Below are 107,415 nucleotides of genomic sequence, written 5' to 3' on the forward strand. Positions count from 1 at the left end.
CCGCAAGGTGTGAATCTCGATCCTGACTTGGCTCGCTGTGTTTCTCCGCTGCTGGCCCTGGCTCTTCCCTCCAGCCCTAGCCCGGCCTTTTCGGTCACAGCACACATTTGTCAGTGGCATCCATGGCCATCCCCTGGCTGTGCAGCTGCTTCCCAGCTGGCATGCTCTCTCCTCAGACGGGGTCCAGGCTGGCTCCTGTCCCCAGCCCCGTGACGATTACTCGTGCTGGCTCTGTCCGAGGATGTGCTGCGACTGCCCATCACCCCCTGCCTCTTTCCCGTGACAGCCAGTTCCCGGGCTGCTGGCTCCAAGCTGTTGCTGCGTTCCTACAACATCCCACTCCCCAAGGGCTCACCACCTGGGGCTGATGCCCTCTGTTACCAGAATGGCACTTCTGCCCTGTCTCTTCACATTACACAGGAGCCGGAGTTGGTGCGATGCTAATCTGGCTTGCTTTTCTCCAGGAAATATCTGTGGCTCAGTGCTTGCTCTGTAGGTTAAGCTAAGATGGAGCAATTCCAGCATATCCATTATGTTGTGTTTCTAAACATTTCACTCATCACTGTGGTCCATTTTTTGGACTATTTTGGTCTATTTTTTTTCTGTCTCATACACACTTTATCATCATCATCCTCATCATCATTACTAGTATAATAATTGTAGGAAACCAAAAATAAAAAAGGAAGATTTGAGGAAACCATACTTTTCTAAAGTTGATATGCTTCATGGTGATCTATGGTTAGTATTACATGGTCTTGGAGTGAGCTCGGAGAGTAACTGTTGTGGTAGCTGTGTGTTCAAATTGGTACAGCAGCAAAGAACCCTATAAATGAAGAATGCATGATGGCCATGGCCAAATCAGCGTGCAATCACAACCAACCATCTCCTACCCAGTTAGTAACAGAAGTATGAAGACTTTTTTTTTTTTTTTTTAGCATATACTTGTCCCTGGAGAGCTGGTGAGGTGTCTGAAAGTATCCCAAGGCTGCAGGTATAGCAAACGTGTTTCCATGAAGTACACTAAACGCTGGGAATGCTGCAAAATGTTTTTCTCTTTCCACAAGTGTTACTTCCAGATGTCATGCTCTGGTTACCCAGCCCCTGTGTATAAAGTATTTTACACTGGGGTGTCTTGGTGATCACAGTGTTTGAGACAATGTGGGTTAGTTGCCAGCCACATAAACACTGCTCTTAGGATCTGAACGTTCCATTTTGTTCTTCCACACTTTCAGGTTAGCTTTTGAGTTGAGGAAAAAAAAAAAAAAAACAGGCTTGTGGGATGCCACAGGTGAGGAACCTTAAAATGAAAGCAATAATCTCTCATTTTATTTCCCCAAATGGTCCAAACTAAATATGTGAATTTTTTTAGTACCTTCCTATTTCCATGCAAAATACAGGAGAACAGTATTTGAAATTCAACACTCTCCTTTTTTAGAGGGAAGATAATAAGATCATTCATTCATAGTCGTTAAAACTATCTCATTTGCCTCATTTTGTCTGAGGATTAAATAATTTTTTTGTCGTTTGTGATGTTTTTTCATTCATATATTCAACATTTTGGACTTCCACATTCATAAATAGCAACAGATCTAGACACATTGAAAAAAGCGAGTATGAATCTCTGGGTTTTTTACCATGCAATGGGAAATTCACATTCAAAATCAACATTTAAACAATGGCACAGATGCATAGAAGCAGGGAAACAGATAGCTACAATGGAAATGTGCCACATGTCTCAGAACGCATAACCACAACAGGGTGTCTCTTTTATGACTTCCTTAATGCACTGTGATATGCCTGGATATCAAAGGACATATGGTATATTTTCCCTTTAATTGCACATTTCTTTGCTCTTGTGAGTTACTCACAACCTTAACATTATTTAATTTTAATTTAGATGCATAAATCTCAGTCATCATCAAGAGTTTCAAATGCAAATTTTTCAATGAATTCTTGCTTCCACCTCTATTCTAGCTTTCGTCAGTGAAGTCTTTCTTTTTTGTTGATGTGCATTTAAGTGTGGCTTTTGGAGAGAGAAGAATTCAGACAGAGGAGGATCAGTCCTTTCCTGAAAGATTTTTTCCTATGTTTCTGACTCATATTTCTTAGTAACAAGTTGCTTTCTGCCACTTGTATTATCTGAATTTCCACAGTCGTGGACATTTCCATCCACAAGAAGGAAAATACAGAATGCTGATTCATTAACATTTTCAAATGTGCATTTAAAACTTTAAAAATTTAAACATAATATTTATGAAGCTATATATGCATGTAAGGGATAGCAATTTATGATATTTTATGATAGTACCACTTGTTTAAAAACCTTCATAACTACAGATCTTGGTATGAAAGGTAAGAATTCTTCCTATGAGCCAGGTGTTTCTTAGACATAGCTTTTAACATCTTTTTTGATGAGAGCACCTAATTTTATGTACTCACTCCAACTGACAGCAAACCACCCACTTTCTTTGCTGTAGTAAGGATGATAGCTCAGGATCTACTGCTAATTGATAGGACAGTAGTGAATTTAAGCCTCTTTTTCAGAGACTACTTTTTCATCTTGAATTTTTTTTTAAAAATGGGGTTGTTTATGCTGCTGTTTTGTAACATCAATACCATCAGGTAACAGAGTAGATCCCAAGGAAGAAGGGTCTTTCTGAAAAAGGAAGATGGCAAAAGGAAAAAATGCCATTTTTGGTGTAGTATTTCTTTACCAACTGAACCTGGTGATCTCATAACTTTTTTGGGATTTCTACATACCCAGTCTCCATGTTAATTCATCTTGTGGTAAAATGAAGCTTGCACCTGAAGGTCTGCCTATGTAAATGGGTGATGTTCAAATTCTGTTTATTTAAAACCTAGCAACTTGTTATCAAAATACACAATAATATCAGAGTGTTTTTTAGGGTAAATGGTGCTTTTTGTTTCCCAAATGGGATGATGCTAACAGAATAAATTTATCTTTAATTTATTCTGCCAGCTTCTTGCCTGTTGTTTTTTGTTTGGTTTTGTTGGTTTTGTTGGGGTTTTTTTTCTGAATTTTTAAATTTCTATTCTGTATTGGCTATTGTATGGAATAATAATAAAAAGTGGCACCTGAAATGCAAGCCTGTATATTCCAGTATAAAATGAAGTACTCAAACAGCGCTGCACACTACAAGGATATTGGTGGCTCTGCCACATGCCAGAGGGACAATAACAAACCCAGAAAAAAATCACTGAGATGCTAAATTTTTATTCTACTACCTGTCATTTTAGTCTGCAAATATAAATATTTAGAATAAAGAAGCTCACGGCAGGTTCAGCAGTTTGCACTAATGGGAGTAAAGGCAATATCTGCTATGAGAAAATCTTTCCATGTCCTGATTTTATTCTTCAAAAGGGAATCTCCAGCTACTAGGAATAAATGCTATAAATAAAAAATATCAGAACATCTAATCTAAACCTCCTTAGAGCTGAAAATTCCTCTAGTATTCTGAGAGATTAGTATTTTGTTTTAGGGCATGGAAGCAAAGTGCTACAGTTCGCTAACTTCTTCAGTTTTTGAATGCTGAAAGCAAAGCAGGAAAGGCAAACATGAGAAGGCACTGCCAAGCCATGCTGAAGAAAAGGCAGCAGTGATCTTTATGATCACTGAACTTTCATATCTGGTAAAAGACAGCACATTTGCACTGGAGAGTCATACTGTTTTGGGAACTCTCACTTCTGCATCATCTGCGTCATCTCCAGCATCTGCATTCTGAAGACTCGTGACCATGAAGGACAGAGGAGCCGTCTGAACAACTAGAGGGCAGTACTTCCACCTTGCCACAATTCCAACCAGCTTCCTGAGGAAAACAGAAAGTGCAAATTATGTCGAGTGGGATTTCCTTTCAGAGAGTCTGATGCCATGAGGTAAAGAAGACTCCCCTCATTCTGCTGGCAGTGCTCTTTCCAGTGCTGTCCAAGATGCTCTTGCCCTTCGTGGTAAGGGCACGTTACCGGCTTACAACCACCTTGTTCACCAGGACTCTCAGACATTTTTTGCAAAGTCATCCCTCAGCATGAGCTGATGCATGGAGTTGATTCTCCCCAGGTAGAGGACATTGTTCTCCCTTCTGTTGAACTTAGTATGGTTCATGTCCGACTGTTTCTTCAATCCACTGAGGTCATCCAAAGGCGATGGTGTATCAACAGCTCCCACTCTTGGAACATCTGTGAACTTGCTGAGGGCCCAATTCCCTGCTGTCATCCAGGTCAGTAATGAAGAAGTTGAACAGCATTGGCCCCAAAAGTGACTCCTGAGATGTAGCACTGTTGACTGGCCCCCAGCTGGACTCCATGCTGCTGATCCCAACTGTATGAGACTGACAGTGCAGCTAATGTTCAGTACACCTTGCTGTACACTTATTTATGTGTACTTCATCAGCTTGCCTATGAGACTGTTGTGGGAGATAATGTCTAAAGACTTAACTAAAGCTGAGACGATTAAAATACCCCTCTCTGCTCAGACAGTATGTCTGTGTTATTCCTCTAGATTGCCTGTCATTGCTTCCACCTCTGGTATGCTGCATTTTTATGTTTAGTTTTGTCAGGAGCTTCTTGCTCATGTTCATCCGTGCATCCTTGCATCTATGCATGTGTGTTTCTTTTTGAGAAGGAGCAAAAAGGAGAAGAAGGAAAATGCTTTGTGTGAGTACAGTCTGTAAGAAGAGGGTCCCAAGGCAGAGAAGGTCTGCAGTGAAAAACAGGAGGAAACAGAAAAAATAGTAACTATGTTGATTTTATGCCTCTCATACAAAAAGATATTTTTAAAAGTGTTATCCCATAATTGCAATATATTTTTTTCCAAGTAAAGTAGCAATATATCTTACTATTAAGGCAGTCTGAAAATCAAGCTGAGTTTGCTCTTGGTATCAGTAAGAAAAATTCTAAGTTAAAAGACTAATTAGAAACCTTGCTGATGGGAATGTGGGCCATAATAATACTTATTCCTCTTTTATGTTGATTCTATAGGAATAAGAATTTTTTTCTCTAGACTTTAACTTTATTATTAAATAGTTCTAGTCTTTGAGTAATGATAAAATGCGGTTTTGTGTAATTTTCTAAATACATTCATGGTCTAGCTATTAGTGTGTATATATTTTTGAAGGAATAAGGTACTATCACTCAAATAAATTCATTACACCATTTTTAAAATGCTCTGTTATTTCTTAGTTATTCCAAGTGGGCCTTTGATTCTGCCATCCGTGATGCATCATTTTACCCTGTTGATTTAGCTAGTGAAAATAATTCAGTTTGGAAAAATTATCTTTTGTATTATTCAATGGGGGTTTTTTGGTTTGTTTTTTTTTTTTTAATACTAAGCAGAGATTTTGGATTATAACCCAAGAATAAAGAATTGAAGTAACTTTGCTCTCTGGAGAAAAAAAAACCAAAATTGAATTCATCAGAAATTATGACAAAGAGAGCCAAGTGGAAGAGAGAGTGGGCTGGTGAGGAGAAGCAGATTAAACCTTCTATGTTTATTGATATTTATTGGCTTGGATCTTATTTTTCTAAGTGATGTAAAGAATTGTAAGGCTAGAACAAAGGACAAAAATTTGTGGACTGACAATGTAACACAAAATTGTCTATGAAAACTTTTTGATGGCATATTTTTAAATGGAAGTTTTATGAGCTCTAAAACAAGTAGAATTGATGGCTAGATTGTATGTACCTATTGGTTTGGACTTTTGAAAAGAGCACACATTTTATATTATAACTATGAAATCATAGCCTGTTATTCTTCTTAAATGACCAAAATATCAGTTCATGTCTTTTAAAATCACATACAGTTTTCTACATTTATTCATGTAATATTTTACTCTGTGTATACTTTATATAAAATAGTCACAGAAATTGTAAAGTTTGTTGTTGGATGTGGTATACCAAAGCTGTGGTGTTAGGTAAATGATAAGGAGAATATTTATCATAAGCAAATTGTGTAAAAAGGGGATGAGTTTTTTATGTAGTGTTCTGAAAGAGCTTTTCTTTCTTGAGCTCTGGATAAGAAGATACATTTCTGCAAGGAAAGGACTATATGTGGTCCTATAAACCTTCTTTTATATCAGTTCATTAGTGCTAGTAGGAGAGCATCTTTGAGGAAGACTGACTAAGCAAGGGAGGGGTTGCTTATGATGTATTTCAATCATGCTTGAGATGTTCAGGTCAAAATACTTTTTTATTTATCACTAATCCTATCATTCATTTAATTTCTTCACTCTGTTGTCAGATCTGACACAGTGCTGGTCAGTTTTCTTTTTTTCATTTATTTGCATCTTCTAAGAAAAAGTTTTTATGAGGGGAAGTTCTGAGTTTTAAACAAGTGAGAAAGCAACAAATTTCTTATCTGCTCTTGGGATGTTGATGAACATTCTTTCCACTAGTCTCTCTCAGAAATTTTCAAAGCAGCAATTGCCAGCTTGCTCACTCTTTCTTTCTTTCTTTTTCTTTCACTCTCTCTTTTTCTTTCCCTTTCTATCTCTCTATCTCTCTATCTCTCTATCTGTCTTTCTTTGACTATAAAAGGAGCTTCTCATTAATCTCTGTAGTGCATCTGTCTTCAAAATTCATCCCCACCAAAATATTTATTAAACCAGTGACAGCAGTTGCAGTCTGGTATTACCTTACAGCTAAGTAAACCTCACAGCAAGCTGTTACCAAGATTCATGTTTTTCCTTCAGTGCCCGCTACACTGACTTGTGTTCCCACTCTGTCTCAAGTGCCATCACTTGTACTTGTCTGATCATGTAGTGCAATGTTTAAGGAAGCTAAATTGGCAGAAAACCAATTGCCTTTCTTTAAAAGCGCTTTTCTGCCTGATCAGTTTCACAGATTGGGAGCAGATGAGTTTCAGTATCAAAGCAAGGGAAGATGATTCTCAGGGCAGAAGAGTGGAGCAGCTTTGCCCTTCTTTGTCAGCAGTTATGTTTTAGAAGATTATAGCCATGACTGCAACTATAAACAGTGAATATACTGAGAACATTACTCACCACACTGATCTGTGCTGACTTGCTATCTGCCTGGGCTCTCATATCTGTAACCTTATTTCCTTTATTTTCTACTTGGTTATAAGCCTTTTGTCCAGGGCCTGCCTATCTGTACTGTATTTGTAAACCACAAGTTTTGCAACTTCAAAACTTTTTGCTGTGATGTTTACTATACCTTAGAATTTTTCCTTCCTAACAGGTGTCAGACATTCTTATTATTTGTAATTTAAGGAGGATGACACAGCCTCCAGATAACTGTTTGCCAATGTCCTTGTGAAAAGACTTATTATTACAACATCTCCTCTGCATTACATAAATAAGTATTTGGGATAAGAAAAATTTATCCTTACTTAACAGGATGGAATTTGAGGGTTGGACACAGCTGTGTTGGGTATATGAAAACAAAAATGTTACCAAGCTTCAAGAGGAAAGAACTGTGAGGAGAACGTATGCACTGGTTGATCACACCTGTCTGGCTTTTGCAGGTATTCTTACCAGTTATTGCACCACAATATGTTGCCTTGCAAGTATATGAGGAGACTTTATGAAGATTGAATATATGAAGATAATTGAATAACCATGGATTTATGAGGAACATTGTGAAGATGGATACTATGGTTTGGGAAATTGATACTAAGACTTCTACACAACCATTTTGAATATGGCCAAGGGATTCTTATGGGGGCAGTGGGAATATTTTTTATTTTGCAAAATTAGTGATACTTTTTTTTTAAATCATCTTTTAGGTGTCTGTTTGCATCTCATTATTAGGAACAAGCCACTTGGATAGCAGAAGTTGCTCTTTACTAATTCCAATGGCAATAGGCAGACTGAAAGGGACAAGAAAGGTTAACCTACAGGTAAAAGTCATCAAAACAAATGAGGATGATATTGGATATATTTCTGGAGACTTGGAACCCAACTTTGGGCTTAAATCTCTGCTGCTGTCCTCCTCCCCTGCCCTAGATGCTGCCTCTTGACAAGTCCGTCTCATAAAGGAGACTCCTCTTCCAAACATATGAGCCATCACTTCAGAACATTTGCCTCTACAAGGAATATTTTTCTTCAGATGAGGACTGAAGGAAGGCAAAACTGCATGGAACCTCAGCAGATGGTTAGCAGAACTGCCTACAGCACACATATCATCCCCCTGTACAGTTCCATGGGCCCTCTAAACCAACTGGTCATTGCTACCTGGCCCTCCAAGGCAAAGGTCTTACTGCAGGCTGTGCTCTCTTACTGTCACTTTTGTGCTGGCCCTGCTGCCTGGCTGGGGTGTGGTAAAACAGGCTGGAAGCCCTGCAGGGCAGAGAGACAAGCCAGAAAAACCAGAGAAGGTTTCTTGCAGTGTCTCACTCAGGCCAGGTGAGAGCCAACAGACTCAGAAGAAGAGGAAGAAAGTCAAAGAGGAAAGCCACAGCACTGACTTAGATCAGTCTAAACTCTCCCACTAGTGTGTGCTACTGGGTGGTGGCACTTCTTCCTCCTGCCTCTGCTCTGTCCTAAGCACTGTCATCGTCTCCCTGGTGCCCTTTCTGATGCTGCTTTGAAGCCCTCATGAGTTGATTCAGCTCACCAAACTCCTGGGAAAAAAAAAAGTCTTCACTTGTTGTATTGATTCAGTGGGCAGCCATATGAATCCCATACCTGAGAGCTGAGAGGGAAAGGGGGAGTGAAGGAAGAAGTTGGAGGAGATGTAACTGTCCTTGATTGAGGGTCAGACCATTAATGTCACCCACTGAGGGCAGAATTTGATGTTACACCTAACTAACTGTGCATGCAGGCTGCTACTGAAGATAATAGTGCTAAACTCACTGATCTGATACAAAGTGAATTCTTTTTTCCGTGAGTTGCCACAAAGCTATGTGATTGTTAAATCCAGTTTAGGGAAAGCTACAGGGATGTCTGTGGAAGTGGTTGGGAAGAACAGAACTGCTGTATTTTGTGGCAATCTCCATTTAGGTTATGCTATCAGGAGGTGAAACTATCCTCTTTGCATGCTTTCAGAAGGGATGAAAATAAAACTCATCTTGTGATCCAAGTGATCAAAGAAATTTTCAGCTTTTTGTAGTAAACAGCTCATGAGAATGATCCAACTTAAAGAAATAGTTATCTTTTACTTTTGGAAACTGCATGTTTTCACTGGCCTCACAAGCAGGTGAAATTGTGGGAGAATGGGAGAATAAAGAACTACACCAGAGAGTGAATAATTTACTAGAAAATTGGGAAGCAAGGAACTTACTCAACAGGCTTTACCATCAGGAAAGTAATGTGGTGCTGTGCTTTGGATTTTCTACACTCTCTTGTAACAAAGAAGAAAAAGAATGTACCTCAGTAGCGCTCTCTTCTTACACACTGTCATACTGCTGGCAACCCTCATTTCCTGGTACTGTGGTTGGTGGGAGTGGTACAGTGCCAAAACCATGATATGTGGTAGAGAAGAAGGTACTTTTCATATGTGTTTTTAGATTTAAATCCATATTTAATTATGCAAATTAAATTTCTGTAAACTTAGAAAATGTTATGGCCTGAAATTTTTTTACTTAAAATTCCTGTTTCTCAGAATAAAGTTACTTCTGTGTGCAGTTATGAATTTGCCTCTGTTTTCACCTACATTGTTTTCTCAGTAGTTTCTGACTTTTAAAAAAAATTGCAATGTTTTCCTTCTTCCTGAATAATAATTTGTTGTTAGTTAATGAAGGACTTCTTGTGATGACTTTATCGTTGTGATTATGCAGACCTGACTGCTGGTGGCACAATAGTGATTTAAAGCACAAAGCAACACAGACTGACTCTTGAGGTCCAGCCACATAAGAATACATCACACACTGCATTGCAACTTTAGAAGATAAGCAGTTTGACACTTTCAGGTTTCTGCTTAAAAGTGTCAGATGACAGTGAGTATCATGAAGAGGTATGGAAGCTGGTTGAGGAAATCCTCTGGATAAAGGAACAGTCACACCTGACAGCAGCTGGTGTTTGTCCATACTTTGTACTCAGTCCATCAAGTATTTACCACTCTAGTGCAGTAATTTCATTGAGTTAGTGCTTAGTGAATTCTGAAAGCTCTTACAGTGCCCAAGCTGATGAGGTGCCTCTTCACTACAGAACAAAACTGCTGAAGACCACCTTTTTCCTCAAGACCATGTTCAAACCAGAGTCTCCTTGCCTTCAGATTGGACCCTCTGTGCCCTGGCTGCAGGGTCCCAGCATGTGCCAGAGCATACTCCAGTGTCTGATGACCTTTCTGTTCTGGCATAGGTATAGCTAAGGCAGCTGGAAGTTGCTGCACTGGATTTATCTCCCCAATGCACAACAGGAATGGTGTCCACCTTCATAGCTCAGCTTTGATTACTTCTCTTTGGTAATGCTTAGTAGGAGAAGAGGAGGGAGGAAAAAAGTGCATCAGCATGCTTTGTAATTGCTTCCATACTTTGGTTATAAGTAAATTGGAACAATTTTTCTGTAGAATTAAAACTCCCCCAGACCTGTAAGAGTACATGCACTGGTGAAGGCAAAATCAAGTGTCACATTGGCTTTGAGACAAAGGACTGAAGGACATCCGTATCCTTTAAAGTCTTAACATTATTTTTGTATGTTCTGTGTGTTTTATTAATTTCTCTGCTTTTTTTTCCACCAATAAAATAAACAATTTCAAAGTTGAATTGGGAAATTTGGATTATCACTTCTATATTGACCTATCTTTAAGTGGGTAGTTTTATTACATAAGTACTTCTCATTACTGTGTTGATACAGTAAATGCTAGTTTTATCAATCTGATATTTTTGCCAATTTCCTTTAACCTCTTAAGGCTATTGATACTATGATGTAGTTGCTAGAACTGGTAAGTAAGTACACACTTTGTGTTGTCTCTATTTAAGAACTTTGGTGGGGAAAGTTGCTTTTTGAGTATTTGCCAGGTAATAACAGCCATTCTTGTTATCTCCCTCACAATTCCCTTTTGCTTTTGATTTAAATGCCAATGAAACTGGAAGAAGTTTGGAATTCCATTTGAGAGAAAGCCTGTGCATGCCCTTTTCATCTTCTCTGATGTAAAGAAGTATCTACTAAACCTTGGCAGTTCTTTCAAATGGAGCTTCTTGGCTGTTTTTGCAAAAAGCTCTGCCTAACTCACCATAGCATTCCTAAAATGCTGAAGATAGTTTTACATGGGTTATTAAAATAGTGTACATCCCAGCTTACTCAGAATGCTTCTACCATGGACAGAATTTGAGTTCCTTTAACTGTTGCTCACAGAAGTATGTTAAAGGATTGAAGTTTCTGTGCTTTCCACAGTTGTTAATCAGAAGAGGTTTTGGCAAACAAGAGTTGCCAGAGAGTAAAGAAAAAGACATGTGGCATAAAAATAGTAGAGAACTGCTGCTCTCATGTATTTATGTCCCTAGATATCCTAATATGAAGTACTGGAACATTAGCAGACTCTAACTATGAGCTGCAAGGGGCAATGGTTGTCCTGGTAGACAGGAAAGTTGTGTACTGCATGTTGCATAATGACTGTGAGGGAGTCCCTTTGCAAAATGTATGTCAGCCTTTATAAAATCAATTTAAGCAGGTAACTTCATGTGTGTTGTGGTAAGATTTGCAACTTCCTTTCTGTCATCTGCTATTGGTAGCAATGCTAAAACTGGGTAAGAGTTTTTGGAACAGAAATACCCAAAAGTTGCTCCAGGAGCTCAAAGGACCACCACCAAATTAGCTAAGAAGTCATCCAGTACTAAGTGCATGCTAAAAACTTCAAGAAAAGCCTGGGCCTCTTGCCTTTATGAAAATGGAAAATACTTGGTAAATATACTTTTTAAAATTATTTCATTGATTGCTACACTGTAAAATCTGGTGGAAAAAAACATTGAACTTGCTATAATAAGGAGAAACCAGCCATCCCAGGTGTGTATTAATGACTCTATAGGAAACAATTAAATAAATGGCATGCAAAATGTTCTCACAAAAATTATTCCAGGTGACACCTGTGCATTCAACTTGATATATGAAATCTCTCCTAACATCTGGTGGTACGATGTTAGGTGACTTTTGTAGTGTCTCTGTAGATTGATAGTGCTGGGAGCTATAATGGTTGCTGCTGATTTATAATAGTGTAAGAGACTGTTGGGAACATTTCATGCAGGAAGCAGTGTAGGAAGGTGTATGGCAACATGCTACTTGTGTGGGTTGTATAAAACATTACCATTGTCTTTGAAAATGATGAAAATTATAGCAGTGCTTTATCCTGCAGTGATCCTTATCACAGTGTTTCTGACATGTTGTGGTCCCTTTGTAGCTTAATAGCTTCTGTTTCTATCACAAGTGGAAGATACAGGCTTTATAGTATATACAAAAATTTGCATTAAAAATATTATCAGAATGCAGTATTCTCATTTCTCTTAATAGTTACTGTAATACTACCTCTGCAAAGGAAGGTTAAAGGAAGGCAATCCTTCCTCTCTGCTCAGCACTGGTGAGGTCACACCTGGAGTGCTGGGTTCAGTTCTGGGCTCCCCAGTACAAGAGAGACTCACGTGTACTGGAGAGAGTCCAGCAAAGGGCACCAAGGATGATGAAAGGACTGGAGCATCTCATCTACAAGGAAAGGTCTGCTCAGCCTAGAGAAGAGAAGGCTCAAGGAAATAAAGTCAATGTCTATAAATACCTGACAGGAGGGTGAAAAGAGGACAGCACCAGTGGTGTTCAGTGACAAGAGGTAATGGGCTCAAGCTGAAACACAGGAAGTTATGTTGAACATCAAGATTTTTTGATTTTTTTTTTTACAATGAGGGTGATGGAGCACCAGAGGATATTGCCTGTCTCTAAGTATTCAGCTTGAATAACAAATTTTAACCAGTGTGTACTTTGAAATTCAGCATGCATTTCCTCTCTCCCAGTATGATAGTAGAGTGACTTGGATGTTTTGGCAACAGCACAGAAAAAATAGGGGAGGAACCAATATGTAAATGCATTTTCCCAAAGGTTTGCATAGGGCAAACAATTTGCTTTGCATTACTGCTTTTGAAATTAGACTAATTTTTCGGTTTTAACATTCGTTTAAAGTTTAAAATACCCCTCTTTCCTTCTTCAAATATGAGAACAGTGTGAAGGAAGGAAGAGAAAGGGAAAAAAACCTCAATATTTTTATTAATGACCAAAAGGGAAAACATGAAACTCTAGCTATTCTTTCCAGGCAGTTTTTGATCAAGTAAACCAGTTTCTTTGAATTATCCATGGAACAAAAATAAGGAGACAAGATTGCAGTTCTAGGTTCAGAAATCATTAGCTTCCTATGCTTTTATGCTCTTTGTGTATTAAGGGCAAATCAAATTATGAATTCCCAGTGGAAGACCAGCAGTTCAGCAAAAAAAAAACATGCACTTGCTTAATCTAAGAGGATATGAAAGCGTAGGGAGGTGGAAATTTAACACACCACTCCAGCAATAGTTTTCTACAATGTGATACCTGTGAGGATAAAAGAAAAAATAGATTGAACATCACAATTGGAAATCTGTGGCAATAATAATCTTGTTTTACTCACATTTTTAATGCAAAAGATACTGAAATGCAACTTACAGAAGCAGAGAAGGGAAAAATATCTAAGTCACAGAATAATTATGACAGCATAATGTTTTTGAAGCTCAAAGAGACAGTAATTGTCCACAGAGCTCTGAATGAGCTTGTTTCTACCTAAGCTGAGTTTTGTGGTTTTCCTGAAACATGATGGAGCTAGAGTTGTGCTACTTCCAATATGATTGAGCTAAGTAAAAAGAGGCGCTCCCCCCACCCCACACATATATTTGCCACAAAAAATTACTGCTGTGTTTTCCAGAAGCTGATGATTGACCTGGGTTAGTGGTGGTACAGGATATGTAAAATCCGTCAGAACCTCTTTTTCCCTCCTTTTTTATTGTAATTTTTGCAAATAGGCTAATTACTGCTCAGTGATACCCTGAGTCCAGTAAAGATCTTATTTGTGTTCTGTTTCATTTACTAAGTGTTGAAATAGTATACATTATTCATGAGCAATATCGATAAATAAGATAGCAACGTCGCTTTGTGTAATGCAGTATTATTATAGGCCACTGCAGCTTCAGTGACAAAACACTCTCTCTTTTAGTGAGTGGTATCCAGTATAACTTCATAGTATAGTTCTGTAATTCTTAATATGTTAAGTCTGAGATCAATTGGTTTTACTCTCTGTGTTTTGTTGAGGATATATTTGTGCCCAATGGCTAAGCTTTAATACTGTGGATCTCTTTTGTAGAGGCATTTTTGCTGTATTTGTTTCCTGTTACTGTATATTTTCAGCTACTCACGGCTATTGCTCATGCCCATTCCTCCCTTCTTTCTTCCTCTATTCACTTAGTTTACTGATCTATCTTTCTCACTTAAGAGCCAAACTTGTGAGGTGTGTGTGTGCTTTCCAGACCTTCCCACCACACCAGGTCACTTCCAGCTGAACATAAGCCCAGGTGGCCATGAAGGCCAATGGCATCCTGGCCTGTATCAGCAACAGTGCCATCAGCAGTACCAGGGCAGTGATCGTCCCCTTGTACTCGGCACTGGTGAGGCTGCACCTCAAAATCTGTCCTGGTTTGGAGGACAGGTGTCTGCTAAGAAAGGCAAGACCCTCTGTTTGAAATTGAGAATGTAAACCCCCTCCCTCCAAATTATTATAATTTTGAAATTAAGGGGCTCTCATGCAAAGATATGGGAATTAGGAATAACAGTTATGTACTAGGAAAATTTAAATAGAAATAGAGTATTACAAAGTACAAACCCAAAACACTGACAGAGTTAGAATACAACCTGACACCCCGTCAGGCAGGGTGTTGGTAGCAGTCCCATTAAATGGTGGTTGCAGTCCCCTTGCAGTGACAGATGTGGTTCAGTTGAAGCAGTGCTCCTGTAGAAGGATGCAGTTTTCCCCTGAAGATCCAGTGATGATGTGGAAAAGGTCCAGTTTTCCTCTGGAATCCAGTGGAAAGAAGGCTACTTTTGTGTTCCAAATCTCATTTTTATCTAGGTGTGAAATGCTTGGCTCCTCCCTCTGGGTGAAGCATCTCCCAGTGGGATGCAGTAATTTTATCAGTCATACAGTGGGACTCAATGGCCCATTAACAGCAAATATCTTCCTGGAGGAAGGATGGGTTGTGAAAAGATAAAGAACACTGCCCAACCTGGTGTTTAACAGATGGCCCATTAGCAGAGAATATGTCCCACGGAGATAAGGATCACTGCCCCACCTGGTTTCAACAGATGGTGATAGAATAGATACTTTTGGTAACATCTGTATTGCAACCTAAGACAACTGTGTTTGGTTCTGGGCCCCTCATGACAAGAAGGACATGGAGGTGCTGGAGCCTGTCCAGAAAAGGGCAACAGAGCTGGGGAAGGGTCTGGAGCACAAGATTTTTGGCAAAGGGCTATGGGAGTTGGGGGTGTTTAGCTGGGAGGAGGCTGAGGGATGCCCTTATCGCCCTCTACAACTCCTGGAAGGAGCCTGGAGCAGATGGGAGGTGGTCTCTTCTCCCAATTAACAAGTGATGGGACAAGAGAAAATAGCCTCAGATTGTGCCAGGGGAAGTTTAACTTGGAGATTAAGAAAAATTCCTTCACTGAAAGAGCTGCTGAGCATTGGAACAGGCTGCTCAGGGAAGTGGCCAAGTCACAATCCCTGGAGGTATTGGAACGATCTGTATGTGTGGTAGTGAGGGACAAGGTTTAGTGATGGACTTGGCTGTGCAGGGTAATGGTTGGACTTGATGATCTTGGTGGTCTTCTCCAACATAAACATTTCTATAACTGATGGAGCTTGGGGTTCCTCAAATCAGCTGGCACTGCAAGTGCACAGCCAGACAGGAATTCCTCTGCTGGAACTTCACGTGACTCACAGTTAGCTCTTTTGCTATTAGTAGCTCAGTATAGTCAGTCAAGCTTTATGTCACATAACAGTGTAAAAGTATATGCCAATTCTTTTATTATACCTTCCTGTTGTACTTTTAAATGTTTTATAAGGTTTCAAAGCTGCAGGGTATTGTACCTCATGGAACAAAGACTTTGACTTATGCAAATATGTATGTATATACATTGTGACCTGAATATCCAAAAGAAAGAGGCATCTCCATAAAAAGATGATCAGTCAAGACAGAAAAAACAGGGCAGACTGTAAAACAAAGAAACTAAAAAATCTACTGAGATTGCAACCAAAATGCAAATGTGTTTACTGCTGATATTAAATAGCTAGCTGTGATTTTACTTGGCTGTATTCATTAGTAAATAGATGCACATTTACCACTATGATTCCCATTACTTTAGTCTTTTTGCTCATGTATTCTATTCCTGAATTTCCAAGTGAGAGAATATAAAACTTCAGTAAAAAGGATCATGGACAGATTAAAAACCCTTGAAGCATACTAGACAGATTTTACAGGATTATAGGAAGCTGAAACAATTGTATGTGAAACTGCCTTAAGACCTAAGGACTTAAAAAGGTTTGTCTTTGTAAAAGTCACAGCCTGATGTGTGGACAGAAATTTTGGAGGGCGAGTGGCTTTATGGAGGTTCGTTTGTGTTTTAAATATGCTATTTGAAAGCCTCCAGAAAGCTTAGAACAGCACAGACTGATTCAATGCGCACTGTGAAGGTCTCAGCTGTTAGAAACACGTTATGCAGAGCAAACTATGGGCAGTATCTATCCAACCTAATAGCTCCTGGAAAGGAAATCTGAGCTGCTGTTTGCTGTAATGCCTTCCTGTGCCTGGAAGGTAAAGAAGGGATTTCTATATGAATGTCAGATGCGCCCATTTGAAGTAGCAGAACAAGTCAGTTTGCCAAGGCTGGGTGTTCATGGAAGGAACAGTTACATGGTGAGATGTATCCTCACCTGACTTTGAAAAGCAATTACCATGTTTAGCAGTATCCCCCAGACAAAGTCTCGGGGTAAAAAAGAGTGTAGACAAGAATGATGACTTAATTCAGAGTTTTTCAATGTATGGGGTTTGTTTTTTGGTGGGTTGTTTGTTTTTTGGGATTTTTGTTTGTTTGTTTTTTTGATGTTGGCATTTACCTAATAGAATAGAGATTTTAAAAAACCCCAAAACACTAGGTAATGAGTAAAAGTAACTTCCTTACATGTGCTGTAACCTCTTCAGTTATGAAAATAGCTTTCAAGTTCCAGATTATTTGTTCCTTTTCCCTTAACCTTGCTAATAAAGAATGTGTACTGGTAACACGTTTTTCCAGCTGGGGAAAAGGACTCTTCCTTTTATTTCCTGTGCATTTGCATATAATGATGAGTGCCTCTGTTTTGTTTGGAGAAGACACTTATGGCACCTTAACTTATTAATTTTTTTAAAGATACGGATATTTCTAAATCTTCTGGTTATGGTTTTTTTTCTCTTTATTGTGCTATGCCTTTTCTTGTAATGCATTTCATATTGCTTCCATCACTCCTTGATTTGTGTATTTCTTTCTCTCATTATGCTGTATTTTCTACTTCCCATTTTCACAAACAGCTGTGCTTTGCAATTTCTTCAAGACTTCTGTTGTCTTTAGCTGTTTCTTTATGCCTCTTTCAGATATGCTTTCACTCCTGAGCATTGCATGGGAATGTCAGAGATACCCTCTAAAGTTCAATGACTACAAGAAGATAAAAACTTGGCTTTAAATAAGAAGCCAACTCTATTCTTCTTGAAGTCCAAGAATAATAAATATGATGCTTTGCTTTGCATCCTCGTCCCTTGTGCCATCAGTCACTGCTGGTCTTTGCTGAAACTGAAGCATCTCTCTCTCCTGGTCCCTGAGCATCCTTTGGCATGTAGGAGGTAACTCTCTGTACTCTGGTTGTTACTTTACGTGAGTAACACAGCTTCATATGTGTAAGAAGTGGTGTAATTGGTCAGACTTGGCAGAGCTGTACAAGGTACAGAGAATGCTCCCACTTGCATGACCACCTCTTCTCTTTCACCATCTTCTTAGCTTGCTCTGACACTTGGAAACTGTGACCATTGCTGCTGGCACCTCTTCGAGATTTTGGGCTGATTTGTTCTGGAATAGAATAGGCATGGCAAAGAGGTGAGCAATTTCTCTCCTCTGTTTCTGTTGCTGCTGACAGCAATATAAAGCACTAATGCTGTGGAATCAAAGCAAAGCTGTTACTCGATATGGCCAAAAAGAGGAGTGTTTCTTGTCTACATTTCTATCTGAAAAATTTAGTTGCAAGGGAAATTTAATACAACAGTAATTATTTTTTCTCCTAATATTTTTTGGACTTTGAGCTTTTTGTACCACTTTAATGAACCATACAACCCACCCTGGATTTTGTAATCGCTTATGTTGTGCTCAGTACGGGCAGCTATAAGAAATACCCCTTAAATTTTATGCATATAATAAAGCACGTTCATCAACATGCTTCAGAATGTATTGAAATTTAAGCCAGACTTGGCTATGATACACAACGACCTCAAGGCAGAATTACTGAAGGTCATGCTGAGTTCCCTGTCACACGTGCAAAAACTTTCCATTATATTCTGAAATTTGTTTTAAGAGCTGTGTTGTGTGTATTCTGTCAGGATCACACTTGCTTTACAAGGCGGACCGAGTTCCACGTTCTCCCTCAGGCTTTCAAGTCGAGCCCGGGGCATGAAGGTCAAACGGGACAGCTTTGTCCCCTTCATCCTTACGGGTCCGTGCTGCTTTCGCCCCGTCAGCAAGCTCCCATAGGACACGACGAACTCTGGCACTCTCCGGAGCTGCGCTGGCTTTGGGCGGGAGCCCCAAGGGCACCTGCAGCCCAGGTACAGCCGGGGCGGTGTGGCGCAGGTAGGCGGGCCGGAGCTGGAACGGAGGGAGGAACAGCTCCGCGGCTCTGCCGTGCCCACCACGCCTCACCCCCATCCCGGGGCTGCGGCCGCGTCTCTCCCGCCGCCGCCAACTCCATCGCGGCACAGGCGCTGGGCTCCGCACGGCTGCACACACCGGGCGGGCTCGGAGGGGCGGCGGGCCCGGCCGGGCGCCGCCGCAGTAGGACGCTGCCGGCCTTGGACCGCCCTCCTTCCCTCCTCCCGCCCCTCCCTCCCGCCCTCCCGCCGCCGGCAGGGGAGGCCGGGCCGGCCGGGCCCACGTGCGCGGCGCCCGGGAGCCGGCGGAGCGGCGCTGCCATGTGTTTCCGCGGGCGAGCCGCCGGCCGCGGCACCGCCTGAGCGCCCCCCGCCCGCCATGCTGCGGGGCTCCGCGGGGCTCTGCGCGACGCGGCCGCCCCCTGTCCCCTCGCCGCCGCCTCCTCCTCCATGAGCGCCTCGGCGGCCCCCGTCAGGCTGATGCCCGGCGGGCACCCGGAGCAGGCGGCCGCCTGCGCCCCAGCCGCGGGCTCGGCGCCCGAGCGGGGCAGCCCCGCCGCCGCTGTGCCCGGCGGCCCCGCGCCCGCTGCCGCCCCGCTGTGCCCGGCGGCCGCCCCCGCGGGGACCCCGGTGCTGCGGGCGGCCGCTGCCGGGGTCCCGCGGCCGGTGGCGCCCAAGGGGCCGCCCACGGCCACCCTCCAGTTGCCGGCCAACCTGCAGCTGCCCCCAGGTGAGTGAGCGCTCCCGGGCTGCCCCAGCTGCGGGCACGTCCCGTGTCGCGATTTACCGGCATGTCGGGGGCCGGTGGGCAGGACGGAGCCCGCCGCGCTGCCCTTGCTGCTGGAGACGAGCCGTGGCGAAGGACGGGCAGGCTGGCGGGGTGACGATGGGGATGGTAGTGGCGGTGTGTGTTTCGGGCTGGTTGTCCGCCCCAAACTTCTGGGACCCAGCGTGCGCGCCTGCCTTGCCGGGCATCGGCAATGTGACTGGGCTCATCGGGTAGCGCTGGGGATGCTTACAGCCTGCTGCAGGATGGATCTGGAAGTCTCTGGATAAAGGCATCTTCTTACTTTGCTGGATAGCACGCAGAGCAGGAGAAGTAACCAAAAACTCGGCGGCCAAGTTACCCTTTTATGCGACTTGAAAAAGACTGCTGGAGGCTTTAGTGGAGCTTGGATGGAGGAGAGTACCTCGGGGAGGGCGGTGTGAGCGCGGGTCTGTGCCTACGGAGCGGCTCCGTCGGTCAGGACGCGGGTCGGGCTGCCCGCACTCCCCTCCGACCGCGCCGTCCCGCGGCAATTCCCGTGGCTGGCACAGCCAGGCTCTTCATGGAGCAAAATACTGCCGTGCCTGAGGAGGGCAGAGTTGAAAGTTCACTACGTGTTGCTCCTTGAAACGCTTTTTTTTTCCTATAAACCCTCTGTGGGAAGCGTAAGGGTTCGGAGAGATACCGCCCTTACAGGTGTGCTTCCTAGAGCAGCAGTGAAAATATTAACGGAGGAATTGCACAATGCTGATACAGATATCTTAATACTTTGGATTGCAACGGAGGATTAGCCAGGGCTTCCACCTGCACCTTCTCTTAAGCGGAAGAAGGTGCTGTTGGTTCTGAACATCCCACTTCTCCCCGTTGGGCTGTATTTAAATGTTTGGGGTTTTTTTTAAGTGACTTTGCTTCCACTGGTTTTGGTCTTGCTCTGTTGAGACCCCAAGATATGTAATGACTTTATTGCTATTTGATGCTATAATTGTTTCCTGCCAGGACAGTTCTGTTGGTGGAGCATCTGTTGCAATTACTTTAGGTTGGATATTGCTAAAAAGGATGACTGGCTTTACAGTAATTCCTGTGCTGGTAGTGCATATTTGCTTCTTTTTCCTTTCCTTTTTTTTTTTTTTTTTTTAATCCCAATGTCTTTATCAAAGGCATGCACCTCCCAAGGAAATATATAATGCTAATTAAAAAAAGTCTTTAGTCAGTCAGTTTCACTGTAGATTTCCCAGCACTCATGATGCTGTAATGTCTGGGTAGTCAGCAGTCAAGGATGAGTCTAAATCCTTGCCAGCTTTCCTCTGAAATGAGCCATGATGGAAATATATTAACTTCTTGTAGCAGGGCTTCCCAGGTATTCAGGTTTTGTATCTGACACTTTCGCTTTCTAGAATGTATTGACATTCAGTTAAACACCTTTCTGTGAATGCTCATACAAGTTGCCTGTGGTTTGGGAGCTACAAATTAACAAAACTTAAGGGTTTTTTGTAGTGGCTTAAGTTTGATTGCATCCAGGTATACTGCTGAATGTCATCTGACTTGTGGTAGGAGGCAGATGTCACAGAAGTAGTATTACCCCTCAATTGCATCAGCTTGTTTTCCTTGCTCTTGGGACAATGCAGTCTTTGTATCAGAAGTTCAGAAGTGATGGTACTCTGCAGCATTGTAAATTAAAATAACTATGGACTTCAGTGCCTCAGAAGAAACTAGATGTTGTCAGATTTCAAATAGATCAATGTTTCAGGAAGACTTGTCTATGTAATTGTTGCAAGGTTATATAAAAATGCATTCCATCTTGAAAGTGTTAGTGTTTTGTCTCTGTCTTCTAGGTGGATTCAATTTTTAATTAATAATAAAAAATGCAAGATGGATAGCATTAATGCTTCAAGTATTAGCAGCATTAAAAAAAAGAAAGTGGAATAAACCACCACTAGGCTTGAAAAGTTTTTATTTCAAAGAAACTGCCAAACCTAGCCAGGGTGAAATACAGAAGGGAGAAAGCACTTAGGTTTAAAATCATGGCATTCTGCTTTTGTGGCACCTGTTGAGAAAAATGCATACAGAAAACATCCTTCCCTTGAGTTTCAAAGGGAATTATTTGAGGTGGCTTTTTCTGAGGAAGGCTGGACAGCACTGCCCTTGCTGGTCATGATTAGTTACTCAAGAACTGCTTGTGGCCAGGAGTGGGCATTGCTTCCACAGTGCTGCAGTCTGGGGAAGGAAGGGCACCAGCAGAGCTGTGTGACTTGGAGTGCAGTGGAGGTCCATGGAAATCTGGGATTTACGCTCTTCTGTGTCTTCCATCCTCTACCTCCCTCTTGCTCAGAATAAAGCCAGGAGTTGGGAAAAGCAGATGACTACATAATGACTGACTCCTCCTCTGCCAAGTGCCTCTTTGAGTCTGGTTGCCCAGGGAAGATCACTGAGCTTTACAACTTCTCTTGTTCCTGAAGGACTCAGACTTGCTCATGAGTTACAAGGGTTTTTCATCACCTTCCTGTGATTTCCTCTACAAAGTGCTGGCTTTCAGCAGAGCAGTCAGAGCAGTGCTGCTGGTACCCAAGGCCATCCTCCTGCACCAGTCCATCCCTGGCTGACCACCACTGGAGGCTTTAGCACACAGCAGGACTCCAGCTGGTCTGACTTCAGGGTTTGGGTTTGGTCTTCTTGTGCCATCAGCTCTTAGACTGAATGGTTGGGCTGTGTCCTCCCAATGAAGGGAATGTCATGTACCAAAGGGACCTTTCCTCAGTTGCCCTCTTTGTTGACAAGAACAAGGCTAGCAGCATCTCAGAAGGCTTTGCACGTAGCAGTCTGCGTCTGCAGAGAGCAGAGCAGAATGGTGAGCGCTGTGCTGCTTCAGTCCTGAGCTCCGTGTGGCCTGTGCTGATGCGTACAAACCTGCAAAAGTCTCGTGTCATGGACCACCTGCTTAACAAGAAATTGTGTCCTTGGTAAACCTGAGCTTAATGGGGGGGAGAAATGGATGGGCTGTGCAATTAAACAGGAGGAAGTAATTGGGAAGGGGAAAGAGAAACAAGGGCTGTGACAAATGTCTATAGTTCACCTTAGTGTCTTTGGGCCCCACACTGATTCGGAGAAGTGGGGGGTAGAAAAAGAGCATAAAAACAACAAAAAGAATGCTGTTTCTTGGTTTTGTTTGCTTTTCTTGAACTTAGGTTTTTGTCACTTCTGTGTCTGTACTTTCAGTCTATCCCTGGAATGCTTGTTACGAGCAGGTGATGAATGGATAGTCAGTAGATAAACCTGCTTCTCTGCAGATGGGATGAAAAAGGACAGAACTGAACTGGATGGCAGGGATCCTCCACTGTTACCTTCAGTCTTCTTAGAGCAGGAAAACTCTGCAAACCTCACCTCATGCCACTGCTGCTGACTACAGGGCTGTGACAGCATCTGCCATCACTCTGCACTGTGGCATTGGCTGCCTCTGGTGTATTTCTGTTTCATGTTTTCCATTACTGCTAACACCAGTGGGCCTGAGCAAGCATGGTGTCACCAGAGAGAAGTTGCCCTGAGTGTGCTGTAATTTCACTAGTAATGTGGAGCAAGGCATGGCCTCCGTGTAAGGTTTCCTTTGCACCTGACTTGAGAGGGGAACAGCAGCAAGTACAGCTTCTTGGTTTCTGTTTGCAGCTCAGTTGTCTTTACTTGGATGTTTTGCCTGGTCTGTGGCAGGTTTTCCACTGCCTGCAGCTTATCTGGGCTGACAGATAAGCACTAACTTCAGAAAGCACAGCCACTGTTTGTGTCAGGTGGCTGGGTTGTGTGTGTGAAGCAGGCAGGCAGCATGGGTGGGTGGGGAGAACCAGCCTGGGTATTCCAAAACTGCAGTAGGATGGTACGGAGCCTGGTCTTGTCGAGTTTCTCTTAATTGTCTGTAGAACCTAAGGTAGGTAACCTGAAGAGGTAAGGGCTGATAAACATCTGGATGCTGCTGCCTTCTGCTTTCGAAGCTGATCTAGTATGTCTTGTGCAGAGTGCTGTGAATCTCCCTCATCATGTTCTAGTTGGTGTTTTTCAGTGTAAAACCATATGAGGAATTCAGTATTTTCCTGCTTGTATCTGGTTTGTTGCTTTATAATAGGAGGAAATGCTGATTTTAAAATACTTTTTAATTTATATAATGTTTGAGTAGGAGTAGGCTATCTAAAGATTTCTTATTTCAACAGACAGAAAACCGTAGAAATTCCTTTAAAGTATGCAGTTTCTGGATGTTAATAATCCCATGAAGTCTGAGCATACTACTTGTGCTTAGAGCAGTAGGAGCTAAATAATCGGTTCTTGTAACTTTTTGTATCCCAATAACATTTTCTGCTTAGCAGATTTCTGGGGATGGATTCTCTGCAGAGTTCTCTCTTCACTTTAGGTGACAGACAACTTTTTTTTTCCTGAGGAAGGACGAACAAAGCTATGGCGTGCTTGAAGAACTAAGTCAAACTTAGATAATAGTGAGGAAATGTCTTGTGTTGTAATCAGTTTAAATTTCAGCTGCACTGTAGGACTTGATTTTGCTTTCAGGACTGACTGTGTCTAGCAAAATAATGCCTTCATATGATCAAATGCACAGCCATGTGGGAATTAAGATTTAAATCTTGGCAGAAGATGTGAAGCTAATGTCTAGATTTATGGTTTTCCAACACACAGCAAAAAAAAATGCGTTCTGAATACTCAAGCACAGAAATATGATGCTCAGTAAAATTAATGTTAAATGCTGTTCAGGTTTTACAGTCAATGGGAGTGTATTGCAAAGAATTACAGCTACAGTTTGTTGAATAGTAGACTTTTTTTTTAATCCTTAGAAGACAGAGAACGTGAGCCTGACTTGTGTTGCTTTTGCAATATTTAAAGGACCTTTCAGCTTGTAGCAGTAAAAATAGCATCATCCACACACAAGTGACAGCTGGAAGAAGCATTAATTATGTTTCAGTATTCTTTTTCCCAAAGATGCTGATAAAATCTAGGTTAGTTCATGTGTTGTTATTTTGAGTAGGTTTTTGAAGTAATTTTAGAAACCAGGTATTTGTTATGCCACTTGATTGGAATCAATGCTGTGCCTAGTGGGTAGGATTGTATTTACAGATATATGTGTATACAAGTTTTGATGTAAATTGCCATGCTTCTGATAACTATCAAAGATGAATAATTAGTACTGCCCTAACCATTTAGACAAAAGCAGAAGGCAAATACTTCTTTCAGAGTTCTCTTTGCATGAAGCGACTTTTCTAAAAATTGATGATATCAGAAGAAAAGCAGGTATAATTTGCAAAGTGGAAAAGATCACCATAGATGTTTTAAAGTGTCTTACTATGCAAATTGTTTGGATTAAGGTCTGTTCTGCCATCTGGATCACCTCTAGAGCAAAGTCCACTAACAGATCTTTTCCACCAGTGTCTTGAGGAAATAGTCAGATTACAATTGAAGTGGGCTAAAAATAGCAATAGGTGGAAGATCCTTTTTGCTAATGAGTAAGTCTAAGGTCTGTTAAGGGTGGAGAATTGGTGAAGCTCAGTGATCTTACTGTGCTGTAACAACAGCCTGATGATATGGTAACACTTAATTTAATTCTTCGTGTTTGCAGACTTCTTTCAGTGCATGCTTCCAGTTTGGTGGAGGCAGAGGAGATGCTTTCATTAGTACTGCTGCTCCTAGGAGTTGCCTGGGAAATCAGAGTTCCTTGGGTGGATGTCCAGGCTGGATTAGCAACTGGGTGAAACAGCATGCCCTGGTTGGCACAGCACCTGAAGACTTTCCCTGGCAGCTTGCCCAGTGGCAGTTGCCTCCTAGCCCCAGCGGAGCCCTGGAAGCCAGGTCCAGCTGACTGATGGGTGGTGCATTACCAGGCAGTCTCAGTGGGGCAGCCAATGCTCTGCATTGAAGGGGGTTAGTGCAGTCAGAACACCTTTATACATGGCTCACATACTAGGCACTTGACGAATATCACACAGTTCTGCTGACAGTTTCCACAATATCTGTGTAGACAGAAGTTAATGCTTCCCATGAAAATTTTGCCGTCTTCTGCAATAATTTTGTTTGCTTCATCACACGTAGAGCAAGGTGCTGATCAGTGTTAAAATTCAGTGTTGATCCCTTGTTTGCAAGTGAAAAGTCGTCCAGCTGAGGAGTGAATTTGCACTTTTAGAAGAAATGAAGTGGAATTCAACTTTCTTCTGGTCCACAAGTGAGCAATGAGGAAACAAGGGTCCCATTGTAAAATCTAAATTAACTGACTTGATTCTTATTTAAGGGAGACAGAGATTTAAAGGGAACTGACCTTGTCCTTTCTTAGAACACTACCAAGACGCTAGTGATGTTTTCAGCAACTCTTGTTTTAAAGTTAAGATTTGTGGTTCAACATTTCAGCTTCAGATTTCCCCGTAACAGCTTTTGCAGAATGACTGTTCCAGAAATGGGAAGTGCAGGGTGTTGGCATAGCTTTTGGTCCTTAGAAAGCCATGTGCTGTATATATATGCCTGCAGTGTGCCAAGCATGTAACTTGCTATTTGAAGGGTTTCACTCCAGTAAATACTAGGAGTAAACACAAGAGGATGTGGTGTAGAGACTCAGTGCTTCTTTCTGTGCAGTAGGAATTGTCTTGAGAGTCAGGAAGTGTCACTTTGCTCCTTTGAGATACTATTTCACTGCCATCAGCTGAGAGCCCAGCAGATATTTGAGGCTCCTGTATGAGGAAATTTGTGTCCCGGAGAATGCTCAAGTCAGATCATCTTAGCTGTAGACAATCCTAGAACTGTCTGATGACTCAGATAGAAAGCAACCAAGCCTCAAGGTGCAAAGTTGGAAACCACAAAGATGCGATGGGGAAATGCTGATGGGAAATGATCCCAGTTGCTGAAAGGCGTGGCCCAAGGACAAGAGCTAGATGTTATCACAGTATCAAATGAGGCTCTGTCTTGTGGTACACAGCGTTGGCTGGGAATCCCTGATGCCTACACACAATAAAAACAGCACCCCCTTGGGATTCAAGTGTAATAAATACACTCTGAATCCAAATGGAAGTGGTAATGCCATCTTGTAACTAGGCCCAGAGGACCTATTGGTTGTTTACATCCCCTCCAAGTACCAATGCAATGTCCAGATTTTCTTTAGATGGTTGGCATGGACATCTGTTGCTTATTATTAAAGAAAAGGCTGACTACCCTTGTAACTGGTGCAGTTACTTTTGCTTAAAAGTTCTGCTAATACTGTAAAATTATGTGACTATAAATGTATCCTCAAGGAAAGAAGCTCAACCATATGTGCAGTTGAGGAGAACTCTTTTAACACTGAAATGTGGGCCTATATTCTGCGAAAAGGCATCAGAAAATGTGAAAACTATGGGGGCCTAGTTGCTAGACTGTTAAACAGATATTCATCTGGGCACCAAAATGCATTGATGAGCAACTAGTCTTCAACAGCTTGGATAAAACTTGTTGGTTGAGCAGTGTGTGAAACTTGGCTTCAGATTTTTGCAGTTTTAGCACTTTGTGTCTAGTTCCGGGAGAAAGGGAGGGAGAGGGGACTTTGTTTACACTCTTGAGAAAGACGTGTGTAGTCCATTATTCTGGACTGTTTTAAACAACAAGATATCGGAGTCTGCTCCATCCTGCCTAGAAGAGATAGCATCATCCCTTTCCTGGCTCCATGTGCTTGGAAAGCCTGTGTCTGTCCTGGGTGTCTCAGGAGCTGGTGCCCACTGTTAGCACTGAAAGGTGCTTAGCCAGAGGAAGGTTACTGGAGGCAGCAGCCTTTGCTGGGACTGTAAATCCTTTGAGCTGTTAGTGTGTACGTGGTGGTGGTTTAAAACACTGCTCACAGCATCCCACACAGTCTGGGAAGCATTAATGCCGGTGAAACTGTGCTGTCAGCTGGACAGTGATGTCTGTGAGGAAAGCTGATCACTGGCTTTGAAAAGGTGAGATGTCAGACATCAGCCCTGGAAGTTGTAGAGTCTGCATGAATCTGCAGTGCAGTTTGTGCAGTAGGCAGAGATGTCATCAACATCTTTAAAGAGCTTACAGGTGTAACATTGTGTTGTGTTTTATACAGACTGTGTTCTGCTGTAGCCTGAAAGAATATGGGGATTATGCCCTTTGAATTTTTCTCCTGACATGGAAATTAATGATTTCCATATCCATGGGCGAAACAAGGTGTCTTTCATTGGAATTCAAAATCTGACATTTCATTGTGACTCTGCAATATCTACATGCTAGTCACTGGTCCTGAGCCATTGCTATAAAGACCCATTAGTTTAGAAGCTTCCCTGGAACAAAGGAAAAGAGCACAGAGGGTGATTTCTGAGATATGTAATTATTTAGTTTGTGAAACAAAATGTGAATGGAATTAATTGGTTGAGGGCCTGGATGTGTGGTGAGTGATTCTGGTTACTGCAATAGCAGTGCTTGATTGCAGCGGTTGAGCATTGCTGAATTCTTCTTACATCAGCTAGAATCGACTTCTAAAGGCTGGAGTGATTTGTTGTATGGAGTAAAATGTTTTATGGGTGTAGTGTAGATGCTGAACAACTTACCTTGACCCCATATAGTGTAGATGAGCCCTCTGCCCTGCTTGTCTGGGAAATATGAGAGCAATCACAGGGGCTTTTCCCAAGAAAATCATAAAACAGGCAATCTTTGTGGCTTCACAAAAGATTTGTTGTCTGAAGTCAATTAAATTTAAGAATAGAAGTTAGAGATCATTATTGGGAGCCTGTGGTGAGGTAACTTGACGTAGACTCTAGATCATTGTTGTAGCTTCATTCCTAGAACAGTGAAAAGCACAGCTAGATGTTGCTTCCAAACTGGACTGTTGTCCGTGTTTCTTCATCTCCACTACAGAAATTTGCAGTAGACATGTAGGAAAATTCAAGTACTGAGTGAGGTTCATAGGGACTAAGAAATTCTCCTGTGTGCACTACAGACCATGCTTCATCTGAGAACATTACAACCCCATCATATCAGAAGGATTATAGAAATCATGTAGAAGTTGTTACTGCCTTTCACAGTATTTCGTTAACACTTTGTGCCTCTTTAGTGCTCTTTTTCAGCTAACCTATGACATAATGCACCTTGATACAATCATTGCCAGAACAGTCTGATCTCTAATAATTCCCTTTTTTGATTTGTCTTATTCAGTCCTGTAATGTATTTTTTAAAACTTTTAAGTGATGTATTCTGTGGCACTCAATAAATGGAATTGAAGAGGAAAAAACAGGCTTTTTTCATAAAGGGTGGATTTAAAGAGAAAAACTGTATTCAAACCTGTTGCATGGATTACTAAAGTTTGGTATTTTGTTTTTCAAATTTTGAATGGTCCTAAATAGTCAAAGAAACTTAAAACCAATATTCCTTTTCAGTTGCCACTTAGTTTCCTATTTAAACATCCCCTTTCAAGCTTGGTCTTAGCTTGAAATAACTGCCTTAAAAGCTGTCGCTTTGTTTTGAGTAGCTCAGTGAAAGAATGGGATTTGTTTAGGAACAGAGAGCTCTGACACATTACTGTTGTTTTAAAACATTTTTGTTGTTCAGTTACTGATTTGAGACCTGGAAGTCACCATTTAGCCTTGTTTTTATAATTGGGTTAAAGTGTACTTTACTAAGATTGGCAACATACCTGATGCAGGTGCTCCTTGTTTTGAAATAAGCTAAATTTACCCTTCTTTGAATGCAGCCTTTGTGGCTTGTGCTCTCATAAATTAGTTTGGTCTCATTGTGGTTGGTCCTTGCTTGTATTTTATTTTAGGAGCAGTGTGAGCATTTCCTCACATTATTCCCTAACCAGCAGTTCCCAAGAGCTGTTTGGTTGAGCAAGTTAGGGTTAGAAACTTGTAATCACAGTGGTGGCTTAACCTGACAACCACGTGTAGTAACAGCATAAGGTGTATCTGCACTGGAGCAAAATGCCAGCTGGTTCATCTCAGGAAATTCCTGGGTGGAGTTCCCCTTCAGAAATGGTCTCAGGCTTGTCTTCCGTGGTGGAAGTTGCCCTTATGGTGGGATGCTTATAGAATACATTGGTGTTCAGTGCTGCTGGATGAAGCCCAGAGCTTCAGCTGGCAGCACAGGTTTTATGTTGACAGCATTGTGGTTTCCTTGATGTTATTCCCTGAAGTACAGTGAAGCCCATGCAGGTGGCATTACATGCAATGGCATAAACAGATCTCTGCTGTTGTCCCACAGCTTCTTGTTCATGTCTCCAGTGAGGTTTTGGTGCTTTCTAGTTAAAATGCAGAGGTATCTGGAAGCTGCTCCTCCTGCTCACCTGTGTTTCTTGGATTTTTGCTAAACCAAGTGCAGAATAAGCCGGGTTTCCTTCACCGATGGCGTGGGGACAGTGAAAATTTGTAGCAGAGGGGTCTCAAATTTGCAAAATGAAAAGAAATTTCATTAGAAGGCCTCTGATTTTCTATTGCTCACGGTGCTGGCATGTGTAGGTAGAGGCTGATCTTGGTGGTGGCTGCTGGAGCTTTGCAGGACTGTTCCCAGACACTCCTCCTGAAGGCAGGGAACCTGCAGCCCTCGTTCAAGGAGAAGGCAGGGCACTGGGGGTAAATCTCAATGAGACCTCTTCAAGGTTAGAAGGTATAGAGTGGCTCCTTCTGTGTAGCTTTGGAGGAAACTGAGTTGGGTTTTGGTTGCCAGGTACTTCCCTCCAACTCTCTTCACAGGATTGCAGCTGAAGAAAGGTGTGCAGAGAACAAATGGCTGAAACAGCTGATTATGTTTTAGCTGCCTTCTCTGCCAGTGTAGGAAAACCACATAAATTTCCAAAGTATGGTTTTGGTAGGACAGGCAGAATATCTAGGGGCAGAAGTCTCAATTCATTGCAAAAATGGGGGATTTTTGTGATCTGCATGAGACATCTGAGTCCTCCAGTGAAGCATGTAAGAAATAATCCCTGATGGTAACTGGTCACTTTGATTTGAAAATGGGAACAGCTTTGTAGCCCCAAAGGGATTATGCCTTGCTTTTACTATCAAAGTGCATGAATATTGAGAAAGTTGATCCTGTTCTCTGAAACAACTCCAGTAAAACTATCAGAGTGTTCTTGGAAGCAGCCCAAGAGAGGTCATCGCTAGTGTTACAAGGATGCTTCATTGCTTTTCATTTACTACCATTGGTGCTGATATTTTGCTCAGATTGCAATATCTTTTCTGTTTTTAAATGCAATGCTGAGAGGTGTTAGCTGAAACTTCGTGCTTCAGCTGTACAGAGGTCCTGTGTTGTGTTGTCTTGTCCTTCCCTCATTTTCTTGTGCAGTTGCAGTGACTGCAAGACACGATTTGTTAGTATTTGCCTTTTAGTGAATGGGGAAACAGCTCTTGATAAGAAGTACTATCTTCCCCTCCCCCAGCAAGTGAAGAATGTGGATTCTTGCACTTATCTTTACTTCTGATAGTATCGTCTTGGAAGCTGCAGGGGTGTGTTTACAGGACCTTTTGATTGAGAGCCTCAAGATTACCATCACCTGCTGTTCCCTCATTTCACACTTGTGCAGTTGTATAAAGTGTATGAGACTTCATGGTTTTGAGAGCCATGGAACCTCTTCTGGCATGAGAGACCTCCTGTGCTGCCTCTTGGAGTCTGTGCTATTGGCTGCAGTATGGGGTTATTGCTTTTGTTTCCAGGCAGAAATGGAGTATCGAAGTTGTGAAAAACTGTAATTAAATTGTGGCAACCAGAGGTAAAAAAATAAGTACTGTTCTCAACAGCTTTCAAAGTGTTTTAGGCAATTTATGTGTCACTTTACTGTCCCTTTGTGACATTAGGTTGTAACTGCCCAGAACTGTGTCTTGTGCTTGGACAAGATGTGGTTCTTCAGTGTGTGGAAGTGTAGCTCTAACAGCTGTTTCAAATTTGCCTTCAGCTTTATCTGTGCTGGCATCAGGCATCAATAGCATTAAGCCTACAGAAGCAGTCGTTAGTAGATTATCTTAGTACTGGTTTGGAGTTATAATTTTGCCAGTGTCACAAAGAGCGGCTGCCATGAAAAGGTTACAGTGTTTTATTAAAAATTTTCCCAGATGGAACAAAGATAGGTAAATTATTGTTTGTTCCAAGGGGAGCAGTTTCTTACTTTAACTTATATGCAATTAACAGGCATTATCATAATTGAATGTTCCAGTCCAGGCTATGACTACTGGAGTGGCCTTAGGTAACAGCTTCTGTGGATGCTCTCACCAAGTTATTTTAGTATTCTGATTCAGTATGGATATCTTTGTGTTGCCTAATCATGTTGCTAGGGGGAAAGTTGCTTTATGTTTCAGTTTACATCCTTTTTAGGATCATTGCTATCCTGCTCAAATGTAAAGGGCTACTTTGACTTGTTAATACTCGTGGTAGTTGTGTTTTGTTTGCCTTTTCTTTTTGGAGATGTTAATGAATTTACATATGAACTGTATTGTATTTGCATAAACTTTCTAGCTCTGTCACTCTTGAGATAATTTCCTGTCAAGCAAGTAGATTGTGCTGGAAACTCAGACCTTTCAGGTGACTGGAAGATGGGATACTTTTCCAGCAGGGTCTCCATCTCTGGAGAATGCCAACTGAAAATGTAGAACAGTAGTGCAAAACCAGTCCCAGCCCTGTAATCAGGGTGACTGGTATCAATGTGGTTTCCCAAATGCAGAAGTAGAAAATGCACTTCCAATGATTTGACTTAACAGACAAATGTAATGAGTAGTGACAAAATATCCAAGCACATGCAAACTAATTCTTAATGCATTCTGAACCTCTAAAGGAACGAAATTATAAGTTTTTATGTGCCTTCTCAAAGAGTAGAGCTGTCAGCGATGTTTTAAACAAGGCTTATAAAAGAAAAGCCTAAAATCTCCAGTAGTAACTCTTCTGCCATTCTGAATGTAGACCTAGAGCAGAGAGAAATGCTATTGCTAGCAGAATGTGGTCAGCTTTCTCTTTCAGTGAAATCTGCATAAGCATGTGGTGTCAACAAGGAAAAAAATGCCCTTTTCTGGTTGATGATAAATTGTTTGCCATGAATCACTGTCTAAATAAGATGACATGAAAAGAAGATGAGAAATCTGTTTTCTATAATTCTGGGTATTTATTGATTAAATTAAATGATCCATCTGTACCTAAATATGATTATAGTCAAGTCATCAGTGGAGGAGGAGAAAGCTGAGTTGTCAGATGGAGTTAACAGTGTTTTTCTGAATATGCAACTGCCTTGTGCATCTGCCCCATGTAGTAAAAGCTGCTTGAGAAAGGAGAGGATCATGTAGATGCTGCTCTTGCAGTTCTCAGTTTGTGCTTGCTATGTAAATGGCAATATGTTGATGTTACAGAATTTTATACCAGGTTTTGTGTTGTCTTGCAATATCCTCTTATGCTTTTAGATGTGGAGGATGAAAAGCTGTTTCTAAGCATGTGGTTATAACTTGATTGTTTTTGTAAAAAACCTCAAAACATACCAAACAAAACCCAACTTCTGGAGCTTGTGACTTTTTCTGTTGTATGCATTTAACTCAGAGGCAGTGTTTTAGGCTGTATTGTATGGTAGTATTTTGACAGCTTTCAGATTAACCAAGTAGTAAAAAGATTTTCATTGCAGTCTTGTTTTACACTAGGAAAGATCATAACTGTGCATAGAAGCTGTGAGTTTCAGATATTGGATAACTTGTAAGAAAGTTTCTGGAGGCAGAAACATTGAGGTAGTCTTATTTACATATCTATTTTCCTGTTACCTCCTCCTTCCTTTTATTTGTAAGGTTGGTGTTAAGTGAGGGTGTTTGAGGATGGTGTTTTCAGTGGTGGGCTTTGTAGCAGCTGCTGTTGGAGGCAAAGGAGGTGAGACACTACACTTCTCTTGAATTTAGGAATTCTTGTCTATCATAAGATGCATAGTAAGGCAGATGTACACTTCATTATTTTATTTCTTGGCAGCTGTTCCTTGCAGTAGTAAACTCAATGTTACATTATCAGTGTGGTCTAGTTATTTCTTCCACAGAAATATAGGAAAACCATAATATAACTTAATTTCTAACAGTCTGAATGTGGTTTTTTTTTCAACAGGAACTGTTCTTATCAGAAGCAGTAATGGCCACCTAATGCTGGTATCTCAACAGGCAGTAGCACGAGCACAGAACCAGACCCAAAATAACACAAGTGTGAGACCATCTGTGCCAACTAGCACACCTGCAATCAGAATATGTGCTGTGCAGGTAACTTCTCTCATAACTTTAGTTGGATGTGCCCGTATGTTGCATAGTTAGAACAGGGCTTGCAAATAAGTTGTGGAGGGTTAAATAAGCATTGAACTCTTTCTGAATGGCGTGATGGTATTTGGTTTTGCACCAATGAATGCTACTATGTGCTTTGCTTTCTTGCTTGGGACAAAACTTGTCAGCTGTTACCTATGGTAAACGTCAAATTAGTGAACTCCTCTCTGACAATTATGATGATGACGTAAACCATTTTAAGGAAAAAATGCCAACCAAAACTGCCTAAGTGGTTATTGCTAGTATCTAAAGCCTTGTGATCTTCTGTTGGGATATTTCACTGAAGCTGAGGACCTTTCCCACATCCCTAGGTCTTCCTCCTTCCCTGAACTCTGCCGGCTTTTTGCTTCCATCTCTTGTAGTGTGGTCAGTGCACGAGAGTAAGGAGGCGCATAAAAGTAATAATTTACGTATTTCTTTAACCATTTTATTCTGATTATGCATTTTCTCTAAATGTCTCTGAATCTGTTATTGAATATTAAACTGGTAGACAAAAAGCTTTGTTGAGCAGTGTTTAAACTATATGGACTGTGTGAGTGATGCCTGTATTGTTACTGTAAGAGGATGTGTCTCAGTTTGTATCTGACCCCAGCTTCAATGTCTGCTTTTTCATTGACTTGTCTGCCAACTGTTCTCTGCCCACATGTAATTATTTTTTATTTTTATTTTTTCAAAGAATTCTGGCACACAGTTAGTAAAGAAAATAGCAGCTGCTCCTGTGAAAACGTTATCTCAAACAACAAATGCTGTGGTTTCTACTGTTCAGACACCTGCTGTAATACAGGTACTTTGCAAGCTTTATAATATGGTGGAATAAGTGACAGAAAGAACTAGAGAAAATATGGATTTATTCTTGTTATTTCTAACTGTAATCTGGTTTTCAGTAAGCTTGGTAACCTTTGTTCTCATAAGAAATTATTTCCCAAATCTGTTTTTTTAAATGCATAATTTAATTAAGCTTCTGTCAGTGTGTGTCAGGTAATCTTATCTCACTACAGTAGAAAGCACATGAACAATGAATAAAATAAATAGTTCAGAGAGCCATTTCCAGTGCTTTTGTACTCTGTGAAAGAGCTCCTTCAGTCTTCTTGGTAAATATTTTCTGGGAGATGTGCTCCTGTTGGGGTTCCCTGATTCCTCAGTGGGGGAAAAAGGTATACCTGAGATGATATTGAGGGGAAAATGAGCTGTCTGCACCAGTCAAACTGTTTTTCATGTGTTTGCCTTTTTTCCCCCTCATTATAAACTGAAGGAAGGTCATAGCTGAAGACCTGTTCTCTTAATTGAGTGTGGCAGATGGGTTCCACAGGTACAACTGTAAATAGGCAGTTGTTGAAAATGCCTCATTATTTTTAGGTAGTATTTTTGTCTTATTTCCTAGGTTTTCTTTTGCTTTTTCTTGGGAAAAATGCTGTAGTCCTCTTCTGAAGAGGCCTTTATCACCTGCACAGTATGAGATTTTTCCTATGTGTGGTTCATCCTCTGTTCTTGGGGATCAGACTTCTGGATAAGCATATGGAATGAAAAGAAAACTAGTAATTTCACGATTATAAGCTGCACCATTTTGACTAAAATTTTGGTCCGAACCCAAAGTATGGCTTATATACGGACAAAGAACGAAAAGTTGCTGTTTTAGTTTGGAGGACAGGTGTCTGCTAAGAAAGGCAGGAGCTTCTCTTTGAAATGGAGAATGTAAACCCCCTCTCTACAATTATTATAATTTTGAATTCAAGGGGCTCTCAGGTAAAAATATGGGAATTAGGAATAACAGTTCTTTACTAGGGAAATTAAAATAGAAATACAGTACTACAAAGAAACAAACTCCAAACCCTGACAAAGTCAGAGTACAACCTGACACCCCGTCAGGCAGGGTGTTGGTAACAGTCCCATTAAATGGTGGCTGCATCCTCCTGCAGTGACAGATGTGATTCAGCTGGAGCAGTGCTCCTGCAGAAGGTGCAGTTTCCATCTGGAGGTCCAGTGGTGATGTGGAGAAATCCGGTTTTCCTCTGGAGTCCAGTGGAGAAAGGGGCTCCCTTAGTGTCCCAAAACCTCTGTTTTTATTTTGGTAAGAAATGTTGGGCTCTTCCCCCTGGCTGGAGCAACTTCCAATGGGATGCAGTAATTTTATCAGTCCCACAGTGGGACTCAATGGGCCATTAGCAGAAAATGACTCCCTGGAGGAAGGATGGGTTGTGAAAAGATAAAGAACAATGCCCCGCCTGGTTTCAATGGATGGCCCATTAGCAGATTATCTCCCGCGGAGATAAGGATCACTGCCCCCACCCTCAACAGATGGTGATAGAATAGATACCTTTTATCGCACTCTGTACTGTAACGTGCAGCTTATAATCAGGTGTGTCTTATAATCGTGAAATTACTGTTTTTCTGTAGATAGTATGTTCTCATAATCTGGAGGAGAAAGGATGAAGAAGTCTGGCTTGTACCTATATTTTGTGACAAGAGTTTGAAGGAGACTGAGCTGTACTAGTTGACAAAACACTCAGTAAATGAGCAGGATCAGTCATTCAAAAAAACATGCTGGATGTATGTTCTTGACCCTGAGTGTGTTTGAAGGATTGGGGATGTGTTTGCTGACAGTGATAACAGTCTGACTAACAAGTTCTTCCTTCTGCTGTTCTTCTGTATCACCAACTGAACACTACTCACACTCTGTGCTCTTTTTTCACTTCCCTCTTAATACAGATGGATAATGTTGGGGCTAAAGTGGAAAACTCAGAGGCTTCTCTTAATACATTTTCTATTTTGCTTAGAATGGAAGCAGTGTGCTTTGTGTCTAAATATAGTAATGGATATTCCTTACTTTTATTTTTGAATACTGGTTTGCAAACCCTGTGTTTGTGATCTCTGCATAGAGATCTTTAGGACATAAAAACCATAGTCATCTATTAAGAGATGAAGGTCCTCCATCATCTGATGGGTGAAGTAACATGCATCCTCACACTCATGTGGATAAACACTGAGATTCATCATGCTATTAACTTCTCTTTTTTTAACTTACATCTGCCTTTGGCTTGGCTTTTCTGTACTTTAATTCAGTTTTGATGTAGTCTATTGAGCTTGTGTTTCTCTGAGATATTTAAAGACATATAGACATGGAGTATTTTTTGAAAGCTGTTTTTTTCCCCCCACTGTAGAAAGTGGAACACTTGTAATGAGCTGTAGGGCTGGATTTAAACAGCAGGAATGATGACTCCAGGAGAAATGAAAATATTTTAATTTTTAATTTTTTAAATATTTTAGAAGATTTTAATGTTTTGTGACTTCCTTGAAGCCCCTCTGTTTTGCAGAGGATTGCAAAGCCCTATGTAGGAGCTCCTTGGACAATGTAGAGTAATGATGTGCTGTGGATACATCTTGCCATCACATGGTCATGTTGCTCCTCGTCCTGGGGTGGACAAGAGAAGAGTGCTGAAAAGGGAGTCAGTGCAAAAAGTTGATAGAAGCATCTGGGGAAAGGATGGCAGAGCCCTTGAGTCTGATTTCCTTGGCACCAATTCATTCCTAAGTCTTAAAATAGCTTCCTGATCTTAGTCTCAACAGTTTTTTGAGGTCACAGGAGAGGAGTGTTGGTGTGGAAGTATGATGTCATCACAGAAAGTGGTAGAGAGTGGAGGGGAAGTAATCCTTGGCTTGGTTGTGCCAATCTTCAATCTTGTGTGAAAATCGGCTTGGAACACTCTCTGCAAAACTCTGTAGGTCCTGACTGCAGGATTATTCTCCTCATCAACAAAAATACTTCCCTCTTTTGGCATTCCTGAATGTTTAAGCTCTGAGGTTAGACAAAATTGCCTGCACATTCTTATTTTTTACCTGTTTCCCAGGTGGGATAACGAAGCTGCAAAGTGTCTAATTAGCATCATGCTGGGGCACTTTCATTTAAATGCAGAGCACTTCTTCTCTTGAAATTACTTCAAAATATGCAGGATAAATGCCATTTTTTTTATGGTGGTTGTTTCTCTGTTGCTGAAAGTGAGAATGAGAATTGTCAGTAGCGAAAAAGGTTGACAGCAGATGACAGAAGTTAATTCCCATATATTCATTTTCCTGGGAAAGGGGTCCAGCAGACTTCCTGTTGTTTCCTCCCTCAGCTGATAAAATGCTGTTCTAGTCTTGATGTGTAGGCATGCTGGAATTTGCAAGAGATCAGCTCCTGTTTTCGACTTTTAAAAGCCCAGGGCATTGCAACTTGGCAGATCTGTGCTGTGTCCCCTTCCGTCTTCCTCCTGCCCATCTGTTTGTGGGATTCTTGTGCCCAGTTTGCCTCCCTGTGGTCTTAGAGCTGTTGAGCCTCATCCTTGGAAGAGGCAGTGGTGGTGGCAAAGATCCTGCAGAGAGCTATTAAAGTGTTACCAACAGCGGGAGCCTAAGCTAGAAAGCTTTCTGGTAGCTGCCTGCTGCTTTCATGTCAAGCTGGCAGCAACCTGGGGAGGGGAGGACACCCACCCAGGAAAAAAAATTAAATACATGACAAAAGCGTTATGGTTTTGCTTTAGCTTTAAGTGTTTTTTCATTAATTTTCCCTATTCTGAAAGACTGATATTCTACATGATGTCTGTCCCACTTTTGATTAGTTTTTGTTTTATCCATGGTAGGGTGAGTTAGACTCCTGTCTGCCTTATGACTGATGCAATTAACAAGTATTAGTTGTGCCTATTTGACTAAGCTGGGGTGCTTAAATGTGTTGAGAATCGATGAAAGCCATTACATTGTGTAGATGTGAACCTAGAATTTAGACTACAAAACCAGACTTTCCCTTCCTCTTCGCAGGCTTGGAGGAAAGATGACACCTAACTTTAGATTTCAAATGTTAATCTGGAACTCTGCCTGGGGGTTCCCTCTGGCTTTTCAGTTTTTAAGATGAGAAATCAAAAGTAATGGTTTTTGGCGTGGGCAGAGTTTCTATTCATATTGTATTTTGTTGTAGCAAATGCACTCTGTTTTTTTTTGAGGGGGGAGCATGGTTTGTTTGTTCTCTTTAAAATCAGAAGTAGAAATACTTCAGTTTAGTGGGTTTTAGATTCAGCCTAGTTTGCAAAGAAGGGAGGTATTTTTTCCTAAATCTTAATTACTCTCCTGTTGCTGGCACTTCTGAATCTGTTGGTAAATTATAATGAGCTTCTAAAAAGAGGTCTCAAAATAACTGAATTTTGTGAGAGCTTCTGTCAGGGCAGAGGAGGAGGAGATCCAAATTGCTGCCCATGAGGAAGAACTTGTTAGGTCCATTTGCTGATCTGGCTGCTTCTGCTGGCAATTGCATCCTTCTAAAGTGGACCTGATGTCTTTTGCCTACTTTGTGTGTGATAGGAAAAGCAAGGGGTGTTGCAACTGAGAGAAGAGCTTCAGGGCAAGACTGGAAGAGAAATAATCACTTAAGGTTTTACTTGTCTTCAGAACAGTGTCACCTGGCTTAGTGTTGTCCAAAATCCATTAGACTGTGGGAGCCTGGTGAAGTTAATGTACTGATTTCTTCAAGGCAACTTTACCTTTCTGTCTTCCTTCAAAGTTGCAGGGAGTGCTTTGGTCTGGATGTGCCTTTGTTATTTCTATCCCACACCCTTGATTTGTAAATAGAATTATGGCTGTGGCTGTCACTTACTGTATTAAATAGAGCCTGACAAAGCAAATTAATCTGAACTCTAAAAATAAAGAGAAGAATTGTTTCTTTGTGTTTCAGATAGCAGTGTATGCTAGCATACACTGTATGCTAGCAGAATCCAGTATGTTTGTCACGTTGTTCCTTGGTTAAAAAGTGTTAATTTTTCTCTTCAGCCAGCAGCTGCAACAGCTAGTGTTACTGCAGTTACTGCTGTAAAGCCTTTGAGTACTGGAACACCTGTAAAACTTCCAGTTACAGGACCACCTGCACAAGCTATCTCCCAAAAGGCAGTCTCTGTGAAAGCAGAGGGCACAACAGTAGCACAGACCAGCGCTTCTACAGTAAGGAAAAAAAAAGTTTTTAATTAAAAATTAACATTCCGTATGTTCATCAGAGGTTGAAGAGACAGTGCAACATCTAACACTCTTCTCTTTATTTCCACACTAGGAGATGCTAGAGAATGTGAAGAAATGCAAGAATTTTCTTGCTACGCTAATAAAATTGGCATCTAGTGGACCTCAAGCCCCTGAGATGGGGCAGAATGTGAAGAATCTGGTGCAAAATCTACTGGTGAGACTTTTTTTCCAAAACAAAGTCTGCATCATTTGTGTATATTTTTGACATTTACTTTATCATCATTTTGTTCCTGTTATTTTGTAGCTTATTTTTTTCTCAACAGCTGAAGAGTTGGATTTGTGGCTGAGTACATTTGACCCTTGTTAAGTCTTACGTTATAAATCTTATTTTAGCTGAATCCTATGCTGTGTTATTTCCTCTCCTCACATTTCTGTTTCATTTTATGCACACAGGTAATAGCGGGAGGAGCTGGCAGTGTTAACACAGCTTCTGGGTCTTTTTTTTTTCATGTTAGTGTAGTTTTGAGTCCTCAGTAGCAAGAATCCATACTACTGCTTTACTCCAAGACAGAAATGAGCAGTGGAACAAGAATGACATTATCAATAGCTTGAAACAGTAGGATGGAGCAGACAACGTGGTGGCTGCCAACCTCTCTCTCTTTGCAGGTGGCTTCCGTATGGTGCTTTGTGCTGCATCCCAGCACAGCTGGGTTTGCCTGGTAACGATTTCTCCTGCCACTTCTTGTCATGGCATTTGACCGCTGCTGCTGTGTTGTTGTTCCACCATAGCAGAAGGCTGTGTGCTGGTGGAGGGGGTGGCTTTGCTAGGGGCACCAAAGGGGTTTTCAGTCTAGGAAGGTGTGATGTAGGCAGGTGTAATTTCAGAAAGCAGATTGTTTGAGGATGCAGCCTTGCAAAAACTTGATTCCTTAGCCTCTGTCCCTGCTGGACTATACACCTTCCTTCTGTGGGAAAAATAGAGTTGTTCTTTCTTGTGCTTATGCTACTTTTTTTTTTTTTTAGGAGCATTAATACATTGTTAACTGCACACTTGTTTGCTTTTTGTAGTAGTTTAAAAATCTGCCATTCTATACATGTACGATTTAAATGCAAAACTTTTGTGTATATGAGAGAAATTAGTGAATTGCAGCTGGGCAACAAGATGAACCTTAAGGCAGTGTTTCATGAATTGGGTGTCAAGCACCCTGTATGCACTGAGCCTCAGAGTGCCAAACCACTTGCATCTGTATCAGTGAGACCTCAGTGACCCATATCTGCATCTCCATGAAATCTAACGGGCAGCAGATCAAGTGGCTAAATGGGAGAGCTGCTGGAAGCTCTGCTTGTCTGCCAATACACAATCTTTAAAATGCCTGTTGTGGTTATGCAGCATCTTGGAACTGTTGCTCCAGAGGTGAATATGGGTGAGAGGACTAATTTCTCAGCATTCAGCAGAAATGGAGATTGGTGCTGGTCTTTGTGTGTCTTTTCCTTCTTGGAGGAGGTGATGTTCTTGATGACTCTGGGAGGGTGAGGAAGGGCAGCAGAGTCTGGGGCTTAGCCCTGTGTACAAGTGAGGGGTCTCAGAAGTTTGCTGCAGCTTCCTAACCCTTCTGACCCTTTGAGTCAGGTGTTTGTGTTGGTACAGGGTGGAAACATTAAGAAAGAAAACAGTATTTTGCAATTCAGAGGACTGTTGCCATGGGGGTATGCAGAAATGTTTTGATTGCTTTTGAGAGACTTTGTTAAGTGTTCTGTTTGATTATGCTGTGTATGCATTATTCTAGAATTGTCTCATAAAGACTACTCGATCTTTGATGCCTCTAAGTTTATTTTCATGCAGAAAAACTACATTTACTGAAAGAAGTACTAGTAGTTGATTTAAAATACATCTACACAACAATGAGATATACAAAATTGCTACTTATAAATTCTTTCCATCCCTTCAGTGACTGGATGTGAACACCTATCCCTAAATGTGTTAATTGCCTGAAAGCATAAATTGCTGAAGAAAGCATAAACAACTTGGGTAACATTATATGAACATTACAACATTATTCTATCCTAACTCCCTTTTTTTTTCTTCTTTTATAAATAAAGCAGGAAAAAAGCATTTGAGTACTGAAATTGAACAATGCCATGATAATATAAGTTTCTGTGACCTTTCGATACATCTTGGGGAAAAAAGTGGGGTGGATTCAGTTATAACTTACTATTGTAATTATATTTTCCTCTTAGGAAGCAAAAATTGAACCAGAAGAATTTACAAAAAAGCTGTACATAGAGCTTAAGTCATCTCCACAACCATATTTAGTTCCTTTTCTCAAGGTAAGTGTCTGATTATGGATATGTAGTATTTAAAGAGGGAAGGGAAGAGTACGAGAAAAGAGTTGGGACATTCAAATAGGTATTTCAGGTCAGTTGAAGAATGGTGCTTAGCATACTTCTGTGTGACTGTTGTGCTAGGAAAAGCAGTTCTTTAGGGGAAGGGGAATTTTTGAGCAGTATGCTGTATTCCTAGTGTTGTAGAGTAATTGCCCTCTAGGTGTTAATGTAGTCTAGTGTTTTGGAAGCTGTGCATTTATCTACAGTACAGCAGCTATGTCAAGATGACCTCTTACTTCCTCATCAAAATTGTAGCAATTCTGAGTTCTAATTCAGAAGCTGACAACAGTGGCAATGCACAGCTTATGCTGTATTAAAGATCAATCAATCTACATAAAGCTATTCATCTTCTGCTGGTTTATGTTTAGCTGGAAGCAGAAAAAATCTCTACCCCTTTCTCCAGAAAGGGTCTGACAAGACTACTGCAGCTTAGGAAAAGAATCCCAGGAACTCTACTTCCGTTCAAGCAAACAATCATTCAAAAGAAGAAATGCTTCTTTGAGACTTTTAATCCCATGATAGAATAGTATTAACAAAATAAAAATTAATTATACAGCAAGCATTAAATCTCAGTGAAAACATGGAAAACTAGGTTAAATTTACTAAATTTCACTGTACACCATAGTCTTAGGCTTGTTAGGTCTGGACATTCATTATAGGCATGATGGAGAATTAAAGAAGAATAGTTAAGTGGTAAAACTGGGACAGAGTTTTTCTGGAGTTTACCCTTTTCCTTGGTATTTAACAGGCCATATAACAATACATGTGGTAATGTTGATATTGCTCTAGATGGCTGGTGTTAATCTGTTCAAATGTGGGATAAAAATTTTTCTAACAGTGTCAACTTTTTAAATGCCTTGCTAGCAAGTTTACTATGAGTCTGAAAGATTGCAGTCATCTCTGCAAGACCTTAAGCTGATATGGGAAGATTCAGTCTTCATACTAGGGAAGAAAAAATTCACTGTTAGGATAGTCAAGCATTGGAATAGGTTGCCCAGGGAGGTGGTGCAATCACCATCCCTGGAGGTATTTAATAGGATCTGGATCTGGTGCTGGGTGATGAGATTTAGTGGTTTAGGGGATACAGTGGTAGTGCTTGGCTGATGGTTGGACTTGATGATTTTAAAGGTATAAGGCTCTTCCAACCTTGATGATTCTGTGATACATAAAATTTTCAAATTGGTCATTTATTACCTGTTTAATTTTCTGGAGGTTTCTTAAATGCCCATGCAAAGGCCAGAAAAATAAACAGCTCTGAGAATGAGTTTTCTGCATCCAGCGTGGCTCTGGCTGCAGGAGGACCAGGTGTGAGTACAGGGTAAGTGTGACTGGCACTCACAGAAGTGCCCAGCTGATATAAAAGGCCATCCAGTGATGTGAAGAGCTGCTACAGTTGATGCAGAGAACTCATGGCAGTTCTGCAGGGGTTAAGTTGGGTTCATCAATGTGGATCAGACCCTGACCTGTTGCAGCAGAGCCCTTGAATGTTTCTTCTGCATCCCACTGCCAGGTACTGGCATCATCTAGGCTTCTCTGATTTGGGATATGTTCTTACCACATAATCCTTGACATGGTGCTCTCTCCCCATTGCATGCTATATTAGCAAAGATATACTGCGACTCCAGAAGTGTTGTTCAGACATGGCCACAGTTAGCTGACTTTGCAGTGTTGCCAGTCCTTTAAAACATCTTGCACCCAGCTTGCCTTTTTCTGAAACATTGTAAGGATGTGTGGTTGATAACACACAATTAGGTTGATCTGTAGCTCTTGAGCAGCTGTGATGAGACTGAGTGCCAAATGGAGGATGACTTCAGGACCACTTCTCTAAGGTGCTAAGAGGATCAGCGCTGGCCTTGTTTGTGGGGAAAATGTTTGCAACTTGAGTCTGGAAAGAAATGTGATACGGCTTTTTGCCAATCCACTTTTAGCTAGTGAAGTGGAATTTTAGGGAGGACTCTCTGGACTCAGCTCTTATCTTTGAGCTGCAGGTTTTTGATGAAGTTGTGCATGTGTTTTGTTTTGCCTGTTCCAAGAGGTGAAAGAGTACAGTGGCTTTGGCTGTGAAGCCTGCTTGATTTTCAAGTCTGCTGAATGCTTTTGGTACATAAATTGCATCAGGAGCTTATCAGCTTTTTAAAAGAAAAACAAATGAATGTTAAAAAACAGATGGGCTGCAAAAGGTCCGGTTGTGCAAACAATATGATTGCTTGGTACGCCAGCATGTGAGACGTGCACCTTCTGCATGAAGTCCAAAGCAGCAGCACTGTATTAGGAGCTCTTACAAACTTTAGCAACTGCTGAGAGAGGAGGAAAAAATACAAGGGTTTTCAAGAATGTAGAAGTAGCTGCAGAACTTATTTCCCCTGGTTCAGAGCCATAGCAGGTTATAAACAGTGAAGGAGAAAAATCTGTAGAGAATTTGAAGATTATTCTGTCCATTAACCTTCTCAAACACAGCTGTAGTAAAAACGAGATGTTGCCAGATTCCTTTACTTTTGTTCTCCTGTTGCAGAGAAATAGTTGGCTGAAGTTGTGTTGCTGCAGCTTTACACACATTATTAAAGTGGTATCCCCCCCTAGTGTAGATACAGCTGTATTGGTATAAAAGTGTTCTTGTCTTCAGAGCTTGTTTCTGACTTTATTGGATAATTCGTAGCTCCCTGTCAGGCTCCATGAAATAAACACAGCTGTTCCAATATAGCAGGAGGTTTTGGCAAAACAAAATTCTTTGAGGTAATAAAGCAGTTAAAAATCATCTTACTCTGAAACATAAATTCAAAATTGAAAAATCTAAACAGAAGAACAAAGTTATGTGCGAGTTTCCCCGTAGATGGGATTTACTGTGTGTAATGTAGCTGTGATGATGGTTGACCTTTGCTCAACAGATGTTGGTGTTTCTTGTTGTCTTCACTGAACAGGATTGTCATCAATTTAAGGGTACCTGAAATTTAGCAGAACTTGTTTGCCATTTATTGTCTCATGAAAAATTTAATTGGAAAATGAGGAAGAGTATTCAGTTACAAACGTATTATTATTGTGGAAAACTCTGCTGCTACTACATCCAGTGTTTTTTCATTTTTCTTTTAGAAAAGCGTGCTTGCTTTGCGGCAGCTGATGCCTAATCCTCAGAGCTTTATCCAGCAGTGTATGGAGCAGCCAACCCCAACCCAAGAAGTGATTTCAACTTGTACCTCTGCAGTACCCGCTCCTTCGACAGGAGCGGCCACCTCGGCTGTAGCAATGCCTGCTCTTCCAGTAGTAAAACCTGTGCCTGCCTCTGCAGCAGCCCCAGCCCCTCTAGTTGTCACCCCAGTCCTTGCCAGCACGTCGGCAGCAGCTTCTGTGCAGGCTGTGAAGGCCATTCCTTCCCCTGCAGCGGTGACAGCGGCGCTCACGCCCGCAGCTCCCGTCCTCACCACGAGCACAGCGTCCTCTGGGCTGACCGCTGTCCAGCCTGGCAAGGCAGCCCTCACCTCTGCAGTGCCAGCGCCCTCTCTGCAGTCTGCAAAGCCTGTGCTGGTCTCTACAGTGGCATCTTCAGCAGCAACCCCTCTCCAGCCTCTGAAGCCGGTCATTGGAGCCCCAGTTGGTATTAAAATCTCACAGCCCAGCTCCATGGTTGCGCAGTCCGCGGGTGCTCAGCAGGTGGTTAAAGTGAAACAGCTGGTAAGAAGGATTTTCTACTGCTCTGTGACTAACCAGGCTCCTTTACTTTGACTCTTGCTGTTCAGTAAGGAGGATACCAATTTGGACCTCTGGTTCTTTTGCTGTTTTATCTTTTAATATGTGAAACTAGTCTGTCTTGAGTTCATTAGTTATGTTTGTCATAGCTCAGAAAGACTGAGCCCTTGCTGGAAAGGTGACTCTAAAGCCAAGCTGTCAGCTTGGTCTCTTGCAAGATGTGTGCACCACCATTTCACCTGACTGAACATCCAGCTTGAGACACAAGGGGATACAAGCTCTAACCCCCACTATGCACACAGCCAGGCTAGGTTGGCACCTGGAAGAAAAGGTAGGAAATGCAAGTGTCAGGAGCAGAAACTGCTGATGGGATATGTACATTAATTGCTCTTGGATGCCCTGTTAGGGCTGTGCCTCAGCCAGCCCCCAGGGATGCTGGTCTCTCTGCCCTGGTATTTCCTGCCCTGGATACTTTGCAGGCACAGGTGGCTCAGTGATGTTCAGTGATGTGTTATCTGAAATGTACACACTACCTCAAGTAGAATTTTCGAGCTGAGTTCTGACCTCCACATTTGCTAAGACATGTTAATTACGAAGTCATCCAAAAGTGAGTTTTTTTCTATCAGGCCTCATTAGCTAACAAATTCCAGGAGGAATAACTGTCTTATTAAAACAATACCCTCAAAAGCGATGTGTTAACATTTTTTATTCTTGGCACAGGTTAACTTCTTGCAAATGTTAATATTAAATACCAAGAAACTGTGGATCACAGGTATACCCGAAAGAGCAACTTTGTGAGATAAATTAGGTTTGGCTTATAGATGTTTAAGATACCAAGTAGCATGATGTCTAGCTGATCTATCTGTAAGTAACACTCTCGACTATTTTGGGAGAATTAAGTCTCCCTTTGGCAGATAAAGAACTCAATTCTTGCAAAGGAATGCCTTGTAAAGATTATTTTTCTTTAAAAAGTGGGAAAACCATTAGACTTCCTGTGAAACTAGATCCACAGGTATAGTAGGACATCTTCTGTGAGCTTTCTTTTTAGCTTGGAAGTTGTGTATACTTGATTTAACAGTGTTCAGACCCTTAAAATGTTTTTTAGTTTCCTTCCTTACAAAGGGCGTAAGGTAGATGTAAGTCAAGAATCCTGCATTCTAAATAAGAAGTTCATGCTATGGTAGTGTTAGATATCATAAGCATGAGCTTTTCACCTTTCCAGACCTGATTAAAAAGAACAAAACACTCAACTGTATGGGGTGGATGGGAAACCCCAAAACTCCAAAGAAGAGTTATTAAGCATATGCACTGACAGTCTTGGCTAGTAGTAGCTAAAGTCAAATTGGAAAAGGAATTGGTGCTCGTATTGTCTTTGAGGACTAAATTGGAAATTCCAGCCAGAAGAAAATGAGAATTTCTTAGGTAGTACAAGGGCAGGAGAGCAGTTTGTTGGCTACACAGCAAGTCTTGTAATCCAGGGGAAAGGTTGACCATCTGTACAAATAGGCAAGGAAGCTTAGCTCCACACAGGGGAGTCAAAACACTTCTTGAATTTCATATTGGTGAGCTGAAGAAGTGGCTTCTGCCTCTACACTGCTGCAGTATGGCAATCTGCTGCAATTGCTTTTCTTTGCTGTACCTTACATCTACTGAATTGCATAGAAAACATGTTTTTATCCTCATTTGGGTAGATCCCAGGCACAGTGATTAAAATACTTGCTCTTCTCAGATACAGTTGGAGGACTGAGTTGACTGTTCACAGCTGAGCCATATCAGGAGCTTGGTGTTTGTTCAGACAACTTGTTAGCACAAAGGGCAAGTTGGTGGAAGTGGCTGTATCTCCTATGGCTTCCCTGATGCCTTTTCTTGAAAGGGCAGAGGGTCTATTTTCTCCCATAAGAAAACAAATCTGGACCTGCCCTCTCTAAACAGAAGGGTCCTACTGCCAGCTGAAAAAGGAAGCACAGTGCCAGCTGTGCAAATCTGTCTATACAATGCTGCCAGTAATTTTTTCCCTTTTCAGCCCACAGGGATGTCTGATGCCATACACTCCCTCTGCATGCCCCTTTCTAATTTTGGCTTCTTGTGCTTGAGAGAATTTGAACTTTATGTGCCAGCTCCATTATAATGTTGGTGGTACTCAAGAATGCAGCACTACTGTATTTTAATATCAAATTTATGACATTTTATTTCTGTAGCATTATTATCATAACTCTGTGTGGACACTGAGGGACCTGTTCTTGGGACTGTTTGCAATCCTGTGCTGTGAGAGTTGCACATTTTGAAAGATTTTCTCCTGTGACTTTCTTAACACTACCTCATCTAAGAGTGTTGGCTCACAAAGAAGCTTCATCTTAGAAATAAAGTTTGTCTTGCTCTAATATTACTTTGTCTCTTGTTAAAGCACAATAAATGAAAATTTATGTTACCTGATGCTGGCACCCCTTGGTGAGAAAGCTGCTGTGAGATTGCAGCTTCATGTCAGGCCTCACTGGCTAGGGGATGCCATAGTCCCCACAGTTACCAGTGAGACACACTGCCTGGAGATTATTAATGATTGAACCAAGTACCTATTTTTGTTCATGCTGTTGCAACTGCTTGTTCTTAGTGAGTTGTTAGTGTCAAGACCCTTCAGAGCTGAGATTTCATGAATGGTCTTCTCCATTATTTTTGTTTTGTCCTGGTTTTTGCATTCAATTAGTGAGGCTTCCTTCATGAAGCAATGCTGCTTGTTTGTGAGGATGTTAATATTACCAATGTTGGTAACACTTTGTTCTGGCATTGGATCCTTGTTCAAATTGTTGTTTTCTCCTATTGCAACTCCCAAAGTCTTCCAGCTTTTGTTAGTCTAGAGCTAGAATGGAAAACATAAAATGAGCTCTACTGCCAACAGATCCTTTCTGTTTCTTGGCAGTGTAGCCTCCTTGGTTACTGGACTTGCATCCCAGTCTCCACTTATGCTATTGCTGTAACATTGCTATCTCTATTCTTTTGTGTCCTGTACCTCAGTCTGGAATGCTTATGTTTCCTCCTGTGCTGTTCCAGTGCTTTGCATGCTGAAGATGAAGCCTCGTTCTTCCTGGTGGTAAGGAGGATCTCTAGGTGTGTGTTAGTGCTAGTGAAGCCTGTGGGTAGTGTGTCCAAGCTGATTGGCTCCTCATTGATTACCTGAACTCACAAAAGATCTGTGAACATTATTCACAACTTGCAGTTTTAGAAACCAGATCTTTCTGAGAGATCAACCTGAACTTCGGGAAAAACACACAGAAGTAAACATTGGCATCTGTTCTACTCCATGATGAGAGTGCTGCTTGTGTGAGCCTCATCTCTGTCCACAGACAGTCCCTGTATTCCTGTATTTCTTTCCTCCTCTGGATCTTAATGTTAACTGTCAGGTTTTCAGCTATTCTTTCAGATCAGTTATTGTATTACTGCTGCTCTACCAAGCCTGAGTGCTACCAATACAGAGACGGTTGAGAGGATAACTTGACTCTTTGATACACAAAGTACCTATTTTTGTCGATGTGTGATGCTTATGTTGATGATATTTATTAACAGAGGAGAAGTTAGATGACAGGAGAGACCCTAATTTCTGAAGTATTGCAAATGTCAATTCTTTAATTACACTTGTGCCGTCTCACTGTACAAACATTCTTTAGACTTTCTGAAGTAAGAATAAAAGATAGAGAGGAGAAAAATGGCATCTTGACCCAGACATTGTCTTTATGTTAGTTTCTTGCTGCTAAAAAATAGGATTCAGTCTGAAGATGTTGATTTTATGCTTTGATGAAGTAACATATTCCTACTGCCTGTAATCGAGAACTTTTTAAAAGACGTATCAAAGCTGAAGTCCACATTCTGCTAACTAGAAGGCTTAGAAGTGAGATTTTTTTAGGGATACTGCAACTTTATTACTTTCTTGCATTTTAATAGCTGCCCCTGAAGAGGAAGGATTAGTATTACGGGCTGTGCCTGTAGGTCTGAGTTGCGATGACATCCTGCTGTCTGGTTTTTTTCCTTTGAAGAGACTCTTTAAACAAAACTATGAACTGCCTTCCTTTTTACCCTTCAGCTGTGTACTCATTTCTTTGTGTAGAGGCTCTACTTGCTATAGGTGCTGCTATTTAGTACACTTCATGTTCCTGGTAACCACTGTGTTCAAGTGTACTTTAGCTTAACACTTTGAAACTCAGCGTCCCAATTTACAATTGATGTTGCAATTCCAAAAACACACCAGTAATTTTATAGCATGTACTCTTTAATTCTTAGCAGGTAAAGTATTTCAAGCAAGACTTCAGTTGTTTTTCCCTTCTCCCTTTTTGACTAGGTGTTTGTGATACTTACCTTTTTGAAGTTACTGGCAGGCAGACTCACTGCCTGCTGAGCAAGACTTATATAGAGGAAAGCCTCTCAGTGTAATGGCTTGTGTGATAATTAGTGAAACATGTCTAATAGAGTTATCAGTAGAGAGTAGAGGTGAAGTGTCTGTTAGAGCTCACTGAATGAGCTTAAAGCTCACTACCACTTGTTAAGATTTCTTGACATGAAGTCTAAAAAAAAAAAGGCTTTTCTGAGCATGCTGTTTGCTTTTAATTGAAAACTAGGCAAGCATACCTGCCCAGTGGCATTTCTGGCTAAATGGAAATATTGGTACTGTTTACTTCTCTGTATTTTTAGCTCTTCTCACTCTTGATATTGGATATTCCACTTCCAGGTAGTCCAACAACCACCGAGAACCATTGTCAAGCAAGTATCCACACTCCCACAGCCCTCAGTGCTCACCCTACAGACACCTGCTGAGAAGAAGATGCCACTGAATACTCTTATTCAAACCAACCAGTTTCCTGCAGGTAAAGTGCAGGAACCTCTTTCATGGAGAAGGGGGAGGACTGCTGAGGTACAGAAGCAAGTACAAGCTGTTGGTAGATTGTAGGAATGCAAGAAGGTGGCTGTCTGTCGCGTGCAGCCAGCTGTGTGCATTTAGTTGAACATCTTTACTGTCTGGAGCTCTGATGAGAAAATCAGTGTCACATCTTCTGGCACTTGTTAAGAGCATGTCAATCAAATATTTGTACTTGTTAAAATACTATGACTGAGCTCCTTGCAGTGAATTTCCTCTAAGCTAATGATTTTGAGGGTTGTTTCATGAGATCTTGCTTTTTCCTTCAACAGGTTCAGGTTGATGCACAATAACAGTTTGTCTCAGCCAGTCAGTTTTCACTGAAGCATTTCCCTGGTCAGCACAGAAGGGAGGTTGTTTGCTGAGAGTATGCAAGGCTTTGGGCTGTACAGAACTTGTGGAGTGTAAGATTCTAGAATGTCTGGTTTTCAGATGGACCCAATTACAGTAGTTTCACGAATACAAGCCGCACGGAGTATAAGCCGCACTTCCGGTGCCTCGACAATGTTGCTGTCTTTGTCAATAGATAAGCCGCACCCCGAATATTAGCCGCACTTTCGTTCGTAGCAAGAATCCCTGCGCAGCTTTCACAAATTGGCCAATTAGTAACAGGATCGCGGCATAGCGGGCTTTACTGGCTCGGGGCGGGGCCAGGAAGGCTCGGCCCGCTCATGGTTGCCGACGGGGCCGGCCGGGTGGTGCTGCAGCCGCCGCCGGGCTCGCTGGCCCCCCTCTCCCGTCAGCACCGCCCCGCTGCCGCGTTTGCTCGCCCGGCCGTAGGGCTGCCGCCGCCCCCGCTGCCAGGCTCGCCGGCCGCCCCCTCCCGTCTGCACCACTGCCGCCGCGTTTGCTCGCCCTGGCCGGCACTGCAGGCCCCCGCACCGCCGGGCTCCCCCACGCTGCTGGCCCCGATTCTGCTGGGCTTCCCCCGCTGCCAGGCAGCCCCACCCGCTGGGCTTCCTGCTTCTGCCATGCTCCCCTGCACTGCTAGCCCCAGTTCTCCCAGGCTCCCCCGCCCTGCTGGCCCGGGCTCAGCCGCCCGACCCCCACACTGCTGGCCCTGCCTCTGCCAGGCTTTCCCACCTCTGCCGGGGCCGGCCGGGCTCCAGCTTGGCTTGGGGCTGCCACGGGCTCTCACTTCCGTGTTGGCAGCTTTTAGAATTTTGTTCATGTATTAGCCGCCCCGGAATATTAGCCGCACTTCCGGGTTTCCACCAAAATTTTGGTCAAATTGGTGCGGCTTGTATTCGTGAAATTACTGTAGTTGTTACTGAGTCTGCAGTAGCCTTACCTAGAAGAATGAACTGACTAAACAGTTACCTTAGCATTTTGCTTCCTACTACAGCATGTTATTTGTTTTGTTTTAGGTTCCATTCTGAAGCAAATTACCCTGCCAAGAAATAAAATTCTGTCGCTTCAAGCATCTCCTGTTCAGAAAATGAAAATGAAAGAGAATGGAGCAACATCCTTCAGGTAAAAATGAACAGTATCAGAAGTTAAGTATAGAAAGGAACAAAAGGAAGAGACGAGTATAGAGGTGGGAATGGAGCCCAAATAAAAGCAACTTTTTTCAAAAACTTTTTTCTGATACGTGTTTATCACTTTATAATACTCATTGGTAATGGGTAACCTTAAAACTTCTATGCCAATGTTAATTATTTCTAGTGTAAGCAAAGTGTCCTGGTGAGGTTGGGTTTTGTGTTAGTTCTTCACTGACATGTCATCCATCCTATGAATACAATTACTAATCTAGTTATCTTGTATTAAAGTCTCTAAACAGGATTAAAGCAGATAGAACCTCTGGTTTTTGCACATAGTCTGATAGCATTGAGCTGTTACTTGGACTGGCTTGTAACCTGTCTGAAGCTCTGTGCTGCATTTCAGAATCTTTTATTAGCTCTTCTTACAAGCTTGTTTCTGTGTGTACGGGTGAAAGTCTTTGACTGCATCTCTAATCATGATTTCTAACATATTCTCTAGGCCTTTACATGGCAAGAGTGCTTAAAGCTTTTAGTTCTGGCAACTGATTAATTTTTCAAAAGCAGAAATTATTTTTACAGCTATGAAGTGTGATGTTGGAACAGAGATACAGACTGCCATAAGCATTATTAGTGTTACCACTTCAGGGCAAGTTGACATTGCTCTTCCAAGGGAAAAAAGCAGACATTATGACACCTCTACCTTGTTGACCAGTTTACTTATCTCTTGAAAGCTGCAGCTTTGAATGCACTGGAATAGGCAGAGAGCTGCTGCTGTATACAGTAACACACAGTATACAGTGAATATTTAAAAACACTGGTTACCAGAAGTTGAAATGGAAAGCTCATGTTAAAACAATATTTCTGTTCATCTGCCTCAAGGTCTTATGAAATATACTTTAGAATATAATATGTCATGTAAGTTTGGATAGTGATGTTCAAAAAAACCTCTTCATAATATCGTGATAAAAAAAGGCAACAACAAACAAACTCATGCACTAGAAAAAAAGAAAAAAATTTTCTATCATCTTCCAAATGGAATATATTGGCTGTCTTACATGACAAATTTAAATTCTTGGAAGTTCTTCCCTAAATTGTTAACTTCATAGTGTAGGAAAACCCTACTTTTACAATGTGATTCAATAGAGATTTCTCTTCTTGCTTTTGGATTGTGATCTTCAAAGTAGCATAAGTCCATGAGAATTTAGATAGGAAATCTCTAAGTCACTTTAAATTTTCTTTGTAGAGTCTCTTGTCTCTAAAGAATTTGTCTTTGGATACACCCTTGGTGTTTCTTCTATTCACTGCTATAATTAAACTTTCTGACCTATGATCCATCAACTGCTGATCCTGTGTGAGGCAGAGCAAGGCCTGCTTTCAGGTTTTGTTGATGAAATTTGTTACAAGCTGAGAGTGTGTCTGGTAATTGATGTGATTGTACATGTGCACTAACAGGAGTGTTCTTACTGTGCACTCCTGTTGCAGTGTGTCATGGAGCCTGACTCCCTCTGCCATCGTGTGACTAGGCTAGGTTAGGATTTGAGGACATTCTACTCACTAAGCTGTATTTAATTAGCTTCAGCTGGACCTTGTCTCTCTTTAACAGGCTGGTTTATGTTGCCTGAGATAAGCAGTTGAAAGAGTGGTTATTTCCTGCCCCCAGAAAACAAATAGAAAAAAACCCAACGAAACACAAAATGTTCCAACCTTCTAGATGTTGTTTCAACTGTTTCATGGACATTGCACCGTGGCATGTCAAGAGATAGTCTGTTTTTAAAAAATCAATATTTTTGTAAGTTGATCTACATGTTTCTGTAAAGTATATGCTAGAGCACTCTGGAAAAAAAATTCACATATTTCATCTTCAAATGTTTGTTTTGAATTTACTCTGTTTAATACAGTTGTTCTCCAAGGCACATGCAACTTTGTGGAATTGTTCTGGCCCTGGGTAGTTGTCCAGGACGATGCACAGAGGTTTGGGTTCAGCGTGTCTTTCTGGTTTTCCCTTGGACTGCTGGATAAAATGGAGTAAAGACAGAGGGATTCAGAAGACAAGTGCGGTGGTCAGACACCAGAGGGTGCCGCAGACTCATTTTTCAACCAGCAGGCAAATTCACAGATGTGAGGTGCATCTGCACTGCTTGGGCTTATTTGGCAGTGAATATCCAGCATAAGTGTCAAACCTGACTTCATGCAGTGCATTGCTCAGAGCTCTTGAGTTCTGTTTTCCACCCAGTCCTAGTAAGCTTAAATCTCTGGAGACTTAAAACTTTTTCCTCTTCGTTTCTGAGTCTGACACCATCAAACTCCAAGAGCATTAAAGGAAGCAATGCAGAAAAGGGGCTTTATGGAGGGATTGCTGAAAGTGAAAGCAAGTCTATATCCATCAGAAACACCTTCATGTGTACTCTGTAATCTTTTTAATTTATCACCATAGTAGAATGATTTCTACAGCTTACTCAAAGTACATGATACCTTACTTAAAATGATTGAAGTTTGTTCGAACAAAGAAAAAGGAGTAGTAAAAAGTATGAACTTACCATGGCTTCTGAAACTTGAATCAATCTTCAGTGAGCACTTATCTAAGGAGATATAGTGGTAATTTCTTTGGGTTAAGTAAAATAAGTGCAACAGTATTTTCATATATTTTGTCAAAGTTAATGATTTAATGCAAACTTATGTCACACAGTGAAAAAGACGTGTTACTGAAGAACAGTACAGGTAGAGATGAGTGCTTGCATATAAACTCTTGTATGCTTGTACACACTAGAGAGACTGTGCATGGAAACAATCAAGAAAATAGTAACCTGGTAAAGGCAGGTTAAAAGGAAATGAAACTTCTCCGTGTAGAAAAATTGATAGATGTTCATTGTAGAAGTTTATCTGTTCTTTGCTTGAGCATTTTGAATATGTGGTCAGATTAAAGCAAAAATGATTTCCTGAAATTGCATGCTATGCAGTTGTATCTGGGATGCAAGCATCCTTCCTGGGATTCCATAAACAGTTCCACTGGAATGATGTCAGGTTCCAGCATTGACAGCTTGTGATGTGTGTTCCTGGTGCTGGTTGTGCTGATTTTTTCAGCAGATCTGTGGCAGTTGCTGTGCTTCTTGGGATTCTTGTGGGATTCTTGTCTCTGCCATCAGCAAAGACTTCTCTGTAGTGGTCACTAAGAAGAGGAAACGGGAATGTACTTGTGAAGATCAGTTAGCACTCAATTATCATCCCGTGAAGCTTCATTGACAAGCTTGTTGAAAGTTCAGGTTCTCTGTTAGACTGATAGAGCCTGAGTATACACTTAGAGCTGCTCAGCTGCTGGCTGAGAAGGGGTAGGAAGAGGGAAGCTATTCTGGGACTTCTGGCTTCAGCTTTAAATTGTAACTGTGGACAGCTAAGTGTTCTGACAATCCTGGGATTTAACACTTCTCTTAGCATGATGGATTTGGGGTGCAAGCCTGGTTGGGAAGCTATTGTGTCCACTTAGACGTAAAGAATTGGAGCTGGTTTGAGAATCTATTGGATCTCCTTTTGCCTGAACACACACACATAGGAACTGCTTGCAATGAGGGCACACAAATGGAAGGAGGGATAGAAAAAGGCTGGACTCAAGGCTGGACTCCTTTTCTGACTGGGTCTCTCACTCAAAGTTTGCAGAAGAATCGTGCCATAGAAATATACCGGAGCCCAAAGGAGAAAATACATCTATAGTTTAAGAAAAAATCCTAACATTTTCTTGTGTCTTTTGAGAATTGCTTAACCTCAAGCCCAACTCATGTACTAATAACTAGAGCTTCTACCTCTAGTCATTCAAGGGTAGCCTCCAAGAAATATCATTTCACCTTAGAACGGCAAATTTCTGGCTTACCCCTTGTTTTAAAGTTATTGAGGCCACACAGTGTTTTCTGAAGGTGAACTTTATCAAACCTTGCCAGAGAACACTTTTCAAGAAGGTTGTATGTGTTGGTTTGCTTTTCTGTGCTTTCCAAATAAAAAGACGTTCAGATTGAGTGATTTTATTTAGCTACCCTAATACTGCAGATGTCTGTTTTGGATTGGTCCTAAATCCCTGAAGCCACCATTAGGGCCTTTGTCACACTGTGAAGTAAAAATGCTTTCTCTTGATGATCTGAACTTATTTGATAATAACTTGGATTGTTTCACTGCCAAAGTAGCGCAAAAACTTTTTCCATATAAAATTCATTCAGTATTTTAACTTAATCTCTAAAAAAAAATAATTAGGCTATTACAACTAGTCTGCATGTCACCCTAAATATGCCAGATTTGAGTTTTTATTTTGAACATATAGTCCAAAGCTGCTATATGAGAATCCAGCTAATGGTGTTACCAGCTAGAGCTCTGGCATGGAGCTTCAGAAGCAGTGGCATCTTCCCCACTATGTACATATGGTAGGACTGATCCAAAGTACAAGGTCTGGATTGGTTCTAGTATGTAATCCAGGAGTGTTTGTATTCTGTGTTTTCAGGGAACTCACTAAAAAAAACTGAAGATCACATCTGTACTAATATGCCTGTGCTTTAAGCCTCAGTTTGCAAGATATGCATCTTGGTTAGAAAATGGGCTTGTTTATAGTCCAGTGAGTCAACATTCAACTTTATTCCACACTTGGTTCTACCTGGTGAATTAGTTTTAGAACAAATTTCAGGTTGTGAGAGTGGTGGTGCAGGATTAGGGGTTGTGGGAACTTTTAATCTGGGTTTAACTCAGTCCTAGGTTTCCAAGCTGGCTGAAAATTTTGGTTTCATATAAAGGATTTGCATGCCTAGCAACTGAGGCATTAGCCAAATTAATGTTTCAGAGGCACTTTGCAGAAGTGTGAGAGCTTTTAGGAGCTCCCTGTCCACACCCACATTAAATGTCTGTTATATACAGGATATGTGAATGTGGCTGCTTGTTGATAGTTGAGACGTTTACTTTGTGTCTGTTCTAACCAAAGCATAAAATGTTGCTTTCCTCTTTTGTAGAGATGAAGATGACCTAAATGATGTGACTTCTATGGCTGGGGTTAATCTCAGTGAGGAGAATGCCTGCATTTTGGCAGCAAACTCTGAGCTCATTGGTACAGTGATTCACTCTTGCACAGATGAACCATTTTTGTCTTCAGAAGCTCTTCAGAATAAGATCTTGAACATAGGTGAGAAAAAAGCACATGTAGCAGATATGTATGGATGCAGTGTTTCCTTGCCTCTTTCATTAGCCAGCCTCCAATCTTTGAAGAAGAACCTGGAACTATTAAGATCTGCCATCTCAATTCATGTCTTTCTACCAAACAATACTGAGTTTTCACTTCCCCTTCTGGGAAACAACTGTGCTTTAAGGTTTTCTCTACATGGAAACAGTGAAGCACAAGAAAAAATAAACTGATGGCACTTTAACATGTGAGAAGTGAGTAACTTCCTTACTCTTAAACGTAATGCTACACTAACAACCATGAAGGTGCCAGTGTGAAAACACTTAAATGTGCTTTTCTGTCTCAGCAGCTTCGACCTTGATGCATTACACTGACTTCCCTAACAGTTTTTGCCTTCCTTACCCTGTTCAGGTATATGTACTCTATTGACTAAAATTAGGAAGAAGTTTCAAACTTGCAATACACACAAAACTTTATGACTCCCTTCATGGAGAAAACTTCTGTTAATGTTATGCAAAAGAGATGTCGAAGCCGTTTGTCTGTATAGTGAATAATACTGTGGAATGTATGTTGAATGCCTGTGTTACAGGAAGTTTCTGGTGTAGGTATCATTTCAGCTGTTACCTTTAAAAAATAGTAAATGATGCTTAGCAATGTTGTATTATGCCAGAGCAGGGAGTAGTAGCACACTGGCTAGTCCCACTGCTGTAACAGCAAACTCAATGCACGTTGCTCAGCTCCTTGCTTGTGCCCTCTGCCCAGTACTTGCTGTACTGGAACACTGAGTTCTACAGCTGAGCATCCAGGAAAGCCTGAATGTGCAGTCACAATTCTGTCACAGTGGCTTAACCACACGTTCACAAAGTCTTTCTGTTTCCACACACAACTGGTTCTTAGTCCAGCCTGTGACAAGCACGTAACCTGTGAGTGCTACTGTGACCTTGGTGCTCCTGCCCCAGTCAGCCAGGTGTCATCTTGAGCTGTATGGGGCATAATGAATGCTGTGTTATTAGTGGTAAAGGGAAAATACACATCAGAACTGGTGCCTAGAAGATTTTCTCAAAATTCAGTAGAAGATTAATCAGTCATTCGTGGGAAGTGGATATAAGGGAAGATAAAGAGCTGTGCAAAATAGAGAGAGTATTTCTAGAATAATTTGCTGGTTGTGGGTGTAAAGACAGTGTGTTGAAAGATGGAAAATAGAAGTCTGGCTGTTTCATAGCTGGAATGGTAGTTTTTCCAAATTAATAATAATAGCAATAATTCATGTCATAAATGATAAGTGCTTGTTTGCAAGGAAAGAATGCTGCCAGGGAGTAGAGCAATTCAGAAAGTTAAGTCTGCTTTTGAACTGCCATCTTTGGATTAAGAAATGTGTGTGTGAGTAGGGAGGTCTTGAGGTTTGGGGGGATTTTGTCTTTAAGTTGGTGTTTCTGATAGTCTAGTGAGAAGCTGCAGAGGAAGTATTGGAAGGTGCTTGAGCAAAATGAGCTTTGCACTCAGTTAAGTTACAGGCCTGTGCTTACTGGTCAAACAGGGGAATGCTTTGATTGTATCTGGGAAAACATTCTAGGTTCTCCCTGTCTTGTGAGATTGTCATTCATTTTCAGTTACAGTAGCGAAAGCAAATGAAATAGGTGATTAGTTTTTTTACGGTGTGCTGTTTATCCATTCTTAACACTTCACTTGGCAGTAAATACTGAAATGGGTTTTGAAGGCGTGTTGTATATTGCATCATAAAGTATTACAGCTGCTGTAAACGCAGTGTAGGGCAAGGAAAAGTGCTTCTGACAGGTACAGTGCATGAGGCATGTGGAACTGCTGCCTGCCGTGCCCACCAGGGAAAAGCCGCTGCCGCCCAGGTGTCTGGATGGAGCCGCGCTGAGTGATGGATGGTGTCAGCCACGGGAAGGCTTCTCTGTCGGCAGCCTGCAGCCACAGGAAGGTCACAGAGGTGATGCCCAGCTCTGGGTGCAGGGCCAGCACAGCCTTGCCTGGAGCTGTCACCAGCCTCGGTCGCAGCTGCCGAGACGCGGAGGATCGGCGGCAGCCCGAGAGGAAAGGTTGGAGGTGGTGGCAGGATGACCCCGGCCGGACTGGAATCCGCGCTGTCCGAGCGGCTGCCGTGGCTTGACTGGGTCTGTCTGCCCCGTGTCGCTCAGTCAAGGCAGTTTGGAGGGTCTCCTGTGCCTGGAGTGTGCTGCAAAACCCGTTCCTGCTCGTCAAATAAATGTCATGAGTTGTTAACAAGCACGGTGTCAAGCAGGGCAAAATGTAATTCTGTATTTTTTTAATTACTGGAATTAACAGAATATGGCACTAATTTCTACAGCTACCGCTTCTCCCCCTCCCTGAACATGAAGCTTGATTTGTGTTCTTATTAACTTTGTCCTATAAATGACCTTGCAAGGAGAGTGGTTCTGGAGGCTAAGTGAAACAATGTCTATATTTTCTGAAGCTCCAGGCTAAGTTTTATTAATGTAATGTCTAAGATCTTTGAAGTTGTGACTTTACCAGGAAAATCATAATCTCCAAACCTTTATTCATAATGGGTATGACTTCCAGGGGGAACAGAATACCTGCTGTGCTAATTATTTCAATTATCAGCTACTACTAAAACACGTAATGGATTTTCTCTGCTTCCACAGGTAAAAGGCATGACATTATGGAACTTAACTCTGATGTTGTGAACTTGATCTCCCACGCTACACAGGAGAGATTACGAGGGCTCCTGGAAAAACTAACTGTAATTGCTCAGCACAGAGTATCAACCCACAAGGTAAAGGAAATCATTAGCAAGTTTTGCACAAAGTTTTCCTGCTTTGCAGCCTTGAAGGTAAACCTCTTCCAAGTGTGGGCACATCACAGGCAACATTTGTGTTCTCAGTATCTGCCAAAGGCTGGTTTTAGCTCTGTGTAGCCCAGCATATAACTGTTCCATTTGACTTGTTGGACAGGTGCTCTTAAAACCCAGCATAAGGCTAAATGTATGTTTTTCTTCTCTTCCATAACAGTGCATAACTGTTATACAAAGTCTCTTACATGGTAAATGGAAAGCTAACTTTGAATGCTCTTGATGTTGGGTTAATTTAGGCGCTTGTGTTTTCCTTTTGCATTTGCTGTTGGTGGAATTGCAGTCAGTATTGGCTCAGTAAAAAGCCTTTGGAAACTGAATTGATTATTTTACTTTTAGAAAGTGCTCCATGAAGGCCGAGGCCCTCTTCACGTTAAGATTTTTTTTTTTCCATCTTAAGTTCTTTTTTAATATAAAGTATGTTGTGTTGGAGTGAGCTAGTATCCCTTAAGATGCTTGTAATGGGAAGTGATGATTTACTAGCCAAACCAACTCTTTCTTTTTTCTTTTGTCACTGAATAGCAAGATACTAATCCTTACTTCCTTCAGTGTAAAGCTGTTTTAGAAAAAAGAGAGGCGCAAATGTATCTGTCAACTCAGTTTTCTGTTGGTTCAAGTTTGAGTTTTTTTACAAGAAATTTATAGTTAATGAAATTTAACAAGAGCAACCAACTGATGGAATAGGAGTTATTTTTGTACTGAACACTCTCATGGGCTTTTCAGCACTAAAGCACCAATAGTAAAGAGGAGCAACTATTTGGAAACTTCTATTTACGGTGTTGTCTGGAGCAGTTGGAGTATTCTGTTCCTTGCCAGAAGAAGATGTAATAGAAAAGAAAATCAATACAGAACAAGTACAGAGTTTTGTAGGAAAAGGCTTCAGAAATCTGCACATGTAGTATGTTGTTTTCTCCAAACTGGGAGATACAATTGAGCTTGTCAGCAAAAGTGAGAAGGAATCTGAAGTTCTGAGTAACCAGTAGGACTTACTGTCCTGCAGACACCAAGAACAGAAGAAAATGGTTTTGGACAGTAGGCTGGATAGGGGTAGTTTCTTTCTCATTGAACTAAAGCAATAGAAAAACAGACAGGTTTTTGTCTGATTGAATTGCCAGAAGCAGTGATAAGATTATAAGATTGCAATAAGCTGGTTTTCTTTTCCTCTTTTCTCAAAAGCAAAACAAACAAAAAAAATCAAAACTTATGGGCACAGTAATCTTAGAGGCACAGATACCCTCTTTTGTTAGGAAGATGGTATTACGCGACAGAGGAGTGTCCTACAGGATTACCTTTGTGAGTAATGTTATTGTGAGAGATGCTGACAGGCTTTTAGCAATCTTAAGTTCAAGAAGAGAGCACTGCAGGGTACTAGAGTCCTGTTATGTATTAATATAGGTACTTATACAGCCCTGTATTCCATTTCCCCCAGTGCTTAACCCCTGTTCTCTTTCCCTCATTGGTACCCCTGCACAGTGTGGGCTGCATCTATGTCAGATAAATTCCCAGAGCCTTTCCAGGAGGGTTGGGTGGTTGCTCCATAAGGCTTTGTACTGGCCTATCTTCATTACAAAAAGACAGTAATAGGGGTAGGTGTGGTGAAACCAAAGTAACTCTTATTAGGGTAGGAGTTGGTGTAAAAAGGCCAGTAATTCATCATACTCAGGAAACTCTTCTTCCCAGTTTGCTCAGCTCATGCCTAGTAGCTTTGATCTGATAGATAACCCTGCAGACAGAGTAAATTGACAGGGTAAAAGCGTCAGCTATGTTATCATCTAGACTTGTCAACTTTTGTCCTTTTTTGGTAAATTTAAGAAAGAAGTTATAATTAGAAGTCACTGACTTAATTGGGATAAAACTCTATGATGGTGGTCTCTTTATGTGAGGTAGGAATAGCCTTTCAGATGGTTGGGAACTGCTCTCTGTGATGCAGCTCTTGTTGCAGCGCTCCTGTAGAGCCTTTGGAAGACCATAAAGGGAAAGGGTTTTTATGTGGATTCATCCCAGCATGAAACAGCTGCCATGCTCCTGTGATTGGAGCCCCTGAGCTCACGGCTCCGAGAGGCATGGTGTGGTGCTGAACTATAAATGATGCTCCTTGAAAACGTTTTCCCCTCACGCAGTAGCACTGAAATGCCACAACACTAAACTGTGTTATCTGTAGGGCTATTGGATGTGGGTGATGGTGCTTCATCATAACAGCACCAGCTACAAGTCATGAACAGGGGTAAAATGTAATGTTTTCTCTCTCAGAAATTCCCTGTGAAATGGCCACAGAGAAGCTTGTTGAGTAGGACAGAATGTAAGTGCAGGTGTTCCTCTTTTAAAAATCCATGAAATAAGCTATCTTAAAACAGGTGATGAGCTGAAATACTGTTATGGATGCACCTATTTCTTGTCCCATGTAAGCTCATGGCAGTGAATTGGGGAGTTTCTGTTTGAGAGACTTGCATTGCTGGTTGGTATAGGGTCATGGATTTGTCTTAACATGTGTAAATATCTGGCTATTCCAAAGCAAAACACTTCTAAACTTCGGAAAAAATAATCTTCTGGTACTACAGCTTTCTTCTTTGTCCTTTTAAAAGGATTGTGGCATGGTGGTGGATTATTATAAACTGCTGCTTCAAAACAAGTTGTACTGATGTGCTGAGAGTGGCTCAAAACTAGCGTATGCTTTGTGAGGAGTGGTTAAAAAAAACTTGAGCAGTGACAGAAGAGGGGAGGAAAAGGTTTGTTGGACTTCTTTGCAGAGCCACAGGTGCTGCTTGAGAATGTCTCTGGTTGCAGCATATAGTGTATTTTGAGCCACAGTTGGTAATATGTGACAATGAAGTGGCTCATTGAAAAGGAGCAAACCTAATACTAGAAAGGGGATTGATTTCATGCTCTGACTCAGTTGTGAACATTCACATTAGCTGAATGTTCCACAAGAGAACTTTTACTTTCCTTCCTTCTTTTCATAGTGCACGACTGGGTGTGAGAAGAAGAGTCTGAGTGTAGTATCCTTGAAAACTAAAAATTGAGAAACTGAAGTCACTGATAGTTCATCTGCTTAATATATAACCTTGCCTAAAATACAGCAGAAAAATATCTTGTGCTTCTTTTAGAATAGCCATATGTCAGAGGTGTTTCATTACAATGTTAATTGGGGTAAGATAGAATAAAGAGTTGCTGAAAGTACATAGTGTTTTTGGCTGATAAAAGCCCCAGGATAAATTTCTCTGGGAAAACCAACAAGTTCACAGAGTAGCAAAGAAAGAAGACAACTGTAGGACACGCACTAAAAAGTGATACAAACAGGTGGCACAGACTTGCCTCATCTAGAATGGGGTCCTTGTCTTGTGTTGCCTAAATGCCCTCTGGCCAATGCATGGCTCAAGAAGCCTGTCTTTGGAAGAGCAGAATAGTAAAACCAAGCTTTTCATTGCCAGTTGACCATGTTTTGGATCTTTCCTTTCTCTGCCTTTCTGAGCTAAAGTAAATGTCAACTCAGGCTTTCCAGTGGGGGGCAAAAGTAGAACGTAAAATAAACTACTGATGACTGTTCTTTAGACCAAAAGGACCTGAGTCCTGTTTCAATGCCTGTGTGTCCAGTGATTGTTGGACTAATACTAATCCCCAGTATTCACTGGCCTGGCTTTGTACAGTGTCTGGACCAGATGACTTCCCTAGGTTACCTTTCAACATAAACTATCCTGGGACTTGGAAAGCATTCCCTCAGGCAAAATTATGTATTCTTAAAGCTATAATAAACAGTATATAATATATTTCACCTTCTTCACCTCTAAGATTCATTATAACTTGTTCTAAACCAACCTTCCAATACATAAAACATCTTTTTGGAAATACCAGGTGATGCTTGTTTCAACTTCTGCATTTAATGGCTGAAACTAGAACATAAAGCGCTAGAAAGTTAAAGTGTCAAATTCTAGGATTTTTTTTCTCTTCGAAGAAGAAAGGATATTTTGCTCTACTGCTTTACAATTACATTTTTTTTTCCCTAACATGTTTTCTGGATATGCAGTTGGTGGTTTAAAACAAAATTTCAGTCTTTAGTCTAAGGTTAGGGAAGACTTCTATTTTTATAGTCAGTATCGACTGGATGTTGTTAATGTCATAACCAGAGATGCCTAGAAACACACTTGAGTGGAGAGGAGATGTGTAAATGACTACCTACCACCTACCACCTGAAGTTTTTTTTAAACAGCCCACACTTTTCAGTTTTGAAAAATAGTGTTGTTCTTTTCAGATTGTTGCCATTAGGTTTATTATAACAAACTGTCTATAACAAACTTCTGTTTTCAGGGGAGTGATAAGTACATTGTGTGTAGTGACACCAGAGCACAACTGAGATTTCTTGAGAAGCTTGATCACCTAGAAAAACAGAGAAAAGATGAAGAGGAACGTGAAATGTTGCTTCGAGCAGCCAAGGTAAGACTCTAGGTTTCCAAGGAAGTAGTCATGTCCTCTAGGTTGCTGACCATCTTCAGGTTTCTCCTACTTCTGCTTTAAATATAATAACCATTAACCCTGTCACTGAAAATCTGTAATGTTTAGGACAATTAAGGCTACACAGAAAATGATGTAACTTATTTACATTTCCTTAAAAGTCCACAAGAGTTCTTTGAAATGTGTCACGGGGTAAACTCCTTTTGTGAGATTACGCCTACTAGTCAAAATGAAGTAAATATCTATAAATGTCTTTCTGTATCTCTTTTTGCCTCTAAAACAGAAGCCTGGTGAGATCCACCACTCTTGGAGGTGTATTTGTTTTCTGTAGTCAAGTTCAGAGGGCTTGGCCTTGGAGCTGGTACCACAGTGTCCATGAACCCCTAATGGAGCTGTTGCTAGTACAGAATAAGTTTCTTTTCTCTTCCCTCAAGAAGAGGAGGGGAAAAAAAACCTGAAAACCTGCAACAGTAGATGTTGCCGAATTCTGGAGCCGCTTGGGTAGAAGCCTAATCTAGAGTTGAAAGAACTGTGTTGTGCTTGCATGAATACAACTCCTTTCTTTCCTATACTTCCTGTCCTTTTTAAGTGTCTGCTGCTGACATGAACAACATCATGCCTAGACTGGACCTGACTGACAGTGTTAGCATCATTTTCAGCTTAATCTTGCCTCTGGCTAGAGCAGAGGCAGCCGGCCCAGATGAGGAGGGGTGTGCACGTATGTGTGTGGAGGGGGATGGAAGCCAGTCTGGATTGAGGCGTTCACCCCTGGAGCTAAATCTTTCAATCACCAGAGAAAACTGTCATTTATTAAATATTTAACAGATAGGATGGTGTTTGGATGTCAGTAATTTCTATTCAATCTTTTTCCTCTTCCTTTGGTAGAGCCGTTCCAATAAAGAAGATCCAGAGCAACTGCGGTTAAAGCAGAAAGCGAAAGAGGTAGGACTTTCCAGTTACCATGCTTGCCTTTGTGTGTTGAGAGAAGGTTGGCAGCCCTGTCCTGGCAATTAGGTCAGGGTTTATTTTGCTGCTGCATACCATTTGCAGAGGCCTTGGGGAAGGACAGGAACTGCCACAGGCAAGGGCAGTGCTTCAAATGAGGTCAATGAATTATGAGCTCTCTTTTTTTAACATTTTATTTTTGCAGTTTCAGTCCTGTCTCGAAACAGTCCTTTGTAAACTGCAGCAGTACACTTGGTAGGAATATAATGTGGGATTAAAAAAAAAAAAAAAAAGAAACTTTGAGATTTAGCATCTGGGACCGTACAATAGGCTACATTTTTCCAGGGTAATTGTTCGTTTTGTAAATCTGATACTGCTTATAATTCTTTGGCTGGGAGGCGGTACTGGGATTTAGTTTTAAATGGAAAACGCCTCTGGCTTTTAATTTTCTGGGCCCAGCAGTTTTCTGTTCTGGAATGGAGCCCTTGTTTCACACAGTTCATGTTTAGCTGCAGGGGTTTTAGTTTATAGCTTAGACTGGTTAAGCTTTTACTCCCAGAGGCCTCTGCATAGCAACTGTAGAAATCAACAAATAAGTTCATTTATGTCTGCAGCCTCCTCTCAGTAGCTGACTTTTTACATTTCCCAATATCCATTTCCTGACTTTTCTAGCCTGAGAGAAAAAAGCTCCACTAATTGGAGCTTATTTTAATTGAGCCTTAATATTGGATCTCACTGGAGTTGCCCCCAGAGCTACTGGGAACAGAATGAAATGAAAGTACCTAAGGTTGAAGATGTGTGTGCGTGTGTATGTGTGTGTGAAATTTTTCACTTGACCTACAGATTCTTGTCCCTGCTGAATAAATCATCAAGCCTGTTCACATTTCTGATTAAGGATCTGACAGCAGACGATAATAAAGACAATTGAGGTGTGAGACGTGTGATACAGAGCTGAAGAAATTGGTTTCTATAGTTACTTGACTGATTTCATGCAATTTTTAAGGATCTTTGTGCTAAATGAGAGTGATTTTCTGAGCAACCTTTTTCCTTAACTGTGCCTCTTGAACTATGAAATTTGTTGTTGCTTAACATTGCTGCACTTGGCTCCTAGGTGCCAGCAGCAGCAGCAGCAGGTTATTTATGAATGCTTTAAAGGCCCTTATTGTTTGGATTAATGTAGGGGCCCAGGCAAAACAAATGGAAATCCAGTAAAATAGTATTTGAATCAATGCTCTGGATTTGCACCATAGACAAAATCTGTAAAATGAGAGAGAAGGAACTTGCTTTACTATCCATCTTTTAATTCTTTGTTTCTGCCTACAACTCTTCCTTCATTCCTGCAATCTGTGAGTACAAAGTTGCCCTAAAGCCCTTCCCAGTTTGCCCTCTAGTGCCACCAGGATCAACAATCAGTGGGTGATGCTAATCTGTCTTGTTTTGTAGGTGACTTTACCTCTGCATCATCTGATAGTTTCTAGATGTAGTTTCTTTTAATAAACACTGCAAAGTAATTCATTTATGCAGCTTCTTTTCTCTTGTTTTCTGAACAATAATGTGTAAGATCATGAAAAATATTCTGTGGCCTGCATATTTAGAACACAAGGAAGGTTAGGTTAGATTCATTGGTATTTTTCCTGAGATGTCTTTTAGAAAGTGGCAGCATGGTGTACAAAAAAAGGAGCTAACAGAGCAGAGAAGGCATCTAAGTTTAGTGCTTGGTGTTCTAATATGTGTTGAATTCCAGTCCTTCAGTGCACCTCATCTTGTGCCAGACCAACACAACCTGCATCACTCTTTGTACTGCGTGTTTCTCCATGCTGTGCTGCTCCCAGAGTGAGTCTCCAACTGCTCCACCAAAAGAAGAGGCAGATGTGCCTCTTGGGGCAACACAGATCTTTGTGTTGGTATTCACTTGCCCTCTGTCCTGCTGCCTTGTTCTCCAGAGAATGAGGCAGCCAGAAGCTTCTCCAAACTGCACATGGAGAATGTGGCCCACTTTCTGTGCCAGTAGTGCTTTTTCATCTGAGACCATCTCAGGATTGAGTGGAAATGAGAGCAAATGCAGCTGGAAAAAATTAGCACTTCATTGACAGTTTGGAGAAAACTGGTCAGCATACATTTGCATTGAAAAATGCGAGCATGAATAGGACTGGAATAAGAGCAAAATAAAAATCAACAAATATCCCAAGACTAAAACTGGTAACACAGAACCATAGTGTACAGTGGGATGAAGACTTGAAATGCCTTACCCTTGTCTGTCTTGTCATGTTGTGGTTATAGTCTGCTGCTAAGGAACCAAACTTGGAAACTTTGATACCCCTGTCAGCTGAAATCAGATCCTTTCCAGGTCACTCCAGTTGAGTATCTGTTGGAAAGCCTCATCTGATTGTCTGCTTATAGTTCTTTAAGAATTAATATGGACCTGCCTTCTTCAAAGCTGTCTTTTATATGTTGATGGTGACCCTCTGGGAGAAGAGAGAGGGTGTGGAGTGATGGCACTGTAGCATGTTCTAAAGCAAAGTTTCCCAAAATGCAGGGTGTACATCCTAACAATGAATACTTATAAATCCAGGATGTGCTGTCATCCAGTAGCTGGAAGCAACATCTTAACATTGCTGGAAGTACATCCAGAGACTCTGCAGTGGATTCTTTTATCCAAAAGGCTATACATAATTGCTGTGACCTTTTCATCCTTTTTGCATGACCTATTGCCTCAAACTTCCCCTATGCTAAGTAATTTACTTTCCTATATTCTTAGCCTATGTAGCTTGCCATGAATTAAGTCTGTATTTATTTCCCTCTTTCACCTGTTTCAGCAGATTTTAATACCTATGGAAAGTGCACATTCCTTCTGAGACAGCTGCAAGGCTTGCCCCAAGCTGCTGCTTTGTGCACTCAAGAATTTTGTCCTTGCTCTCCTCACGGACCAGCTCTTTGTGCAGTGGCGTTCCTGCAGTCTGGGTAAATTACCCCTGTTTTTCATTCTGCCTTATCTGCCTCTTCAAACTCAGAGGATGCAGTCCTGTCATTGTCCCTGATGTTTGCACTATTAAACCATAACTTTTTTAGGTGGTTTCTGCTATTTCCTGTTCTACTTTCTACAGTGCTTCCAGTTACAAAGAAAATGTTCAGTCAATGTGATTCTTATTGCTGTATTTTTAGTTTATCTGTGGCTTCATCCCCTTTCCTGAAATGAGCTTTCCTAAATTGAGTAGGTGTAGTCTACTGTTAAATGTGCAAGCCAGCCATATGAACAGTGCATCCCAGAAGACCTGTAAAAATGTCAGTATTAAACAGTGTGTACTATAATTCTAAATATAAACTCTGATCCCTTAGTATCATTTGGGTTGGAAAAGACCTCTAAGATCATCGAGCCCAACTGTTAACCCCGCACTGCCAAGTCTTGTACCGTCACTAAACTGTGTCCCTAATTGCCACATCTGAGTATTTCTTAAATCCCTCCAAGAATGGTGACTCAATTACTTCCTAGGACAGCCTGTTCAAATGATTGACAATGATTTTGGTGAAGGAATTTTTCGCAATTTCTTTGTACTTCTGTCCATCTTCTTCAAGTATGACTTCGGGAAGCTTAAGGCTGAGCCTGGGCAAACCTTTCAGAGCGTATCTGGGCAAGATACCTGCTTGGGGTTGAGCAGGTGAACAGGTATTTTACTGAGACCATCTTTGACCATTTCCATGGTAGCCACCTTTATTCTTGCTCTTACCTTGGTTCGCCTTGCAGCGTCTGTCAGTGCATGAAGGGGAGCAGCTGCATCTGGAGCTAGGGGAAGGAGTGTGTGGAGCAAGCACCCCATGGACAGCAGATTTGCCTGCCCCATTCCTTGCTCTCTCAGCAGCTCTGTTCACTTGTGTCTTGGCTTGCTAAGCAGGATGTAACCAAAAGTATGTGTTCTATTATCATCTGTTGAAACCAGGTGGAGCAGTGTTCTTTATCTTTTCCACAACCCATCTTTCCTCCAGTAAGTTATCTTCTGTTAATGGGCCATTGAGTCCCACTGCATGACTGATAAAATTACATCATCTCATTGGGAGATGCCCAACCCAGGGGATAGGAGCCAAGCATTTCCTACCTAGATAAAATCTTGAGATTTGGAACATCAGAGCAGCCTTTCTCCACTGGATTCCAGAGGAAAACCAGACCCTTCTACATCATCACCGGACCTTCGGAGGAAAACTGCATCCTTCCACATGAGCACTGCTTCAACTGAACCACATCTGTCACTGCAAGAGGACTGCAGCCACCATTTAATGGGACTGCTACCAACACTCTGACTGATGGGGTGCCAGGTTGTATTCTGACTCTCTCAGTGTTTTGGAGTATTTTTTTTTTTATTACTGTATTTTTATTTTTAATTTTTCCTACTAAAAAGCTGTTATTCCTATTCCCATATCTTTGCCTGAGAACTCCTTCATTTCAAAATTACAATAATTTGGAGGGAGGGGGTTTACATTATCCATTTCAAGAGAGGTTCCTGCCTTTCTTAACAAACACCTGTCTTTCAAACCAAGACAACTTGCGACTGCACAGATCTTTCCACTCCTGTGTTCCTGCCTGCTTGATGCACTCATGCATTTTTTGACACAGATACAAGATGGCAGTAGATGAGATGCTGAGAAAATTGAATACCTTTAGTATGAACTGACTGGGAGGAAAATGGCAAACCCTAGGGTTTTTGTGGAGACAAAACAACCCCTATAGGAAACATCAAACAAAGAGCCAGCATGATTCCAGTGTGTTCTGGGTCTTACATAGTAATGACTGAATTTTAGTTGTTCCATAGCATCTTTTCAATGGTTACCATATTTTTTTCTGTCTCATATAACCTTCTAACTCCCTTATTTCCTCTCACATTCTCAGGTAACAAGTTACTGTAACTTGAATCTTTGCTGCTTGCCCTACCTCCTCCGACTCACATTTTCAAACAGTTTGTTTTCATTTTCCTCTTGTGCTGCTTCTCTATCGAGTCTTCTGGACCAAATGGTTCAAATTCTTTAAGACTACACTTGTGGCAGGGCAGAAGTTAACCATAACCTCTCAAAAAACCAAGTACAGGATGTTGCAAGCAAAACAAGGCTTCATTGTGATCAACTGGCTTTTTTTAGGAGCCTTCAGTGTCATCCTAAGAACTTCTGCTTAATTACCAGATTTATATTATCTTTATTGTTCTGTAGTGTTTCTTACCTGCTTCTTCATGATTTGAAAAACAAAAAACTATGATAATCAAAGAGACATAAATTTTATTAACTGCAGTGTAGCTTAGAAATTACAAAGGGCAATCATCAGAGATTTGATGTGTTTAAAGTCTTGTAGAAAGTCAGGAATAGAAATTCCACAATGTGTTAGATTATTGGGTGAGCTATAAAGCAAACTGAATGCATGTTTGTGATACTCATATTGGTGTTTTGAAGGAATGTAAGAAAAGAGCAAATGAGATACTGCATTGAATACCCTAAAACCATCTGCCTGAAAGATGATAACAACTATCTTTAGTGAAAAACAGCCCCCCCACAAAACTCCATTAAGCATGCTCTTGGATTTGCAAATAGCCTTTTCTCACTTTGTCTGAGACAGAGAATGGACTTATAACCAGCTGTTACTATGGCCTTAGTGCAGAAATTTGCTAGTAGAGGTAACTTTAGGGCTGAAAGTGCAAAAATAAAATGATAATGAAGATCCAGAGAGCTGTCTGCCAAGAAGTGTTGAGTGAATTGCGTGATGAGATGGACAAACCTGCCTGCTGCTGGTCATTGAACAGTCTCCTCCTAAGTGATGGCATCTGAAACAAAACCTGTGGAATATATTGCATTGGTGTGGGGTGCTGTAGCCTGTTTCTTGTCCTTGCAGCAAAATTAGCCTAGGGAGTGTTTGAAAACACACAGAGAGCTTGATGCCCGACACCCAAGAACTTCCCTGGGCCTCCAGTAAAGGCAAGCTGATGGGACTGCACAGGGGAAATCATGTTCCAAGTGTCCTAGAAGACACAGAAATGTATCAATAATGGTTAAGCAAACTAAGCAAAACTGGTAAAAGGCAATACACACTCCAACACAACAAGGAAATGCTTATCAAGAATGGCAAAATAAGGAGTTAGGAAATCACTGTGCCCTGAATTTTTTCCTTGAGTGGAGTTAATTATATTTAGGAAATATGAAATACCAACTCAAAATACATGTTTTTTTTTTTCCATCCCCCTATTGGTAGATTACTTTGTGACTATCCTGGAAAAATGTTCTGTTGTCCTCCAAAACATTTTATTTCACCCTCTTAGACAGACAAAGGAGCTGGTCTTGGGAGACACAGCCACAGTAGGGCCTGTTGTGCCACTGGAGCTGGTATGTGGAATTTTAACCTGAAAGAAATCTACAGTATTACGTACAGCTCCATTGTAAGTCAGGACTGCATTTCAAACAGTGCATGCTATTCTGCCTTTCTGCTGTTAAATCTAAATTACAACAGAGGGAAAAGCCAGTGGAAACTAATTGTATGGCTAATTAAAACAGTTTGAAAGGAAGCAATTGCAAGAAGAGAAATTGCATTATAGGCAAGAGGAGAGGATGGTAAATGTTTAAATATGCAGCCTCCAAGTGTCAGTTTTCCTCAGAGAATGTCCCCCATATAAGAAGTCTGCTATTCAGCCGTGTTCAACCTGTAGGGCAGAAAATTTTGTATAGGAAAGGTAGCGACTGGAGGCAGTAATGCTCATTGAGCTTTATGACAACCAGTGTGAGAGGCTTGGGATTGAAAGCAGATTTTAAGGTTTATTTTTCATTTTCTTCTCAAGTTCCTTAAAATGCTTAAAGGGAATGTGAAAAAAATTACAGTTCTTTCTTCCAAAGACAATGAAGAGAGAAGTGACTGAGAGCAGTAGACAACTTTCAAAGCAGTAAGCAGAGGACATAATGAAACCCAGTGAAACCTTGCTTGAAAAAGCTGGTCAAAAAGAGACAATGGATACAAAAAAGAGAAAAGTCATTTCAGTGGAATAAGTGGACCCACTAAAAAGGTACCTCAGTATTTAGTTCTCTAAAAATAGGAAAAGGGCAATAAAAGGCTCAGATAAGTCTTTCACAGATGTGAGCTAGAAAAAGGTAGACATTGAAATTTGGTCACAGTTTCTTTGACTTGCTTTGAATTTTATTATTTGTTAATTTATTGTTCAGCTTCTTTATTGTGGAAGCTGATAGGATTGGGAGTTTCTGTCTCTTTTGTATGCCTATATTCCTTTCTTTTTTTTTCTCCCTGCAAGTCTTATACAAATTCTTGTTCATCTACTTTAGTGCTTTTATTACTCCTGATGTACTTATTGCTGGATAGCACACATAACCCTTAGGCATACATTAAGTTGTCTTCAACCTTCCCTGGTTTCCTTTCCTGCCAGTTCTTCTGTTAGTTTAAATATTTATTTAATCTGTCCTGTACTCTATCTGCCTGTAATGTCATATGTGGAGACATCCCCACTTTTGACTTTAATATTAAAGCCAGTACCTTGTACATACATTTTTAATTCTTTCTCTTGTATTAATTATAGCCAAGTCCAGAATTGTGGTGTTTAGCCACATCTGTCTAGCCAGCATTTCTTCTGAGTTCATTTACATCCATGGGACTGTATTTATTTGTTATTGCATTGCCAAGACAATTTTTTTTACTTTTTATTTCCCAGGCATGAGTTCCTAGCGTTCAAATTAAGAGAAATTTCTTTTCTCTGCTCCTCAGATTTGTTTTCCTTGTACTTTGTGTATGGAAGTGCCTGCAGAAGCAGTGCTAGGAATTTCTCATGCCAGCATGATGCTGACATGTCATTTGCTGGGTAAGGGCTACCTGTCTGGCTTTTCTTTAACCTCAGTCCTGTTACTACTCTGTGAGTCCTGGTTTAGACAGGTGATCTCATCTCTATCTGTAGAAGAACCTTCCCTGGTAAAACCATTTTTTGAGGATCTAGAAAGCAAATGTTTAATGTACTTTGTCTTCTGTGAAAGCTTACATCAAATACCTGAATCCTGTCCTGGGTACTTTGTGAACAGACACGAAGTCTTTAATTCACTCCTTTTCTAAGGTGAACTTTAATCCAGCCAGATAACACTCTTTTTTGTCCCCCCACCTTTGATAATACAGCCACCCTCTACTGTACACATCATGGATTAGCTGCTGTGAATTAGTTGACTTTGTTTGTAGCAGTGTATATTTTTCATCAGTTGTGTTTAAGGGATTCTTCCTCTTTAGGGAAAGCCTCAATATTTGCATAACTTGCACTATTGAGGCTCTGATAAGGCAGGCAACCACATTATCATTTACTTTGTAACCAAAAGAGTTTAAAACCAATCTGCAGTATTGCTTTAAGTAAAAGTTTCAGCATCTCATAGCTGAAGTACTTCATGTCTTATACAACTTGAAATTTATTTTTTAATATTAAAGTGCCTCAAAAATGTCATTGCTGTAATAGTAAAAATAGATTTTGCGTATTTTCTGATATGTGGGGTATGAGACATAAGTTAGAGAATTTCTGTGAGCAGGAAAGGAAATACTTTTCTCAGAGGATTGAGTGAAGAACAGAGAGGTCAATTTTAAAACCTTTCATTTTGTGTGATTACAGCCATGCTGCAAATGCCATTTCACTATAAGGAAGGACTTTAAAATATACCTTATTTCCTGATTTCTGCTGCAGGTCAGATTAACAAAAATGGTTATTGTGTCACCCTAGAGATTCCTGCTTGCTACAAGACCAGACTTTAAACCCTATTTTTATTATTAAAAAGGCCAGCAGCAACAAAGACTATTTTACAAGTTCTGAGACGTTTTCATAGCAATTTGATCTTTATACACAGGTTTTTAGAACTCTTTGTACTGCAATTCTTAGCATATGTGAAATCAGAAAGTGGGGGGAAAGAAGCATGAACATTAATTTGCCACTTGCCTGGAACCCATCCCCTCCTAATGCCCTTCTTGGAGAACAAGTTTTGAATAGAGCAGTTGTTGGGTTCTTGTGATGGAAGAGCAGCATCTTTCAGCAGATGGAAGTGGTCAGGTTGAGGGGGCAACCTGCTAGTTTGGGGGTCTGATGTATGGTGCAGCTCTCTCCTACTCCTCTGGAATTGCCATCATACATTTTGGTCTTCAAGGAAAAAGATACATCTGTTTTTAACGTGGGTATGATTTCACCTTTGTATGCTGTTGTACTCAAGGACATCAATGATAAGAAAACTGACCTCTAGAAGAGAAACTATGCTGTTTCTCTTTGTTATATTTTAATAAAGTGTATATACTTCTGTGACTGTCCCTTACTGCAGTGATCTTTCTTCCCTAACTTATGTGCTACAAAACCAACTGTTAAAGAAAGATTTGACTCCGCGTAGTCACCTCTTGCTCTTTCCTAATCTTGTTTAGGAAAATCTGGCAGTAGTTAGCCAGCCAGTATCCTCGGGTATCCCTTGACATTATCTGCCTGTCTTCTCCTTATCCTGTGCTTTTAACTGCTCACACAATGTTTAGACATTTAATCTGCAATTTTTAATGGAACAAAACTTGATGAAAAGATGATTCTGCTGGCTTCAGCAGGGCAATTTGGATGCCTGCCCATATCGCTTAATGGGGATCTGTTGAGTCCATTATAGAAATTGAGTGTTTAAATTCATTTGTCTTAATTATGTTCTCAGAAAAATCCCTGAGATGTGTAGAACGCAACAAGACTATGATTTTTTTTCCTTCTGCTCCAAACCCCTGGTGAGATTCTGTATGATTTGAAAAATCCTTTGACTAGCTAGGAGGTGGAAAATGTATTGGAGAGAGCAGATGTTGGTAACGTTGTGTGATTCCAGCATTGTCTTGGGAACTGCCTGGTGGAACATGCATCAGTTCTGTTTCTAGAAAGCACATCTTTTTTATACAGTCCCTCAAGTGTCATCCTCTCCTTTGTCACCTCTGCCAACACTGCCCTCCAGCAGCATTGCTCCCTCCTGCAGTGTTTCTGTGCCAGCAGCACGCATGGTCCTCTTGAATTTCACGGGGTAAATGGTGATGGTGCCAGGGCACCGCCCAGTCCTCAACCAGAGCTGCATGCTGATGCTGCAGCCTGAAACCCTCAACCCACCCAGTCCCCTCCACCCCATGCTGATGCCAGCCCAAAGCCCTCTTGGTATTTAATTCATAGCTCTGCCTTTTGTCCTCACACTTGACCATGGATGCCCATCAACAACAGCTGTAAAAATGAAAGAGGGGCTTGTTTCAATGCTGCCTCAAGCCAGAGGTGTTCAGCAGCCAACCATTTTTGACAAGTCTAACTGCAGTATAGCTGGTTGGTGTGTTTTGTACTATTGAGAGAGAACGGGGATATGCTTTCCAGTGATTCCCAGGGATGGAAGCACACAGACTAATAAAGGCTTTTGGTTTGTTTTGCTTTGTCTTAAGTTTAATGGTTCTAAAAGTAGTTTTACTTCGAGTGTAATGGTTCCTAAATTAAAGCAAATAATCTTTCCCCTTCTGGTTTTCTTTTTCACTGGAGCCTTTAGGAGTTTAATCTTTCCCCAGAGGGGTGCTGTGTGCATGGCATGCTGCAGTGCCTCTTCTCATGGCAAGAAGACTGTGGTGTACATGTGACCATCCTGGTGACTGAACTACACTGCTGGCAGGAAGGAGTGTTTTGCTTCTGCAGGGATGCTCCTGCCTATAAGGAAGGGTGGCTCCAGGTGTTGGAGACCTGGGCAGCTGAGGCTGGAAGTCAGCACCTGCCTCTGCCAAAAAATCTCAGCATTTTATTGTTGAGATTTAACACTTACTCTAAGCATTTTATTGCTCCTGCTTAAGTAGTTTCTAAGCTTCAATCTTTCACAGTTTGTGAAGTTTCAAATGTTTTTTTAAAATCTGTTTTCACTTTCCCCCATCTCTGATTGGCTGGAGTGTGTTACTGAATATGAAGATATGAGATTCAATCTATATATGAGATTAAAGGAAAGTTTATCTTAAACATTTTATGCTAGTAGGCTGGCTGGAGTTAACCTCAGTTGCAGAATACTACTAGTTTGAAAGTTTATAGTCTGTAAAGTATTCTTGAAAGCAATCCTGTATATTTGGCTAAAAAACAAGCTGACTGAATTGAGTGAATTTTGATAAATAAAGTTTTAATTGTGTACACTGCACAGAAAAGCAAGAATAGTGTGTAGGGTAAGTGAATGATGGTACCTAGCATTGCAAAAGTACTACTGTGTGCAGAAATACTACTACAATAAAAGCCTACATACAGGAATCAAAGATGACTTGGAAATAATGCTGTTTTCAAAACTGAAACACACAAACCCCCCAAAAAACTCTAGTCTCAATATATTTGTTAAAATCTTGCTTTCCCTGATTTCTGCTGAAAAACCTTGAGCAGTTTGAGTCTTTCAGGGAGCACTGTCCTTTTAGGAATCTTGCCCTGAAATACTATTTTTATTTAAGTAGCCTAGTTGCTGCAGTACTTGATGTGAAGCTGCCACCATCACTAAAGTCTACTTGTATGAAGTATGATAAGGCTTGTAACAGAAACCACCCAGCCAAAAGCTTTCTTCCCCAAAACACTCTCCCTGAACCCCAACGTATTTCTTTGTTGTGGATTCATCTTTATTTAAGTGGTAGCAAGTAGGGGACTTAAACCATGTAGGTGCTGCAAGCTCAGTTGTTATCAGCTGCTCTTCTCCTCTCCAAGTGGGATCTCTGAGAGCCAAAAAGCAAGCAAAATCATAGTGTTGCAAGCTTGGTAAGCAGGATATCTGTATTGATTGGGTGAGGAAGTCCAGGTAATTCATTGGGTTTATGATGGGGGACGAGATTTGGATGCTTGCCTACCCATGGTGTGGTTGTACTTAAATTTTTTAAATCCATGCAGAGAATCCCCATCTGAACAATCTTCTAAGTCCTGGGAATGGGGAGGACGTGGGCTACAGAGCTATACTAGTTGCAGGTCAGATCATCCCAAGGTTGAGATCAAACAAGATGTTTGTGTTTGAAAAGCCTTCCTTCAGCACCCATGCTCCAAGTTGGACAGCTGATGGATCTGGAAGCAGTGTATTAGCAAGATGGCTGATCTAAGGCAGTAAGTCTGTCAGCAACTTGACTGGGTTCAGCTCCAGAGCAGCTGGCATCAATAATTATTGAACAGAATGTATCTCGAAATGCAAGAAATAAACTCCATTTCTTTTTTTATTTTAATCCTCTTTACTGGGGGTTTCTATCCCATCCCAAGTTTGCCTAACCCAGGTAAAGGTTGGTTTTAATGATTTCTTAAGTGTTCAACAGTTTTGGAGGTGAGTGAAAATAAACATTCAGTGTTTCTCTACCATTCAAATATGTACTGGGAAAAGAAAAACTACCTGTCAACTAGCAGCATCATTTTAAATTGGGTAGTACAGTGTTTCACAATAGCAGTGTTTAAGTGCTGGGTTTGGGTGATAGAGGAAATTTGGTATCTTGCTTGTACACTCAGGAATTGAGATTTTGAAGTAAGAATAAACCCAGGTCACATAACATGGTAACTTCAGTTTTTAATCCTAATCCAGTTTCATAAACCAAGATTTTCTGTTAACCAGAAACAACAAACCTTATGAGGTAAGAAAGCAGCTGCAAGGCTCGTGTTAAGGTTGTATTGATGCCACAGTGGGTTTCCATAAAAGGTGTTATTTATACAGTGCTGTCCATAGGGCTCCAAGCATGACTGAGTACTGGAATCTGTCAAAAGTGAACAGAAAGAGGGGGAAGATGCTGTGAAACATATCACTTCTGGAGGAGCTACAGAGCTGTCTGAAACTGTTATAAAGAGAACCTTTAACATAATGTGTATCGTAATTAATGTAAATGTTTTCTTTTTAAATTAGATGCAACAGTTGGAATTAGCACAGATGCAACAAAGAGAAGCCAACCTCACAGCTTTGGCAGCCATTGGACCAAGGAAGAAAAGACCACTGGATTCATCAAGTGTTGGATCTGGGCTCGAGGTACAGATGTGGCTTGCAATGACTTGCATGGTGTTACATCTTCAGACTGAATTACATTTGTCTTTCCCTGTAGGAAGAAGTGAGAATTCTCTCACATGAAATGATTTGTTGCACTCTGTAAGAAAGCTAGTTTGTGTGTTAGGTGCTTGAAAGGATTGTTTCCGGTAAATTTGATGGGAGTGTGTAATTGTGTGTTAAAGGGAAGACTGTGCATAAGAGCGCTGTGTGTAAAGGGCTGAATGAAATGATGACTCAGAGAAATTCCCATCTGTAGTGGAGGGAAACCAAGCTGTGGTGGCCTTCCACAGCAGGTAGTTGTCATGGCCCCTTACTTGAACTCACAGTGTCTGGTTTAGATGGCTTTTAAAATGGCTCTTATTTTGACATTTGACTGTGGGCATTTATCCATGCATAATGCATAGGCACTCTTCTCAAATATTCTGTGAGTTCACCTTGGCTAGGTTTTCCCAAAAAAAGCAGTAGATAAGTCAGTAAGCTAGATTGTATACTTCCTACAATGAGGCAGATCATCTTCTATGGCTCATGTTGAATACTGAAGGTGCTTTTAACAAATCATTTCTGATCAAATCTCTTAATGTGCTGAAGAGTAACTGCTGCCGGTACCTGGGAAGCTTTTGTGACTTTAGAAGTCCCTTCTGAGGAGACTGATAGCCTACTTCTGTTAGGGGTCATCATCCTTGCTGGAGATGGGAGAAATTTGTGTTACTGGCAGTTTTGCCCCTCTATCACAAAGCTTCAATATTGCTCAAGTGAAAAGCTGGTTGGCCTGACATAGTCACAATGAGCAGGAGCCTGGAAAGTAACTCCTGTGTGGAAGCAGTGGTGGTAAAGTTTTCCTGTCTGATGAACCTTAAGTCTTTTTCATTCTTGTTGTCTTGAAAGCTTAAATAGATGGTGGGATTGAAAATACTCTGTCATTTTTGCATAGTGGAGTCTGTGAGGACCTTGTCCTCAGTTATTTGCAGTGTAACTGAAACAGTGGTGGAATCTGTCCTGTAGATTTTTTCTTCATCTGGACTGTGGCAAGAGGCCTCACTAAGCAGGTGGAAGAGAATGTTCAGTGAATTTTTAACTTGTTTTTTCCCTGACATGAATACAGAATCAGGTCTTTGAATACTCCCTGTTAACCACAAGTGAAGGGAAGCAATCTGTCTCTAAACAAGCTGCAGAAAGCAGCGTTCACAGCTTTTGAGAAGCTTTTCTTCTCTTTGAAGTTTTTTAATGCACTTTCACATGAAGCTAAATGTATGGTTATTTTTTTTTATAATACCACTGGAAAAACTTGAAAAAATCAGTCTAGCATAAGAACAGTTTTCCCCATCCTTTTCTCATCTTCCCCCAAGCTTCTATCAGGTAACTATTCCTGTTCTTCGTAGTGGTTTTCTGTAATTATTGCCGGATTTGTTTCTGAATATTTAACAAGTCTGCCTGTTAAGTACTTTTCAGTTATTTCTCATCATCTGTGGTATGTCTGCTTTATTAAAAGCTTCATGAGATTATGCCAAAGCAAGGCAGATAACAGTGTTGCTGTTGAAAGCTGGTGATCCATTACTTACTTTGCCACTTCAAAGGAATGTGGACATGACACGCCTAAAACTGACCATAAACCTTGATAACATTCCATTGTCACAAATTTACCTGCTGTGTTTTAAGCAGCTTCTCATATAGGTTGCCATACTGGACTGATTTGTAAGGGCAGTAGGTGGAACTAATTCTGACAGTGAAACTATTTTTGCTTCTTGCATGCAAGCTCACATTCCAGTGCCTAGTTCTTAGGCTTTGTGCTACCAGAAAACACTTCTCTGCAGACTTTTTTTTTTTTTCTATTTTGTGAAATTACACAGGACAGCAATCCTTGAAAAGGATGTTTAGATTTAAATGTTTTTAAGTGTCCCAATATATCTGAGCAGGATTTATAAAAGGCTTAAGACTTCTCATGTAGAATTAAGAATGGTTTTGACAAACACTCTCTAGTTCAAGAAGCAGAACATTTGTAATACATTCATGATAACATGGCAAAACATCCTGAGCAGTAAACAACATTCCATTCTTCAGAGATGAAAGGAGGTCTTTGAAACTGAAAGCAAGTACAATATGGCCTTAGGCTGATACACATTTGGGCATCTTTAAAATCATCTTTTTGGGCAACCTGTCTGAGAATAATTTAAACAGGCAGGATATGCTTTCTCATTTCAAATTGCAAATACAGACAAAATACAGACAACTTTACTCTCAAATAATCTTAAATGCCAGAACTTCTAGACTGTGCAATGGCAAGTAAATCTGTGCATAATACTCCTGTGACCTTTTTATTTTATAATTTATTTTTTTAAAGCCTAATAACTTGGTATACAGGTATGATGGAAGAAGTTATTCCTAAATATGAATGATATTTAACATTATTGAGTGAAATCACTGATGCTAACTGGATTAAGATTTTTAACTACGACTTCAACTTTCTTTGGATAATGTTCTTTGTACAGTGCTTGTGTCTCCTATGGCCATATCAACTCTGTACAGCTTCTTTTTATGGTTGCCTACTGCAATAATTAAAGGAAAGGAATTGTTTTGAGCAATTATTGACGCAAACTGAAGCCCTAAGGTGTTTGGGCAGACAGAGAAGAAATAATCAGTTACAGAATGTATTAAAAAAGTGAAACTCTGTAAGCAAATTTGTCGTATAATTGCCTTTCTTTATTCAGTACCAAAACGTAATGGATACTGGGAAAGTTCAGTTTAGCAGACTGGGTTGGTTGGATCTGATGCCTACTGTTGCAGTAAATGTGAGGAGGGCTCACACCAGCATTTTAGGGAGCATGGTATCTAACTTAGCATGGGACCTAACTTATCCACAAGTGATTATCTGTGTTTAAGTGGGATGATTCTTCAGCCCAAGGTTTTCTCTTTCTCCACACTCCAGCACCGGGTTTTGCCCTCTTCTGAAAAGTCTTTTTCTAGAGATAACTGGGCACTACAGTTCCTGCACGTTCATCTTATTTTGATGTCTGAAATTGTGCTTTACTTGGTCTTTCCAGGAGACCTATTATGGGTCATTTTAATGTGGTAATTAGAACATGTGGTGACACAAGCATGTGCTTTCCAGCTTGAAGTCTGCTTGCCAGCAGCCTCATCATCTCACAGTGTAACAAGTACAGAAAGAAGCTCTTGTCCAGAGGAGTGCCTGTCAACTAATTAGGACCTAAAAGCAATGTAAACAGAATAATCTATATATTCCCATGATGGCTTCTATATCTCTAAAGTTGAAATAGCTGTAAGGACAAATCCATGATGATCCTGGAATGAAAAAATAAGGCTAATGCTCTAAACCTAATTAAAAAAAATAAAGAAAATCCATCAGTATAATGGGAATTCTTTTTCCTTTCTTGTTGGAAACACTAGTTTGGGTAGTTTTGCATGTTCTCTTCACTGCAACTTAACATTTGAATGGTATTGTTGAGAAAGAGTAATTTGAGAAAGCCCTAGTAAGAAAATCCCCTATTGTGAAAATGTGTTAATTGGTGCTACTTATAATCCAGAGGTGGCAATATCTTCATCTCTCATTCTTATCCCTCTGGATGCTTTTGGATACAATGAAGGGGAGAGGCCTTTGGATTTGATTTATATGTCTCTTGGGGTTTCTGAGTTTGTTACCCACCTCTCCTCCTCCCATAGTTTGAGGGCATGTGGTAAACAGTAATGAATTAAAGGGTAGGAGAATTGAAAACGAACTCATCTTGGGAAGGGAGGACACTTCTAAAACAAATAAGAAAAAAGTAAACTTGAAACCACAGACTCATTTTCCTAATTCTTTGTTCTGTTTCATAGCTTTTACTGGTTGGTAACACATCCCATAATGTTTTCAATGCTGATAAATAGTCAAGGATTTTTTTATCTTTTTAATTAAGTTTTACTGCTTTTCTGTTGACAAAGCCATTTTGGAAACAGTTTTGTCTCATTCCCACTGTAACTGGAATCTTAGAAATTTGAAGACTACAGTTCCAAGTCCTCAAACTTTCTTTCCTTCTATTCAGAGGTATCTTGGGTGCAAAGTTACCTTTAGCCTTGAACCATGAGCTGTGTATTTGTGCAGAATCATGCAACAGGGAGGAAAAAAGTCCACAGATGTTTCTGAGAGTAGACCCAGAAGACTGGCTGTTACACGTATGGTTGTCATGTGAGTACTGTGGCCGGGCACGTCTTCTACTTTGTATAGGAAAACTTAGTTGGATACTTGTACTTCTGTGTAATTTTTTGGGGTGAACTACTTGCTTTGCATTACTTTTGTGGCTCCATAATAACACATTAAGCACTTAGAAGTGATGCAGTCTCTCCTGCCCCAAAATGTTATTGGTGCTGAGTTCTTCACTTGCTTTCTTCCAGGCTGATTCCACTCACTGACTCAGGAGTGTACATCTCGTGTCTTTTCTTCTTTTTGCCAGATCCAATGGCAAAGGAGATTCCTCCTTCCAGATACTGCTTGTGTCTATTCTGTCCCCTGCCAAGACTGGCTGCTCTGTTAGTAAGTGTGGGTCTTGCTTTCTCACAGGTAGTCTGGCTTTGCTGTGGAAACTTAAGCTACTCCAAGCAGTTGCTACATAAGTACATCATGCTGCTGATATGCTGTGGTCAGTGCACAGCCATTTAAGTACTTCCTTTCTGTCAGACTCCTAGCCCTGGCCAACATACTTAAAATAATGTGATACTTTCAGGGTTGTGCACATCTAATAGAGCAGTCCACGCTTGCAGTCTCCTTCTGCAAAGAAGTTTGGCAAGCAAAAATGGGAGAAATGCCGTGTTTACCACAGTGGTCATTGTTCCATTTTTAGCATTGACTGTGGGTGGAGGAAATGAGCTTGTCATCTTCTCTTGTGTCTGCCACATCTGATCATTGTTAGGAGAACTTAAACTTACCCTTCTTGCTTTACAGCTTTGGGATGCTGGTATGCATATTGATTAAACATATTCTGTACCTGATGCTTGTTTAAGCTTTGGAAATGCTCTTTAGGTTGACCAAGGAAGAACTAAGCCTTTGAGCAACAAGTTCTTTCTGCAGAATGGAACTAAACCCAACTGTTCTAAGTGACTGGGGAAAAGACATGATTTGTTTTTTCTGGTGTTTATGCTCTTGTAAGTGGTAACTGTAGAGGCTACTGCCACTTTTTGGCCATAAGCTCTTCTGATGAGGGAACACCCTAACTCAATTTATCAGCTTCAGTATTGGTATTAAGGACATGACTGTGTCCAAGTGTGAATTTAAAGGCATGAATTGGCTCTGTAGCAAATGATAGCTCTCTGTGCAGTGAGGCCACTGCCTGGTCTTTGGCATGGGTACATGAATGTCTGCTAAAGTATTTTCTTAGCAGCTGCATAAAATTAATTTAAAAGCAATCACTTCAAATTGGGCTACTTATGTATAAGTATATGTTCATAACCAGGCTACAAAATCTGTTTCTACACTTCAGTGGTTTCCCTCACTTTCTCTGTGTCTCTTTCTGTCTCTGTCACCTCTTCCCCCAGCCCACAGGTATTAAGTGATACTGGAGGGTGAGGTTTTTCCTACTTTGCATATGCTTAATGTATGCAGACTCTTGATTTCAATTTCTGGTTCTTATTTGAACTCTTGGACAACTGAAGTGTCTATGATATGGTCATACCTTTGGGGAAGAAGGGACCTAAAGTTACTGCAATTATAAAATGTCTTCAGCAACTTAGTTATCTGTTTCAAGACCTAACAAAGCACAGCTCTGTCAGCTGAAGAGTTTCAGTTTCTGTGCTGAATTTCCTGGCGCCTGCCAGTCTAGGCCATACACTTGATCTGAATTTTTCCCCATGTAAATAGGCAAAAATATTCTTAACTGCCATTCACACGCTTCAGAAATACAGTTCATTGGCCCATATTGTGCCTTCTCTGTGCTAGAGATGAACTTAATTCTTCTTATATGTGAAAGATATCTGCAATTTAAATGACTAATTGCATTGTAGCTTTAGGCTGAACATATTGGTAATGCACAAATGTTGATGACATGTGAAGGGTCAAGAGATTTATAATTTAGTTGACAATACATTGCTTAAAATGATGTGGCAAAGAGCCAGGAAATTTCAGCTTAATAATTGTCTGTTAACTAACATGACATATTTGTATAGGATTCATTACCTCCAGGTACAGATTAAGCATCTGATGTACCCATACGAAGTGACATGCGTACATGAATCTTGGGCATAATAGTGAATAAACTGACATTGCATTCACAGTAATTTGTTTCAATATGTAAAACATGTTTTTGCCTACATTTGAAAGGACTTGTAGGAATGTTGCAATGAAATCTGAAGAAAAACGTGTAATTGAATGGAGTCTTCTATTATATAGATCTGACAGCTCTGTGAGGCTTTTTTGTAGGCTGCAGATAACATCATAAGTACACGTTTGTTTTCAACTGCACAAGAAGCAGTCTGGATATAGAGATCTGAGTCTTTCAGCCATTGGCTTGAGCTACCCTAATGGTCTGTAAGGTTAAAAAAAAATAAAATCCCTAGACCCCAACCTAACACAACCAACTTTATTTTTAAAAAAGAAGCATATAAATATTGAGTCATGTAATATTTTAGTGTTGCAAATGTGGGAGGATTTCTGTCAGACCAAGGTTTGTTAGAATAGGCAGCATCAGTAGGCTGGCTTGCCACCAAACAGCCATCAACTTTCACTTTGTTTTCTCTGGCCTAGATTAGATAGATACTTGTGTGTATGGACAAAAATGCCACAAATTTGACAGGGTCTGTTCCTTTCCCCCTGGCTGCTGGAGGAGACTCAGGTAAGTGCTTGAACACAAGGTGTTAATCGTTTTTTAACCCTTGCTTCCTCCTATGAGACAGGAATGTGTTCTGTGTTTTACAGCTGGGAAACCAAGTACAGCATACACTAGATATCACTGATCTTAGTGTGACCACATGTGACAGAGGTGGGGGATGAACCTGGATGCTTCAATTCACTAACTCATACCACCTTTCAGCAACATCTCTGCTGCATCTCTAGCTGTCATTTTTCATGTTTGGAGATGTCATTGAAAAGTGTTTCATGACTTTGGTTCCTTCTGCTGGTGGTATTTTTGTAATGTGCAGCAGAGCTGCAGTCGCAGTTTGCGCTCTTGGGATCTTGGCTCTGGAACTGTGATATGTTTATATCACACCAAAAATTGAAATGAGAACACTTGGCTTGTCTTTTAATATTTGACTGAACACTTTTCTCCCTTAAAGTGTCTCCCTCCCAAGAGTTTAAAATTTTGAATGTTGGTTGGTGTGAAGTCACTAAATTTGGGAAGGTAGCATGTATTCCTCAAGGAACAGCTCACTGAACCTGACTGGAACTTGGTGGAGAGGAAGATGTCTGCAGATCTCTCTAAGCTTTGTGTCAGGACCTGTAGAATAGCTCTGAGCAGTTTTGAAATCCTTGTCGGTATCCATGATCTAGGCTTGCAGATGCCAAGCTCCTTGCAGACTAGAAGTAAGGTGGTAGTGGTGACTATGTATTAACTTCACTCTTGCCTTTTCAGAGAATTGGTATTTAATTCTCCATCCAGCCACTGGAGAGAGCTCTAGAGATCTTTAAACAGGTTTCCAGAGCAACCTCTGAATGAAACTGGCTGTTCAACAGCTTGGGACTACAGCAGGAGCACCACAATGTGTTCTGCTGCCAAGACCAGTGAGTGTAATTGATCTCTGTCAGGTGTATATAAAAGGCTCGAAGGGTGAGTGACAGAGCGCTGCTGTGGAAAAGTTGCTGATTTGGCTCTATTCTGAGGATACTTCAAAAGCAGGACTGCTGCTGTTGTGACCTCCTGCGGCTGAATTTAAGCCAGTTGTGGTCTCAGTACTGGGAAGGGTGGTTTACAGTTGTGCAGTTACACTGCTGTAGTGCCTTACCTGCCTTACAAACAGGGTCTGTCAGCTGTGATACCCAGGCTGAATGGTAGAATCTACACTGGTAGTTGGCCCTCCTGGGCTGCATTTCTCTGTGTCCTGTCCCTTTTGGAAGGAAGGCAGGGTGCTGAGGCTTTACTGAAAGGCAGGAACTTAAGGTAAACAAAAAAAAAAAACAAGTAAGAAAAATAGAAGTTGCCAGTTAAAGCACTAATAATTAGAAGTTGCAGAAGGGGGATGTTGCAGTACCCTTTGCAAGAATTGATTCTACAGGGATGCATTTTCTATTTGCTTATCTTTGTACTTGTCTGTGACCTGGTTGAAATAGGCAGCACTTTTTCCCCTAGAAATAGACAAAGCTGTCTTGGGATATGCTAAAGACTAGCAGTGAAGAATCCCCCAAAACAGCGAGACACAAGTAGTTGCTGCCTGAATGGGAGGAGCATAATAGACATGTCTGGGAGCAAGGAATGGGCTGGTGTTTTTCAGGTCTCAAAAGCTTTTTGCTTTTGAGGAAGAGGTATTTGTGATCTAAAGGAGAGGATAATTGACTGTTGCCTAGGGCCAGACAAGGTTGACCTCCTGCCCCATAGGAATTTGCTCAAGTGGAGCAGCAGAGGATGCTCCCCTAAAGTGTCCCTTTTGTTAGCTTGAGAACTCAGAGTTGGGCATTTCTAAAGTAAAGTCTTGGACATTAAGAGAGACGTCTGTGATGGTTCTTTGGGACGTGCAGATCTTGGACCACTGCTTGGTCCAAGTTCCAAAACAAAATCAGGAAAAACCAGTGTTTCAATATAACTGTGGAAGATACGGGAGATAGTGCTCAGCACTGTATAAATTCACTTAACAGGGTTCCCCAGCATGTCCCTATCTGACCTAGGCTGTCTGTTGGCTTCTTTAATTTTAAACCATCATGTACTTTGAAAGAAGGACACTTTCCTTTTAACTGTGGTAGGAGCTGTTGGTTGTCAAAGAGCTCCCTGGCCCATCCAATGCTGTGCTCAGTAGCTTTGATAAGCCAGAGTGATGCTGTGGGAAACTTAGAATTGTGAATGGCTGTCTTAGTAAACAGGATAAGCTTTGACTTTGGATGTGGTATTACAGCATAATATCACTTTATGTCTCTGCACTGGGCATGATGGGTGAGAATTTAAGAATAAACAAATCTGTAACTGTGTCTCAGACTCGGGCAGCTTGGTGCCTTTGCCCTGTTGTAGCATCTTGCAGCTACAACAGCTTCCAAAGTGGGCTGGGGGATTTGTGCCTTCTGTCTTGTTTTTGTAAGAGTGAACAGGATTGAGGTGGCTTTGTTTGGTGTCTTTTTAAAGGTAAGACTTCTAGTCTAATGACTTATTTAGAGAAAAAATACTTTCACCTCAATAAAGTTCTTTAAATTATAAAGGACATTGCTGTTGGGTTACTGAAAACCCTTGGGGTTTGTTTCATTTATAACATTGCCTCGGGCCTTCTGCTGCATCCTGTTGGACTGACCTCCTTTTCAACCCGTGCTGGCAGCTGCATTGCGGAGCTATCTTTTCCCTGGATCCTTCGGGGTTGTCATATGACAAACTTGAACTGTGACCCTTTTGTGTCTTACCAGGACAGCAGTGCCCTCTGTGCAATGTGGCCAGCAGTCTTCCCCACGCACGCATTTGTTCCAAGCCATTTAACAAACTGAAAGTTTCAAATGATGGCATTTCATAGTGTTTAATAGTATTGACTGTAAAGCAAATGAAATGGTGCTGAATACCCTGCGTGCTGCTTGTAAAAAATACAGCTTCCATTTCTGCTGTGTGCCCTAGGTTTTCTGTGGCTAGCATGTGCTCTCTGGTGAATCTCTTTATATTTTTAATAAATTTCAATGCTTCCACCCTAACAACAGTAGCATTTGCTGCTATATGTAGTCCAGCTCTGGTAGTCATTTCTAATAAATGGGGGGTTTAAACAGATTTCTCTAAGCAAAGTGGGCAAAGTCATTTTGCAGAAGTCTTGCAGAGAGTGTTAGGGTAAGAATTGATATAGTTAACACTGCATCCAAGCAACACCATCTCCAAGTGGTGTTGATGCTGGCAGGCATTGCCTTGCTGAAGTTACAGAGACTGAGCACTCGTATTTGTACAAATTACATTCATTACCAAGAACCCTCCAGTAGTGATAAGAGACTGGCTGTGCAGCACAGATTGGCTCCAAGATAAGTAGCCAGTCTATTGTGCAGCTCATGGTAATCTTCCTCTTCCCCACCCCTAATAATAAATCTCGGGGCATTTTGGAAAGCATGGGGGTTGCTCGTTCCAGTAGCTTGAATATAAAACTACTAAATATCATCATTCCCTACCATTTGTATTTTCGTAACCAAGCAAGGCAGCTGACTGAGATGGATGGGCTCAGATACAGTGTTCTGAATATCTGGATGCTTTCACTGAGTATTTGTTGCCCCCTTAAAGGACAGAGCACAGATGATGACTGGGATGAGAGTCTCCTCTCCATGTTCCAATGCTAGGGTGAACTCAGAGTGTGACAGTTTTCCTCATGAAGAGGTGGAAACCTCTGGAGCAAGCAGTAGTAAGAGCTGTGCACAACCTAGGGCTTTGCATAGGTACTGTGTTACTACCTTCTTCATAGCTGTCTGATCCTTTCTCAGTACAAGTCTGTTTAGCAGACTTCAGTGAAATGGCTGTTATTTATCTTACCATATTAGTATAATTTTAAAGGAAGAAAGAACTTTGTGGTTGCTTTGTCTGAAATAAACCATCAGCTGGCAAGCGCTTGCTTTGTCTTTTTCAGTATCTAATGTGCAAGGATTTTTTGCATTGCTGGTTTTCAACGTGGAAAGCTGAATATCAATGGCTAGTTTTATACAAGTAGGCAGTATAATCCAACCAGTTTAGTTAAAACTTCTATTTACATTAAATTGTAATGGTTCTGATGGGTTTTTTTCTTCCTCTCTCCCCCATTTAGGGTTTGAACGGCAATGGAATTGCTGGATCATCAGGTTTTAGCCTTACGAAGCAGATGCTCTGTCCAAGAGTAACCCGTGTCTGTCTCAGGGACTTGATATTCTGCATGGAACAAGAGAGGGAGATGAAGCATTCTCTACACTTGTACCGTGCTCTTCTGAAGTGATTTGAATCTTGCATTTCACCGTGCTGTCTACTGCCAAAGAAAACACTGAAACATTGTTGCACTGTCTTGAAATTCCAGTTTCTGGAAAATGATCCGTTGTAAGGATAACTCTTGTTTACAGATAAACATTTTTATTAAATACCTAACTTAGCACCTGTAAGGTTTTTAATAACAGTTGGCTTAAATCAGTCTGTAAACCAGTGAAAACACTGAGCTGCGCACACAAGCACCTATCTGCTTGCATTTCACTGTCTTACAAGCTCTGAGGGCTTGGTAACTGTCCCCAGTTTATGTATGTCACTTGCTTCAGTACTCCAGAGACTGCAACATCTGTTCTATGTGTAGTGCCACCTTCCAACCCAATCTTATTTAGGGAAACAAATAATGGCACAGCATAGCTTGGCAACTGTATTTCATCGTGACCCAGCAGTCAGTAAACACACTAATGTATTGCCTGTCTGACTCAACAGCTTCTGAAATTTTCTTGGTTTAGAATTACTATTGGATGCTCATTTATGGAGATTAAAATAGCAAGCAAAAGGAATGAGGGGTCCTTTCTACCCCACACTTTGGCTCAATTGCCCTCAACCTTTCCTCTGAGAAAGTGACTGAGGGGTGGAGGAAAAATCAGTCATTCTTGTGATTGAAGTACATCACAAAATGTAGTTAGGGCATACTTGGATGGTCATGGAAAATTTGGAGTTACTAAAAATACAAGGAGTAAAAGATCCTAAAAATGGGGAAAAAAAAACAGAAAAAAGAGTTTATGTTTCTGTGGATACAAAAAACCGGATTGAACTTGAGCATAGATGTAGAAAGATACGAAAAAAATCTGTTCTGACTACAAAAAAGGGATAAGTTGACATGCATTGAAACTCTGGAGCTGAAGACTCTCCTTGGAGAGGAGCAGTGTTTGCAAAGAATAGGATTCACTGCTTCAGAATATTGTTTCAATACTTTATTGTGGTGTAACAGGGAAGCTTCTCAAATAGAAAGTATTTAGACAATTGCTTTGTTTCCATTCAGGGAGGAGTAGTACTCTGGATTATAAAGACTGTTAGAACAGACTCAAAGATTGTAAAGACTGCCTTGTGGTGGAAGGAAAGCCCTCTGGGTCACCCTTCTCCTCAGCCTCCAAACATGTTGCCTTCCATGACACAACGCTGTATAGCATGGCTGTTTCCCAGGACTGGTGGGAAAGGCACTGACTGCATTCACAGAACCACAGAATATCCTGAGTTGGAAGGGACCCTCAAGGATCATCAAGTCCAACTCTTAACTGAACAGAGATTGAACACAGAACATTATTAGCACCATGCTTTAACCAACTAATGAATGGCTTCCTGCCAAATTTTTTTTTCTTCGAAAGAACAAGCTTCCTATGGTTACTTGGCATGCTGCTTCAAAACTTGAAGCAACTATTCATACAACTATTCTGCACTGTCAGAACCACTGCATATGGTTACCAAATTCACAAAGTTGTGAATCGGTTATGTTCGTTTTTGTTGGAACAGTAGTAAACAAATCTAGTAAATGAATGCTGTAAATTATTTATATATGTATATATAGCATATATATATATATAAGAAAAACAGTACTTTGACTGAATTATAGTTTGCAAGATATTGATGGCATTGGGCAAAATTGTTTTGTATAATTAAATGCTTAGCTTTACTTTTTATGTAAAGTGCAGCATTTTCCATATTTGTGTACTGTTACCTTATTGATCAGATGTTAAAAATTATTTTAAATACTGCATTAAAGCAATTATTTTATTAAAAATAATTAACTGGTAGCTTTGTTTCCTGACGTGAGAAGTTCAGCATCTGAAGCTGTCAGCACCGTGACTAATGGTGTGACTCAGAGAGCGAGCCCCAGCTGTCTGCCCATCACAGGAGCTGGCATGGTTTCCTCATGTGACATATTAACTATGGACATCTCTGTTTGAAGGGGTTTTAAACAGAAGTAGGTGATAGAGAAAAGGATTGCTAGAAAGGGGAGAGATGGGCAGGGAGAAAAGGCAATGCTTCATGTCTGATTTCCTCCTCTGAGTCAGCACCGGGACTGGGTTGTGGGGTTTTTGTTAACTGCTGGACAGAGGTGAGAGCTTTGCACATGTTCTGGGAAGCGAAAGCATGAACTGTGTCAGACTTCAGCAATGTGCTGTGGAAGCATTGTCCTAAATTATTTTTAAAGCAACTCGCAATTAATTAAGTGTGGGTTGGAGAACCACAAAAAGCATCAGCATACTGGCCTGCCTCTTTCTCTTGAAACCAGTGCAATACTGAAGTGAAATATCTTGGCAAAAATAATTGATAAATAGATATATCTAAAGTATTATGTATGATTCAGGTGTTCTTATGGCCTGCCTATGATGCAGATCATGTGCTTTTATTGCTGCCAGAGCAAGTTGTCTCAGTAGGTTCTTCCTGTGTGCTCCCTCTTCCCCTGTGTGTCATGTCCAGACCCACACCACTCCCAAAAGACCTCTCAAATTAAAAAAATTTACACTGTAAGGAGTAGCAGATGTTTCAAAAAGGTTTTTCAGCAAGTCTTTAGGCCTAATTTCAGACAGGGACAGCTTTGTCCTTGGTGCAAAAACTGAAAATACTTGTCTCCTTGCCAAGGGTTCATCCTGCCTCCCATTTGAACTCAGCTTTGCTTCTGAGAAAAGTGTCCTCTAAAGTGGCATTTAGGAGATAACCTGGGCTTTGCTCAGCTACATCAGGAATTAAAGGAGAGATTGCCAGGCATTCACTTCCATACTTTTCCCCACTCTTCCTGCCCTTTATGGGAATACTGAAATCCTATCATAAAGTGATGAGGACAAAACCTTTTATCATGCTCCCTATACCTTTTAGTTCTCAGTGTGCTCATGTTCAAGCCTGGGAACCTAGGGGAACTGTCTGTGCCACCGGTGCTGGGAGGGCTCTAAAGCTTGCTCCAGGCACTTCCTGCTTTCAGCTGGCCTGCTAGCCTAGTGGCTGTTTCTGATGCACTGAGCTGGCTGGGCAACTATCCCTGCCACTGATGTGCTCAACCTTCAGAGAAAAGGGTGTACAGCTGGATGGGGTGGGGGGAGAGTGAAGCTGTTTTTACTTGCTCTTAACAATTATCTCACCAGCATTCTATGCTAAATTTTGTCTGTTACTTGGTGACAAAAGGGGGCTTGCACTGTTTCTCCTCCAACTGCTGCTTTTTCCTTTTATTGCCATTTTCAAGTCTTAGTACTGAATCCAGCCCTTTGCACTGTCTTTGACTCCAGCTTTTCCCTTCTCCCCATGGGAAAGCCTTGCTGGAGTGCACTAACACACCCTGCAGCTTTGTTTGAGGTTTAATGAGGAAGGTAGCAGGGGATCGTGAGACATTGCTGGATGATTCCTCAAAGCCATTGCACTCTCTTGGACACTTTGACACAAGTAGCTTAAGGCTACTGTTTGCATCAAGTTGTTCTAGGCCCCCTCTCTTTGTAGGCACCTGTGTCCTGCCATGTGAGTGCACTGTGCTGAGCAAAAGTGCTGTCAGCTGTTCTCCAGGTTCATCTCTTTGCTCTGTTCTTTGCTTTCCTCTTCATTTGTAATCACTGGGGTGAAGAGAGAAAGACTAAAGCAAGTGAGGATGTCCTGAAGGGGCAGACAGTCCAAGTGATTGGACTTGGTGAAACAGGCTTGTTCCCAGCAGCTTTTCAAATGAGGGCTGCTGGGTTTCTGAGGCCAAGCACTGCACACTTCCCTGTGCACATAGCACACGATGTCTGCGCATGCTCTGAAAGCTGGATGCAGCGATTGTTATCCCAGGTCCCACGGCTGTAGCTCTGGAAGTGAAGGCTTTACTACTCTACTACTTTATTACTTTTACTTTACTTCATTACTTCTCTGTAGTGAAGGCTTTACTCCTTTGAGGGGTGCAAAGCTGAGTACCAGGACTGAAGAGCACAGCACATCACACCTGTCTGTTTTGCCACTTTGGATTCTGGGCTCATTACTGCGTGTCAGTGGCTTGTCCCTCCCTTACTGGATACAAAGACTGCTTGTCTGCAGCCCACGATGTCAGTGTTTCACTTGGTGCAGGCCTTCTGTAACCTAGAAAAGCTCCCCATTTGACTTTGTAACACTGAAGGAATAAGCAATAAACTTTGTCTTTTCCTTGCAGATACATCAGTCCTTGCTCCTATGGCCTCTTCTTTCCTCTTCTATTACAGGCATGAGCTGGTCACTCATTGCCTGCTCTCTGTAGCTATTCTGGCATGCTAGCTTCATGAGACCCTACTTCACAGTTCCCCTCTGGGGAGCCTGGTTTTGAAAGGGTTTTTAGCTGTGAAGAAGTGGGGGAAAGGAGGGTGTTCATCCTAGACTTTAATGGTTATTCTGGAGTGGAAGGAGGTGGTGGTACAGGTCAGCCCACAGCCCTGAGGCTACTACTTTCTTTGCCAGGAAGATCCTTGCAGGAAGTTGGGTGTTTCACAGTGGCCAAGATTTCCACCATTAAGTCCTACTTCAGACAAAGGTTTTCTACAAGGTCCTTCTAACAGTAGGTACTTTCCATCTTCCAAGGGATGTTTTCCTGGCAGAGCCATTCAAAGTTCCTGCAGGACACCCTGTCAGAGATGGTCATCCATTCTCTTCCCTAACCACATCTCTCAGCTCTTCCATGTGTCTCATTGTCTGTCTGTCTCAGAACTAGCAAAGGGTACAGAGCCTGTTTTGTGTGATTCAGGTGGACACTGAGGGGTGTCAGGATTCAGGGGTGTGAGGCCTCAGAAGGTGTGAGAGACCAGTATGTGTTTCACCAGAGTTCTGCCTGTTTGCAGTGTCACTGAAAGACTATCTCCCCTGGCGCTGCAACCTGGTGGGAGGGAGCAAAGGTGGGGGTCTTCTGCATAGGTACTGCTAAGGCATAAAGTACATCTTAGCAGCTTGGCATGCCACACTCCCGCTTTACAGGCTTTGTTTGATTATTTTGAAATTTATTTGAAATTTTAAATCATCTAATAGATCATCTGTATCTGTTTTTGAGAGCTAATTCATAATTAGGTGTAGCTCCCCAAGCTTCTTGAGATATTTGTTCTTCCATTTGAAGTGTTTAGCATGACGGGCTTTCTTATTTACAGTTATTTTAAGGTGTTTCTTATTTCTGTTCTTAGAAGCTAAAAGGGAGAACGGAAGTATTTTTTTTTCCAAGTAATTATGTGTGAATATACATATTCTCTGTGTGTAGAAGGATGGCTGAGTAATTTCTAAAAAGAAAATACTCTACTTTATGTAAAGACTGAGTTATAACAGCTCCCAGGTGTGAAACTCCAGCAACAAGGAGAGAGAGAGAAAGAAGATAAATTATCTTCTTTCTTTAAGAGGTTTCAAGTTTTAATGTGTTAAAATCCTTTGATACCTTTGTGCAAAATTGGGCAGAGAATAAAGACTCCCTTGAAGAGATGATCAGCGGGAAGTCTCAAGAAGGAAGGGTAGGAAAAGGAGAATGCATGCAGAGGATGGAAAACAGAGCTTGCTCCTCTCTTCAGGAGCTTCAGTGATACATTTACATGCATTCTGGCAGAGGCTTTCTTATAGAGAAAAGACAGAAAATGACCTTCCTAGAAACAAAGTAGGTGAGTATGTGCAGGCAGGCTGTGCATTTAATGAAGTAGCCTTACTGAGGAAGAAATCCTTTTGTTGTTGCTTCCTGGTCAATGCAATTCTCATTTTTAACTTCACGTCTCTTAAAATCTGGAGAACCCCTCCGTTATCAGCTCATCTCTCTGACAGAGTAGCAAGACTATCACCAGCACAGAACTGAGCTACTGTGGGCCATGTGGTGTGCATAGGAGTGTGTGGCCTGATGCTGAAAGAAGAGGCTGGAGAAGGCAGAAGATCTGTAGCTACATATAGACATACCAGATGTGTAAATACAGCAAGAGCCACTCAGCATCTCCTAGCTGAAGCAGTTTTCCTCTTCTGATATGAATAAACATCAGGAGGCTTATAGCCCATGTGAGCATTTGCCTTGCGTCAAGCTGAGGTGGTAATCAGGCTTGTGCTACCTCTTCTCAGGGCCACGTCTGTAATTTTCTGCACCCTGCCTTTCACCAACCCATTCCTCAGCCCTTTGCAGACCAGCTGGCGGGTGGTGCCAACTCAAAGAGACCTCATCTCTCAGCTCTCAGTCTTTGCTTCTAATTTGAAAGCTTTAGCCTTCTTTATTACAGGGGAAAAAAATTGAAAGTGACCCAAACTTCAGGTACAGAGGGCAAATATTAAAAATAAGCTTGTTTTTGCCTTTGAAATTCCACACTTCTTAGAAGCTGTTGGTGAGTGATGCCCCAGAGCTGGGGAGGATGGCTCCAGAAAAAGATCCCCTCAAGTGTGCAATCAACCCTTCACAGCAGTCTGCTCGGGATGCTGAAACAGAAATCAGCGTTTCAAGTTTCTTTTTTTTCCCATGCGGTAAAGAACCTGTGGGAAGGTCCTGCCTATGTCCTTACACAAAACCAGGATATCCAGTAATTAGTGAGAGATGCCTCCAGGGCAAGCTCAAATTTTGCAACACTTCCCAAGGCAGGGAAAATGCCCTGGGCTAGGGCAGTCTTGGGAAGAGAATGAGTCAGGAGCCTTATTTTTCTTCTTTTCTTTTTTTTTTTTCCCCTTCTTCTCTGTAGTCCTGATCAAGTAAAAACTTTGTAGGGATGAAAACTTTGCAGAGACCCGACTCTTCCAGACCTCCCTGTACCTGGGTGAGGCTCCTCCACCTCCTGAGCTAGACGTCTGCCTTTTCAGGCTTTTTCTCCTTAACAGGCTCACCTTTCTGCAGTCCTGATCCACGTCTGGGAGCGGGGAAACCGAGCTGACACCAAGGGCAGCATCCCCCAAGGGAAAAAGCCAGGGAGGTGCCACCCAGCCCCCGCTGAGTGGAAGGGGTAGGGTGCTGCCTCTTTTGGTGATTCTTTCCCCTCTCCCAGAAACACACGGATGGTTTAGAGAAGGGCTCAAGAAGAGGTTTAAAATTCCTGTTTCGCTGTCACCCGCCTTGGGCGGCAGCTGACACGTGGGAGAAGCGGAATGAGCGCAGGTTTGGGGCAGGGATGGGGCACGGTGGGTGGCACAGCGGGCGATGGCCTTGAACCCCCGGCAGCTCCTGCGCGGGGACCCAGCCCCGGGAAGGGCGGAGAGGCTGCGCTGGCGGAGGCAGCCTTGAGAAAGCTCCGCTTTGGCTCAGGGCCCAGAGGCGCCAGCACCGCCCTGCTGCCCCAGGGCCGCCGGGCCTGCCCCGCCCGGCCCCGCCCGGCCCGGCCCCTGGGGAAGGCCCGGCCCCTGGGGAAGGCCCGGCCCCTCGGTGCGCCCGCGGCTCTCGGCCAGAGGCCGGGTGAGAGGCCTGGCTGGGGGGGCTTTGAGCCCTCTCTGACCCTCCCTGGGTGCTCCGTGATGTGACACGGCACCAGCCTCCTCAGGCACGTCTCTCTCTGAGGAAGGTCTGATTGAGAAGTCAGTCTGCATCGCGGGCAGTAAGCCATACGTAAGGCGCTCGAGTTCCTCACATGCAGCACAAACTCTCCCTGGCTCTCGGAGCAAACATCCCCAGGCACGCCTGACTAAGATACAGCGGCCCTACTCATCTTTCCCACTCTCGTCCCCTCCACCTGTTTTCTGTGGTGTTGGATCTCTTTCCACCAGTTCTTTACCCCCACAGCTGTCTTAGTTTTGCATCTTTCCCCTCTGCTCATGCCTTGCACAAGCCTGCTGTAGCACTGGCTGCCTTCCCTTACTGTTGTCCCCGGCCACTGCCCTTTCTCAGTGTTTTACGCCCTGTCAATGATGCTTTGAAAGTATGAGGTGTAACCCGCTAATAAACAATGCTGGGATAGTGGTGACAGCAGATGAGGACAAGGCTGAGGTGCTCAACAATTTTTTACTTCAGTCTTCAATGCCAACCTCTCTTCCAGATCTTTCAAGTGGATGGACAACAGGATGGGGGCTCAGGGAGCAAAGTGTTTTGCACTGTGTAAGCATGACCACCTGAGGAACCTGAATGTATGTAATTCTTTGGGACCCAATGTGATGCCTCCCAGAGTCTGAGGGAATTGGCTGATGTAGTTGTCAAGCCACTCTCCATGATATTTGGTAAGTCACACCACTCAACTGAAGACCCAGGTGACTGGAAGAAGGGAAACATTAGAATGGGGGATCCTGGGAGCTACTGATCTGACAGCCTCAGCTTCTTGCCTGGGAAGATCATGGAACAGATCCTCCCAGAAGCTGTGCTAAGGCACATGAAGGTCAGGGACATGATTTGGGACAGCCAAAGGGCCAGTCCTGCCTGACCAACCCAGTGGCCTTCTATGATGGAATGACTACATCAGTGGACAAGGGAAAGGCTACAGATGTCATCTAACTGAATATCTGTAAAGCCTTTGACACAATATCCTACAACATCCTTCTCTTTTAATTCAAGAGAGAACAGTCCATCCAATTTGATCAAGGAACTGTTAGATGGATAAGAGATTGGTTGGATGATCACATCTGGAGGATTTGTGGTTAATGGCTCAGAGCCCTGAAGGACATCAGTGACAAGTGATGTCCCTCAGGGGTCTGTACTGGAACTGGTGTTGATGTCTTCATTAATGACACAGACAGAATGATCGAGTACACCTTCAGCAGGTTTGCAGATAACACCAAGCTGACTGGTTCAGTTGACACATCTGAAGGATGCTATCCAGAGGGACCTGGACAAGCTCAAGAAGTAGGCCCATGGAAACCTCATGAGGTTTAACAAGACCAAGTGCAAGTGCTGCATCTGGGTCAGAGCAACAGATGAGTACAGATGGGAGAAGAAGTCACTGAGAGCAGCACTGCTGAGAAGGACTTGTGTGTGCTGGTGGATGAGAAGTTGGACATGAGCAGGCAACATGTACTTGCAGCCTGGAAAACCAGTTGTGTCCACTGCTGTATCAAAAGCAGCATGGTCAGAAGATCAAGGAGGGTGATTCAGCCCCTCTAATCCACTATGATGATTCTGTGAATTCTGAACTGAGAGGAACTGTCTGCTTCATCCAGGCACCCTCCAACCTGACTTGAACGTTTGTGCTTAGGCAAAACCCAAGTGAAATTCTCATGGACTAGCAACCCAGACCAGCTGCTTCCACCTTCATCTTTCACAGCTGTTGGGCACTGCTGCTCTGCCCGAAAGCCTGCCTTCCTCTTCAGCTTCCATGGCTGCTCTGATTCTCCTCCCCATCCCTCAAATAATTTGTTTCCCTTGGATGACTACCATCCCTTCTCAGCCTTCTTCAGGTTTGCTGTTTTGATTGCCTTCCGTAGGAGACATCTCCTGCACAAGCAGCTCCTCAGCTGCCCCTTGTCTGAGCTGAGAGCTCACAAAACCTTGTTGCAAACAAAAATTTTGCAGTTGTCCAGGCAGGAATTGTGAGCTCTTGGGGGTCCCTGTGGGCATGTTGAGACACTAAATCAATTTGAACAGGGCTAAAAGAGGGCTCTTTCTCTCCCATTACCTTTGTTGAAGAGTAGGCAGTGTCAGTCAGATGTGATTTTGAGAGCTTCCAAACCTTGAATGTAACTTCTTGAGAACCTTGAGGAGTGCTGGCTGCAAAAGTCTCTGCTGTCATTTCTGCCTTTCCAAAGTGTCAGAGAAGCAGGCTCCCTTTTCCCCAGGGAAGGACAGCTGGGGTGGAGCAGTTTTCCTTCCCTAAATTCCTGTGTGCACCTCCTGCAGAAAGAAGGCACGCTGTTCCAGGCAGCTGCAGTGCTTTTAGGCTATTAAGCTGTTTCAGATGTCTCGTTCAGGTTGGGCTTTGCTGTGATGCCAATAAAAACTTGCTGGTGTTAGGCTTCTGCGGCATCACGGAGAATGCTATGAGAAGGAAACACTTCTCAGCAGCTGAAACTCTGCATTGGGGATTTCCCTCCATCTATTTTTTGGCAGTTCCTTTTCCCAGTGTGCCATCCTCTGTCGATGTTCATGGCCCATTGCTTGAGGCAATGTAGACCAATGACAGCACTATATTATACCTTCCTAAGATTTGCCACAAGAAATCCTTTTCCTGAAATTAGCTCTGAATCCTAAGCTGACTGAAAGGTCACATCTTGTAACACCTCAGAGCGTGTGGGGCAGCTTTGGGGGTGGCACTTTGCCTCATCCTTTTGCTTCCTAATTCTGCTCTGTATTCAGATGGGCAGAGAGCTCTCAGAGAAAATGGAAAACAGTCTCTAGTCCCATGGGTTCATGGTTTTGCCTTCCACTGTGCCAGCAGCAGGCTGTCTGAGGGAATACAAATGGTGCTCAGCACAGAGCTTGGATAATTAATACTGTTTCTTTGAGCTACAGTACTACTTATGCCTCTGGTTGATGTCTACGGTGATAAAGATATAGTCTATGACTGCACAAAAAAAATATATGGGAGGAAAAATGGAATTTTTGCTGGTCCAAATTAATGTGGGCCCCAAACTCTCACATTAAATCTCCCATAAAAAAAGACCTATTTTCATGACTCCAGGAAAGGCCCTTAGATCCTCTCCTACGGGCTTATGTGCCTGTGTGTACCCAGACCACCCTCCCCAGAGCAGGTGGGGGGGACAGGAGCTCACCTTTCCCACAAAAACATATGGGGACAGATAGGTCACATCCACCACGATGGTACAGAGCTTGTCTGCCAACCCCATCATGGCTGCAGTAAGGGGACAGCATTTTCCTGCTGCTCCTTGGGGAGAAAAACCCTTGCCTGGTATATCTTGCCCCAAGGCAAAGCAAAAGCCATAAGGAGTCGCTCCAACCTGCTGTGGTTGGTTTAGACTATAAAATTGTGGGGGATTTTTTTGTGTGTGTGTGTGTTATTTAGTGAGCAACTCACTGTGAATTTAATAGATGAGTTTTGCTATCAGTAACAACCCCCCTAACCCCCAAGCAGTTTATTTCATATGTACAAGAGTAAAAAAAGGAAAAGTAAGAATACCTCTGGGGAAAATAAGGGGTTGGGAAATGGCTGTAAGTGTAAGCACAGGATTGCCAAACCCACACGTTCAAAAAACATGAATCAGATCTCCAGAAATCACAAGACTGGTGGTCTGAATTCCAAGTATGAACTCTGGGCAGCTCCTGAAGGGTATTTCCCTTCATGCTTCTAGGGGAAGCTGTGTGCCCTCCCTTGGGGAAAGAATGTTGGTGGGCTGGAGTTGAGGCTTACACACACTTATAAATCCATCCTCCCTGTGCTGCACCCTGAGATGGTCATCATGCTCTCCAAATCCCCTAAGCCTGCCTCACTGCAGTGCTCTCCCCCACTGTGGGGCATTGCTGCTGCTCCCTCATATCCCTGATGAGCTGCCTGGAAGGACAGCCAAGCTCCAGTGCCTACCTTGCCACAGTGGGGAACAACAGCTGCTTGCACCAGGGTTATTCTCTTCCCTGTGGATAGTGGTGGGGAAGAGGCACCTTTATTTAGTCCTCAGACTTTAGTAAGAGAGAGATGCAGCTTTGAATAGACCAAAGATGTACCTAGCCAGGGCTATAAAACCAGCTCAGCACTGCCTGAGGTAGGGAGAGCTGCCCGCAACACCTGTTCTGGAGGGACATGAATTGTTTTTCTGCACTATGCAGGAGCTTGCTTTAAGACAAAGCTGAAACTTTTTTATCTGGAGGTACACATTAATACCTCATCCCCCAAAGTTACCCAAAACCCCCAAAAACCTGAGAAGAAGAGTTCTGTGCCAAACTTCCTCTGTACTAGACCAAATGGCCCAATTTGTTGGCGCCTGAGCCCCAGGCAGGGAGCAGCCTTCACCCACACCTCCAAATATGGATATGCTGGCAGGAGAGGGAAGCTTCCTCTGTCTCCTGCCTCACTTGAGGGCCTCTAGATCTATAACTGATCTAAACTGCTGTTGCCCAACTCGGCCTTGCAGAGTCAGCTTTGCTGCAAGTCCTTTCTTGTTTCCCTCTGGAGTCCCTCAGTTACCGTCAGCGCCACAGTGTTGGTCCTTGCAAGCTCTTTGGTCGTGCTGCAACTGCTCAGCTACAGTTGTCCCCACGAAAGGAGCAGCACGACCTCCATGGGAGAGGACTCCCTAGGTGACTGGCTACTCAGCAGAGCACCATGAGATTGTCTACCCAAGCCCAGCATGGTAGTGTTGCTTCCCTGTGCTAGACCAACATCTCTTCTGTTTCAGCAGAAGCCGCTTTCATCCTTGTGTATTGCCTCCTTGTTGCTCTTACATCTAAACTTGAACCAGTCGGGACTCATTGATGTGAAATGTGGGGAAACCCCAGGCTGCATGGCACTTCCTGAGCTCCTGTTGGCTAGGCAAATTACCTGTCACAGGGAGAGGATCAGGAGTTAGAGGGAATTGCATGCAAATGGGAAGAGCAACCAAAGAGCCCCAGTTCTCCCAGATCTGCTGAGGCTGAAGACTGCAGTTGGCAGTGCACCTGCTTGAGTGAGGGGTGGAGCTGCGGCTGTGCAATGGGTAAACCTCACAGCCTTGCTCCTTCAAAGCCAAGCATCATATTTTACTCCAAAGCACTCGTACCACCCACCTGTGGCACAGGAGTACTGGTGACTTCCAACTGGATGGACAGCAACCAGCAGGCAGCAAAACCACTCGCATCTAACAGGAGCTGCAGCTCTTGCAATGGTAGCTAATGAGCAGAAGCTGGTTGGTTTCCAGGGCAGGAGTGACTCACAGCCCATCTGTGATTACCTGTGAGTCGTCATCCCAGCTCCGGGCTCCCCAGGGCCTCGTGCAGCAACGTCTGCTTCCTGAGTTCAGTGAAAGGGAAAAGGTGCCTTGCTCCATGTTGATGATGATTGTGGATTAATTCATGCTTGCCCTAGGTTGGAGGTAATACCAATAGCACCAAGCACTCCCTCCTGTTGCATATCAAGTATGGGAGTATCCTGGCCTGAAGGACCAGACATATTAGCCTGACCCATAAGTGAAGCATCTGCATCAAAGAGGACATGAGATTAACATGTACATGGACAGCTCGTGGCAGCGACCCTTCAATCCTTTGTAACTATGCCTGCTTGCCTCATTAGAGGCCCTTTATCTGGTAGATGGACTGATTTGCCAATATAAATACACACTTGCCAGCAGGGGTCAAACACAGTGTTAAAGCACTGGAGAAGAACTGGAAGGGCAAAATGCGTCCAGCATACACAGCAATGCCAGGAGAAAAGCACCATTGGAGCCCAGGAGAAGGAACCCAACCCTATCACAGCGTAGTTCTTTCTTTGATTCCTCTTCCCCAAGTCTCTCTATAACCACAGCTGCCTGAAGGGGAGAGAAAAAATCCAGAAGTCCCTCCCAATGCTCACTGCAATCACATAGAGTACATCAGCTCACACTGTTGGTTGGGGCAAGGTGATGGGACCTTTGGCTGCTCCCAGGCCAGCTCTCTGCATTGTGGTGTTTCCAGAGCAGGAGAGTTCACTCCCTCTTTCACTCTCAATATACACCTGGCCCTCACAACCCTCTCTTGCTTGCAACAACAGAGCAACCTATGTGGGCCATGCTTCCGAGGACATCTGCCAATACAAGACTTGAGCTTTCTGCTGTCCCACAGCTCTGGCTCCAGGGATAAAGCATGTGGACATGACAAAGATGTCTCTGCCTGCTCCCTCCCAGCAAGAGCTTTGCTACAGTTGAATCTCCATCTGAATGCTGCTCTAGGTCCACACAGTGAGCACCCTCCAGATCTCTGTGGAGTTCCCACTCTTCCTAGGGACCAGGAGTGCAAGTACAGGTTGCAAGGCTTAGCATACCAAGCTCTTATCCACATTGCAAGCCTGATGGGTGATTCCTACTTGCTAGGTTTCCTGATGTGTTTTTTCCATGTCCAGAACCTGTCTGGAGAGCCATTCCCCACAACCACCTTGTACACTTCTCCCATCTGTCGCTCTCTTGGAAGCCACATGCAGAGTGGATATTTTGAAATTTGGAATGTCAGTCCACAAGCAGCAAGTGACCACTTTTACCTGTTGCAAGCTCCCCGTGAAGTTCTTCAATGTGTGCAGGCTCTGAAGAGCTATCAGGCTGTTTCTATGATGAAGTACCTGTCTGACTGTAGCTACATGTGCCATCACTCTGCTGACCTCTCCTCTCCTTTGAAAGGGGAGGGATTTCCCATCCTTGCTGTGAACTTTCACTCATGAAAGAGCACTTCAGTGTGGACAAGATGGCCTTGCAAGTGATGGCTCCATTCTGGTATTCTGAATACCGCTGACTCTTCAAAAGACTGGATTTGCTGCTCAGCCTTTCCCTCAGAGTAGCAACCCTTATCCAGCTAAATTCAGCTGGGGGAATTCCACCTGTAAGATGTGCAAGTAAGGGCAAAGACATCCTTTGCCTTGTCCCTGTCAAGTTTCTGCTCCCCAAGGCCTTGCTTTCTCTGTTGGTAGTTCCTGCATGCAGCAGCAAGTCTGCTCCCCGTGTGTTTCGCTAAAGCCAAGATGCCCACACATTTTTCCCATTGTGAACCTGGCTTCATCCCTGCCAGCTCACGCAAGCAGCTATTGTTAAGTAATTGTTTGAGTCATCCACTGAGCCCACACCCAAGCAGACTTTTCAGATTTAGCACATGGGAGATTCACTGCTGTTGGCATGGCTTTGAGGCACCCTACCTCATGCCTCTGCCCAGGAGGATGGCAGCAATGAACACACTCCAGATGGGCCATTTCATGCCTATCCTTGCTTTCCCAGTCACCAGTAACAGAAACTAATGAAATACAGAAGCTTGCACCCAAGCTGGAGCAAAGGGTATTCTCCCGATGCTGCTGGAGATCAGAGGTATCCCTTTCTTCCCCTTTTGTCCCTATCCCTACTGTCATTGCCAGAGCAAATGTCAGAGCTGCTTCCCTCACCAGTAATGATGTCCCTCCCACACCCCTACTTGATGAGTGGGGTTTATATTTGAATTTTAGTTTGGCACAGTTGCTACTCCCCAACTCTGGCAATTAGAGGATTTGAGAAGTTCATTACAGAGCCCTAAGTTTTTGTATGGTCATTCTGGCTGACACCACACTTTTTACCACTTTTTTACATACACAGCCAAAATACTCGGCACATTTTCAGAAGAGGGAAGATTAAAAACCCAACCAAAAAAACCAAAAAAACCCAAAACAACTACAACAACAACAACAACCAAACCAAAAAAAACCCCAGGAAAAAACCTGAAATGAATTACTAAAGTTTATAAGGCTAATACTTTATAGGGCTAGTATGCACAGGCCTGGGGCCTTCAAGATAATATAATCTAATACTTGGAGATCCCCTGATGAAAGGCACTATATATGCAAAGTGCTTTATAAACATTAATTAGTTAATGTTGAAAATTTTGCCCAGGGCAAAAAAAAAAAAAATCCTACCAAAAATCCCCCTTCCCTCCCTCTCTCTAGTCCCTAACTATACAAAGTTAATGATTCTGTGTGTGGAAACTTGGAGTTTAATTTTAATTTCTGTTTACTTCTGGGGAGATGGAAGCACTGGAAGTACTTTCATATATGTTATGCTTCTGCAAGCATTAGTAACATGGTGGCTTCTCCTATTGCGTGCTTTAATCTCCATGGGTGAGGAGAGCATAACTTTGGACCACAGTATTTGCAGCAAAACTGACCAGGCTCTACTCACTCATCCCTTCATAGTCTGTAATCACCAAGCAAGCAAGCAACCAACCCATGTGTGAAAGTCTTTGTGAAAATAGTTTCCATTCCAGGCCACCTTTTCAAACCTTGGGCAATCAGCAGGTGGTTTCAGTGTCATCACCACATTGTATGTCACCACATAATGTATGCACAAGGAGCAATGGACAAGTAACACACGTACTTCTTATCACAAAAGGAGGGAGTCTGAAGGACAGAGCAGGCCTTGCAGGATGAGGTTGTGTTTCAAAGTAGATGGTATAAGAGGCAACAAGTTCTGCATTCAATGGTATTTCCAGCAATGATATTCCAGGTATATTTCATCTCTCCTTCATGATCTCTCCAGGGGAAACATTCAGTTTTTAGATAACACTAGGGGTTGTTTTCCCTGAAAACCCACATCTGCCCTGGCAGAGTAGTCCACCACAGTCCATCCCACTTCTTTCAGTGCACTGTGCTCACTTCCATGCTTTGCAAAGCTTAGGGACCCTCATCAGCAACACTGTTCTGAAAAAAACCCTTGCATCCCTGACAAGCCCCTTACAGAGTCCACTCAGTTCAAGCAAGTGTGCACCATGAATGCTCCTAGTATGCCACAAAACACCAAATCAGCTGCCTGACTTGGCCTTCTCTTTGCCACATCCACCAGCAAAGGACCACAAGGCCCCTTGCCCTATGGCCAAGATGGATGCTTCCCACCACTCTTCTCCCAGGTACAAGGGCAGCAAAGATCCCAAGGGAAGAAGATGTGCAGTCAAACCCCTTCCCTGAAAACCTGGTGGTGTGTTCTGGAGTCCTTTCTCCCCTGTCCTGTTGGAACTCCAAACTCATGCCTGTCACTCCCTGACACTGGGATAAAAGTGCTTGATGGAGCAGGAGAAACTTTATTGGCAGAGAGGCAGAATGCAACTTGCTTGCAGGAGCAGGGTCTGGCCCAGCAGGGTGTTTCAGGGCTGGGTCAACCAGGTCCCCATGGCAGTGGCTGAATGCAGAGATCTTTTATTCTGCATCTGGTGCCTTCCCTCCCAGATGGGTTTTTGCAGGCACCTGATCTTTTCCCAGTACCCACAGCAGCTACTGCTTCCTCCCTGACAACGGATCTTTAGTGGAGGATGTTTTTCCTTTCCCTCTCCTGGTTCCTGGGGGTCTCAAGGGCTGCTCTTAGCATTTTGGCTCCTCACAGTGCTACCCTGTGAGATGCTCCTGTGCACTGGCAGCAGGACACTAAGCCAGACATTTTCTGTCTGCCTGGGCTGTCTCTGGGAGAGGTAGCATTGAGGGATGAAACCACTGCAAGGTACCACCGTTTCCCTTAGCCTCAGACCTGGTAACTGGTATGAACAAAGTCTTAAAGTTGAGCTAGTTCAAGTGACCACAGGCCATGCTGATGGTGGCTGTCTTGTGCCTCCAGCACTTAGCAGCCAGGTGGCTGCATGGCTTGGGAATACATCTCCTCTCCAGCAGCTTGTGAAGAAATGACTTATTGAGCTTCACTGCATATGGGTGCAGCACTGTACTCAGCAGCTGAGATGATGGGGCTGAGGAATCGATGCATTCCCAAGGATCTCAGCCCTAATGACAGCACCCCTCAGTGTCAATGGCAGCTGTTGATGGAGTCTTTGGAGAATCAAAAGCTGTAAAGGTTTGCTCCAGTATGTTCCAGTCACTGCCACCTCTGCACACAGTCAGGGTTCAGCTCAACATCTGACTCAGGTGAGCCATCTCGGGGGAGTTTTGCCTGTACACGAAAGCAAGATCAAGCTAGCGGAGAGCAATTGCTTACACACATAGCTAATGCGGACATATCTGAGTGAGCTAAGCCATACTTTCATCTTGTGCAGTTAGGGATGTTTAATTTTAATCCTGTGTCAATGGGGAAAAAATGGTATGAAGTCCTAATAAATAAATTATGTCGTCGAGTGCTCAGATCAGCACATCCTAGCTAGAAGCAGTGCAGAAAAAGCCGCCTTCCAGCACTGCAGACTGCTTTAAAACATCCCTTCAAATAGATGTTGTTGCAAGCCAGTGATATACCAATGCTGTTGTGT

General features: G+C 42.0%; 1 protein-coding gene across 1 annotated transcript; it reads left to right on the forward strand.

Annotated features, from left to right (window-relative positions):
• Nucleotides 1-19,303: 19,303 nt before the first annotated feature.
• Nucleotides 19,304-91,447, forward strand: TAF4B (TATA-box binding protein associated factor 4b). Its single transcript, XM_033060474.1, has 15 exons — nucleotides 19,304-19,583; nucleotides 33,669-33,817; nucleotides 34,551-34,658; nucleotides 39,668-39,835; nucleotides 39,942-40,064; nucleotides 42,089-42,178; nucleotides 45,323-45,901; nucleotides 50,631-50,766; nucleotides 52,184-52,289; nucleotides 57,277-57,446; nucleotides 60,092-60,222; nucleotides 64,600-64,725; nucleotides 65,629-65,685; nucleotides 78,550-78,669; nucleotides 89,563-91,447. The coding sequence occupies exons 1-15, from the start codon at nucleotides 19,304-19,306 to the stop codon at nucleotides 89,725-89,727; spliced, it is 2,508 nt and encodes an 835-aa protein (XP_032916365.1). The 3' UTR covers nucleotides 89,728-91,447.
• Nucleotides 91,448-107,415: the final 15,968 nt, after the last annotated feature.

The sequence above is a fragment of the Catharus ustulatus genome, chromosome 1, assembly GCF_009819885.2.
Source record: "Catharus ustulatus isolate bCatUst1 chromosome 1, bCatUst1.pri.v2, whole genome shotgun sequence".
NCBI classification, from domain to species: Eukaryota; Metazoa; Chordata; class Aves; order Passeriformes; family Turdidae; genus Catharus; species Catharus ustulatus.

Coding starts and splice junctions, on each gene's coding strand:
- TAF4B (XM_033060474.1), top strand. CDS start 19,304: ATGAGCGCCTCGGCGGCCCCCGTCAGGCTGATGCCCGGCGGGCACCCG. Junction 60,223..64,599: donor ACAGAGTATCAACCCACAAG/GTAAAGGAAATC, acceptor TTCTGTTTTCAG/GGGAGTGATAAGTACATTGT. Junction 65,686..78,549: donor TAAAGCAGAAAGCGAAAGAG/GTAGGACTTTCC, acceptor TTTTTAAATTAG/ATGCAACAGTTGGAATTAGC.